The sequence below is a fragment of the Mercurialis annua genome, linkage group LG7 (genome assembly GCF_937616625.2).
Source record: "Mercurialis annua linkage group LG7, ddMerAnnu1.2, whole genome shotgun sequence".
Lineage (NCBI taxonomy): Eukaryota > Viridiplantae > Streptophyta > Magnoliopsida > Malpighiales > Euphorbiaceae > Mercurialis > Mercurialis annua.
The window spans coordinates 41083634-41224615 of NC_065576.1; the positions used below are offsets into that span (position 1 = coordinate 41083634).

The 140982-nt window shown below is 33.9% G+C and overlaps 15 protein-coding genes, 1 long non-coding RNA gene, 1 other non-coding gene and 2 pseudogenes across 35 annotated transcripts in view; 13 read left to right on the plus strand and 6 right to left on the minus strand.

Moving 5' to 3' along the window:
* Positions 1–8983: 8983 nt before the first annotated feature.
* On the plus strand, positions 8984–9090 carry LOC126658933 (small nucleolar RNA R71). The gene has a single exon (XR_007634498.1). It is a non-coding gene; the product is annotated as a small nucleolar RNA R71 (small nucleolar RNA).
* Positions 9091–12450: 3360 nt separating this feature from the next.
* Positions 12451–15504, plus strand: LOC126656628 (TOM1-like protein 2). The gene is made up of 4 exons (XM_050351236.2): positions 12451–12589; positions 12670–13173; positions 13958–14236; positions 14748–15504. The coding sequence occupies exons 2-4, from the start codon at positions 12688–12690 to the stop codon at positions 15192–15194; spliced, it is 1212 nt and encodes a 403-aa protein (XP_050207193.1). The 5' UTR covers positions 12451–12589; positions 12670–12687; the 3' UTR covers positions 15195–15504.
* A 1490-nt stretch (positions 15505–16994) lies between these two features.
* LOC126655185 (structural maintenance of chromosomes protein 1) lies at positions 16995–28339 on the plus strand. The gene is made up of 18 exons (XM_050349219.2): positions 16995–17662; positions 17939–18175; positions 18318–18551; positions 19436–19674; positions 20121–20387; positions 20574–20844; positions 21008–21132; positions 21721–21830; positions 21914–22033; positions 22113–22252; positions 22632–22721; positions 22807–23015; positions 24379–24548; positions 25049–25158; positions 25291–25664; positions 26100–26351; positions 27466–27693; positions 27822–28339. Exons 1-18 carry the CDS (start codon positions 17222–17224, stop codon positions 27868–27870), a joined length of 3666 nt encoding a protein of 1221 aa, XP_050205176.1. The 5' UTR covers positions 16995–17221; the 3' UTR covers positions 27871–28339.
* Positions 28340–28761: 422 nt separating this feature from the next.
* On the plus strand, positions 28762–32198 carry LOC126656324 (patellin-4-like). 2 transcript variants are annotated; one of them, XM_050350865.2, is made up of 5 exons: positions 28762–28864; positions 29012–29857; positions 30288–30412; positions 31337–31478; positions 31915–32198. In XM_050350865.2, the coding sequence occupies exons 2-5, from the start codon at positions 29036–29038 to the stop codon at positions 32185–32187; spliced, it is 1362 nt and encodes a 453-aa protein (XP_050206822.1). In that variant the 5' UTR covers positions 28762–28864; positions 29012–29035; the 3' UTR covers positions 32188–32198. The 2 variants fall into 2 exon arrangements, with proteins under 2 accessions (XP_050206822.1, XP_055962477.1); XM_056106502.1 differs by lacking the exon at positions 28762–28864 and having other exon boundaries at positions 28883–29857.
* A 943-nt stretch (positions 32199–33141) lies between these two features.
* Positions 33142–35453, minus strand: LOC126655131 (11S globulin-like). The gene is made up of 4 exons (XM_050349134.2): positions 35130–35453; positions 34587–34843; positions 33910–34386; positions 33142–33686 (listed from the first exon to the last, which is right to left on the minus strand). Exons 1-4 carry the CDS (start codon positions 35413–35415, stop codon positions 33294–33296), a joined length of 1413 nt encoding a protein of 470 aa, XP_050205091.1. The 5' UTR covers positions 35416–35453; the 3' UTR covers positions 33142–33293.
* Positions 35454–37031: 1578 nt separating this feature from the next.
* On the minus strand, positions 37032–38885 carry LOC126656020 (11S globulin seed storage protein Ana o 2.0101-like). The gene is made up of 4 exons (XM_050350460.2): positions 38544–38885; positions 38193–38449; positions 37622–38119; positions 37032–37539 (listed from the first exon to the last, which is right to left on the minus strand). Exons 1-4 carry the CDS (start codon positions 38830–38832, stop codon positions 37150–37152), a joined length of 1434 nt encoding a protein of 477 aa, XP_050206417.1. The 5' UTR covers positions 38833–38885; the 3' UTR covers positions 37032–37149.
* A 9246-nt stretch (positions 38886–48131) lies between these two features.
* On the plus strand, positions 48132–52273 carry LOC126656022 (uncharacterized). 3 transcript variants are annotated; one of them, XR_007633139.2, is made up of 3 exons: positions 48132–48342; positions 48421–48524; positions 49623–52273. It is a non-coding gene; the product is annotated as an uncharacterized LOC126656022 (long non-coding RNA). The 3 variants fall into 3 exon arrangements; XR_007633143.2 differs by having other exon boundaries at positions 48140–48342; positions 50072–52273; XR_008789480.1 differs by having other exon boundaries at positions 48144–48342; positions 50483–52273.
* Positions 52274–53469: 1196 nt separating this feature from the next.
* LOC126656021 (11S globulin seed storage protein Ana o 2.0101-like) lies at positions 53470–55444 on the minus strand. The gene is made up of 4 exons (XM_050350461.2): positions 54890–55444; positions 54529–54788; positions 53951–54442; positions 53470–53866 (listed from the first exon to the last, which is right to left on the minus strand). Exons 1-4 carry the CDS (start codon positions 55182–55184, stop codon positions 53477–53479), a joined length of 1437 nt encoding a protein of 478 aa, XP_050206418.1. The 5' UTR covers positions 55185–55444; the 3' UTR covers positions 53470–53476.
* Positions 55445–56083: 639 nt separating this feature from the next.
* LOC126655048 (11S globulin seed storage protein 1-like) lies at positions 56084–58018 on the plus strand (annotated as a pseudogene).
* A 1712-nt stretch (positions 58019–59730) lies between these two features.
* Positions 59731–61649, minus strand: LOC126656405 (11S globulin seed storage protein 1-like). The gene is made up of 3 exons (XM_050350975.2): positions 61002–61649; positions 60414–60914; positions 59731–60264 (listed from the first exon to the last, which is right to left on the minus strand). Exons 1-3 carry the CDS (start codon positions 61530–61532, stop codon positions 59872–59874), a joined length of 1425 nt encoding a protein of 474 aa, XP_050206932.1. The 5' UTR covers positions 61533–61649; the 3' UTR covers positions 59731–59871.
* A 9055-nt stretch (positions 61650–70704) lies between these two features.
* On the plus strand, positions 70705–72738 carry LOC126655978 (11S globulin seed storage protein Ana o 2.0101-like). Its single transcript, XM_050350405.2, has 4 exons — positions 70705–71158; positions 71266–71522; positions 71621–72118; positions 72202–72738. Exons 1-4 carry the CDS (start codon positions 70864–70866, stop codon positions 72589–72591), a joined length of 1440 nt encoding a protein of 479 aa, XP_050206362.1. The 5' UTR covers positions 70705–70863; the 3' UTR covers positions 72592–72738.
* A 4015-nt stretch (positions 72739–76753) lies between these two features.
* Positions 76754–77821, minus strand: LOC126655981 (probable esterase KAI2). The gene is made up of 2 exons (XM_050350406.2): positions 77454–77821; positions 76754–77379 (listed from the first exon to the last, which is right to left on the minus strand). The coding sequence occupies exons 1-2, from the start codon at positions 77819–77821 to the stop codon at positions 76938–76940; spliced, it is 810 nt and encodes a 269-aa protein (XP_050206363.1). The 3' UTR covers positions 76754–76937.
* An 11283-nt stretch (positions 77822–89104) lies between these two features.
* On the plus strand, positions 89105–91957 carry LOC126655983 (uncharacterized). Of its 14 annotated transcripts, XR_007633130.2 has the most exons (8): positions 89112–89512; positions 90038–90078; positions 90172–90260; positions 90712–90851; positions 91094–91163; positions 91243–91311; positions 91396–91520; positions 91708–91957. XR_007633130.2 is itself a non-coding variant. In XM_056103718.1 (7 exons), the coding sequence occupies exons 3-6, from the start codon at positions 90724–90726 to the stop codon at positions 91441–91443; spliced, it is 315 nt and encodes a 104-aa protein (XP_055959693.1). In that variant the 5' UTR covers positions 89105–89512; positions 90038–90078; positions 90172–90723; the 3' UTR covers positions 91444–91468; positions 91705–91957. The 14 variants fall into 14 exon arrangements, 3 of the variants coding, with proteins under 3 accessions (XP_055959693.1, XP_055959694.1, XP_055959692.1); XM_056103718.1 differs by having other exon boundaries at positions 89105–89512; positions 90172–90851; positions 91396–91468; positions 91705–91957; XM_056103719.1 differs by having other exon boundaries at positions 89105–89512; positions 90172–90851; positions 91396–91468.
* A 2501-nt stretch (positions 91958–94458) lies between these two features.
* Positions 94459–96479, plus strand: LOC126655985 (11S globulin seed storage protein Ana o 2.0101-like). The gene is made up of 4 exons (XM_050350415.2): positions 94459–94908; positions 95010–95266; positions 95365–95862; positions 95943–96479. The coding sequence occupies exons 1-4, from the start codon at positions 94620–94622 to the stop codon at positions 96330–96332; spliced, it is 1434 nt and encodes a 477-aa protein (XP_050206372.1). The 5' UTR covers positions 94459–94619; the 3' UTR covers positions 96333–96479.
* Positions 96480–99393: 2914 nt separating this feature from the next.
* On the plus strand, positions 99394–101118 carry LOC126655980 (11S globulin seed storage protein Ana o 2.0101-like; annotated as a pseudogene).
* A 306-nt stretch (positions 101119–101424) lies between these two features.
* Positions 101425–102200, plus strand: LOC126655982 (uncharacterized). Its single transcript, XM_050350407.2, has 2 exons — positions 101425–101696; positions 101781–102200. Exons 1-2 carry the CDS (start codon positions 101581–101583, stop codon positions 102100–102102), a joined length of 438 nt encoding a protein of 145 aa, XP_050206364.1. The 5' UTR covers positions 101425–101580; the 3' UTR covers positions 102103–102200.
* Positions 102201–127767: 25567 nt separating this feature from the next.
* Positions 127768–134501, plus strand: LOC126656305 (mitochondrial import inner membrane translocase subunit TIM44-2). 3 transcript variants are annotated; one of them, XM_050350837.2, is made up of 14 exons: positions 127768–127974; positions 128062–128192; positions 129445–129528; positions 129646–129721; positions 129930–129974; positions 130076–130492; positions 130610–130678; positions 130795–130859; positions 130931–130999; positions 131087–131159; positions 131298–131402; positions 132147–132218; positions 132332–132394; positions 134062–134501. In XM_050350837.2, the coding sequence occupies exons 1-14, from the start codon at positions 127915–127917 to the stop codon at positions 134191–134193; spliced, it is 1461 nt and encodes a 486-aa protein (XP_050206794.1). In that variant the 5' UTR covers positions 127768–127914; the 3' UTR covers positions 134194–134501. The 3 variants fall into 3 exon arrangements, with proteins under 3 accessions (XP_050206794.1, XP_050206795.1, XP_050206796.1); XM_050350838.1 differs by lacking the exons at positions 127768–127974; positions 128062–128192 and having other exon boundaries at positions 129612–129721; XM_050350839.2 differs by lacking the exons at positions 127768–127974; positions 128062–128192 and having other exon boundaries at positions 129460–129528; positions 129616–129721.
* Positions 134502–138784: 4283 nt separating this feature from the next.
* LOC126656168 (uncharacterized) lies at positions 138785–139680 on the plus strand. Its single transcript, XM_050350669.2, has one exon. It carries the CDS (start codon positions 138948–138950, stop codon positions 139530–139532), a length of 585 nt encoding a protein of 194 aa, XP_050206626.1. The 5' UTR covers positions 138785–138947; the 3' UTR covers positions 139533–139680.
* A 483-nt stretch (positions 139681–140163) lies between these two features.
* Positions 140164–140982, minus strand: part of LOC126656212 (pre-mRNA-splicing factor SLU7-A-like) — a 3227-nt gene continuing 2408 nt past the window's right edge. The window contains exons 6-7 of the mRNA XM_050350727.2: positions 140715–140818; positions 140164–140579 (exon numbers count right to left, since the gene is read on the minus strand). Coding sequence (XP_050206684.1) covers positions 140433–140579; positions 140715–140818 — 251 coding nt within the window. The 3' untranslated portion in view covers positions 140164–140432. The remainder of the gene's footprint in view (positions 140580–140714; positions 140819–140982) is intronic.

A 140982-nucleotide genomic window follows, 5' to 3' on the forward strand; every position in this document is an offset into this window, starting at 1 on the left:
GTAAACCTTGGGTCTCTTTCAATCTTGCGTCCTAGCTTCCGTCTTCTAGATTTCTTTGATACTTCGCCCTTTATTGATCAAAAACCTTCATAATCGCTCCGATTACCTGAAATTGCACGCACACGTAATAAGGCATACAATTGCTTTAAAAACGCATATAAAACGTTCGAAGCGATGCTAAAAAGACTCGAACCGATAGGAGTATTCCACTCCTATCAAACCTCCTCACACTAAACTCTTGCTTGTCCTCAAGTAAGAAGAATTTCTCACTTAACAACTACGGAACACAATCTTAGCAACAACTATACTCCCAATTTATGAACACGCAAATGCAACATCTAGTGTCAACAACTCACGAATCATGCAAACAAATGAGGAATGCAATAGCCAAGACATGAGGAATATGGCACTTTGAACAATTCAAAAAGTTTAATAAATCTTTCAATTGGCACTTACGAGAGCACTATCATTTAAGGGACATGCGATATGTTGGTCAACTTAAAACATGAGCACCAAGTCAATCACCCAAGAGCATTAAACACGAGCACAATTATTTCTCACATGATTTCTCTCTTTCGCACAAGTGTTTAAGGTAAGAAAATGCAACACACAATCACGGAATTCCCATAAGTTTGCTCATAGTCCTAGACTCCACTACTAGCTCGGTAATTTGATAATTATCATATGGACTTGTAAGGGTTGTAACGTGGCCAAGGTTCGGGGACGGTTTAAGTTGATATGTAGGCTAAAAACTTGACTTGAAACTAGGTGATACTCTATCATCGGCCTTAGGTTAGCTTGGAATTTTAGCACATTTGAACTCTTATTGTCCTCTAATGCCCTTATTTCTTTTCTCTTCTTGCTTTTCTATCTCTTTTTTTTTTTTTTTTTATAAACTTTATTTATTCTTTCTTTGTTTTGTTTTCTCTTTTCTTCTAGGCATAGACTTTCGGCTTTTAAACTCGAGTTCAATCTATCTTGTTTCGTCAAGCTTCTATATTAACCTCCTCACACTAGTTTTCCAAGTCAAGTTTTGGGTGTTTTTAAGCGGAAATGGAGAATAGGATTGCTTAGGTGACAATGGTGATATCAACAAAAACAAAGTTTTAGGCTCAAGCTTGTGTTTCTAGAGGTACAATGGTAGGCTTTTAAAGTGGGCTCTAAAACAATGGTTACTCCTAATGCCATATTCATCTAATCATCAATTACTCAACATTGCAATTTTGAATGGACACCGAGCAAATTCTAGGAATTCTCGGCAAAAAGACACTCACAATAATCTATTAGGCTCAAAAGTGCTCACATACAAAGTGGTGTTGTGCTCAAATGCTTAAATCAAATGAATTCATGCCAATGTATGTTCATGTTCAAAGCGACACAACAATATTCCAATCAAGGTCACACATCATGAATCCGCATCAAGTATCTCGGTCATGCCTAAAGATCATACAATTGTAAAACTTGCCCTAATGCCAACTCAACATGTCTAATTCCATTGCATTTCATTAAGCAAGCATGAACCGTAAATTGTTTAATTAGATAAAAACATTTAAACATTCATAAACCGGGAGATAATACTTGTTTTGACGAATTTTCTAAATTTGCACGGATTATCATTCCATAATCGAGATTTGATTTCAAACAAGAGGTCACGGAGGTGACTCACAAACTAAAACAACTATCACAAACTAAAACAAACTAGACTCACAAGACTCGACATAAAGCGATAAAAGCAATAAAATAACACACACTAAAACGAGATACAATCTTTGCCAACCCTCCTCACACTATTTCAAGCTTAGCCCCTAAGCAAGAAATAAAACAAAAACAAGCAAAATTGTATGAGTTGAGTTAGAAGGATGCAAATCTCGATTTAGTCGAACTCCGGAGGCTCGGGAGAAGGTGAAGGAGTATCAATCCAAATGTCGCCCGTGCCGTTCACATAGTCACGGAAATCGCGCCCATGGCGGTTCACTTTCGCTTTCAAACGCTCGTGATAATACTCCATCTTGCGCCACATTTTCCTTTGATCCTCCATAAACTGAGTTTGCGTCGCCATGAATTGGCGTTGTTCTTCATAGAACCCCATTGGTGGACCGTGACCCATTTGTGCATCCGCCGGAACCCCTTCGCCTTGGTTGCTTGATTCGACCGGTTCTTTCCCCGCTCTTCTCGATCTCGGAGGTGGTTGTGGTGGCTCCGGTGGTGCCTCTCCCGGATATTCCGCCTCTTCCCCAAATTGCGCTTTGTAAGCCGCCACAACTCCATGCTCCTTTATCCATTTCTTTCTTTGATAGTAAGGCAACATGTTGTCTTCCTTTGCATAACCGGCTTTCTCCAAGTGATCGGAGTCGAGCTTCCTAGCCGGAATCGGAGTGAAGTTCGCAAAGGCTTCATCGGAAACCCCCAACATTAAAGCAATCCGAGTTACCAACCAACCAAAACCAAGTTTGGTATCATCATTCGGCACATCCCTCAAATTCATGATCAACCGACACGCCATATTCAACTTGTAGGCCTCCACTTCCGGATGCATAATCGCATTCATCATAAGAACTTCGGTTTCTCCTATCTTGTTGTACTCATGCCTTCCGCCAAAAGTGTGCCCCACCCATTTCAAAATAATCACAAGGATAGAATCCTTCACATCAACCATTTTGGCCGTTTTGGCCTTGTAGCCCTCCATTCCCGACGCTTCCAACCAAACGTCTCCATAGCTAAATTCCTTTGGATTGTCTTTGAGTCCCGTAGTTGGCAACCCAAACTCCGCTTGTAGCATCTCCATTGTCAACACATACTCCACACCTAGGAGCCGAAAATGGAGTGTCAAATTGTCTTCACCTTGAGCTCGAAGCGTGGTGAAGAATTCCCATGTTAACTCTTCGTATCCGGTGGTTGTGCATTCCGCCAATTTGTACAATCCAAGAATTTCAAAATATTGTCTAACCCGAGTGCGTATCTCTAGCACAAGCATGGAATGCCAATCAATGATGAACGGAATGGCAAAGACCCGCTCCTTGATTTTCTTGAATCGCTCTCCTTCCTCCACCGAATGGATTTGGAATGGAGAATCGTATTGTCTTGTGAGGGCCGCCGGAGTGGTAGTACCGACAACTCTTGACCCGGAAGCGGTTGTCTTCTTCCTTGAACGGATTGGTTGATGGCGTGGTGGTGGTGGTGGTTCAAGTTCCTTGGTGGGGAGATTAGCGGAGCTCTTTTTCGACGTTCCGGTTTTTCCCATGTTGATTTGTTGCACAAAGGGTGTTTGAATATGTTTTTACTTTGATTTTTGGTGGTGGTTTGAGTGGTGTTCTTGTGGTGGCCGAATTTTTCAAGAAAGGAAGAATGGTGGATATGGTTTTTGTTAAAAGAGGAAGGCTTTTTAAAGAAAATGGAGAGGTGGGTGTGTATTTATGGCAAAGTCATTTGTTTGAAATGGATGTGTGGGATTTTGACAACTCATCAATCCATGTACTTTGTGCTTCTTGTGAATGGCCGAGATCATGCCACCTCAGCAATCCATGTGCTTCTCTTTTGTGTCTCTTGGAAATTGCATACTTTGACTGAAGTCAAAAGGGCTTCTCGATCGAGACCTACCTGGGAAAGGAGTCTCGATCGAGACCCTATTTTTGGCATGCTCTCGGCTTCTCAAAGGGAGTCAGGTCTCGATCGAGAAGCCTAATCCCATGAGCTTCTCGATCGAGACCAGGGCAAAATCTGGGCCATGGTTTCTCAATTCAATCCTACACACCACAACGAAAAACAAATACCCCGACATTATCTTGAATATAAAACGATAACTGACGAAGAAACTAACAAAAACAAAACTAAATTTAATTTAAACAAGGAAAATGAATAAACACAAATAAAACTAACCTCTCGGGAATGCCTCCCGAGTGCGCTTTTTAAGGTCGAAAGCTTGACCGTCAAACAATGAACTCAAGTAGGAGTAGTGAAAGATATCTCATCTTCCACTCGGTTCGTTAATGGCCCGAGATACGGCTTACACCGGTGCCCGTTAACTTTGAAGGTCTCGCCTTTAGAGTTCTCCAATTCGACCGCTCCATGACTTGCCACATGCTTGATTTTGAATGGACCACTCCATCGGGATTTGAGCTTACCCGGAAACAACCGCAAACGAGAATTATAGAGAAGGACAAATGCACCAACCTCAAGCACCTTGGGGGCAATATGGGCGTCATGCCATTGCTTCGTTTTTTCTTTGTAAAGCTTGGCATTTTCATATGCCATGAATCGGAATTCATCCAACTCATTCAATTGAAGCAATCTCTTTTCCCCCGCCTTCTTGAAGTCAAAGTTTAACTTCTTAATAGCCCAATACGCTCTATGCTCGAGCTCTAGAGGAAGATGACACGCCTTCCCATAAACAATACGGAATGGTGACATACCGAGTGGAGTCTTGTAGGCCGTCCGATATGCCCACAATGCGTCATCCAACTTCAAGGACCAATCTTTCCGGGATCCATTCACCGTCTTCTCGAGAATTCTTTTCAACTCACGGTTCGAAACCTCAACTTGGCCACTCGTTTGGGGGTGATAAGGTGTGGCGACCCGGTGATGCACATTATACTTCCTCATAAGAGCTTGAAATTGCCGATTGCAAAAATGCGAACCACCGTCACTAATAACCACTCTAGGAGTCCCAAACCGATTCACTAGCCGCTTAAGAAAACTCAACACCACTTTAGCATCATTAGTGGGCAAAGCCTCCGCTTCTACCCATTTCGAAACATAATCCACACATACCAAAATGTATTGGTTTTTGAATGAAACCGGAAAAGGCCCCATGAAATCTATACCCCATACATCAAATATTTCCACTTCTTGAACCGAAGTCAAAGGCATCTCATCTCTCTTCGAGATGTTGCCTACACGTTGGCACCGATCACAATGGTCAACAAACTCCTTGGCATCACGAAACAAAGTTGGCCAAAAGAACCCGCTCTCAAGCACTCTAGCGGCGGTTCTTGCCGAACCATAATGTCCGGTCTCATGACATGAACTCAAAATGGGCATCATTTCTCCCAAAGCCACACATCGTCTCAACATCCCATCCCCACAAATTTTAAACAAGTAGGGTTCATTCCATAAATACCTCTTAACATCGGATAAAAACTTCTTCCGTTGATGCGATGTCAAGTCCGGAGGCATGACTTCCGATGAGAGATAATTGGCGAGATCGGCATACCACGGCGTTTCTACTTCCCGAATCATCATAAGTGTTTCATCCGGAAACCGCTCATTAATCTCCATACCGATAGGAATCGGCTCCAGGTTTTCAAATCTTGACAAGTGGTCCGCTACCACATTCTCCGTGCCCTTTTTATCCCGGATTTCTATGTCAAACTCTTGCATCAAAAGTATCCAGCGAATAAGTCTTGGCTTGGCGTCTTGCTTAGTAAAAAGATATCTCAAAGCGGCATGGTCGGTGTAAATGATGGACTTTGATCCGAGCAAGTATTGCCGAAATTTATCCAAGGCAAACACTACCGCTAACATCTCTTTTTCGGTAGTAGTGTAGTTGAGTTGTGCCCCCGCCATCGTCCGGCTAGCGTAGTAAATCACATGCACCCGCTTGTCCTTTCTTTGCCCCAACACGCAACCCAATGCTTGGTCACTAGCATCACACATTAGCTCAAAAGGCAAACTCCAATCCGGAGATGAAATAATGGGAGCGGTCACAAGTGCCGATTTTAGCTTCTCAAAAGCATCTTGACAATCCTTTGTGAAGTCAAACAACGCATCTTTTACTAGCAAACTTGTCAACGGTCGCGCAATCGACGAAAAATCTTTAATGAAGCGCCGATAAAAACCCGCGTGGCCCAAAAATGCCCGAACTCCTTTGACCGTAGTTGGAGCGACTAATTTTTCAATAACCGCCGTTTTTGCCCTATCCACTTCAATTCCCGCCTCCGATATCCTATGCCCGAGCACAATGCCTTCATCCACCATGAAGTGGCATTTTTCCCAATTTAGCACTAAATTTGTCTCCACACATCGTGCTAAAACCCGCCTTAGATTCGCTAAACAACCATCGAACGAATCGCCAAACACGGAGAAGTCATCCATGAACACCTCCATAATGTCTTCAATCATATCGTTGAAGATTGAGGTCATACACCTTTGAAATGTGGCGGGTGCGTTGCATAGGCCGAAGGGCATTCGCCGGTATGCAAAGGTACCGTAGGGGCATGTGAAGGTCGTCTTCTCTTGATCTTCCGGGAGGATTAATATTTGATTGTAACCGGAGTACCCATCAAGGAAACAATAAAACTTGTGTCCCGCTACTCTCTCCAACATTTGATCGATAAATGGTAGCGGAAAATGATCTTTTCGGGTTACCTCATTGAGCTTCCGATAATCGATGCATACACGCCAACCGGTTACCGTCCTTGTGGAGATTTGCTCCCCTTTTTCACCTTCCACCATCGTCATACCGCCCTTTTTAGGAACACATTGAATGGGACTAACCCACTCACTATCCGAAATTGGGTAGATTATTCCGGCGTCGAGGAGCTTGACGATCTCTTTGTGCACTACCTCCTTCATATTCGGATTCAATCTTCGTTGCCTTTGAGCCGACTTCTTTGACTCGTCTTCGAGATTAATCTTATGCATCACAATTTGAGGACTTATTCCTCGAATGTCGGAGATTTGCCAACCCATTGCTAACATGTGTTCTTTCACCACTTGTACAACCTTCCTTTCTTGATCCTTAGAGAGCTTGTTCGAGATGATGATCGGCAAGGTCTCGTTCTCCCCAATAAAAGTATACCGGAGGTGCGGCGGTAGCGGCTTCATTTCAACTTTCGGGGGCAACTCCGAGGATGGTGGAGTCACACCATTCTTTTTGTTCAAATTTTCCGGCTTAGGTTCCTCTTCCTCGGTGTATTCATCATCCACAACCCCGGAATGAAACGTGACACTAGCAACACTTGGAAGTTCTGCTTTCATAATCTCAGAGGAGGTCTTGATCGAGACACAGGAGTCTCTATCGAGACCAGGCATAATTTTGCCTTGTCTCGATAGAGAAGCTTCAGTCTCGATCGAGACCAGTGGTCCTCTGAGATACCGAGAGCAGCTCTTTTTTGGGTCTTGATCGAGAAGCATAGATGGTGGGGCTTCTCGATCGAGACCTGCCTCTGAATACCCAAAATCATCGAATTTCCTTGTAACTCCCCGGTTTAATGAATCCATATTTTCCTTCAACTGATCCTTCACAATTTCATCGACCAAATCAATCCTCATGCAATCTTCCTCCTCGATGGCATTCCGCATCACTCTCTTCATATCAAACTCCACACTTTCCTCATCAATTCTTAAGGTGAGCTTGCCGGCATGAACATCGATGAGAGCACGCCCGGTGTTCATGAAAGGGCGACCAAGGATCATAGGACACTCTTTATCTACCGCATAGTCTAGGATCACAAAATCCACCGGAAAGATGAATTTGTCCACTTTGACGAGTACATCTTCCACTATCCCATACGGCTTCTTGAGAGAGTGATCGGCAAGTTGCAATACCATCGAGGTGTGTTTTACCGGTTGATCACCAAACAAGGACCTAAAAAGAAACAATGGCATCAAATTAATACTTGCCCCAAGATCACACAAACAATTTATAGCATTCATATTTCCTATGGTACAAGGTATAGAAAAACTCCCTGGATCCTTAAGCTTTGTTGGTAGGTTGCTTTGGATTATAGAACTACAATTTTCCGTGAGCGGTATTGTCCCACCTTGCTCCCAACTACGCTTGTTCATAATTATGTCTTTCAAGAATTTTGCATATTGGGGCATCTCCCTTAGTGCGTCCGCCAAGCTTAGATTAATTTGCAACTTCTTGAAAATCTCAAGGAACTTATGAAACTTTTCGTTCCCTTGAGATTTCCTTAACCGGCTCGGAAACGGAACCGGTGGTACAAATGGTGGCGGCGGCGGTGGCCTCACATAAGGCTCTTCCACCTCGATAACCACCTCCTCACATTCCTTTGGCAACTCTTGACTTGAACTTGCTATGTCAATCACAACTTGAGGCTCATCCTCCTCAACAACTTGTCTCTTTCCACTGGCTTTCTCAAGGTTTCTCCCGCTTCGGAGCTCTACCGCCTTAACATGCTCTCTAGGATTGTTCTCCGTAGTAGACGGCAATCCCCCTTGTTGTCTACCTTGAAGCGAAATCGCCATTTGAGAAATTTGAGTTTCCAAATGATGAATGGTAGAAGCTTGATTCTTCTCCCTTTGCTCCATTTTTTCTAGCTTCTCTAGCACCTTGGAAAGCACATTTCCCTCATCCGTATTCTTTTGTTGTTGGAATCCCGGAGGGTGTTGAGGTCTACCACCATAGTTGTTTCCTTGCCCTTGATGGTTAGGGTAAGGGCCTTGATAAGGACCTTGTTGTTGGGGCCTATTTCCTCCTTGGAAACTAGGACCCGCTTGTTGATTTGCTTGCACATTGCCTTGGCCATCTTGATTCCTCCATCCGAAGTTAGGATGGTTTCTCCACCCCGGATTATAGGTATTCGAGTAAGGATCATTCCCTTGGCGTTGACCTCCCACATAATTCACTTGTTCGCTCCAAGTTTGACCCGTGGCATAGCACTCATTACTTCCATGATTGAAATCTCCACAATGCTCACAACCTACTTGAACATATGCAACCGGAGCATTCCGTGGACCCACTTGCTTCTTCAAGGCATCAACTTGACTTTGTAAAGAGGCATTCATGGCTTTTATTGCTTCAAACTCCTTGGATTGGTCAAGTGTCATTAATGTCTTTTGAGCCGGTGGTCTTCTCCTTTCCGAGGACCAAGTGCTACTCACCATAGCCAATTTTTCAATCAACTCATTAGCCTCATCAAGCGTCTTTTGCATCAAAGATCCTCCCGCGGCCGAATCAATAGTAGACCTTGTGATCTCACCCAAACCATTATAGAATATTTGAAGCACATGTTCCCTTACAAGCCGATGATGAGGTACGTGCCTTTGGAGATCCTTGAACCTCTCCCAAGTTTCATAGAGAGATTCTCCCTCATATTGGTAATAATCAATGATGTCCTTTGTCAACTTCGCGGTTCTCCCCATTGGAAAGTACTTGTGAAGGAAAGCTTGAGCAAGATCCCGCCAATTGTGGATAGATGCATTAGGAAGTGATCGAAGCCACAAGCTAGCCTTGTCTCTTAGTGAGAACGGAAACATTCGAAGCTTGATTTGATCGGAGGTGACATTATGGAGCTTGAATGTGTCCAACACTCCCAAGAACTTGGCTATGTGTTCATTCGGATCCTCACTTGGTAACCCAAAGAATTGGCACCGATTCTCTAGGAGTTGAATCGTGCTAGGCTTGATCTCAAAAGTAGCCGCGGTGACCGGTCTTGCAAAGCACCCATAGGTAGCATTATCCACATCCGGGAGGAAGAAATCCCCCAAAGTTTGTCTTTGTGCTTGATGGCCTTGAACTTGAGGGTGATTGTCCCCTTGTTGCTCTTGCCGATTCCTCTCATCGAGTGGAGGAGGCGGATGTTGCCTCACTCCATCGACTTGAGGGTGATAATGCTCCTCCTCATAGTTATCATCCCCACGTTCCATGATAACGGGTCTACGATTCTCCCTTCTCACACTTCTTTCAAATCTCCCGAGGTTGTCTTGAAACGGTTCTAGCGGAAGATTGACCCTTCGTGTATTGTGCATACACTATAGTTGATCCCCTACACAAACAACAACAAGCAAACCACGCGTAAATCCGGAAAGAAGCAAAAACAACAAAAGTGATAAAAAAAAACAGAAAATAAAGCTAACTCGACCGAACAATAACTAATTTCAATCAATCAATAAACACTCGTCACTCCCCGGCAACGGCGCCAAAAACTTGTTGAGAAAAAACCCCAACTTGTAATAGAGTGGACCTAAGTCCGAGTTATCGATCCCACAAGGAGTGAATTCAAGAGTGATTATCGATGAGAATGAACTTAGTTGCTATTCAATTCGTTTAGCAAGAGAATAAGTATTTTTTTCTTAATTAACCAATCAACCAACTACTAAAACTAATGCTAATTTAGGAATTAACAAATTACTAATTTAAAGAACCGAGTAAATACTATAATAATAAACGAAATTCAAGTGATAAAGAGGTTTGGGAGCTAATAATCCTCTTAGGTCATGCAATCAAGGGTATCGGGTTTAGGGTTCTAAACGAGGACCGAGTGTTCTAGACCGCAACTCCCGCTCTCTCGAGCTTCAAAGAGCTACAAAACCGCGACTAAACGAGCTTAACCTACTCTCGTAGCACTAAACGCAAATAGAAGCAATTAACAAATAATTCACAACTCATAGGCCACCTAATTACTAACCCACTCTCATGGTGTTACTAACTAAGTCTCTAATTAATCAAATCCAACTAATAAACCCTCTCTCAAGGTGAGAATTAATTTAAGAACAATACTTAGGTAGCTAATCTAAGCAAGCTTTAGGTTCCTTAATTAGAACAATCAACACAACCCCAAAACCCTAACCCAATCATACACAACTAAGATTCAAATTAACCCCCAAACATGGGGTTTAGCCAACCATGGTGAAGATAACAGAAATTACTAATTTATCAACAAATATTAAACATCTATTGCTATTCATAATGAGTAAAAGACAATTACCTTAAGTAGAGCTTGTGTGTAAATAATAGTATTCACTAGATAATGAAGCTTGAAATAGTAATAAGACTTGTAGAAGAAGAAAAATCATAAAGAAAACTAAAATCTGGAAATTACTTCATAAGAATAATAAGAACAATTGTAGATCTACAAAAGGAAATAAAAAGTACTATATTAGGATTGAGGCTAAAAGTGTAGCATGTTTTACCCTAAAAACATAAAGGCCTTATATAGCCAAGCCAAAAGAGGCTAAATGACAAATCCACTAGTACAAAGGTTTGACCAAAAGGGGAAAAATGGGCCCACTAGCACACTGACCCAAAAAGATTTTCTTCTCCAGGTTTCCTTCATGTCTCGATCGAGAAGCCTTTGTAAGGATGCTTCTCGATCGAGACCCTATTTTTAGGTAGCTCTCGGCTTCTTTTGGAGACCTTGGTCTCGATCGAGAAGCTTAGAACAGAGGCCTTCTCGATCGAGACCTGCATAAAAAGAGGCTTCTCGATTTGAAAACCTTTGTCTCGATAGAGACCTTAGTAAACCTTGGGTCTCTTTCAATCTTGCGTCCTAGCTTCCGTCTTCTAGATTTCTTTGATACTTCGCCCTTTATTGATCAAAAACCTTCATAATCGCTCCGATTACCTGAAATTGCACGCACACGTAATAAGGCATACAATTGCTTTAAAAACGCATATAAAACGTTCGAAGCGATGCTAAAAAGACTCGAACCGATAGGAGTATTCCACTCCTATCAATACTCACCATTATCGGATCTGAAATGCTCAAACACAAGATAAGACACGAAACACCTCAAAATGCATATAATAACACGATAATGTGATATAAATAGACTCGTACAATAGGTGCAATTTTACTTGTATCACATACAAATCAACAGGAGCAGTATAGAAACTGTTACCAGAAGCGACATGTAATGTAAACTCCCGCTGAATGTGGAGCTATTGTCGGATCTCGATGACGGTGGTGGTGACATTGTTTGTTAAGATAAAGCTGATGTTGCTCTTCCTATTGCCGACGGTGCCACCGATCTCCGAAGATAAGTGATGGTGATAGAAGGGGTGAATTGGTCCTTGTTAATGCAGTGAATTGGTGAGGCAACAATAGTGACGAAGAGGAAGAAGTTGTGAAGAAGACGAAATATTTAAAGTGTAAAAAAGTTTTTTTATTTAATAATTGATATGAGTTTTGAACTTTTAAAATAAAAATATCAATTTAAGAAATGAAATAAATATTAAAATTTTATAAGTTTTTTCTATATTTACTATTGCATGTATTTCACACATGAGGGTGCAATTAGAGAGCGAGATTTTATACGAGAATGCAAAACATTGAGTCTTTTGAGCGGTTGGTTGAAATGATTTTTTTAATATTTTGTGTCAAATTGAGGAGGTGAAATTACTTTCTCGAAAAGACAGTATAGGGGAACAAAAGGTTCAACTCATCCCTTCAATTGGCATTGGGTATTAAAAAGGCCAATTTTATAAAAATCGACCGAACAAACACCAAAGTTTTCTATTTCATATTGAAAACACCTTCCTCTAGTTGTACATCTGAAAGTGAAACACACTCTCCAATTCAAAATGACAAAAAAAATTAAAAAGACCTTTTACGGTTTGCAAAGATCGGAATTTATTTGACCCATTTTCGTGGAATTGACTTTTTTGATAATTCGTGATAACTTGAGGGGGTCAATTAATCCTTTGTTCCAATATAGTGCTAAAGTGGGATCCACTTTGTACTACGTGGCAATAATCCAGCCACGCTCATTCCATACTTTGACTATTCCCACTCTGTCCCTCTCCTCCATTTTTCTCTCTCGCCGACCAACTGAAAATTCCCAAATCAAATTCAAATCACAGACTGCTTTATATCTGCTAATTACTTAACCTAAAATCACAGCACAGGTACAGTTCCACCCAATTTTAATTCAATTCTTAAATTGTTAACTTCAATTTCATTTAATTCATTTCAATTGAAATTTTAGTTTACGAGTTCAAGAATTATGGACAAATTGAAGCTATCTCAATGGGGCGAGAGGTTGAAGATAGGTGGAACTCAAATGAGCCGAATGGTAAGCGATAAGGTGAAGGATTTACTGCAAACTCCGACGCCGGAGTCGAAGATCGTCGACGAGGCGACGTCGGAGATGTTGGAGGAGCCGAATTGGGGTATGAATCTGAGGATTTGTGCAATGATAAATAGCGAAGAGTATAACGGGACGGAGATTGTTAGGGCTATTAAGCGAAAGATTTCGGGGAAAAACTCGGCTAGCTTAAGGTTGAGTCTGGAATTGTTGGAGACGTGTAGTATGAATTGTGAGAAAGTGTTTTCTGAAGTGGCGTCTGAGAAGGTGTTGGATGAGATGGTTAAGATGATTGAGAATCCGGAAGTTGATGATGGGATTAGAGATAGGGGTTTGCAGTTGATTAGAGGTTGGGGTCAGTCTCAGGATCTTGAGTATTTGCCCGTTTTTCGACAGACTTATATGGTGAGTCTTTCTGTACACTGGTGTTGATGTTTTTGAGGAATTTGTTTGATGTTTTTTGGAATTTAGGTGATTTAGATGCTTTTGGATTTATCAATGATTTGGTTGTGATTGGTTTTGTAGTTTAGTTGCTGAAATTAGATTTTTTTATTATTAGCCTGCATTTTCTTGACAATCTGCAAATACTTTTTATGTCGCGGTACATGAGTGTTGCGAATGAGTTGGGTAATTTAGTATAGAAATGAAATTTTTCATACAACTTTAAATCTTGAGTTTCCATAAGTCTGCGGAATCAGAAGTCTTATAAGCTCTGGAATCTAGTATCTAGGTTTAAGAATGGTAATAGTGGGAAGGTGCTCAAACTTTGGCAGATGTTATATTTTCATTCTTACAAGTTGTAGTCATTGAATGGTGAATACAAACTCGACGGCAGCACTCACTTAGCCATTATTGTTTCGGAGAAAAATGAAATAAAGCACTCTAGGTCTTCACTTCACTCTCTAAGCATAGTGAGATGTCTACTTCTAATATTCTTGCAATTTCCGTTAACTAACGTATACCCGAACTCATGAATTCGTCATTTCCGCTAACTAGCATATACCCGATTCATGAATTTGTCATTTTCGTTAACTAGCATATACTGAAAAGCATTCTAGGTCTTCACTTGATTACAAAACGCATAGGTGTTCCACCTCACTAATTGTGAGTCTGTTTTATAAATTTCTGGAAAGCTGTTTGCCTTACTTAGTTACCTCCTTGTTCATCAATCTTGAATTTGGGTATGCAGAGTTTGGAAGGCCGAAGTCTGCCTCGATCAGTAGAAGATGGGGATTCACCTCCCATGCAACATACTCTGGAGTCATTTATTCATCAGCAACCAATGCCTCCTCCAGGAAGTTATCCTATTCCTGAAACAGATTTTGATGTTGAAAACCATACTACTTTGGGATATAATCAGGGGATCGAATCAGTTGAAGAAAAGAATGAATGTCTTGTGACTACCCGTAACAGCCTTGAACTTCTTTCTAGCATTTTGAATGCTGACACTGAACCAAAACCCATTAAAGTAAGTTATTTTATCGGTATTCTTCAGTAAGAATTTGCTTTTACTTTTTAGTTCATCTTTGATCCATCACTTTTTTCTAAATAGTTTGAAGCATTTTGTGGATTATTTTACTTTAAACACACTTTTAGTTTGCCTCTAATAACCTGATTAGTGTCTTAAAATAGAGAACTGTATTAATGGTTTAAAGAATGTTAATGAGTTCTGGAAGACTAATTTGCCACTGGAAACAGAGATGTGCAGCACTTTTTGTCAATCCTTCTATTGATGCTATGTCATAAAACTTTTTATTTAAATTTTTGTATCCACATCTAAATTGGAATAAATGGTCATTTATATAACTTGACAAGAAATTTATTCTTTCTTGAGCACGCACTGGTTTATGATCCTAGTAGCAAAATTTATCAATGAGATGTAGTTTCTCACTTAAGCAAGATAAAAGATGCACATAAATTAAAATAAAAAAGATTGCAACAAGAAATTGCAACTCTATAACATTTGTTTGGGGTTGCAGGAGGATCTGACAGTGAGCTTATTCGAGAAATGCAAGAATTCCCAGCCTATGATACAGAGGATAATACAAAGCACTACAGATGACGAGGCAATGTTATTTGAGGCACTCAATATCAATGATGAGCTTCAACAGGTTATCTCTCGATATGAGGAGCTAGAAGCGGGTCCAAAATCTGGAGACCAGCTCCCTGTGAGTTATGATAACACCAAGGAGTCGGAAGCTGGTCTAAAATTTGGAGAACAGCTTCCTGAGAGTTCCGATAGCACCAGGGAGCTGGAAGCAGGTCTAAAATCTAAAGAGGAGCTCCCTGAGAGCTCTGATAACACCAGGGAGCTGGAAGCTGGTCTAAAATCCGAAAAGCAACTTCCTGAGAGTTCTGATAACACCAAGGATAATTTGCCTGTGCAGGTCGAACATAGCAGTGACGGAAAGAAGACATCAGATTGACCAGAAAACGGATAGTAGGAATGACCTAGCAGCAATAAGATAAACGGTGAATGAAATATCAGGATTTGGAGGGTTAAAGATGCAGGTTATTTTACATGCATATTATGTAGTACTTTTCTTGATTCCCGAGTCTGCTCGTACTGATCCGTCTCCCTTCTTGCGATGTATTGATAAATTAATAATTAGGCTATTGTAATTAGATTGAGTTTTTTTGTAAGATTTTACCGTACTTCCAGTTCGCTTATCAGCCAGTGAGTTTACTTGTATGAATTATATGTTCTAATGGTTGAATCATTTTGCTTTTCTGATAGTGAGAGATGTATTTTCTTCTTGTCAGTTCTTTATGTTCAGATTGTGTTTAAGATTGTAGGTGATAAATATTTTTTTTAATTAAATTTGAAAATAAAAATGTTTCTAAGATTAAAATAATCAATTAGTTAAAAGAAAAATGTGTAGTGTGTTTACAATTTTAATCAAATGTGCTATTTGTTTTAACTTTTTAAAATTATGTTTTGATTGTTTGAGAAGGATTTTAGAGTCACGTGTATTGCCAATCCGATTACAATAGAATCAATTTCGGCCTCTTCTGAGTTTAGCTTTCAAAGACAGTAAATTCCCTATGTTAAAATTCGCTGACGTGATATTTAAAAAATAAAAATAAAATAAAATATACTCACGTCATTAAATTTTTTTAAAAAATTTAAACTACCTAAAATGCCTTATATTTAGAAAAACCAATGTAAATTGAAAAAGAAAAAAAGAAAAATCCGGCGGTGGTTGGGTAGATTTTTTTATTGTTTTAATATTTTTAAGGTTTTTTTTGAATATAAAGGCATTTTGGGTATTTTAGATTCTTATGGTGTTTTGATGACGTGTCAATATATGGAGTGTGATAAAAAAACATTTCACATCAGCGAATGTTAAAGATGTTAGACCAAAACTTACGACATGGAGTTTTATGACTTTCAAATTGAAGATCAAGAGGTTTATAGACTGAGATTGGTCTTTAAGGACGGCAGTGATAAAAGACTCCAAAGTGAGGGACTATGGTGAATTTAAGCCTCATATATTAGACCATTAGATCCAAAGAAAAAAAAAATAGAAAAAAAGAAAAATAACCTAGCTGCCGCCTCCCCATTTCCGAACACCGCTGTCCTCAAACTCGCTCGCCTTCAGTTAGGCCTGGATATTTACTTTTTGTTGCAAATTCGGTCTGAATTAGAATCTAAAAAAACTCGCTATTGAAAGGGTAAATTTAAACTTTTAATAATGGAATATCTACAAAACTACCCTAAAAAATCACTTAATTTAGAAAAATACGTACTTAGTCAAAAAATTTCGACTGTACCTAAAAATAAAAAAATTTACATATTTGTTTTTACTAAAAAATACATTTTTTGATACATGTTTATACATTGTCAATATATTTTTAATACATTTTTGATACAGTACGTAAAAAGTGAAAACCTATTCCGTATCCTTGTAAACTTTTTAGACATAAAACGTAAATTTTATGAAAAATACGTATTTTGTAATTTTTTTCCGTTTTTTGGATTTTGTATTAATTTTTCTTTAATATTATACAAATTTAATGTAGGCCCGTCCAAGACAGGTCCGAGCCGGTAAAGACAGTATATTCGGGTCGGGTTTGGGTAATATAGTTGAAGCCTGATGCAGGCCCAAGCCCAAGACCATTAACATTAACATGTATACTTTTATGATATTTTGTAACAAATTGAGGGGCGAATTGATCCTTTGTTCAATTCATTTGCGTGCGCGATTTAACGCAACATTGATATGATGCTACTCTCTTCGATTATTTTCCCCAAATCAAAAATAGGAAAAGAAAATAAAAAACATCTCTCCCGCCAAATATTTTCCCCAAATCAAAACCCTAACTCCTCACCAAACCAAATCCACACTTCTACTCTCACTTGAAACCTAACCTCCGATTCTCTCCAATTTCGCACTAAATTTTACTCTAACTCAGTTTCATTCACTCCAATTTCGAAAAATAATAAAGAACGATGCCGTCAATGGTATCAACAACGGGCAAAATCCTGAAATTAGAGATAGAAAACTTCAAATCATACAAAGGCCATCAAACAATCGGTCCATTCAAAGACTTCACCGCAATAATTGGACCGAACGGAGCTGGAAAATCCAATTTAATGGACGCCATTAGCTTTGTTCTCGGTGTGCGTACTGGTCAATTGCGCGGGGCCCAGCTTAAGGACCTAATTTATGCTTACGATGACCGCGAGAAGGAGCAGAGAGGACGTAGAGCTTACGTGAGGCTGGTTTATTTGTTAACAAATGGGTCGGAGCTCCATTTTACTAGGACGATTACGAGTGCGGGTGGTAGTGAGTATCGAATTGATGGGAAGGTTGTTAACTGGGATGAGTATAATGCAAGGTTGAGGTCTCTGGGTATTCTTGTTAAGGCTAGAAATTTTTTGGTCTTTCAGGTAATTTTGTTGTTTAATTTATTTTGAAAATCAGTGTCTTTGAAATTTTGTGTAGCTTGAGTTTTGGATTTTATACTGTTTTTAGTTGTTAATTAGTAATTCCTAGAGTGTAGGTAATTTTTTAGATGTTTTTTGTTGTTGTTTAAAACTAAATTTGATCAAGTACAGTAAATTCTGGACTTGATTGATGAAAATATCTGAGGTTTTTTTTTACGATTGCTATGATAGTCGGGTATTCTGGAGTTTGATATGTGATGAGTTTTTGACCTGTTATAGGGTGATGTGGAATCAATTGCATCTAAAAACCCGAAAGAGTTGACTGCACTGCTTGAACAGATCTCTGGGTCTGAGGACCTCAAGAGAGAATATGAGGAGCTGGAAGAAAAGAAGGCGAGTGCTGAAGAAAAATCAGCTCTCGTTTATCAGAAAAAAAGAACAGTAGTTTTAGAGAGGAAGCAAAAGAAAGAGCAGAAGGAAGAAGCAGAAAAACATCTTCGCTTGCAAGAGCAATTGGTATTGACTGCTGTGTAGATTTTTATTTCATGTGTTTTCTAATCAGATGCTGGCATGTGACCAAGTATTACCTTTGTACATTATCTGTCTTTTCATGGAAGTAATTGTTTTTGTTATTGTTGTTCTCACTTTTGATCTGCAGAAAGCTTTAAAAAAAGAACACTTCTTATGGCAATTGTATACTATAGATAAAGACATTCACAAGTTCAATGATGACCTTGAAAGTGAAATAAGAAATCGTGAAGCTGTCATGCATGAACTAGGGAACTTTAACTCTGAAGAAAATAAGAAAAAGAAAGAACTAGCCAAGTACCAGAAAGAGATGGCTCATTATGAAAAGAAGATAGCAGATAGAAGTTCTAAACATGGCAAGAATGTGAGTTTTTCTGGTACTTTGTTATTTTATTGGAAGTCGCTATTGTTTTAAATGGTATTTGATGGCCAGGCCAGTAGCATTTGCAACAATTTTTTAATTTCTTGGCATTTTACGGGGCCCTCTTAGGCAGGATAGGAGACATGTATATGTACGTGAATTCACACGTCTGAAGATGTGGTCTGTTTAAGTTTGGAAACCATTGCTGATGAAGAACATGGTCTTGAATACAGTAGATTGGTGGAGAAAGAGTTCTGTAGCTTAATCAAATTGGGATGGGATTGTAGGCTTGTACCTTCTTGAGTTGAACTGCGATTTACTATGAACCAAACTGGAAATATGTGTGAAATTATTTGTTTTATGCCTTTGCCTCCTGTGGAATGACTGGTACAAAAAAGAGAGTTTTAGGAACTTCTGGAGAAATTGTATCTTGTTGCTGGAAAGGAATTGAAATGCCAATAAAATTCTAGCATCTCATATAGAATATCACTTCGACAAACTTTCTTTGGTAATTACGAGGGGTATTTTTAATTTTTTAAAGAGATTTACTCTTATTGTGCTTCAACCATTGTTTCTTTTATGCATATATTTTCTTAAAACATTTCAAAATGATTTTCATGGAAATTAATATAGATGTTTCACATTGTGCCAAATGTAATATATATATATATATATATATATATATATATATATATACATATATTGTGAACACATTTTGATCTGTATATCGGTCATTCAATATATCTGTGGAATTCCTTGGATTTCATATGGTTTATGAATAGTTCTTGAGAAGTTACAGATCATCGTTGTTTATTATTGTCCATTGGTTTTGGTTGTTTATGGGCCCAAGTATAATTTATTTTTGGTTTGTCGTTTCCTGTTTACAGCAACCTGAGCTTCTGAAAGTAAATGAGGCAATGACTCGAATAAAGTCCAAAATTAAGAATCACCGTAAGGAGCTTGATAAAAGAAGAGATGAAAAGAGGAAACACGCTGAGGAGATAGATGAACTGCAGAAAGGAATTCAGGATCTGACTGCAAAACTAGAAGATCTGCAAGAAAAAAGTCGAGATAGTGGTGAAAAACTCCCTTTGGCTGAAGGTCAATTAGAAGAATATTTTCGGATGTAAGTTTCTCTAATTGTTTATGCGTTTAAGTATCCACTTATATACTGTCATAGTTTTACAGCTTCAATTATTCCTTTTTAAACTTGAGGAGAATGATCTGCTCAAATTGCCCCTGCATTTATTGAAATAATGGTTTATATGGGTTCTACTGGAGGAATTGGATCTTTTAAAGGGCACGTCTGTTGATGTTTAATGTATTATGTTTTTTGGTTCAACTAAACCATCACAGAGATTAAGTGACAACTCTAATGAACCATGCCCTGTATTATTATGCTATGCACAGCCATTCTTGTTATTCTATATCACCCTCTAGTGTGTCTCTGTATATATCTCTCTTTCAGACTAAATTGGAAAGATGTCTGTTAATCAGAGTTTCTTTCTATCCTGTCAACCTCGGTGTTCCATCATTATAGTCTCTTTCATTAATGGGATTTGGATGCTGCAGTAAGGAGGATGCTGGGATGAGAACTATCAAGCTGAGAGAAGAAAAAGAGGTTCTGGACAGGCAACAGCATGCTGATATTGAAGCTCTTAAGAATTTGGAAGAAAACTTACAACAGCTGAAAAATAGGGAGCATGAACTAGATGCACAGGAGGCACAAATGCGAGCAAGACAAGAAAAGATTCACGATACTTCCACAGAGAATAAGAAGGAACTGACTGATTTGAAGAAGGAATTGAGAGGGATGCACGATAAACATAAAGAATCCAGGTATTTTAGAAGCTTATTTATTCTCTTGAAATCCACCCAATATGATGTTTAGCCTTAAGCTTAGAAACGAGTGTTTCATGTGGCATTTAATTTTCAAATTGGTTCAGCTAGGTGTAGCTTCTGAAACTTCTAATTGTTTAGATCCAATAAAAGTCAACACTAACATGCTCTATTGACCATTATCAGGCAAAAATATGAGAATCTGAAGTCTAGAATTGGTGAAGTAGAAATCCAGCTACGTGAAGTTAAAGCTGATAAATATGAGAATGAGAGGGATGCTAGGTTGTCTCAAGCAGTTGAGGATCTCAAGCGCCTGTTTCAGGGAGTGCATGGCCGGATGACTGATCTTTGCAGGCCAACCCAGAAGAAGTACAATCTTGCTGTTACTGTAGCTATGGGTAAATTTATGGATGCAGTAGTGGTTGAAGATGAAAATACAGGAAAAGAGTGCATTAAGGTAAGTATTTATTTTGATTTGGTCTGTTTTTAAATAACTAAGTAGTCTATGGTAGAGTCATTTCTTTGATTTTTCGAACTTGTTACCACCATCAAGTGGCTTATGTTAATTTAACAGCTCTTCTTAGGTTAATACAAGCATTAGTTCAATTTTGTTTCTGCAGTATTTGAAAGAGAAAAGGCTTCCTCCTCAAACTTTTATTCCTCTTCAGTCAGTTCGTGTTAAGCCAATCAGCGAAAGGCTGCGTACCTTAGGTGGTACTGCAAAACTGGCCTTTGACATCATCCAATATCCTTCACATTATTATGAGAAAAGTTCACATCTCTTTCCTTCTTAAGTTTGGTGTTCTGCTTAACATAACTACGGAATAATTTGGTTGGTTTGTTTTCCCTATGTGTGATTTGGATTATTTGTTGGTTTAGTTAAATGTCACATTCAAAACGAACTTCATGTCCTGGATCCGGCTCCTGTTCCTGCTTTGTGTCGCAGCTAGTATGCTGAGAGATAGTAGATTAAGAACAACAAGAGGTATTAGGCTAATACATATTCCCATGAATCACATTGATATTTCCATTTATTCACTGTGTTGTGTTTTGTGTTTTCAAATGCCGATATGTTTTTTTTTTGTTGTATGCATGTTCTAGTCATAAATGGTTATTAGTAGATTATACACTCTTAGCCTTTGCTTTATATGTGTGTTAACTTTTCCCGTTTCATCTTAATTTGTGCTGTTCTATTTGTTCTTTCTCCTTCTTTTTTGCTACTAAGGAAAATAGCGAAAATAAATCTGAAAGAATTGTCTCTATTTTAATATAAAGTGAACAAAAAAGGTCACACAAAAAATCAATTCTAAGATTGTGGACTTAACTGCTGTACATTTGAGCCTGTCCTGGAGAAGGCAGTTTTATTTTCTGTTGGAAATACTCTAGTTTGTGATGACCTAGACGAAGCCAAGGTTCTTAGCTGGAGCGGGGAAAGGTTTAAAGGTAAATCACTGCCTTTCTCAGTGAGTTATGGTTGTACCATTCTTGACAATTAAAATGACCAGTTTTGAAATTATTTGCATCAGTTGTAACTGTTGATGGGATTCTACTCACAAAGTCTGGCACAATGACCGGTGGTTCTAGTGGTGGAATGGAAGCAAGGTCAAAACAGTGGGACAATGATAAAATTAAAGACTCTATTGCAAGTAAATTTCTTCATTTCACCTTTAAACATCTCTCTCTCAATCACTGGGCTGAAATCATCAACATTTTTTTGCTCTGTAGAGCTCAAAAAAAAGAAAGAACAGCTTGAAAAAGAGTTAGAAGAGCTTGGTTCAATAAGAGAGATGACTCTAAAAGAATCTGAAGCATCTGGGAAAATTAGTGGACTAGAAAAAAAGATTCAGTATGCAGATATTGAAAAGGTTGGTCCTTCATTTATGCTGATTATTTTTCTGTCTACTTATACCAAGTTGCTTGTGAAAAGATATTCTAAATTGTGTGCATCTCTTTTATATACTCTAATTTGAGTGCTCAGTGGAAAAAAACAATGTTTCCTGAAAAAAGATTAGGATAATGTTTCACAGCTCTTTTATGTTGTTTGGAGGAAATAAAGAATGTTTTATTTTAAAATTATCAGAGTGAGTAGACGGAAAGATTTTTTAAAATTTAGATATGTTGTTTCCCAAAGAACCGAGGATTCAAATTTATTTGTATTTAGATGATGTTGATCTTGTTCTATCTTGGCACATTATTCTGTTCCAAGTTCCAACAGTTAATATTGCTTAATTTTATATGTTGCAGCGAAGTATCAAGGACAAACTTGATAACTTGAAAAAGGAAAAGCAAATTATTAAAGAGGAGATTGATCGTGTAAAACCTGAACTACTTAAGGTAAGAGTCGTGACTATTGCTACCAGCTATTTTACTGTGCAATTTCCATTGTGACATTTGCATTCATACTCTTCACTGCTTGCAGTTAAAGAATGCTGTTGACAAGAAGGCCACTGAAATCAGGAAGCTGGAGAAGAGAATCAATGAGATTGTTGATCGTATTTACAAAGATTTTAGTAAGCTTGTTGGGATAACTAATATCCGTGAGTATGAAGAAAATCATCTGAAGGCTGCCCAACATTTGGCTGAAGAAAGGCTCAACTTAAGTAATCAGCTAGCAAAATTGAAGTACCAGTATGTCCCTCTTTATTGTAGCCTTATTTTGTCTATGGTTAGGTAACTGCATTCTACAAGTGTCTGATCGTAGTTTTGTGCAAAAAAGCACCAATTATCTCTTTGTTGTCAATTATTATATTGGTGATATTTTAGTCGTGAAAATAAACCTTGAACTATCTTGGAGCCTTCAATTTATGCACCTCTATTATAGTTGATTCCTTCATTTTCCATGATTTGCTATTTGATGACTCTTTAGGTGATAGTAAAATGCTTTAAGGGCAATTTCAGATAATTTAAGCTCTAAGCTAACACTATGATCTATATCCAATTACTGTCTGGTAGCTGCTGAAGGGTAATTTTTCAGACAAGGTCATTGATGTACTAGTATTTGGGACATGAACTTTCCAGTGCTGCTAATGCTTGAATCAGGAGTTCTCATTTTAGAATTGTAGAAAGAATGTAGCTGCATATATAAAGGGTTATATTAATTGAGCTGTGCGCTGGGTAAGATAACAATATCTGAATTGTTCTTTTGATTTTCTTCTTCATTCTTCAGTGAATATGATGCCTTAGATGAATTGATTATATATACCCCAACCTAGAAATGTGCAAGTTTACCCATCTATTAAGCAGCATTAAACAACTAATTATTTGTGAGGAAATGCAGTTGATCTCTACTTTGTATACACCTGGAAATGTAGTTCTAGTGCATTCACATACAACATCTACTTGTAGTGTTGGAGGTGTTACCCTCAACTATCATGTAACCTCTCAGATTATGTGGATTTGTTTCTGCAATTCTATTTTATAGGTTGAATCTGACCCTGGGTTGACAAAATTTGGTTCTGAAATTTTCTCTTCTAATGGCTTTTCTGCTTCTCTTGCATGCTGTATTGATCAATTGAGTATGGCAACGGTTAGCATATCAGGAATTGTGTATTAAATAGGAGATGAAGTAAGGACAACAAGAGAGAAAATCTATTCTCTCTTGTGTGCCTTGATTTTCTGTTTCTTTTAAACATACTTTTCGTATGTTATATATATGTCTACTTGATGTATGTTTTGGAAAGTCTCAGTTTTCATATCAAATGAAAGATGATAAGAAAACCGGTCCAGTTGAAGTCTTACAGTGCTTAGAAAATGGACATGTTGTGCTCTTGCTTTTATTCTCATACCAATCCCTGGTTTCTAAACCGTGGCTAAAATAAGGAAACTGCACCTTTTAACATTTTATTTTTCTCTGCGATGCTGACAAGTTGGTCTATTATTCTATATCTTGTCATTTTTGATATTTCTACTTTTCATAGTAAATATCATACTGCTTGACCATTTGTTTTGAATATAATAGTTTGCCATCTTTTTCCTTCTCTTCTATTTTCAGGTTAGAGTATGAGCAAAAGCGAGACATGGAATCAAAAATCAAGAAATTGGAAACTTCTATTAGCTCCTTAGAAAACGAACTTGAACAAGTTCAGCAAAAAGATGCTGTTGTTAAGTCAGCTATGGAAACAGCCACTGCTGATATTGATAAGTGGAAAGAAGAAGTGAGAGGTATGATTTGGATATTTATTTTTCTATGTAGAAGGAATAAGACTATCAGGTAGATGAACAATGTATAAAAAGAGAATAAAGAAAAAGAATTTAAGCAGCCAACTCCAACTTGTATGAATTTTGCTATACTTGTTAGTTCAGGTTAGTATTAGAAAAAATGTGGAGAGTAAAGATCAAATGTTTATCATATTGTTAACTCAGTATTAAAGGAACCCAATGATGCAACAAAAATTCGATAGTCCATAGTCCTCACTCTTTGATGTTTCCTTTGGACCAAAGTTTTGTTGCAGTCGTTTTAGGTTTCCAGGCTCGTCCAGGAAAGTTTATTCCATCACGTGTTTTTTCCAGAGTGTTCAGCATTGGGCCTTGTTAAATGATGATCACCTAAATCAATTCCTAAGGATTCTAAATTGGCTTTTAAGGGCGCTTCAGAATTCATAGTCCTTTGTGTAGGTAGTTTTATCTATTGTGTTTATGAATTTCCTGTTCTTTTCTTACAGAGTGGAAATCCAAGTCAGAAGTGTGTGAGAAGGAGATGCTTGAATGGAGGAAGCAGGGTTCTGCAGCTACAACTAACATATCAAAGCTCAACCGACAGATAAACTCTAAGGTACTGCAAGGGTTAATCTTTTTCTCGAAATTTTCTCACTGCAAGATTCTATGGGGTGACAACCAAGGAATAGGATGTCAGTGAAATCTAGCATATGGTACTTCTGATGACATCTTTTCTGTGGTTTGACAGGAGGGACAGATTGAGCAGCTTTTGTCTCGGAAGCAGGATATAGTTGAGAAGTGTGAACTAGAACATATAAACCTTCCAATTACTACGGATCCTATGGAAATAGACTCAATTCCGGGCCCATATTTTGATTTTAGTGAGCTGGATAGCTCTCTTCAGGATCGGAGACCTTCTGATAGGGAAAAGATTGAGGCAAATTTTAAGCAAAAGATGGATGCCATTGTAGCAGAAATTGAAAAATCTGCTCCAAATTTGAAGGCTTTGGATCAGTATGAAGCTTTGCTAGAGAAGGAAAGAGAAGTGACTGAAGAATTTGAAGCTGCCAGAAAGGAGGAGAAGCAAGTAGCTGATGCTTACAATTCAATTAAGCAGAAAAGGTGATAATCAATTTTCTTTTCTGTTTATAGCTAACTATTTGAGAATCATAATCAAGTAGATATTTTAAATTGGCAGTTCATAAGTCTATGAGAGATTCTTCTCAGAGTTGAATGGAATGAGGACCATAACACCTCTTTCTATTACCAGGTGATCTAAAATTTAATTTGTGATGGAAATGGGTATAATTGATTTAAACAGAGTTCAGGAATCATTCTTGCTAAACAGCAAACACCATTTTAGACTGCTGCTGTTATCTGTGATGAGGGTTCTATTTACATGAGTGGCACAGTTTCTGTTGATATTGTTCTTGTTAGCTTTGCTAAAGCTTCCACCTATTTGTGCATAATTTAATAGTCTAAGACCAAAACATAATATTAGCAACCGTTTTTGCTGTTTTTGCATTAATGCCTTGGGCTTCAATTTTGTGTATACAGATACGAGTTGTTTATGGAAGCTTTCAACCACATATCAAATATTATTGACAAAATTTACAAACAACTAACGAAGAGTAGCACACACCCGCTGGGTGGGACAGCCTATCTGAATTTAGAAAATGATGATGACCCTTTCTTACACGGCATCAAATATACTGCCATGCCCCCAACTAAGCGTTTTCGTGATATGGAACAACTGTCGGGTGGAGAGAAGACAGTTGCAGCCCTGGCATTGCTCTTCTCTATTCACAGGTATGTCCTGATAGATAGAAAACTGTTTCTTTAAACTGCATCTACTAATCTACTTATGCATGTCTCTTATTTGTAATCATGTGACTAGTTGGGAGAATTATAGGCTAGCCTATTATGCAAATTTAGGCATTGAACCCAGGGTCAAGTGACTCCATTTTCGGCAGGATTCATGGATGCCCTAATCATTGCATTGTGCATGAGCTACACCTGGTATCTAAGACTGATACTGATAGGGGAAGAACTTGCATATGTTAGCACAGCAAAATCTCATCTGACTATTTGAGATTCAAATTTAGCAATACTTCCTTTTATATCAAAGTCTTTATCAACCCAGAAGAACGAACTTGTGTTACCAATGTCAAAGCCTTGTGCTCAAAACCATAGAACCGTGCTCCATTGCATGTCTATCTATAGGTTCACCTAGCTTGGTTGGTTAACTAGAAGATCAATGTTTTCATTTTTCCACTTCATTTGATGAGTTGCCCCCGGTGTCTGGTCCTCAATTCTCTCTTTCTTTCCTTGCTTTCACTTAGCACACTAGTAGTCTTCCACTCTGAATTAAGCGAGTTTTATTTTAATTTTTTTTCTTTCTAAAACGTCCCTGTTCAGTCCTTAGTATTGAAAAGTATTGCTTTCATTTTATTTCTTTAGACTAATGATTTGTTTCAAATTAAAGCAATGGAAAACAAATGAAGTAATATTTTCTTAATTTTATACATTTGAATAGTTTTACTGAACAAGGGGAAATAAGAAATGAGAGTAAATGGGACTTCCATTTCCTTTCAAAGGATAGGAACCAGAGGAACTGAAGGGAAGTTAAAGTTATCGGGTTTAACTTACAAAAAAGCCTTTACATTGTATTTGTGCATACTTGCGTAACGTTAAGGGCATGGCATTAATAGCATATTTAATAAGATCATTTCATTTATTTCTCTCTGCAGTTTCCATTAATAAAACCAAACAATAGGGAATGGAAATAAACTTCTTTTCTTCTATTGTAACTTTACATTCCTTTGCACAATTGTAAATAAACTGTAAGAGTAATTTAGTTTGAGATGCAAGGGATGTCAACTATTATTACCTGCACTAATTTCTCATTTTTGAGTGATTTCAGCTATAGGCCTTCGCCATTTTTCATATTGGATGAAGTTGATGCTGCACTGGATAATTTAAATGTTGCAAAGGTTGCTGGATTCATTCGCTCAAAATCATGCGAAGGAACACGGAATAATCAGGATGCTGATAATGGAAGTGGTTTTCAGAGTATTGTAATATCTTTGAAGGATAGTTTTTATGACAAGGCTGAAGCCTTGGTAGGGGTTTACAGGGATGCAGAGAAAAGGTGAGCTGTTCCATGTTGCATTTTCTTCAAGTTTGATCTTTTATTGGCTTACTGTGCATTTATACTGCATTGTGTTTCCTGTTATAAATCTAATGCTCCATATATTTTGCCGTTTTCTTTTTCTGCAGCTGTTCAATGACTCTGACTTTTGACTTGACTGGATATCGACAGTCTTGAGATTCCAATTGCAGATAATTGCATATCTGAGTTAGTTATTTGTTGTTTTGTGAATACCCCAGTTTCTGACATTCTCGCAATCAGTGCTTGTATATATGCAAAGGTCAGTGCATTAAGTTCTGTTTTCTCATCATAATAGGCAAGTGTTAGATGTCGTAGTACTGGCTTTTCTCGTCAGAGTAGTACTACGAAATTTGAATCGCTAACGGGAAAGATTCAAAAGACTGCAACAGAACATGTGGATGATAGACATCAAGGTCCTGATTTTCTCGAGAAGATTTATGTTTTTTAAGCTGTATAAAAGTGTTGATCTTTTCAGAAGTTGGAATTTCTAGTTTCAACTTAAAAAAAGATGTCTAAGATTGGAAATAGTTGATGTATATGTAAATTGCAGTAGCAAACCAGTAGGCTAGAAACTGATATGAAATGCAGGTTTTTGATTTCTTTTATGAAGCAAGTTTTAATTTTCTGATGCTGCAAATATTTGATTGAATTCTTGAATTAGTAATTTGCTCAACTCGGATGTCTCCGTAATGCAACCCACTAAATTTGTATATCAATAGTCTTTTAAAAAAATTGTTTTGTCAATTTATTTTTTATTTTTGAATATGCATAATAGTCAACTTGATACTGAATTATAATAACAAAAACAATTATAGGCTTCTATATGTAAATTCTACATTGTTTCTCTCCAAATTGTTCTTGAAAAAGAAGCTCACAATTTCTTCCAATTTTGGTAAACCAATCAATAAAAAAAGAAGTAATTGGATACTTGCTACCACGACCTTTTGTCCATCTAATGAAATTCTAAATTTAACTTATAAAACAACTCAAAACCATCTTCAACAACCACCAATTACAAACCGTCTAAGATTCTTCAAGTCATAAAATACATACATTTATAAATGTATATTACTCTAAAACAACAATTTAGAAGAAAAAAATTCCACAGAATTCACCATTACACTAAATATGGGGATAGATAATAATAGAGGTTTGAATTTGAAAACTCATCTTTGCTTTAATATAATTTCAAATCTCAAAACCTAATTTTTTTTTTTTGGAAACAAAACAGAAACTCCATTTAAGGCGTTTCTTTCTCTGCCTCTCTTTGTGTTATATGATATTTTTTTCTTTTTAGGTTCTTGAAAATTAATCAAGAACAATGATGGAGGAGAAAATAGAGAAGCCCCATGATCAAGAAAGTGAAGATGACGTTGATGAATACGAAGAAGAATTGATCTTTAAATTGCTCGAATCGAACGAAAATATCGTCGATATCGAATCAAAATCAATCCGAGAGGACGAAAAGATGGTAGTTTCGTCCAACGAAATGAAGCTACGGAAGAAAAAAGCATTATTGGATTTTAGATGCATGGTAGAAGATGCAATTCTTGGAAATTATGTTCTTGGAGAACCACATAAAAGCATTTCGAAACAAGAAATTAAAAAAATGAAAGAACAACTTAGAGATATAACCCTATGGGGGGTGCCTTTATTGCCAAGTAAAAGCCATGAAAGCACCGATAACATTTTCTTGAAATTCTTGAAAGCAAAAGAGTTTAAAGCTGAAGAAGCCTTCGACATGCTTCAGAAAACGCTAAAATGGCGAAGAGAATACAAAACGGATACCATTCTCGACGAGAATTTGAATCTTGACGTTGTTCTTGAGAAAATTTTGTATATAAATAGTGTAGACAAACAAGGGCGGCCTCTGTATTATACATTTTATGGAGCTTTTAAAGATAAGGGATTGTATAGAAGAGTTTTAGGAACCGAAGAAGATCGCGAGAAATTTTTGAGATGGAGAGTTCAATTTATGGAAAAAAGTATTAAAAAACTTAGTTTTAAACAAGGAGAGGCAGATTCTATGCTTCAAATTATAGATTTCAAGAACAGTGGGTCTGATATGAAGGAACTACGAGCTGTTACCAAGAAAGCTTTTCTGATTGCTCAAGCCAATTATCCTGAGATCATTCACAAAACTGTAAGTTTAAATTGATTTGATTTATGTTATGAATTAATTGTGAATATTAAAGTTTCGCTTAATCATCCTACATTAATACTCCATCTTTTCGACTTTTTTCATTTATGTTTTTTAAAATTGTCAATTTTAGTCTTTTTATCAATTTTCTGTTTCGATGGTAGCCATTTGTTCAAATTAGAGTTAAAAAAAAAATTAAATATGCCTTTCATATTTTTACAATTTGTCTTTTTTACCATCAAGAATTCCAAACACGAAAAACAAATTTGAATTCTTTTTCACTTCAATTTAGACAAGTGGCTACGATTGAATCTGAAAATTGAAAAATAGATTAAATTGATGATTTTAAAAGTTTACGTCATAAATGGAATAAACTGTAAATTTTTTGGCTCAAGTTTTGCATTTATGTTTTATAAATTATAAACTTTTGCAGATAATGATAAACGTCCCATTTTGGCATTACACATCACATTTAGTGTCGTCGAAGATCATGAATCATAGAACAAAGGGCAGATACATTATTGCTAGGCCATCCAAAGTTACTCAGACCCTTTTAAAGTAAGTATCCTAAATATTGTAGTTTATCCTTTTTTTTTTATTTGGCAAAATTTATATTTCTATTCCTTCACATTTTTTTTAATTGGAAGATTGAGTTCCTATACTTTAAATTTTACGGACTTTAGGTGTCTACGTCACAAATATTGTTAATTATCGCATATATAGCCGTCGAAAAATTATGTGATCGCATATGTGGCCGTCGAAAAATTATGTGGCACACAGCATTTTACCCGTCACATAAGCAATTACTGACCACGATTGTAACCTGCCGTTTTGCAAAAATGGAAGTTGAATTATTAAAATATAATAGATGAAACGATGGTAACAAAAGTATAAAAAATCAATAATTCAGTAACGTAATTTTTTAATCCAATTTAAATGAATGCATTATTTAATGGCTTAATATCTTAAAAAATCTCGACTTTGTAACTCCTTTCGATCCTATCCCGACGTTGAAAATTTATCAATTTTATCATATTTCACATTTTACCGATTCAATTGTACCCTAAAATATTATATTGACGTCCTTTTTATTTATATCATATATTAATTGTACATGTTTAAAATTTATTTAGATTTAGTTAAACTAATTAAGAATTTAAATTAGTTCTAATTTGATTATGGTTTTTAGTTAATTTTTAAAAATAAAGTACTTATTTGTACTTTTTTGAATGGAGATGAATTTAATTTTATCTTTAAACATGGATATGATTGAATGGTTTCATCATTTAAGTAAATAAATTGACAAAAATTTAAAAATTGGGGTACAATTGAAACGTTAAAATGCCAAATAGGGTAAAATTGATAAGTTTTTAACGTCAGGATCGAATTGAAAAGGGGCTAAAAGGTTGTGGTTTTTTAAGGTATTAGACCTTATTTAATTAAAGTATTAAGAATATAATTCTTGAATATCTTGGTATGAAGGTACATATCTCCTGAAAACCTTCCAGTTGAATATGGAGGCTTGAAGAGAGAAAATGATGTTGAATTTTCTTCAGAGGACGTAGCTTCAGAGCTAATTGTAAGAACAAATTCAGCTGGATGCATCAAAATTCCTGTATCCGAGGTACTAATTATTAATATCTATAAATAAATTAGATTTAAATATTTTTACGGGTACTAAACTATACACTTTGATCAAAACAATTATCAATATTTATTTGTTATATAGCAACCGGACTTCTATTTTCCAACAACGGAAGGTTGCTCAATCAATTTCGGCTAATAATTCCCTATGTGGCTGACAGATTACTGGATATCCAACTTTTCTACGTAGGGAGTCTGTCAGCCACATATGCATTTACTGGCCGAAATTAATTGGATAACCTTCTGGTGTTAAAAAAAAACGAAAGTTTGGTTATCAAAATGTACTAAAATGTTCGGTAACTATTTTGTAAAAACGTATAGTTTAATGTCTGAAAAATATTTAACCCGACTATAATAATGATGTTTTTTTCATTAATTTAATTAATTTATTTACTAATTTGATGATGATGGATTAGGCTGGGGTAACAATGGTATGGGATTTTACTGTGGTTGGATGGGAAGTGACATGTAAAGAAGAGTTCATTCCAGATGATGAAGGCTCATACAGAATTCTGCTGAGGAAATATAAGGAAAAGAAAATGGGTGAAAGTGTTAGAAATTCTTTTTACATTAGTGAACCTGGAAAAATAGTTATTACCATTGAAAATACAACCCTCAAAAAGAGAAAAATTTATTATAGATCTAAATCCAAACCCTATGTACCCACTTACATGATCAATAAAAAATAGCTTCATTTAAAATCTCCATTACTTTTTTGTTTTTAATTTTTTGTTTGTGTTTGAATCTTTAAAACAATTACTAGTATGAATATTATTTTGAAGAGAACTATTTGTATTCAAATGTTAAATTAAGAATTCAATTATTGAATTTATTGATGAATATGAGGTAATTATTATAATCATTCTTGAAGTGGTGCAAGAATGTTTAAGGAGAGTAATTTTCTGATAAAAAAAATGTAATTATTCATGCACTAGGAATGTAATAAGGGTATGTATGCATTCAATTCGAACCAAACTAAATCAATCAAATTTATTTGTAAGGATGTATAATTTTTCAAATCAAAACGGGCATAACATAATTAATTCGGTTATCCATTTAGGTCAGCTCAATTTTTATTTTTGATTTATATTAAAATTTAACTAAAATGTTTTATTTTTAAAGCTATCGAACTAAAAAAACCAAAAAATTCCTTTTAATGTTAAATCAAATCGAAGAAAATATTTAAATTCCGTTGAATTATTCAATTTTAGTTAATTTTCACGTTTTCAGCTTGGGAGTATAAAAATGAAAAAATAATTTGATATATCTATAATTATGACTCTTTTTACAAGTATGTTTCTAAATTAAAATAGAACAGTACTGCAGTCTGTCAATTTAACAATTGAGACAACTATATTCAAATCCCAATCTAATTAAAATTATAAAATTTATCTATTTTTTAAGATGACTAATCAAATAAATCCACCTAAACAATCCAGTCGGACCAAACATGTTCTGAAATGTATGTATGCCTATACAAAATGCTAGTTTAAATTTGTTTTCTACAACTCAACTCAATAATATTTTTCTGAGTGACTAATTGATAAGAACCCCATATTAACAAGAAATTTCCTAAGCAAAAACATTTGAAACAATAAATTTTAGACAATAAATTTCATATGTAAAAATATGTATAACACAGATTTTGGAGAAAGAGGTAACTGCATTATTTCCGTTGAGGTTACATATTTATTCCATTTCTACATTCATTTATTTTATTTCCAACACTTGCATAATACAGTCTCTAATCTCATCTTATTTGAACTACATTTATACATAGCATTAAACATCTTCATTAAGCAGTAGCCCGCCTTTCGGACCGAGAGCTCGACCTAGTTAGGGTTGTCTCTTGTCTTCCAAATTTGATCCTCTCCGCCTCCTCCAACGAAACCCGGAATGCATTTGCGAGCACCTCCATAGGCATGGCTCGGATGGCAGAGGTTCGGCCAGCTAGATCAGATGTCATCGCATTATCGTTGGTGTTGAAGGTGACATACTCGAATCTCTCGCTCTCTGCTCGCTTCACCACCACAAAGTTTTGTGGCACTATTAGGACTTGTCGTTCCTTCACAGTTCCGTCGAAGACGCTGTTACCATTTTCGTTGACGATCTGAATCCTGGCTTGGCCTCTTATTGCGTATAAGATGCTGTGGGCATTAACGTGCCAGTGGGGTAGTCTCACAGCATTCTACCACAATGCAGAACATGTGTTAAAATTTAGCAAGTTGTAAATTGCATAAACCCTGAATAAACAGTAATATGTGATGCATTTGGCCAACCTAAAAATTCGAGCCAAATCGAGTTAAAATACTTTATAAGTCCGAGCTTGAACTCGTACAAAGCTCGAGCTTATATTGGATTAAGCTTGTGAGTTTATCGAGCCAAGTATTGTAATAGTCAAACTAACTTACATTTTCGAGAACAACATGGGAAGCGCTGAGTTGGAGGTTCCTGAGAATCGGAAGGTTATGGCTATTAAGAGTACTAACTCGGCCAACTTCTGGGATATACACATCAGCTCGAGAGGGATGAGCAATGTTTTCTCTAATCCTCATCGTACAGAAAGTTTCCTCAAGGCCATTAATGGAACGTCCTTCTCTCCCGCGCTCTTCTTGCTCTCTTCTCTCTTGTTCAGTCCTCGGTGGCCTCACCACGCGGAGTCCGCCTTCAATTCTCACTATGCTGCCTCTGTTATCGTTTTCGCTCTGAAGCTTTCTAGCTAACTGCTCGTCAATGTTGAATGATTCAGAAATGAGCCTAGAATCAAGTCCGCAGAAGAGATTGTTGCAAGAGCCCCGTTGACTCTCGCTACGGCTTCCCCGGGAACGCTCACCACCGCTTTGGAATTTTTGGAACTCGTCTTCTGGGTTGCCGGCTAGATAGAAGTTCTATAACAAATTCAAGAAAAAATCCAATAAGTTCTCTGTATCATCATAGTAGTGGAGCTTTTTGCCACTTCTGGTGGCCTTTTATAAGAAAAACCATAGTCATTATGAAAATGAAAAATGCTGAAATAGAAAACGAAAAGAAAATGCTGAAACAGAAAACTACAAAATCCTTTGATATAGTGTAGATATGTGTTCCGTACTCTTGGATTCATGTCAAGCTGGTTGTTAGAGTTGGTAGTATCAAGAAGAGAAACAGCAATAACAGGTTCATTGCCATCATTATAGCACCAGTGAGCAACTCCGGCAGGCAGAACGATGATATCGCCTTGACGGAAATGATGAATTTTTTGGTGTTGATCTCGGGTCCTGCTGCTGCCGCTACGGCCTCCTGATAACTCTTCAGATTCTTGAAATGTTTCAGGACATCCAGGGAACAAGGTTCCAGTCATACCCGTACCTGAACAAAAACAACCAACCATTCATATAAGGCAAAATCTACCAATCAAAACAATTCGAATCACCAATTTTTTTGTTAAAAAAAGTACTAATTGAATAAAGTTCGACGCAAAAATTTGTTTCGAAAATATCGATTGTGCCCGTGCTACTTAGCCCGGAATATATATTGTTTTGGCGTCCAAATCAGTATTTCTTTAAAGATAATTTTAAATTTACAAAAAATGCTAAAGTTTATGATTTTTAAAGCAGTTAAGCCAAATAAACATTAACTAAATGTTTATAATCACCTTTAACAATGTAAATAAGCTGAGGAGCATTGCTGTAAGATGGAAGCAAGAGTCCCTTAGGCTCAATCGTACGCCTAACAACAGCCACACCAGCACACTGGAACTCGTCACGGTTCGGGTTCCACGACTCAACGGTACCAGCTTCACATTGAACACTGTTATCCGGCTCGAGAGCATTGAGCCTGTCGAGCTGGCACTGGTTTTGCTGCTGCTGATATTGGTGGTAAGCCAATGAGCCATGAAACAGAACAAGTAGACAGAGAGAAATAAGCACAGACTTAGCCATGGTTGAAGCTTATAATCTTTGAACTGAAGTGAAGTGAATGAGCTGAGAGTGAGTAATATTTATAGCAGAGATAAGGTGGGAAATGAGTTGACACATAAGAGAAATTGTTGAAGACACGGTTCAGTTTGCATGGCTAAGTAGGCTTGGTTTCTTACACATTGCCAAGGTTTTGTAGGCAGGTGTCTGAATTAAAAGCTGTTGCAGAGAAGAAGAAACACATACATGGAGGAGATGAGAAGAAGACAAAATGTAAAGCATCTCCAATATGTAAGTATATTTTATTAGATTCATTTCCTCTTAGCTAGGTTTTTATTTTGGAGTCATTTGTTTTGTTATATCTCTTTATAATTTTAGATTATTTATAGGAAAGAGCCTAGAGTGATGATGATGATCTTTTTTTTTTTTTTGATAAGAATGATGATGATCTTTGATTGATCTGGTTTATAATATTAAATTGGATGTAATTTGTATTTAAGTTGAAGATTTCATGGATGAACTTTATGGTTAATGAATTTTAATTTCGAAACAAAACTAGAGAGTGGTCTGATTGGTATTCTCACTCTGTGAGAATTGTGGATGTTTCGAGTTTGAATCTCATGTATTAGTATTATATTTATTTGATTATATGAGAGTTTATTGTCTTTATGATGATTATAAGAAAATGGGCTACTCATGCTCTTTAGCGGATTATATATTTTTACGGTCCCGGAACAATAGTAATTTTTTATAAAACGGTAACCAAATTATTAAAAAAAACAAAATGATTAACGGACTATAATTATTATAAAACAGTTATCGAACTATAAAAAGTTATAAAATGGTTGCCGAATTATTTCGTAACAAGGAAAGGAAAGATATATAGTAAAACAATAAGTTGATAACATTTTTGAGAAAATAATAATGAAAGCATGTAACTACTTGTGGATATATGTGTTCTCAGAATTTGCTTGGAGACAGTCTAGTGGCATTGTTTGAGTACATTACAAAGATACGCATCAAGTTCCTTTAAAACAAATCTATAATTGTTGAAATAGATCAAGAAAATTAAATATGAGAAGCATTATAGGGATGATTGTGAATTTTAAATGGAGAGTTGAAAATTTATATCTTGGTTTGATGAGAAATTTGAGAATATACCAGGAATCAAAATAAATTTCAGGCTTCGTAGATTGTTCCATTCCTTGATAAAATATATAATAGAATTCATTTGACATTGTTTCTTTTAAAAATTAAGCTTCTTAATTTGCAGAATCTCTTAATAAATATCTAGATTGAGTTGAAAATAAATAAATAATTACATTTAGGTGAATGACTAGTTAAGAAAATTGATTACAAATCTTTTTGGCAAGGATTAGGCTTATGTTTATATGATTTAGACAGGTAAAAATTCTTGTATTTTTCAGATTATTCAATATTCTGCAGAAAGAATTTATATGGATGAATTTGAACTTTATTTTACAATTTTACTGTAAACTTTATCAGATTATCACAAAATTAGCACTGATTACGTTTAGTTAAGCTTCATTTTTCAAGTACATTTCCCAGGCTTATTAATTACTCGTCATTAAGTTAATTAGCAATCTTAAAGTTAGACAACACATGCAATAGGACTAGAATTTGATAGAAGTGGAGTTTTATTACCAAGCAGAAGCTCTCTCTATTTACATTACATAAATTCATAGAGATCATTTAAGCCTCTTTTATTCTTATTACTGGATTTCATTTCTAATTAAATTAAGCAAGTCTCCTTCCAGACTGAGACCTCGATCGGCCAAAAGTAGTCTCCTGCCTGTTAAACTTGATCCTCCTTGCTTCGTCGATTGAAACTCCGAATGCGTTGGCTAGCACATCCTGAGGCATGGCTCGCAGGGCTGAGGTGCGGCCAGCAGCATCGGATGTCATGGCGTTATCGTTGGTCTTGAAGGCCACGTATTCGAATCTTTCACTCTCTGCTCTTTTCACCACCATGTAGTTCTGTGGCACTGTCAACACCTGTCCTTCTTTTACGCTGCCGTCGAAGACACTGTTTCCGTTTTCGTTAACTATCTGAATCCTGGCTTGGCCCCTGATGGCGTATATAACGCTGTGTGCATTCATGTGCCAGTGTGGCAGTCTGATAGCATTCTGCCAATTGTAACAGTGGAGCTTATTAATTAAGTAGTTCTGCTGCATAAATTAATTAGGAACAGAGATCAATTAAACTTACGTTGCGGAGGACAACATGGGAAGCGCTGAGTTGGAGGGAACGGAGAATACGGAGGTTATGGCTGTTGACGGTGCTCAAGCTACCAACTTCAGGGACGAAAACGTCAGCGCGGGAAGCGTCGGCGATGTTCTCCTTCAATCTCATGGTGCAGAATGTCTCCTCGATGCCATTGAAAAGCGCTGGTCGGCGATCATACTCGCGCTCTTCTTGCTCCTCTCTCTCTTGCTGACTCCTGGATGGTCTTGTCACCTCAAGATCGCCTTCGACTCTCACGATGTTGCCTCTGTTGTCATTCTCGCTTTGAAGCTTTCTTGCCAATTGCTCATCGATGTTGAAAGCTTCCGCCAGGAGACTCGAGTCCAACCCGCAGAACATGTTATTGCAAGATCCTCGTGTTTGCTCCCTGCTGGGGCGTCGAGAAAATTCACTCTGTCCACGTTCACCCTGGCTTCTGAATCCTCGGAACTCATCTTCTGGATTACCGGCAATGTAGAAGCTCTGCAACAAAATTAATTAGCATTCAATTGCTAACCTTGTCTAATTAATAGTGTTTTAGGTTGTTGATTGTTACTCTGGGGTTATTGTCGAGCTGGTTGTCGCTGTTGGCGGTGTCATAAACACTGACAGCAACAAGGCGTTCGTTGCCATCATTGTAGCACCAGTGAGAAACACCAGCAGGCAAAGCAATGATATCGCCACGACGGACATTATGAATCTTCTGGTGCTGTTCTTGTTGCCTACTTCCGCTGCCTCTGACGCCAGCTGATTGCTGAGATTCTTGGAATGTTTCAGCGCATCCAGGGAGCATCACTCCAAGCATACCCCTACCTGTAGTTTATATATCAAGCAATCAAATCATCAGAAGCTAGTAGAATTTAAGGAATTCTTGGAATGTTTCCTTAGAACTAATTAGTATATATACCTTGGACGATATAGACAAGTTGTGGAGCATTGTGGTAGGCAGGCAACAAGAGACCCTTGGGTTCAATGGTGTGCCTGTTGACAGCAACACCAGCGCATTGGAACTGGTCGCGGTTGGGATTCCATGACTCGATGGTTCCAGCTTCGCACTGAATATGGTTATCAGGCTCAAGAGCATTGATCCTATTGAGTTGGCACTGATCATTTTGCATCTGAAACGAACGGCTAGCTAGCGATCCATGGAAGAGAGCGAGAAAGCAGAGAGAGAGCAGGATCATAGGCTTAGCCATGGCGATATAGAAGAAGAGAGATGGATAGAATTGGTGGTGATAAATGGAGAAGAATAGTTTGGTATTTATAGTAGAAGAAAAAGTGTTTGATATGCATGGATGATGAAGCTTGATAGCTTACACCTCATAAAATTCAGGTGGCATGTGTCTTCGATGTTAAGAGATGAAGACAAAAAGGATTATGAAATTGTAGTATTTGGAGCTGTGGCGCGACGAGCAGGCGACGCAAAACTGTTTAGTTTTCTGGGGCGAGTTGTGGCATCCGCATCTGGCTAAGGGTTTGTAGTTTTGTTTGTAAATTCATTTTTCGTGGGTTGTCTATATTTGTAACAATAGTTTCAACTTCAAGGTTAAGTTCTTTTTTGAGGTTTGGAAACTTTAGTTTCAGTAATTTTTGTTTAGAAGAAAGTATTGACAGTCGTTTCTACTTTCTACGGTATCCCGTGTAATTTTTTTTCTCACATCATATTCTGAAGAGATTTTTATAGACTTTAAATTATCACGTTATCCATGAACTAGTTTATGACACGTCATTAAAATATTATTTTTTTTACATTTTTGAATAGTAATATTTCGATAATGCCATTATTTTAATGACGTGTTATAATGTGATATGTTTAGTTCACAGATGACGTGGTGCATAGTCAGTGACGAAGCCAGCTTCGGAATTCAGGTAGGGCACAATTTAATAAATTAAAATTAAAATATCATACAACAAAAAATATACATCAAAAGAATAATTATTAAAACATTTAATGTAAAATATAATCGAAAGTAAAAAAAACACATCACAAAATTAAAAAAGAAACTTGTTTTTTTCTGATTAAACTTGTTTGGAAAGGTAATAGATTCTCCGATTAAGGGTTTTGATATTTATATTCAAAATTTATCCATTAGTTACATAATTATAAAATTCCACGATAATTAATTAATACTAAATTATTATTTAAAAATATAACTCATATGTTATTATACAACCCAATCAGAATAATATTACTACCTATCTAGTTATTACAAATAAACTTTCAAAAACACAGCTAGACATATAGATTTATATTGCCACAAAACCATTAAAAATAAACTTGTATTTAATTTGCCATTTCTTATTAATTATAATAATCCATTTTTAAACACCAATATAAAATTTATTTGGTTCTAATACTAATAAATTTCATACTTAAAAAGAACCAATTTATGTCCCATGTCAAATTTTAATCTTAAACATAGAGAAAATTAAATTTATTATATGTAAATTTCAAATAGATGACTTTATTTAATTTTAAAATTTAATTAAATTTCAAAAAATTAAAATTTTATAAATTAGAATAGCCATTAAAAATTGATATTATTATTAAAATAGTGAAAGATGAAGATTATTTACCTTTTAACAAGAATTAAGTTGCTGAAAATTTTAGAATTAAAATCTATATTTGGATGAAGCCTGTACACTGTGCGCATGAATCCAACAAAGGTGTAAAAAAGAATTGGATTATTTACTTAAGGGTGATGATTCTTTTTGGAGGAAATTACACTCTATATCTCAATTTAATAAAACTATATGTTAGCGACTTTTTTTTTTGAATTCATCAAATTTCATTAAATCGAATATGAAACAGTTACATTTGTAAGAAATTCGGGATAATTCGAAAACGAAACCCGATGACCTGACATGGAACAGACAACATGCTGTCTGATTCGCAGATCTTACTTACGAAAACAAAAATTAATTATTAACTGTTTCGCTAATTAAGTGCAATCTTCAATCAATCTTCGATCAAACTTCATCTATCACCCATCACCCGCAAACTCACATCATCCGGTTCAACCACCACTTGATAACTCCTTCATAAAAAAGAGACAGCAAACCTTCCACAGAGGAAGGACAACAAACCTTTCACAAAGAAATGACAAAATAAAACATTCAGAAAAAAAAACAAAACAATGAAAAATAAATAAACCTAATATAGCTCATAAACGATTTCATTTTGTTGTTGATGATTTTCAATTTATCTCCGCTTCTTGATAATTGAATTGTGCTTCGTTGATAAATCTTAATCTATCAAGAAAAAATGGAAAAGAATTGACTATTTATTATATCTATGAAATTAAATTAACATATGTAAAGGGATGGCTACCGTCAACAGCAAAATCAAACCATTGACGGCTGCCGGAGAAGAAACAACAAAAAAACTCTAGACGGCTAGGGTTTGCTTTGAGAGAAAAGAGAGGTTTAGGGTTTTAAATTTTATAGTTGGAGTTCTTTATACGTTAGCGACTTAAGAAAAAAAATTATGCAGAAATCTCTCAATTGGTTTTAAAACTTTTCATTAATACCTCATTATAATTTCAATACCATTTTACCCCTAACTTTCTACTAACGCTGTATCTCTTATACTTCAATATTCACGTCGCTCTTCTTCTCCATTCTCGTCCACATATTTTACTCTTATTTGGTTAATGCAAGGGTTGCTGAATTTTCTTTGTCTTCTTGATTAATAATGTTACAATTGCAAGTTACATTGACATCTTCATTATAAACTGCCACTGCAAATGCAGAATAGATGAAATGGATATTTGAGTTTGGCTTCTTTATTATTTTGTTCTAATTATTAAACGACGGCGTATCCGGTGGAACCCATTGATGTCAGTGAGGTGCTTCTTATTCTTCCCCACAAATTCAGGCAAAAACGAGTTGGGTTGGAGCTGAAAAAAATTTCAAATTTCAACCGCCCACCTCCGACAGATCGTTATTATTTTAAAAACATTTAACTTTTAGATCTTTGAAATTGTAACAATAAAAACAAAATTTGAAATTTGAAAACTAGTTAGAGCATGAAAAAGGAAGTTTTGATTTGAATTTAATGAGTTTTGGTGAAGTATTTTATTGTTTATGGGAGGAAGATGGCGTAAAGGCTACTTTTTTCAATGAAAAAAGGATTCAAAAAAAAAAAGATGTTATAGTGAAGGCATTAAATGTGACATTTTTCTTTCAGTCATTAGGCAGCTTATATAGCTTAATAGAAAAAAGGAAAAAAGATGATATAAAAACAAAAAAATGGGAAATAATATTCAAGAAATCAACAAATAATGGCTCTTGTGGTCTTGATGAATCATGCTCTTGATCGCTCCTAGAAAATTGCATACTACTATTATTACCACAGAGAAATTCTTAGGTAGACTCAGTCCACCACGTCATCCGTAGACTAAACCTATCACATAATGACACGTCATTAAAATAATGGCAATTTTGTAATATTACTATTCAAATGTGTAAATAAGTAATACACGAATTTACAAGATTGCCATCATTTTAATGACGTGTCATTATGTTATAGGCTAGTCCACGGATGACGTGGTGGACTCAGTCTACCTAAGAATCTCTCTGTTACCACAATCTATATCCGGTAATCTCGTTATAACTTATTAGTATCAATTTTTATTCATTTTTTATCATTAATAATTTATTCACAAAATAATAATAATTAATGATTTATTTTATCTATTTTATTTTATTTTATCTATTTTATTTTATTTTTATTTTACTTTAAGTATAAATATAGTAAACTGATTGTAAAAGTGACTATAAATTATATTGAATTTTTTTACTTAATTTATCATGTGTTTAAGTAATCATAAATTAACTAATTATCAACTTTAAATTTATTAGTCTATAATGTGTTTATGTGACTATATATCAACTCGTTGTCAATTTTAGATTTCAAATATATATTTATTATGTGTTTATTTAACTATAAAACAATTTGTTGTCAACTTTAAATTTTAAATAAATATTTATTAGCTTATCATACGTTTATATAGCTAAAATTTATTTCGGTAACTTAGGCTTATTTGCTGATAAAAGTTAGATCAATCAATTATCAACTTAAAATCAACCAAAGATCAACCTAAAATCAACCCGAGATCAACCCAAAGTTAACCCGAGATCAACCATACATCAAATTTAATTGTATTATGTCTCAGTTTAGTTTTAATTTTTTTAGTTTTATTTCACGTACAATATTGTTTACTTTTATAATGCTAAAGTAAATCAAATATTATCTGAAACTCAACACAAGATCAACATACGTTCAACAAAATAACATTGTAATTGAACTTTTGATTCTCCAAATAATTGAATTTTTCACGAAACCCGTTCTTCAAATCTAGCAGATACTCAACCTCTTTAAAGTAGAAACCAAAAGCATAATCATGTAATCTCAACATGAAAACTTATATTTATTCGTTTATTATGTGTTTATTTAACTATGAAACGATTTGTTGTCAATTTTAGATTTTAAATGTATATTTATTAGTTTATCATGTGTTTATATAACTAAAATTTATATTAATAAGTTAGGCTTATTTGCAGATAAAAGTAAGATCAACCAAATATCAACCTAAAATCAACCAATGATCAACATAAAAGCAACCTAAAATCAACCTAAGATCAACCTATATATCAACCTGAAATCAACATAAAATCAACTTAAGATCAACAAAAGACCAACTATACATCAGTCTAAGATCAAACAAATATTAGTGTATCTTTATACTATTTCAATTTAATTTTAGTTTTTTTTTTATATTTCACGTACAATATTGTTTTCTTTTCCATTGCCAAAGTAAATCAAATATTAACTGCAAATCAACACAAAATCAACATGCATTCAACAATATAACATTGTAATTGAACTTCTAATTCTCCTAATGATTGAATTTGTCATGAAAGTCGTTCTTCAAATCTAGCAGCAACTTCCCTTCAGAAGTCAACCCCTCCCGCGAAGCGACATGGTTGCGAAAAATGAAAAAAGAGGGATCTGAAGTAGAAATCAAAAGCATGATCACAAGCCACAATCATATAATCTCAACATCAAAACTTCTCTTTGAATTGATATATGCTGACATTTTATCACGCCTGAGCTTAATCATAATTACACGTATAATTTAGTTGAACACATGCATATCATTCTATTCAGATTGGAATTGCAAATAACCAAATTAAAGGCAAAATATTCACTAGCATACTGAAATGAAGATTCAAATGTCTTACACATTGAGATATTATTTATCAAATCATTCTCACAATGCTTAGATTAATTAACTAGTCATCAAAGCATAGTTTCAGCAAATAAGAAGTTGATATACATCTTAATTTCAGTTAAGAGGAGCTATAATTTCAAGCAAATTCAAATTTAACAATTAAGAGATCTAACAAACTTAAACTCCAGAAATTGAATCACTTTACAATTTGTAGACAATCAAGATGTTAAGAATTACACATTTTTGGAGAACCCAAAAAAGAAATTCCATAAAATTAAAAGCATAAATAACCACTTCATCATGAACACAAATATAAAATTATTAAAAAGACAAATTTTAATTCAACAATAAAGAAAAAGATAAAACATATTATTTTAAAAAGCAAGAACATGTGCACCATTGGGTTGTAATTCCATGAGACCACAGAAAGTAAGAAACCAGTAAAAATTCATGCACCAATTAAAGCAAAACCCACTTCACCTTTTAACACAAATGGCGAGAATTTTTGACTCTTTGGATCTAAAAGGCCAAAGATTTTGGACAAAAAGTAATAAGAACAGGGGAAAGAAAGAAGACTCTTCTTTTTCTATTTGTAACTTTTTTTGATAACAAATTGTGATATTGTAACAAGAAATTGGAAGAACAGTAGATTTGGAGCAACGATGGAACAATGACATCGGCTGAAGTATTGTCAGCGGCGGTCAACCTCGGGAAGTTAACGGCAACTATGGAGACGAAAGCACCATCGGTAAGAATGGTAACGTCAATTTTTTATTTTTAGTAAACTGGAGAAGAAGGGGGTATAAAGGTCCTATTTTTTTTAGTAGATCAGCTCATTTTAAGATTTGAGGTATTTATGAAAAATGTTTTTTTTTTGAGAGATTTCTGCATAAAAATATTTTGTGAGTCACTAATGTAAACAAACTCAATTTTTTAGATATTTGTGTACTAAGCCCTTGTTTTTGTTAAATGAAGTAGGGCTAGGCAAAAGCTTGGATTACTCAGTAAAGTGTGATGAAATTTTTTAATTGAGGTAGGGTCCAGACACTACCTGGCCCTACCCTAAAGATAACGGAGGAGGTGGTTTTCCGGCCAAAAGGCCAAAAAACTACCCCTCTAAACTAAATTTATTGGTTTTAGCTAGAGAGAAGGGATATAGATTTTTTAAAAAGCGAGATGATAAGTTGAGGATAAATTCTTTGATTCCATGAAAAGTCAAATGTTTTACGGTTAGCAATTGAATTCATAAAATTATCAACTGACTCCGATTTAAAAGAAAGTTTTCATTTAAGTATATCAAATTGCAATTTAACTCCTAAACTTTCTAAAAAGAGAAAAATCAATTTGAAGTTTTTTAGTTGATTGTAATATTTTAAAAATATTCAGTTAAGTTCAGATGAACTATTTTTAGAAAATTATTCATTATAATTCGGACGATTTTTCTATGGCTATCATCGTTCGACATCATCACATCCTTAATAAAATTGCTAATAATCATCTATGACCTCTAACTTTTGGACTCCTAACAACAAACTCCCTAAATTTCATTTCCATTTGGGTCTGTGAACAATAAATTCTTTCCGTCCATTTGAAGTATGACGCCTTCTCACATTGCCGACGTGGCATTTTAAAAATAAAAATTAGAAATACACATAGCTCCACATCAGCTGACACCTCATCAAAAAATCTTAAAAAAATTAAAATACCTAAAATATCCCTAAAAACCTAAATCTTAAAACATAACTAAAAAATAAATTAAAAATAAAAATTCTAAGATAGATGGGTTCGTCCTGCCTCTGTTACCTCTGCTGTCTTCATTAGAGCTAGGAGGAACTAGATGGGTTCGTCCTCTGAGAAGATGAATCACCATTTGATTCATTTTCGGCGATCCGTCCTCATTACTAGAATACAACTATTTAGTGACAAATTTTTCCGTCTCTAAAAGGCCAAAATCCGTTACCAAACACGTTTAGCAACGGATTAGCGACGGACCGCAAACTTGTCGCAAAATTTCGTAGCGACGAAATGAGAAATTTAGCGACAAAATTTTTAAAAATTAAAAACATATTTTAGCGACGGATTGAAATCCGTAACTACTTTTTTTAAATAAAAAAATTAACTTAATATTTTTAATTAAATAGTAAAAGGAAATATTATTTAATCCGTCGCCTACCATCACCCACCTATCCGTGATAGGCCACCCTTCGTCATCTAGCCACGATTTTTACAAACTTTCTAACTTCCCAATAGGTCACCCAGCCTGCCTTCTATTGCTCCCATCCAAAGGTTTTTAACTCTGAAATTTCTCCGCGCGTAACTCTATTTTAACCAACTCAGATTTTTATTATATATCTATGTATATTATATTAAAATATCACTAAAAGGAATAAATATTTACTCTCGCAATTTACTCCCACATTATAAAATAATTATTTTTCATACTAATTATTTTTTAAATAAATAATTTTTTAATAATTGTTTTAAATAAAAGGAACGAATAAAAAGAATAATTTTTTAATTAAATTTTTTTAATTTTTTTAATAAATAATAATTTTTTTATTAAATAAATAATAATTTTTTTAATAAAAATAATACTTTTAGCGATGGATTGTTGAATCCGTCACTAAAAGTTAAATAAAATGGCGGGATTAATCCCGCCAATTTTAGCGACGAAAATTCCGTCGCTAAAATTGGCAGGATGATTCCCACAATTTTGCTAAATCCATCGGTGAAAATGATTTTAGCTACAAATTTGAAATCTGTCGCTAAAATCCACCACTAATCGACATTTTTCTAGTAGTGCCTTAACTGAAGATGAGCAAATAAATTAACTGAGGACAAATGATTCGTTCTCACCTTAGGCGGTCGGAATGGGTGGCAGTTATTAGAGAGGCGACGATCTGAGCAGGTTGCGGCTAGCGAAAAGGTTGTGTTCGAAGTGGGCGGCGACGACAGGTGGATGGGTAGTTAGGATTTTAGGATTTTTAAAATTTTAGAGTTTTTAATGACGTGTGAGGTGATGTGGAGCTAATTGTGTATGTATTATTTTTAAATCTTTTAAATGCCACATCGGCAATGTGAGGCGGCGTAAAATTCAAATGGACGAAAAAGATTTACTACCAACTGACCCAAAATTTAGGAGGTATACTGACTGAAAATGAAGTTTAGAGAATTTGCTATAAGGGGGTCCAAAGTCAGAGATATGAGTGATTATTAGCCTAAAAAAAACTGCATCAAAATTATAGGGTCTAATTACTTAAAAACCACCCACCTTATAACTTTTTTTCATTTATACTATGACTTAGGAAAATTTTCAATTGTACCCTATTTTCGATTTTTATGTTTCATCTCTACCCTAATGAGTTAAATTGACCTATTTTTTTTTTGAAAAAGAGTTTAAATTAGTCCTTCATTTTTAACCTATATTCTGATAAAACGTTAATATTAATCATTTATGTATCTTGTTTTTAATATTTTCATCCTTAAATTAATTAAATTATCAAAATTTTTAATTTTGGGGTACAAATGAAACATAAAAATTGAAAATATGGTACAATTGAAATTTTTTCTAGGTCATGGTATAAATGAAAAAAAGTGACAAGGTGGGTGGTTTTTAAGTAATTAAGCCAAATTATAGTTGTAAGTACTATATTTTTGATACGGGATGCACGGGTGGTCCGATGATGATGGCCATAAATATAGTCTCCAAATTGATTTAATTGGGTATTTAGTAAGATTTTTTTTAATTTAATTTTGTAAATTTAAATTCAAATTTAAAAATTCAATTCAATTTTTTTGAAAATTAGGTTTAATTGCAAGAATTTAAAAATGATGGGTCAAAATATAATAAAGATAGTTAAGTCTATTTTTATTGGTACTTTAACCTATAAATTAGAAAAATTTCATCTTCATCGTAAGATTTTTGTATTTTGTATTTTTTGTTTAGTTTGTCCCTAATCTATTTTACTTTTTAATTAGTCCTTATACTATTGTATTTGGCACCATACTATATGAAATTTGTTATTTACTTAAGTCATGAATTAAATGGTAATTTTTCCCTTCAACTTATAAACAATGGGCAATTAACACGCAAATTAACTTTGTGTGCAAATTAGTCACGAATTTGTTGATTATGGGCAGTTAATTCCATTTTGTCAATTTGTCCCCTCAGCTTATAAGCTAATTGTTTCCTAAAATTGGCAATTTGCCCCCTCAATTTGTAAATTAATTAGCCCAAATGGGGTTAATAGCCCATAAATATCAAGTTCGTAACTAATTTACCCACAAAATTAATTTATACGTTAATTGACCATTGTTTACAAATTGAGGGGGCAAATTGAAACTTAAATCCTTAAATCATGTAGAAAGCCTCATCTATGTCTGCCTCTGCCAAATCAACAACACTGAACCACGTTAAATTTTGATTGGAGCACTTCTAACATACCAACAGGTAATGGTACTAATCAATTGGTGAGTGATTTTATTTGTTAGGGGCTGAGATTGCTGTTGCTTTGTAATATTGGCGTTACAATTAATTAGGAAATATAGTTCGCAGGTTCTCATTGATTTTGTTCTGAGCTTTACATCTACTTTTCCTGAAGATAATGCGGTTGATTTGTATGTGCTCGAACGAGCATTGCTCTCTCCATGCGGTGAGTCCAGAATTCTAATCCTAATCGTTTTTATTTAAGCTGTGCTTTATTAGATTTTCGATTGATATGCAGAAACTGAAATTTGAGATTTAACAGTGCAAATCTTTGAAAGTTGATGGGGAAGAAGGTCGTTTTTTTGATGGAAGGGGAATTATTTGAACTTTTTTGGAATGAAAAAGAGGTTAATTTAGAATTTTAGGGTATAATTGAAAGTGAAATATAATAGTTTAGATAAAATTGACGATTTTAGAAGGTTAGGGTATAATTTGAAAAACGCATAAAGATGGTTTATTTTTGACGTTTTGGCAAAATTTAAAAAGCTAACAAAATATATCAAATTGTGTACATGCAATGCAATTTTTTTCTTTTTCAAAATCTCAAACCAAAATTTCTTATCATTAAAAATTAATTATTAGGTCATTAAAAAAGACAATTTAAAGTTGTCCCATATATTTTAAAGTTTGCAATTTAATATATAAAATTATAATTGACTCCAGTTTATTAAAAGTTTGCAATCAGGTACTGAAAATTACAAATTTACCCCTAAACTTTCTAGAAAAACAAAAATCAACTTTTAAAGTTATGAATTGATTACAAACTTTGAAAATGTTCAATTGAGTTCCAATCAAGTTATTTTTGGAAAAATTATTAATTTTAAATTGGAAGATTTTTGTGTGACAATCGTCATTGGGCATCAACACATCCTTAAAAATCAAGCATCAAACTACAGTAATTAAATACTATAGTTTAATAATAACAGTAAACTTTTTTATGATTTTATAAACTTTTTTAAAATAAAAATAAATTTATGGGGTAAATTGAATTTAAATTTTCAACAATAAAGCTTTTTTTGACCATATAAACTAAGAGACTTAACCGCCAAAAAGGAGAAATAATAGATTGAAAATAACTTTACTATTCTTTGAGAGTAAATTATCATTTATTGATTCAAATCATAAAACAATTTACTTTTAAAAAGTCATAAAAATATTAGTACTTTGGATCTAAACTTTATATGCTACCTTTTTCTTATTTTTGGTGCATTTGTCCTTTAAATTAAATCTAACACAAAACATTGTGTTTTGAATATGAAACTAGGAGGCCGACCATCATGATCATGAGTGATTATTACCGGCAATAGTTGTATGACGTCATTTATACAACAAGCTAATGAGATGTTTGTGATAATGGAATAATTAATATTTGTTTAATTTTTATCATTAAATATCTTAACGTTATATACATATTATTTGTTTGTTGCACGAATTACATGGCACAACTATTGCCTTGAATTTATTCCATGATCATGATCAAAATTGGCATCAATATAACTCATCGTTATATGAAAAACTGAGTAAAGAAAAGATGTTTATTGATTTATTGGCAAGTAGAAGAAGCTGTTTCTTTACTTACAAGACAAACTTCAGAGACCATCTAGTGTCTCTTTTATTTTTCTAAACCTCTGCACATTCATAACAAAAAGGCTATATGTGCAAGCCCCTCTTAATTACATTTCCTTGAATTAAATTAAGCAATTCTCCTTCCAGACTGAGACCTTGATCGACCAAAAGTAGTCTCCTGCCTGTTAAATTTGATCCTTCTTGCTTCGTCGATTGAGACTCCGAATGCGTTGGCTAGCACATCCTGAGGCATGGCTCGGAGGGCTGAGGTGCGGCCAGCAGCATCAGATGTCATGGCGTCATCGTTGGTCTTGAAGGCCACATATTCAAATCTTTCGCTCTCTGATCTTTTCACCACCATGAAGTTCTGCGGCACCGTCAACACCTGTCCTTCTTTTACGCTGCCGTCGAAGACGCTGTTTCCGTTTTCGTTAACTATCTGAATTCTGGCTTGGCCCCTGATGGCGTAGATAACGCTGTGTGCATTCATGTGCCAATGTGGCAGTCTAATAGCATTCTGTCAACACTACCATCGGTTAATTACTGCTTGTTAATTAGTTCTGATGCAGGATATGGAAAATTAATTAACTTACATTGCGGAGGACAACATGGGAAGCGCTGAGTTGGAGGGAATGGAGAATACGAAGGTTATGGCTGTTGACAGTGCTTAAGCGGCCAACTTCAGGGACAAACACATCGGCGCGTGAAGGATCAGCAATGTTCTCCTTCAATCTCATGGTGCAGAATGTCTCCTCGATGCCATTGAAAGGTACTGGTCGGCGATCATACTCACGCTCTTCTTGCTCCTCTCTCTCTTGCTGACTCCTGGAGGGTCTTGTCACCTCAAGGTCGCCTTCCACCCTCACGATGTTGCCTCTGTTGTCATTCTCGCTTTGGAGCTTTCTTGCCAATTGCTCATCGATGTTGAAAGCTTCAGCTAGGAGACTGGAGTCCAACCCGCAGAACATGTTATTGCAAGATCCTTGTGTTCGCTCCCTAGTGGGGCGTCTGGAAAATTCGCTCTGTGCGCGTTCACCCTGGCGTCTGAATCCTCGGAACTCATCTTCTGGATTACCGGCAAGATAGAAGCTCTGCAACACAATTTATTAGCAAATTATTTGCCAACATAATTAGTTTAATTAATCAGTACTATATAACAGAGTTGTAGGTTGCTGTTTGTTACTCGGGGGTTATTGTCGAGCTGGTTGTCTCTGTTGGCGGTGTCATAAACGCTGACAGCAACAAGGCGTTCATTGCCGTCATTATAGCACCAGTGAGAAACACCAGCAGGCAAAGCAATGACATCACCACGACGGATATTACGAATCTTCTGGTGCTGCTCTTGTTGGCTAGTGCTGCTGCCTCTGCTGCCAGCTGATTGCTGAGATTCTTGGAATGTTTCAGCACATCCAGGAAGCATCACTCCAAGCATACCCCTACCTGCATTTTATAAACTAATCAATCAAGCAGAAATTTAGAAGAATTTTGTTTCTTTGATTAATTTCTCATAAATCAATGAGTATACCTTGGACAATGTAGACAAGTTGTGGAGCATTGTGGTAAGCAGGTAACAACAGACCCTTGGGTTCAATGGTATGTCTGTTTACTGCAACACCAGCGCATTGGAACTGGTCGCGATTGGGATTCCATGACTCGATGGTTCCAGCTTCGCACTGAATATGGCTATCAGGTTCAAGAGCATTAATCCTATTGAGTTGGCACTGATCATTTCGCATCTGAAATGAACGGCTAGCTAGCGATCCATGGAAGAGAGCAAGAAAGCAGAGAGAAAGTGAGAGCACGATCGTTGGCTTAGCCATAGTGATACTAAAATTGGTTGTGATAAATGTGGAAGTAGAGTTTGGTATTTATAGCAGAGTAAGAACTGTCTGATATGCATGGATGATTAAGCTCGATGTCTTACACCTTCGTATGTCAAGGTTTGGCATGTGTCTTCCATCTTAAACATGATAAAAAACGGTTATGAAATTTTGGCTTTTGTGACAAGTTGTGGCGCGACGAGCAGGCGACGCAAAGCAATTTAGTTTTCTACAACGAGTTGTGGCATCTGCTGTACTGATGAATGCAACGTATGAGTGGTTTTGTTTGTAGTTTTTTTTTCTGTGGGCTGTTTTAATAATAGTTTCAAGGTTCAATTGTATGTATTCTTTTAAAAGGTTTGAAAACTTTAGTTTCAGCAATTTCTATTCAGAAGAAAGCACTCATCTCTACAGTTTTATGAAAGTACTGCATGTGAATTGTAATTTTACTTTTAGGATAATGTTTGTAAGAACTGAAAATCGAATTGTTGATTCAATGATTGTTAATTAATTATGTTAATTTGAAAAATGGCGACTTAACAATATTGTGGAATTCAATCAGATTAGGATGTACTAATCACATTCCACTGATCAGCCATTTTAGCAGCTAAACAAAATTGACTATGTCCCATAAGTTAATCATGTTTTTATTACTGTAATATTGTGGGACCTTTATTGTTTGAGAATTGTCAAGGGGCTATTTTTTTTTTGTACAGGGTACATGAAGTGGTGTGGATGGGTTCTAATTATGAGGCATTGTTTTTAGTTTTTCGGATTTACATTAATTCTCATTTAAGCCGGATAGGTAACTTTCGGAAAATAAAATTCTAATTTCAAATTTTAAACGGTTACCAATTCACCTGCATCATTTGAATATTTTTGATTTTATTTAATGTTTATCTTATTAGTTAACGTTTAAGTTGATAAAATCTGAAATTTTAGAAGATTATTAACGTTTATAAGTATTTATATAAATTTTTGAAAAGTTTAAATTAACATTTATAGTTATGATGGACTGTGTGCTATTCTTCAATTTTTTTAAACATATTTCTGTTGCTGCATTCTTGTTGTTGTTCTGCATTTTCTGGTTTCTGCTGCTAAGTATCTGATGTTGAGTTTCTGTTCCTGCATTTTCTGGTTTTTGTTGTTGCTGCTGCATTTTTGTTCATGCATTTTCTTGTTTCTGTTATCACCGCTGCATATTCCGATTCTCTTGTTTCGTTTTGCTTCTGCTGATTTTTGTTGTCCGGATTATGCTGTTCGAGTTGCTGCTGCGTCTTCTGGTTTTGGCTGTTTCATTTTGCTACTGCTGCTGCTTATCGTTTGATTTTTTATTTTAAAACTGCTGCTGATCTGCTACCTGGAATTGTGACGGAAATTTATGACGGATTTTTCTGCCACAAATTGTGACCGAATTGTAAGTCTTTTTAGCTGATTTCTGTGACGAAATTGTGACGAATGTGTGAGGGACATTATCCGTCGCAAAATTCATAATTTGTGACGGATTTGTTACGACTTTAAAAAAACTGATTAACTCATCATTATATGAAAAACTGATTAAAAGAAAAGATGTTTATTAATTTATTGGCAAGTAGAAGAAGCTGTTTCTTTACTTACAAGACAAACAACCGAGATCATCTAGTGTCTCTTTTATTTTTCTAACCCTGTGCACATTCATAACAAAAAGGCTATATGTGCATGCCCCTCTTAATTTACATTTCCTTGAATTAAATTAAGCAATTCTCCTTCCAGACTGAGACCTTGATCGACCAAAAGTAGTCTCCTGCCTGTTAAATTTGATCCTTCTTGCTTCGTCGATTGAAATTCCGAATGCGTTAGCTAGCACATCTTGAGGCATGGCTCGGAGGGCTGAGGTGCGGCCAGCAGCATCGGATGTCATGGCGTTGTCGTTGGTCTTGAAGGCCACGTATTCGAATCTTTCGCTCTCTGCTCTTTTCACCACCATGAAGTTCTGGGGCACTGTCAACACCTGCCCTTCTTTAACACTGCCATCGAAGACGCTGTTACCGTTCTCATTAACTATCTGAATCCTAGCTTGGCCCCTGATGGCATATATAATGCTGTGTGCATTCATGTGCCAGTGTGGCAGTCTAATAGCATTCTGCCAACGGTAACAAAATCATTAATCGACTATTAATTCTTCTGCAGAAAATTAATTTAAATGGGAGAGATTGATTAAACTTACGTTGCGGAGGACAACATGGGAAGCGCTGAGTTGGAGGGCACGGAGAATGCGGAGGTTATGGCTGTTGACGGTGCTCAAGCGACCAACTTCAGGAACGAAAACATCAGCACGTGAAGCGTCAGCGATGTTCTCCTTCAATCTCATGCTGCAGAATGTCTCTTCGATGCCATTGAATGGTCGGCGATCAAACTTGCGCTCTTCTTCCTCCTCTCTTTCTTGCTGACTCCTGGAGGGTCTTGTCACCTCAAGGTCACCTTCCACTCTCACAATGTTGCCTCTGTTGTCATTCTCGCTTTGAAGCTTTCTTGCCAATTGCTCATCGATGTTGAAAGCTTCCGCTAGGAGACTCGAGTCCAACCCGCAGAACATGTTATTGCAAGATCCTTGTGTTCGCTCCCTAGTGGGGCGTCTGGAAAATTCACTCTGTCCGTGTTCACCCTGACTTCTGAATCCTCGGAACTCGTCTTCTGGATTACCGGCAAGATAGAAGCTCTGCAACAAAATTTATTAGCAAATTATTTGCTACTTTAGTTTAATTAAACAGTACTATTTAATAATTGTTATAGGAGGTTTGTTACTCTGGGATTATTGTCGAGCTGGTTGTCGCTGTTGGCGGTGTCATAAACACTGACAGCAACAAGGCGTTCGTTTCCGTCATTATAGCACCAGTGAGAAACACCAGCAGGCAAAGCAATGATATCGCCACGACGGACATTGCGAATTTTCTGGTGTTGTTCTTGTTGCCTATCGCTGCTGCTGCCTCTCCTGCCAGCAGACTGTTGAGATTCTTGGAATGTTTCTGCGCATCCAGGAAGCATCACTCCAAGCATACCCCTACCTGCATTTTATAAAAAAAATCAATCAATGTAATCATCACAAGCTAGCAGAAATTATATAACTTTGCTTCTTTAATTAATTTCTCATATGCAATAAGTATACCTTGGACAATGTAGACAAGTTGCGGAGCATTGTGGTAGGCAGGCAACAATAGACCCTTGGGTTCAATAGTGTGCCTGTTGACAGCAACACCAGCACATTGGAACTGATCGTGGTTGGGATTCCATGACTCGATGGTTCCAGCTTCACACTGAATATGGTTATCAGGCTCAAGAGCATTGATCCTATTGAGTTGGCACTGATCATTTTGCATCTGAAACGAACGGCTAGCTAGCGATCCATGGAAGAGAGCAAGAAAACAGAGAGAAAGAGAGAGCAGGATCATAGGCTTAGCCATGGTGTTACAGAAGAAGAGAAATACTAATTGGTGGTGATAAATGGAGAAGTAGAGTTTGATATTTATAGCAGAGGAAGGAGATAATAAGAGTAAGGATTTGTTGAGCTTACTGTTTCATTTGCATGGATCCTTAGTCTTCATCTCTTACACCTCATAAATTCAGGCTTGGCAGGTGTCTTTGATCTGAAAACATGGAAACAAAAAGGGTTATTGAATTTTGTATTTTTGTGACGATTTGTGGCGCGACGAGCAGGCAACGCAAAAGTGGTTATGAAATTTGCCATTTGAGAAATATACAACCAGCTTTTGTATATATCTGCTTAAGATTTTTTATTTTTTTCTTAATTAAGAGTCTGTTTTATAACTTTGTTTAGTAAATAATAAAAACTAATTAGAACAGTAACTCTTTGTATTTGTGTACATTTCAATAATCTATAACAGTTTGAATAAGAAATTCTCTCCAGCCTCACAAATTCAAGCATATTTATTACATTGTAAATTGTAAAGGGCGAGTATGAAGTTATATTTGCCTAATTTATTATGATTATATATATCAAAATTATATATGTGGAGTTAACACTGTTAGAAATCAGTAAATTAGTGACAATGAATAGAGAAGGATTAGAGATTGTTGTAGGGAGATACATCAGTAATGAATTTAGTAAGGATTAGAGAGTGGTTTTATAGAACTTTTCTTTGGCAAACGCACTCCAAATCAGTATCCTATATTAAAATGTGATGAAGATGGTAAAATGGGACTTAATAATGAAAATCAAGATCATTGCAAAACAAGATTATAAGATATGAAAACCCTTCACTGCCTTCTCATAAGGATTTATGTACTCTTCTCCCAAATGGTAAGACACCTGCCCTAACCAATCTTCTGAGGTGTAAGTCATTAGGCCTGTGCAGCCATGCAAATCAACAAGCTCTTAAGCTGCTTCTTCTATAAATACCAGACTCTGCTACCATATTTATCACCACCAATTTTATCGATCTCTCTGCTTCTATCACCATGGCTAAGCCTATTCTGCTCTCTGTTTCTCTCTGCCTTCTTGCTATATTCAGCGGATCACTAGCTAGCCGTTCGTTTCAGATGCAAAATGAGTGCCAACTCAACAGGATCAATGCCCTCGAAGCCGATGATCACATTCAGTGCGAAGCTGGAACCATCGAGTCATGGAATCCCAACCGCGACCAGTTCCAATGCGCTGGTGTTGCTGTCAACAGGCACACCATTGAACCCAATGGTCTTTTGTTGCCTTCTTACAACAATGCTCCACAACTTGTCTATATTGTCCAAGGCAGGGGTATGCTTGGAGTGATGATGCCTGGATGCGCTGAAACATTTCAAGAATCTCAACAATCTGCTGGAAGCGGTGGTAGGCAACAAGAGCAGCACCAGAAGATTCGTCATTTCCGTCAAGGTGATATCATTGCTTTGCCTGCTGGAGTTGCTCACTGGTGTTATAATGACGGCAACGAACGCGTTGTTGCTGTGAGCGTTTACGATACAGCAAACAATGCCAACCAGCTCGATAACAACCCCAGAGTATGACACAATGATTATATGTTAAGGTTGAATTATATTGGCTGATAAAATTAAGCTAAATCTGGTTTAATTAATCCTGTAACAGAGCTTCTATCTGGCTGGTAACCCAGAAGATGAGTTCAGACAACAATCTGCACGCCAAGGTGAGCGTCGCCAGAGCGAGTCCTCCCCACGCGGCAGCCGTAGCCAGAGAGGCCAGGGATCTTGCAACAATATGTTCTGCGGAATGGACACGAGAGTTATTGCCGAAGCTTTCAACATTGACGAACAGTTAGCAAGAAAGCTTCAGAGCCAGAATGACTTCAGGGGCAACATTGTCAGAGTCGAAGGTCGGATTCAGGTTGTCAGACCACCACGAACCCAACAAGAAATGGAGGAGCAACAAGAGCGCGAATCTGAAAGAAGCCGCCATTTCAATGGCGTCGAAGAGACTTTCTGCACCATGAGGATGAAGGAAAACATTGGTGATTCTTCACGTGCAGACATTTTCGTCCCTGAAGTTGGTCGCATGAGCACTGTTAACAGCCATAACCTCCCTATTCTCCGGTCACTCCAGCTCAGCGCTTCCCACGTTGTTCTCCGTAATGTGAGTTAAATATCCTAACGTTGAAACGTTCATTTATTTATTGCACGAATGACGTGACACAACTGTTGCATTGAATAATTATTCAATAATATATCCAATCTAAATCATTTTAATTTAGTTTACAAATCTAATTAATTTTTTTTGGCAGAATGCTGTTAGATTACCCCATTGGCACATGAATGCCCACAGCTTACTCTACGCCATTAGAGGACAAGCAAGGATTCAGATAGTTGATGAAAATGGCCGCAGTGTGTTCGACGGCAGTGTGAGCCAAGGACAAGTACTGACTGTGCCTCAGAATTTCATGGTGGTTAAAAGGGCAGAGAGTGATAGATTCGAATACGTCGCCTTCAAGACCAACGCCAACGCCATGACCTCCGACGTTGCTGGCCGGACTTCATCTGTTCGAGGCATGCCTGTGGAGGTGCTAGCCAACGCATTCAGGGTGTCAATTGAGGAAGCCATGAGGATTAAGTTTAACAGGCAGGAGACCACTTTCGGTCGCTCAGAACGTCGGTCTGAAAGAAGGGCAGTTGCTTAAGTAATAAATTTGCAGTATAGAACTTGAATAAAAGAAAAGGACTCTTTTCAATGTGTAGAAGTTGAATAAAAGAAACCAAATAGATATCTTGTTTTGTGTAATGCAAGTTGACAGAGTTGCTATTTGGAAATTAAATAAACCTTTTCTCTTCTTAATATGATTTCATCACTTCAGTTTTTTAGTTTCTTATGATTGTCCTTCTGAAGTCTAATTCTGCAACAGTTTTGAGATCTCTAAACTTCGGTAACATATCAAAGACAAGTTAGGCAAAATTAAGTAATAACTGTGTCGCTTTACGTGCTTTATACATGGCTCGTAATGTGACTTGTCCATTATATTTTATATTTGATTAATTATTTATTATAAAAATAAAAAACATTTTAACAATAAATAGTATTACTATAACAATTTCTGGTTAATTAGTATTATTTTAAAATTAATAATTATTTATGTAATTATAAATTGTATTTAAGTATTAAACATAAAATTATAATTGAAATAATCGTTAATTAGGAATACTTTATATTATTTTGTATAATTAATGATTATTTTAGTTTAATTATTCTAGGGTTAATGTCAAAAAAATCACGAATTTTACACATTTTCTCATTTTAATCACGCAGTTTAAATTTTCTCATTTTCATGCACGAACTATCACTTTTTCTCAAATTCATGCACGGTGATGAGGTGGCACTCATTCATTGGTGTAAATTGACCTCCACCTCAGCGAATTACACCAATGGAGCCGTGACACCTCGGCACCGTGTATGAATTTGAGAAAAAGTGATAGTTTATGCATAAAAATGAAAAAAATTAAACTATGTGATTAAAATGAGAAAACGTGTAAAGTTGGTGAATTTTTATGACATTAACCCATTATTTTATTAGTATTTCAATTTCATAACCCTGTTTGTTAAGTTTTGCGGAGTTGATAAACATAACCAAATGTAAGATTAGTCTCCCCTCAAGAAAAAACAAATGAATTGCAGCTCAAGCCCATGAATATAAAACTTAACAATTTCCTTTTTTTTTTTGGATAATTGGGAAAGAGGAGCGTTTGTGTGAGGACTTGAACTTACGACCTAACAGTTTACTGTTGAGCGTTTATATCGTTTGAGCTATAACTCATTGGTAGCAATTTCCTCTTCTTACATGTACTAGCTGCTTAACATAGATTCAAGCTAACCCTGTGAAAACAGATAGATGTAGTCTAGTGAATGTCAATTATAAATATGCATGTTTAGCACTCTTGCTTGAAATGAATCATCTAGTCTTCTTGAAACTGCAAAGAGTACAAAAAATATTAGATGAAAGAAGCATATGAGCTTCACCACAAATAATTGATTCCTACAACAAGCTTATGTTTGATTTTGGTAAAGGATAAAATAATCTATTCCATATTAAATACTTATTACTTGTTTTGGTTTATTAAATATTAATTCCATCAAATTATTATTTCATGATTTGATGAAATAAGTATTTTTCTTAAAAAGAATCGTTATTCTATTTTTTAAGAACAAATTTTGCTATGCATGCTTCGCACGGGCTCGTAATTTTACTTGTTATATTAAATTGAAAAATACGTACTCATTTTTCATAAACACATATTTTAATTATATAACTAATTAATAAATTAGTTCATTTTCATTTTTCTTATTCAAGTCATCAACTAATTATACTTCTCTACTTTATGAGTATAGTATGTCAACTATCTACTAACTTCAAGATATAATTCATTAAATAGGCAATATATAGTAGTTATTATGAATCCATCAAATATTATAATACTACTAAATATTCCTAAATAAATAACCTTTTAATGAAGATACTAAAGATGGAGATCATATTACGAAAAGGAAACGTTTATTTTTATTAATTTACAAGTAGAAACTCTGTCAACTTGCATTATACATAAAACAAGATATCTATTTGGTTTCTTTTATTCAATTTCTACACATTGAAAAGAGTCCTTTTCTTTTATTCAACTCCTATACTACAAATTTATTACTTAAGCAACTGCCCTTCTTTCAGACCGACGTTCTGACCGACCGAAAGTGGTCTCCTGCCTGTTAAACTTAATCCTCATGGCTTCCTCAATTGAAACCCTGAATGCGTTGGCTAGCACCTCCACAGGCATGCCTCGAACAGATGAAGTTCGGCCAGCAACATCGGAGGTCATGGCGTTGGCGTTGGTCTTGAAGGCGACGTATTCGAATCTGTCACTCTCCGCCCTTTTAACCACCACGAAATTCTGCGGTACAGTCAGTACTTGTCCTTGGCTCATACTGCCATCGAACACACTGCGGCCATTTTCATCAACTATCTGAATCCTTGCTTGTCCTCTAATTGCGTATAGTAAGCTGTGGGCATTCATGTGCCAGTGGGGTAATCTAACAGCATTCTGCCAATAAAATTTAATTAGATTTGTAAATTAAATTTAAAAAGATATGAATCCATATATTATTAATAATTATTCAACATAACAGTTGTACTATGTTATTTTTGCAACAAACTAATGAAACGTTTGTAATGTTAGGATATTTAACTCACATTACGGAGAACAACGTGGGAAGCACTGAGCTGGAGCGACCGGAGAATAGGGAGGTTATGGCTGTTAACGGTGCTCATACGACCAACTTCAGGGACAAAAATGTCTGCACGTGAAGAATCACCAATGTTTTCCTTCATCCTCATGGTGCAGAAAGTCTCTTCGACACCATTGAAACGACGGCTTCCTTCAGATTCATGCTCTCGTTGCTCCTCCATTTCTTGTTGGGTTCTTGGTGGTCTGACTACCTGCATCCTACCTTCGACTCTGACAATGTTGCCCCTGAAATCATTTTGGCTCTGAAGCTTTCTTGCTAACTGTTCGTCAATATTGAATGCTTCGGCAATGAGTCTCGTGTCCATTCCGCAGAACATATTGTTGCAAGAACCCTGGCCTCTCTGGCTACGGCTGCCGCGTGGGGAGGACTCCATACGGCCACGCTCACCTTGCCGTCCGGATTGTTGCCTGAACTCATCTTCTGGGTTACCAGCTAGATAGAAGCCCTGTATGTAAGAATTATTTCAACAAGATTTAGCCTAATTTTATCATCCAATGTATTTCAACCTTCACATATAATCATTGTTTCTTACTCTGGGGTTGTTGTCGAGCTGGTTGGCATTGTTGGCGGTGTCGTAAACGCTCACAGCGATAACGCGTTCGTTGCCATCATTATAACACCAGTGAGCAACTCCGGCAGGCAAAGCAATGATATCACCTTGACGGTAACGACGAATCTTCTGGTGCTGCTCTTGTTGCCAACCGCCGCTTCCAGCAGATTGCTGAGATTCTTGGAATGTTTCAGCGCATCCAGGCATCATCACTCCAATCATACCACTGCCTTGGACAATATAGACAAGCTGTGGAGCATTATGGTAGGCAGGCAACAAAAGACCATTGGGTTCAATGGTCTCCCTGCTGACAGCAACACCGGCGCATTGGAACTGGTCGCGGTTGGGATTCCATGACTCGATGGTTCCAGCTTCGCACTGAATGTGATCATCGGCTTCGAGAGCATTGATCCTATTGAGTTGGCACTCATTTTGCATCTGAAATGAACGGCTAGCTAGTGATCCGCTAAAGATAGCAAGAAGGCAGAGAGAAAGCAGAATAGGCTTAGCCATGGTGATATAAAAGAAGAGAGATCGATAGAATTGGTGGTGATAAATGTGTAATTGGAGTTTGGTATTTATAGAAGATGAAGCTTAAGAACTTGTTGATTTGCATGGCTGCATGGGCCTAACAACTTACACCTCGCAAGATTGGTTAGTGCAGGTGTCTTACTGCTTGGGGGAAGAGTACATAAATCCTTATGAGAAGACACTCAGAGTACGTTTGGATTCATGGATTTGAATTTAAAATTTAGATTTTAAATTTTACATTTCAAATCCTACATTTCAAATTTATAAATTTCAAATCCATTGTTTGGATAAATAAAAATATTTGAATTCTCAATATATATAATATTTAACTGATAATTAATTTTTTATTTTCTATTTTATTAAATTAATTTTTAAATAATAATTCAAATAAATGTTTTTTTTTACATCGAACCAAACCAATTTTTTTATTAAAGAATCAAAATTTTAAAAGCAATATTTTTTTCTAAATAAATATCTTATAAGTATGTTTTGATGTGATCTTGATTTTCATTTTTAAGTCCCATTTTACCATCTTAAGCGCATTTTAATACATGATAATGATTTGGGGTGAATGTTTGCACAAGAATAATTATGCAAAACCACTCTCAAAGTGTTGCTAAATTCATCTGTCTCAAATCATCACTAAAAAAAAAACTCATTTCTCTCTCAACAAACTTATAAAATGTGGAAATACCTCAACATCTATAGGCAAATGTAGGGTTACATATTTTACAGCTACTGAATTATATCATTCTTATAAAATGATTATCAAACTATAAAAATTACAAAATAATAATTACCGAACTATTATTTTTTCTTCAAAAAGATTATCAAATATTGGAATATGCCTATAATTCTAATTCCTATTTGTATTAGGACTCTATTGTGGAGTATTTGGGTGAAAGGTAACTTTGTTGTCATTGGGCCATTAGGAAGTATAAATCCAATTAGGATTAATATTCATAATGCCATATAGACTATTTATTCACTATAAATACACTACCTTCACTACAACAAAAGTCACCTCTAGGGGCGGTTTTTGTTCTATGTAGGGGCGGTTATAACCGCCCCTATAAGCTGTAACTGCGTTTTACCAAACTGCCCCTAAACCGTCGTTTTCCCCGGCGCCACTACGTCATAGGGGCGGTTTTAACACCTGCCGGGGTAAGTATTTATTAGGGGTGAAGAAGTAGGAGGCGGTTAAGACCGCCCCTACATATAAGAATTTTAAAGAGTGTTGGGGCGGTTAAAACCGCCCCTACATCGAATATTTTTTTAAAAAAATTTGGGCAGTTTAAACTGCCCTACAGAAGTTACATTTACCTACTAATTATAAACTGAAGCATCCGGAAACTCCATTAAGCCAAAAAAGAACAGTAATTTATAAGCAAAAAATTAATTTCAATTACAGGTTAACATCAAAGTAAAGTTAGGTTCAATGTTGATGAATATCCTTGTAATGATCTTGATTCCCAACGAAAGCAAGCAAACTTGAATTCGAACAATTGGTTTGAAGCTGCTTCTAAATACTTGATCCTCACTTTAGTTGATTGTCTCTCTAGTCCACATCCAACATGATAACTCCGTATATCCAGTTAAATTCAATTAAAAAGCTGCACTTTCAAATTCTCAAAAAACAGAGCATAATAAACCAAAAACAGAGTCAAAAAGAACAAACCTGCCGAAGAAGATGCCGAAATTGCAGCACCAACAATGAGAATGTAAAACATATACTACGAATCAAAAAAGAAAGAAAATTTGTTGTTAGCTTCATAATTTGGTTAGGTTAAAAATAATAAAAATGGGTTTCTTGAGTTATCTTCAAAACTTCTTGCATCATCTTATCCGTATCCTTATAGCATAAGAACCAAAAGACTTAACAAGATCATCAAAAAACTGAAGCAAAAGAGTCAAAGAACATAAACTAATGCACCAACACACCCAATTGCCATTAAAACATAATCTAAGGCATCAGCAAAACCAAGTGTAGCTGCTTCTCCTTGCTTTTCTCCATTAGAACTACTAGATTGCAATTTAGATTGCAATCAATCAATGTTCTTCTTTATGTAATTCATGCAAAAAACAGGACCTAGATAACAAATTGATTATAAAACTAATTAACAGAAAAAAATCTGACCTCCATTAGGACCCAGAGAATGCTGCGCCATAAACAGAATCCAAACTGATGGCATCGACCTTCCTGCATCAAACTGAAAATATAATACGAAGAAACATTAAGAAAAAAATTAAAATGTGAAGTGTAAATTGTAAATAACACCTCTCAATGAGATTGAGAAACTGAGACATGTGGTATAACAAAGTTTAAATAATACACCTCCCGATGAGATTGAGAAAGTGAGGTTGAGAAAATTTGTTTATAATGCTCAAACATATAACCAAATTTTGAACCTACATCCTTATGGTTGAAATTCACTGAGCAATAGCCATAATATATATTAGGCAAAAATGATGATAATGAATGAAATGAAGGATGAAGCAAGTTTAACAGTAGCACCTTTAACAACACAGGTTTTAGAAACTGAATAGTCACAAGTTTCGATGTCAATAGTTTCAGTTTGCTGTTTAAGATAGAAGAAAAGCTAATTAGCACCTCTTAAGAAACAAAAGAAGCAAAGATCCTACATACAGCAGTTCAAGACAAATTTCTAAATACAACAGTTCAAGAAAAGAACATAGAAACAGGATCTCACTAAATGAACTATCATTATTTAGCAATTGCATTAGTTGTATCTTAAAGGTCTCCAACTGTAGATATGTAAAAAAAAAACGCCTTTTTTCAGCTGAGCTATAATGAAACTACAAGTACAAATACAACTTTCATAAAGCAACAAATGAGTCAGCAACTGTCTGTACAAGCAAGTCAAGAAATAAAGACAGAAATGAAGGCAGAAAAGCTCACAGGGGACTCCATATTCTTCAGATTTTTTAAAGATAAGATGACTAAAACATTTCTCCAGCTTCAATGATGACATCATTTGCTAGCTTTCAGTTCGGAAAACCGACATACATATCTATTATAAAGTTAATGGAAAAAACAAATAAATACGGGACATAAAAGTAAATGCATAAGATGGTACATCTTGGAGATGGTCCTGTTCCAAAAAAATATCATCCAGGAAAACGAAACAATGAACAAAAACAATAATGCAGTAATGAATTTTTCAAAAACAAAATCCATAGATAAATTTGGGTTATTGGCGATAGGCATGAATATCAAAAAAGGCATAAAGCAACTTACTTATATTAAATATAGATAGATAACATATTGGCGAGCTTCATTCTTCTACAATCTGTCAACAACTTAGGAAAGAATAAGAGCATCCTGCAACAAGGTGACAACAGAAACTCAAAAGACCATAGGAAACTTGCAGTTATTACTATGAAAGAAATGATCACTCATTTGCAGCCCCGCACATCTAACAAGATATGTCCGATCAAGTCAGTACAGATACTGATGTACTGACCAATGCGTTGCGAATTAAAGAAGATTCTACAAGCCTCGATATCAGACGCCTGCGATTATAATACAAGCAGAGTTGAGCAAGGTGTAAGTACCTCATGATTTAAGTTTATGTAATCTTTGCACAAGTACATGCTATGGGAGACATTTGTAAATATAAAAAGTCAAAATTTAGCATCAGTTGGAAGAAATCCTACAACTGTGGATTAGTGCCTGGTCAAAAGCTCCTAGAATAAACATTTTGTAGGATTTCTTTGAATTACATAAATTCATGAAAAAATATCATGTACTTGATTTATCATCTCAATTCAAAATAATTTGAACTGAATGCAGTTTTATTGCAAATACAGAAATACAAATATCACTCATATGCAAGATTACCCCGCAAAATATGCAGTAGAATCCCTAATATAAGTGATATATACGCAATATAAATTATTAATTATTCCTTTAAATGTTAGTCTCCAACAAATAGAAAAACAATTAGTGTTAAGAAGTGGAAAATGATCATACCAGAGAGAGCAACGAATCACGATTATGAGATCATACAAAATATGCAGTAGAATCCCTAATATAAGCTTTCCTCACCAGAAAATAATCCATTGATATCAGTTCTTCTACGCAAAATTATTGAAATCAGAAACCCTAAGAAAATGAGAAGATAATCGTGATTTGGAGAAGAAAAGAAAACTGATTAGGGAAATTATGCGCGAAGAGAAAACTGATTAGGGAATTTACGCGCGAAGAGAATCGTGATTTGGAGAAGATGAAAAAATTGGCTCTCTAAAAGATTACCACATCGTGATTTGAAAAAGAGAAGAAGGAAAAAAGGTTAAAAAATGGATTGGTTTTCATTAATTAGGGGCATTTATGAGATCCGCCTCTGTAAAAGCATTATTTTTGAAAAAGTTTAAACTGCAGGGGCGTTTTCAAACATTGTCCTTAACAAACCGCCGCCAGAAGCTGTTTTTCGTGTAATGAGCTTATTCACCTTTTAGAATACACCAACAACCGAACACACAATATAGACATTGATGTGAATAAGGGGAAAAGGGGGTGTGTGTGATGTGAGGAATATAAATTAACTAGGTCGATGTCCGCGCGTTGCGCGGGTTTAATAATAAAATATATAACTAATATATTTTTTCATCCTATTTTATTTGATAGATAAAAAAATTAAGCAATAAAAAAAATTAAATAATTATTTTTTAGTACATGAACATATATAATTGGAAATCTAAGAACACACATTGAATATACTTCATGCATATCGCCATCAAACAAATAAAGAAAATAATATCATTAGAACATGCTTTCTGGCTATAAATTAGTAATATAATTATAAATTTTTTTTACAATAAAAACACATCCATTGAGTATAAATAATAAAAAATTAATCTATGTAATTTTATTTTTTGTGAAAACTAAATATATTTTATCATTTGAGAAGATGAAAAATACATACTTTACTTGTAGTGTCCAAGTGCATACATGTATATTTGATAAGAAATTTTGTATATGGAATTTTATTGATGGTTCTCATTTATATATAGAAAAATAGTCTTTTTATATTTCATATCTTATAAATATTAATAATATAAAAAATATTTAAGATTTCATAATAAATGACTATAAAGTTTTAAAATCAATTAAATTTATAATTAATTTAAAATAAAAAGTGATTTCATAATTTATGACATTAATGGTATATAAAAAACTCTTTAAATTTATAACTTATAATAAAATATGTTCTATTTCATATTTAATAAAAATGAATAATATGTCAAAACTTTTCAAATTTAATATTTTATAAACATCAATAAAAACACTGCAAATTGCATTACTATAACATTTATGAAGCTATGAAATATGAAAGTTTTTAAAAATTATATAATTTAAAATAAAATTTATAGATTTTTTTATTTTTTATGATTAGTGAATTTGAAGAGGTTTTTTATTAATATTTATAGGCTATGGTAGTTTAAACTTTAAATAGTTTAATTTTTTAAATCTATTTATTTCACTTTTAATAAAATAAATAATATATCTTTAAATTCCATAACTATAATATTAATGAAGCTATGAAATAAAATTTTGAATATGTTCATATATCTTTATGATAAATGAATTTAATTTTTTTCATTAATATTTATAGGTTATGGAATTTAAAGAGTTTTATTATAAAATGCTTTAAGAGATAGGAAGATAATTAAAAAGAAAGCCACATGTTAAAATTTTAATATGCCACTTGGCAAGTTTTTGTTAATTCATGGCTCAAGATTATAATACTTTTGGGTTACTTCTTGTAAAGAGTTAAACACTTTGTAAGTTTTTATTTTAAGGGCATATTTATTAGAGATGTTCTCTATTTGATGATTTTCCACCAATTTTGTACTCCTTTTGATGATTAGTGGATGGCTCGATTCTTTCGCCCGTGGATATACGCTTTAAAGCAGAACCGCGTAAATTTCGTGTGTTATTTATTATTTTGCTATATTGTTATTTGTTGATCAAATTCATAATTAAATACCTACCGAATGGTTTCGATTCCGCTGCGCATATCAATCCGGTCAAGAACCGGTCAAGACAATTGGTACTAAAGATTCAACAATCAGTATCAATGTTACAACACCAAACAATAACAAATTATAAAATGGTTTCCGAACAATAACTTTTTCACAAAATGATTACCAAATTATATTTTTATTATACGTCTTTTCCTTGTCCACATCTATAATTTGATAACCGTTTGGCAAAGACGTTATAATTTGGTAACTATTTTATTAAAGGCTTAATCACCAAAAAAACCCTCACCTTTTAGCCCCTTTTCAGTTGCACCCTGACGTTGCAATTTTGTTAGTTGCACCCTAATTCGCACCTTTGGGTTTCAATTCCACCCTCAAAATCAAATTGGACTCTTTTTCACTCGGAAAAAATTCATAAAAACCCTTATAAAGTACTCGTTTGAACTCTTTTCCACATAAGAAGTTAAAAATGGATGACTTATTTTAACTTTTTTCAAATGAAAAAGAGATCAATTTAGGACTTGAGGGTGGAATTGAAAACTAAAGGTGCGAATTAGGGTGCAACTGACAAAATTACAACGTCAGGGTGCAACTGAAAAGTGGCTAAAAGGTGGGGTTTTTTTTGGTGATTAAGCCTTTATTAAAAGAAATAGTAATCGGCAATTGTTTTGTCACTATTTATTATTTGGCAACCACTTTATAAAAAAAAGTACTATAGTTCATATTTAACTAGGAAATGTAACTTCAAACTTGGCCTTTACAATTTATAAGAAACTAAACATTGAAAGCAAATCTCGCTGATACACATATTCCTGATCAAAACGATGAGAAATATTTTATGATGGCAAATGTTTTCACTTTTAATTTATTATGGTAGTACCCTTAAAGATACCATATAAACAGCATAGTACCCAGAGGCGGATTCAAGTGTATGAGGGTGGGGTCCATGGAAAAAACAAAATTATCTATGTATATATGTTAAAAATCCACTATAATAATATTACTGTACATATATAAAATAGACCTATAAACTACTTAATAAAAGTTAGCTAAATAAATTTTAAAAATTCTTTTATTATATTTATATCTTATATAATAATAAAATTTGATATCAGATGCAATATATAATTGGCCAAATATTGTAAAAAGACCAAACTTTTCACAAAAATTTTACAAAAGTCCTGACCTTTTAATTTTGTTGATTTTGGCCAAAAATGGATTATTTGGTTTCACAAAAGTCCTGATTTTTCAATATTTGGCATGCCACGTAGGCGCCACATAGGCAAATTGAAATCAAATTGAGAGTTGACCACAATTGAAACTAAATAATTTATTTTTGGCCAAAATCGACAAAATTGAAAGGTCATGACTTTTATGAAACTTTTATGAAAAGTTTGACCTTTTTATGACATTTGGCCTATATAATATAATACACCTTTTAGTTAAAATATTAAAAAAAAACTTTTAAACCTAAATTGTTCGTATTTTAAACCAAAATTATAAATTTTACGTTAAGAATCAGTGAGCATTGTACAATTATAATATATATTAATTTAACTTTAAAAATAAAAATTGCTGAGTATACTTTAATATTTTAAGTAATTAATGTTAAATATTTAGGTACATGCATGTATTTCTTATATATATTATTAAGTGTTTTAATATTTTTATTTGTATATAAAATAGAACAATAGAGTATAAAATTATACATAATTTTTTAAAATTTTATTTATTAACTGATATTAAATTTAAAAGTTTATGTTTGTTTATTTATTTACTAAAATTCGATTTAACAATTTAATCCTATATACTTTTCTAAATAAATTATGTTGAAATATAAAAAATAATATTTATTCTTAGATAATTTTTTTAGCTTATCAGTTCTTATAATTATCTGACATAACATTTGTACAATGTACTATACGTAACGAGACTGATAAAGGATAATTTACGAGATAAAATGAGTGATTAGCTGAAATATATTTAAATAATATATATTGAAAATAATCTATTTAATAATATGAATAATTATCAAATAATTTAAAAATAAAAATTCATCAAAAATATTTATAAAATAATTATTTATTAAAATTTTGTATAATTATATGACTTAAATTTTTAGTACACAAATGGACTCCACCATATGAAATTTCTGGACCGCCACTGATAGTACCGTCAGCTCGGATAGGCAATATGAATATTCTTGGAGTTGTGAACTTGGAGAGAGTTTTTTTTCGAATAAAGGGTCAACGCGCCCCCTAAACTTTTTGGAGTTGTGAACTTGGAGAGAGTTTTTTTTTGAACAAAGGGTCAACGCGCCCCCTAAACTTCTTGGAGTTGTGAACTTGGAGAGAGTTTTTTTTTTTTGAACAAAGGGTCAACGCGCCCCCTAAACTTATGACACGCGGTCATCTAACCCAATTTATACTTTTTTTAGCAATTAACCCCAAAACTCTTCATTTTTGGGTCAAATAACCTCATAATTGTATTTTTAAAACGCGTAAAATACAAATCGGAGATGAGGGATGTAAAAAAATAATTAGATACTTCCTTAATTGTTGCGATATAATTATCCTAAATTTATTTTTTGAAATAAAAAATATAAATTATGGGTTATTTGACCCAAAAATGAAGAGTTTTGGGGTTAGTTGCTCAAAAAAGTATAAATTGAACTAAATGACCTCGTGTCACAAGTTTAGGGGGGACGTTGACCCTTCATTTTTTTTTTTTTTGGATGAATTGGAGAGAGTTTCTTATTTGAACTGTCATAAATTTATTACTATCCTAATTAGTTTTTATTAAAATAATTGTAATAAACAAAGTGTACTGCATAACCCCTGGAAATTATCCCCTTGGAAATATGGGCAAAATTAACAAGTTAAAATATAAAATCAGAAGCTACAAACAGACCCTACTTAACAATTTTTTTTAGCCGATGTGTAGAAATAGCTGGTTGTTTTTTCCCTCATGTAAAATTTGATAACCCTTTTGTTTTCATCTGTTAAGTTTTGCGTGGCCTGCTCGTCGCGCCACACACACCAAACCATTATCATATAATTTCTGTTAAGATCTAAGACACAAAAGACTAAAGCTCCATAATTCTTTTTGTTTTTATGTTTGAGGATGTAAGACAGCTGCCGATCCTGAGTTTATGAGGTGTAAGATATCAAAGCCTAAGGATCCATGCAAATGAAAGAGCAAGCTCAGCAAATCCTTACTCTTATTATATCCTTGCTCTGCTATAAATAGCAGACTCTACTTCTCCATTTATCACCACCAATTTCAGTCTCTCTTCTTTTATATCACCATGGCTAAGCCTATGATCGTGCTCTCTCTTTCTCTTTGCTTTCTTGCTCTCTTCCATGGATCGCTAGCTAGCCGTTCGTTTCAGATGCAAAATGATCAGTGCCAACTCAATAGGATCAATGCTCTTGAGCCTGACAACCATATTCAGTGCGAAGCTGGAACCATCGAGTCATGGAATCCCAACCGCGACCAGTTCCAATGCGCTGGTGTTGCTGTCAACAGGCATACCATTGAACCCAAGGGTCTTTTGTTGCCAGCTTACCACAATGCTCCACAACTTGTCTACATTGTTCAAGGTTTAATATAGAATTAATTTATGAAAATTTAACTAAAGAAGCAAATTTCTTTAATTTCTGCTAGCTTCTGGTGATATGATTGAATTTTAAATTTTGATAAAATACAGGTAGGGGTATGCTTGGAGTGATGCTTCCTGGATGTGCTGAAACATTCCAAGAATCTCAGCAGTCTGCTGGTAGGAGAGGCAGCACCGATAGGCAACAAGAACAACACCAGAAAATTCGCAATGTCCGTCGCGGCGACATCATTGCTTTGCCTGCTGGTGTTTCTCACTGGTGCTATAATGACGGAAACGAACGCCTTGTTGCTGTCAGTGTTTATGACACTGCCAACAGTGACAACCAGCTCGATAATAACCCCAGAGTAACAAACAGCAACCTATAGAACACTATTATATAGTATTGATTACTTAAACGAGTTAAGTTGGCTAATAATTAATTTGCTAATACATTTTGTTGCAGAGCTTCTATCTTGCCGGTAATCCAGAAGATGAGTTCCGAGGATCTAGACGCCAGGGTGAACGTGGACAGAGTGAATTTTCCAGACGTCCTAGTAGGGAGCGAACACAAGGCTCTTGCAATAACATGTTCTGCGGGTTGGACTCCAGTCTCCTAGCGGAAGCTTTCAACATCGATGAGCAATTGGCAAGAAAGCTTCAAAGCGAGAATGACAACAGAGGCAATATCGTTAGAGTCGAAGGCGACCTTGAGGTGACAAGACCATCCAGGAGTCAGCAAGAGAGAGAGGAGCAAGAAGAACGCGAATACGATCGCCGACCAGCACCTTTCAATGGCATCGAGGAGACATTCTGTACCATGAGATTGAAGGAGAACATCGCTGATCCTTCACGTGCCGATGTGTTTGTCCCTGAAGTTGGCCGCTTGAGCACCGTCAACAGCCATAACCTCCGTGTTCTCCGTTCCCTCCAACTCAGCGCTTCCCATGTTGTCCTCCGCAACGTAAGTTAATTAATGTCTCTGTTCCTAATTAATTTCTGCAGCAGACCTACTTAATTAATAAGCTCTATTGTTACAATTGGCAGAATGCTATCAGACTGCCACACTGGCACATGAATGCACACAGCGTTATATACGCCATCAGGGGCCAAGCCAGGATTCAGATAGTTAACGAAAACGGTAACAGCGTCTTCGATGGCAGTGTCAAAGAAGGACAGGTGTTGACTGTGCCACAGAACTTCATGGTGGTAAAAAGAGCAGAGAGTGAAAAATTCGAATACATAGCCTTCAAGACCAACGATAACGCCATGACATCCGATGCTGCTGGCCGCACGTCAGCTCTTCGAGCCATGCCTCAGGATGTCTTAGCCAATGCATTCGGAATTTCAATCGACGAAGCAAGAAGGATCAAATTTAACAGGCAGGAGACTACTTTTGGTCGATCAAGGTCTCAGCCTGGAAGGAGAATTGCTTAATTAATTTCAAGGAAATGTAAATTAAGAGGGGCTTGCACATGTAGCCTTTCTGTTATGAATGTGCAGAGGTTTAGAAAAATAAAAGAGACACTAGATGGTCTCTGTTGTTTGTTTTGCAAGTAAAGAAACAGATTCTTTTACTTGCCAATAAATTAATAAACATCTTTTTCTTTAATCAGTTCTTTTTCCCAAGGAGGCAAAAGCCTAAGAACAATTAACAAAGCACACATCTATCTTAAGAAATGCCTTGTATATCAAGCCACAGAACAAGGCTTGTAGGCGAAAAAACATGCCACGGGATACCATTCGAGTTGTCATCTCTAAGTGAAGCCAAATGATCCGCCGCAAAGTTAACCTCCGTATAGACATGACGAATTTTGACCTCCCAGTTTCTCTTCAACAAACCCAGAATAGAAGCGAGCAAATTCCAATTGTGAGCCTCTTCAGAACCATTGTTGATTTTCTCCACAACCAGCTTATCATCAACTTCTAAGAAAACCCTTTTAGCACCAATATTCCATCCCATCAAAAGGCCTAGAAATACGAATCTGAATTCGGCTCCAAGAACTTAATCCACACGTATCGTCATTGCGAAACTGCCAAGCAAATTCCTTGAGTCTTCACGAGCTAGACCAGCAACCTTTGTAGTTCATCTTCAAATGAAAATAGAACAAAAGGTCAACGCGCCCTCCTAAACTTGTGACACAACATCATTTAATCCAATGTTTTTTACTTGTATGAACAAATAACCCAAAATCTTTTCATTTTTGGGTCAATTAAACCCATAATTGTATTTTAAAAACACGTAAAATATAAATCGGAGGTGAAGGATGCAAAGTAAAAATTAAAAAGTTCCCAAATTATTGCGAGAAAATTATCCTAAATTTATTTTTTGCAATAAAAATATAAATTATGAGATTATTTGACCAAAAAATGAAGAGTTTTTGGGTTAGTTGCTCAAACAAATAAAAACCGTGTTAAATAATCTTATGTCACAAGTTTAGGGATGTGTTGGCTACAAGACCTGGGCAGTTGACTGAAGCTTATCACAAAAAATGAAATGATTTCTCCACTGCCACATATACCAAAGAGCTGGATGTGTTTGGTTCAAATGAATTCCATAATTTTCATACAATTTAATTAAATTTCTATAAAATATGTGCTAATTTGCTATTGAATTTGATTTAAAATTGGTCTAATAACTTAAAAATCTCGGCCTTGTACCCTTTTCAATCCTACCCTGACGTTGAAAACTTGTCAATTTTATCCTATTTCGCATTTTATCGTTTTAATTGTATTCTGAAATATTAAATTGACGTCTTTTTTATTTGGAAAAAATTCAAAAACGTTCTCCATGTATATCACATATTAATTGTACATGTTTAAAATTTATTTAGATTTAATTAAATTAATTAAGAATTTAAATTAGTTTTACTTTGATTATGATTTTTTGTTAATTTTTTAAAATAAAAGACTTATTTGTACTTTATTGAATGGAAATAAATTTATTTGTATCTTTAAACATGGTTAATTGAATAATTCATCATTTAAGTAAAAAACTTGATAAAAATTAAAAAATTGGGGTACAATTGAAACGATAAAATACGAAGTAGGTATAATTGAAAAGTTTTCAACGTCAGGATAGGACCGAATAGGGGTTACAAGATCGGAGTTTTTTAAGGGTGAAGAAAATATTTGACTGACCGAATTGACCAACCAAATCAATAACTTTCGGTTGGTTCGGTAATAAATTTGGATTCGATTGGTTCGGTTTTAAAAAGTTAAAATTTAATTTTTTGATTTTTGGTTATTGGTTTTGTTTGAGATTGAAATTATCCAAACTACGGGTGATTAAAATTTTGAGCTAAATTGGTTATGGAATAAAATTCTTTTATTTCTGCATTTTGACTGTATTTGGTTGTATTTCTACGTTTTTTTTATTCTGCAACATGATTTGTTGATGATGATTGATTATCGAATTATTATAATATAACAGTTTTGTTGATTCTATGTTCATTTATGTTGATATTGTGTTGATAATCAGTTAATATTTGTCTGATTTTAACATTGGTATATAAGATAATATTATTAGAAAAATAAACTAAAAATATATAAATTAAACTGAGACTGGATAAATATGTGTTAGTATTGGAGAAGAAAACAAATAATAATGTTGAATTATTATAATGTTGCAGTATTAATATTGTGTTGATTTTCGGTTGATATTTCGTTGATTGTAGCATTGGTGAAAAAGACAATAGTGATATTGAATTATTATAATGTTAAAATGTTGATTTTGTGTTGATATTGTGTTGATATTGTGTTGATATTTGATTAATTTTAGTATTAGTAAAAAAAAGTCATATTGTACGTGAAATAAAATAAAAAAGTTAAAATTCGATTGAAACAATATTAAAAAAATAATTGGTATAAAAAAAGATTTAAAATTTAATATTATCCAGTTTATTAAATATTGTTGATATTGTGTTTATATTAAAACTGACGAAAAATATCAACAATCAAAAAAGTCAAAATTTAAAAAAGTCAAAAAATCAAAAAAAATCAAAATTTAATAAATATACTCTCTCCGTTTTAAAATAGTTGTCGCTTTAGCCATTTTCATATAAATTAAGAAAGCAATAAATATGTCTAAATTTATATGTAATTTTACTAAATTAGCCTTTTTAAAAAATTATTAACATTAATTACTATAACTCTTTATTTGTATTTTTGTATACTTTCAATGAATAAAAGAGGGATATATGTGGAAAAATAGCAACAAATACTTTTTTGATATTTTAAAGTGATAAGTATTATAAAATAAATCTTTTTATTTAAAACAACCACTATTTTAAAACGGAAAAATAGTTATTATGTTTATTTTTATGAAATAAAATGTCTGCTTTTTTTTTTATAGGACGGAGGGAGTAATATTTCATATAAAAAGTCAAGCTTTTTACCCATTAACTCACCGCACGGTCCACCAATCCAACCCTTGGGTTGGAAGCAGAGCTTCTGTGGTACGCATGGGGCTTGCTAGCCCAGCCGCAGGCATAAGCGCTTCTCTGCCCCTTCATGCATACTGAAGTCTACTAGCTCGACAAGACCAGCTATATTGGAATTTGGAATAGGGAAGTTCTTATTTAGACCGGGTTCATAAAAAATTTATGGACCTATCTAATAAGGTGTTAGAGAAATTAAAAAAAAAAAAATATTAAGAAAAGAGAAAAAATTATATTAGATTTTCTAACATCTCATTGGGTCATGCTTATGTTTCTCATATACAAAGAATGTTATAAGCATTTCCATGTAAATAGTAAATTATCATTTGAATATATGTTTAAACTGTTTTTATTTACTAAAACAATTTTCATTTTTCCAATTATTGACTAGTTACATATTTCCTGTTTTAAAATTAATTTTCACATAATTATTAATTAGTTGAACTTCACTTTCTAAAACTTTTAATTCTTTAATTATAATGTTTAATATTTAAAATTAAACTATATTAGATTTGACTTGCAAGTTTAAAAAATAAAATTAACCAGCAATTTCTAAAATATAAATGATCTAAAAGCTACTCCATTTTGGACTCCCTTAATGAAAAGTTACTATCAAATCAAACATGAAACTTATAGATAATCAATTGGTATGAGCATAAGAGAATGATATAATTCTTTTACCTATGTAAAATTAATATAATGGGTAATTCTTTTTTTTTTGCCAAAGATAGACCTACTCTATTTGTTAGCGGAGGTTAGCGGAGGTTAGTTGTGATTATATATATTTCTTTTTAAATCAGCCCACTAGCTGCTGGGACCTGTCGAACTCAGGACCTCAGAAGGATGTTTTAGAAGATTTGCCAACCAGACCAAAACTCCCAGACAATATAATGGGAAATTCCACTCATTAAGTTAGCGACAACTTTCACGATTCTAATAATTCTAGATATTAAAAATTATTCAAACCATACAAATTTTGAATACTTTAAAAGCACAAATCTTTTTAATGGAGCGCCAACACTATCTGACATAGTGCGACACTATTTACTATAAAACTATTATTATATTTATTAATTGCGTTCCGCTTTTAAGTATTAATTGTTTAAAAATGGTAAGCGGTTTGGTATCGCTTAAGTAAGATCTCGGTTTCGAACCTTGCGAATGCATAAAATCTCCACTAACAGATTCACCCAGCATGCAAGATGCGCGACGCGGGCGTTCTGGAAATCGGATGGGCAACTAAAAAAATGATTTTTTTGAAGCAACACGCAGATTCCATACTAGTATTTTAAATACTACAAAAAAATGATCCTAAAATGCAAAAACAAATACATAAATCATTATTTAAGCTATTTGAAGGCGAATATGCTTGAGAACCATCGAAATGACAATATCCGGAGAGCTCAACTGTGGCAAGTGACCAGTTGTAGGCAAGGCCTCAACAATGGACGGGCCACCAAGATGTTGGTGTAGATACTCAGCCGTAGGCCCCGCCGATGTCCTATCCTCGGAGCTTTGCAGTATGTGGCACGGCACTGTGACCTTGGGAAGGATTTTTCGCAAGTCGTATAAAAAGTTCGTCTTGCATACCCTTAAAGCTATATCGGGCCTCATATTGAACAAAGTTCGTGAAAATTCTTGAACAGCCGGTGAGTCTAGGTCGCCTCCTACGATCATTGGCGCGAACCCTTTGCACCATGCCTTGAAATTGGAACGTATTCCGTCCAAAATTTGGTTGAGCTCTGCTTCTTTAAATCCTCCAATATAATCTTCATCATTTAATAACCTGCTTAATAATTCATTATGTTTGACAAAATAGTTGATGACAAAATAAATTTTATGTGACAAAAACTATTTTACCTTGGTGACGAGCAAAGCATAATGATTTTAGAGAAAAGATCGGGGCGATAAACGGAGGCAAGAAGACCAACAATACCAGAATGACAATGACCAACAAAAATACAAGACTTGATTTGTAATTCTTCTAAAATGGCGAGCACATCATAAGCAAATCCGTCGAGTTCGGAGTATCTATCGAAGTCGAAATATTCGGGGTTAGTCGTGCCAGCACCCATTGTATCGTATAAAACAACACGATAATCAGCAACAAGGTGTGGCACTAGATACCTCCACACTGACTGATCACTCCCAAAACGATGACCTAAAACTATGACTTGTTCGCCTGACCCTAATACATTAACATTATGTGCTTCTAATATTCTTGTCATGTTTGCTTCAACTATAAATTATGCATAGGTAATGTGCTTTTTATAGTAGATTCATGGTCATAAATTATTTATGGATAGAGACGAAACTTCGAGTAAGCGGCAGAGTTTGCATTTCCAATAAAGTCTGCATGGCAGTATTTGGTGGCTCAGTTGATGGACACGAGTAGATGTTTTTAAACTTATGCGGCAAACCCATAGCATACGTTTTCCTAAATAAATACTCCCTCCGTCCCAATCTAATTGACAAAATACAATATAAAATTTTTGGTGTCCCATTCTAATTGACAAAACTAACATAACTATAATTTTTTCCTTTAACTTTCCATCTTTACCCTCATTTAAATTTAAACTTTTTATGGAAAAATAGTGAATATTTAATGAGAATTTGACTAATATACTAATAGCATTAATTAGCTTCATTATCAATATAGGGATATAGAAATAACTATTTTATGTCATTTATTAGTTTGTATTGGTTATTGTAATTTAGTTATTTTGTCAATTAGTGGGACGGAGGGAGTATAAAATTAAAAAATATTTGTGAATTCAAGTAATTTTTCAAATAAAAAACACTAAAATTTATGAGCTACATTGTCATTCAAGATATCAAGATAGGTAATAGTGATTTTTTTTTACTCTGCTTTGTATTTTTTTGGAAATTTTTTTTAAAGCCTAATTACTTAAAAATCACTCAACTATAACTTTTTTTTATTTATATCATGACTTAGAAAAAATATCAATTGTATACTATTTTTGATTTTTATGTTCGTTTGTACCCCAAAAGTAAATTTTTCTATAATTTAATTAATTTAAAAATGAAAATATTAAAAACAAAATACGTAAATGATTAACATTAACGTTTTATTAGAATATAGGTTAAAAATGAAGGACTAATTTAAACTCTTTTTTAAAAGAAAATAGGTCAATTCAACTCATTAGGGTAGATATGAAACATAAAAATTAAAAATAGGGTACAATTAAAAAAAATTAAAGTCATGGTATAAATGAAAAAATTACAAGGTGTGTGGTTTTTAAGTAATTAGGCCTTTTTTTTATTCTCCGATTTTTGACGGTTTCTTTAGACCTTTTCTCGTAATTCTAACCTCTAATATGTCACCTTACGTCTTGTGCGAATTTTTTTATCACATTTTGTGATTTTTAATATACATATTATTTATTAATAAAATTACAAGTTATATTTGTGATGTCTGATAATTGTTATTAAATTTTTAGTGGATAAACATTTAAAAATTAGTTTTAATTTTAAAATTTAGACTAACTATTTAAAAACCACTCATATTAAATTTTTTTCGTTTACACCTCCATGTTGAAAAAAAAACCATTTGCATACTTTTTTGGGTGTTTAGGTTTTATCTTTATCCCCAATAAGGCTATAATTGACAATTTAATTAATTTAAGGATGAAAGCATTAAAACTACTAATTAGAAGAGTCATATCATAATTTTTTTATTTAGAAAAATACAAACAAGTCCTTCAATTTTAAAAATATTCAAATAAATTTTAATAATTAATTGTTTTTAAAAAAATTATCAAAAAATTAAAAAACAGTTTCAACCCACCACCATAATTTACCAATTTACGAACCCGTCACTGCAATGTTTTGTAAAAAAACTGATTTTTTTAATATAATTTTTTTTCGATTCTCAGATAAAAAGAATGAGGAGATTCTCCTCCTTACCTAAAAAGAGGAGTTGCTACTCCTCTTTTTATGGAAGGAGGAGCAGTTCGGTCTCCTACTCAGAGGAGAAAATTAATTTCAAAAAAGTTAAATAAATTTTATTTCATGTAAATTGTATTTTTTTAATAAATTTTAATTTTAAAAAATTATTGATTATTAATATAAATTAAACAATTATTATTAGTTGAATTTTTTTTAAAAAGAAAGTATTTTTGTATAACTAATAATATTAACGTGTAATTAGTATATAAATTAAAATTGAAAGGATTATTTTAATTTTTTTTAATAAAAACAGGTCAATTTAATGATTTGGAGTAGAAATGAAACCTAAAAACCCAAAACAAGGTGTAAATGGTATTTGTTTTTTTAAATAGGGGTATAAACGAAAAAAAAAAGTTCAATGTGGGTAGTTTTTTAAGTAATTAAGTCTAAAATTTATCTAATTGAATTTTGAATTTTATTTATTTATACATTAATATATATTTTTAAATAATTAGAGCGTTTTGATCATTAAAAATATTAAGAGAAATTATTAAACTTTTATAGTTGGATTAATGTTTTAAATATATAAATATTAAGAATTATAATTTCAATTTTCAATCTCAATATTCTGTCAATAAATAAATTTTAGATATTTTATTTTTTGTAATTAATTAATTTAATGGATTATTATAAAACTACAATTAATAATAACATAATTATATAACTATATAACTATATAATTTTATGATATTTAATCTTTTAATTGTATATTTTCATTATGCTATCTTTACGACCTTTTTTATGAACTAATTTCGCATTACGTGCTATGCACGTGGCTCGTAACGTAACTCGTCAATGAACATATTAGTAAATTTATTATAATTATATCAATTTTTTATTTATAATTAATATTAAATTAGTTAAGAATTTTTATAAAAGTAAATATAATATATTCGAATATTAAATTTTTTTTCATACTGAATTTATTCTTCTTTTGGTTTTATAATAACCATAATTAAATATTTAACTTAATTTTATTAATAATATCTTTAAAGATAATAAGATATAAATTTAAATAATAATATATTAACCAAATATAATATTTTAATTTTATAGTTCAATCAAACTAAAAGATAGGTATTCCTACTAATTTGGAGACAATTTAGTTATTTTTTATATACTAAAAATTAAATTGGAGATAATTTAGCTACCTATTCTAATTAGGACTTTAATTACAATAGTGATTAATTAAATAACTAATTAGTTAATGACTATAAAACCTCTATTTAATAGTAAACTGAAAAAGATTATTCAGTAAATTTGCATGTCCCCCCCCCCCCCCGGCGTCCGTGCTTTTATATATAGTATAGAAGTATAGATAGGCTATCTTTACGCTTACATTGTCTGTTTAATTATTTTAGAGGCAACATAAAAGATTTGTATCCTTTCTTTTATTTGTTTATTTTCAGAAGGCTTATCTCCTTAAAATCCTCTCATCTTTTACCCCCAATTCGTTTGCACCCTCACGTTGTAAAACCACCAAATATACCCAAATTACGACCTTTAACTTTCAATTGCACCATCAAGCGTTAAATTGACCACTTTTCATTTAAAAATGTTCAAATTAATACTTTAAATTTTAGCATATATTTTAAAATAGGACTTAATATTTTATTTAAAACAAAAATAAATCTATTTTTTCAAGTGAAAAGAGATCAATTTAATGTTTGAGGGTGCAATTAAAAATGAAAGGTCGTAAATTGAGTATATTTGGTGGTTTTGCAACGTGAGGATGCAAACGAATTGGGGGTAAAAGGTGATGGATTTTTAAGGGGATAAGCTTTTTCAGAATAAGTTTTTGCTACTGCTAAGATACAAATATAACCGATATAACATGGTCTTCAAGAAACATTTCTTATTCGTATAAAGGACTCATTTTGGTTGATAAGTGTTCAAAATGTTGAATAACAATTTTCAAATACGTTTTTGCTATTGCTAAAATACAAATGTAACCGATATAATATGGTCGATCTTCAAGCAACGTTTAAAATATAGGCCAAACCTTAAAAAGAATACCAAACTTTTACGTTTTTGTCAGTAACCATATTTTTTAATATTTATAAATATAATCCGTTTTTTATATTATATTTTTTTATAATTATTTTTGAATCGGTTTAGTTTTTTTATTGTGATTAAACCTTTTATTATGCAAATATTTGATATTTTATTGTGATTAAATTCTATATACATGGTTGTCATGTTGGCAAGAAAATCGTTTGATTCGAATTTGGCTATAAAAAAAATATTACTTGCCAAAACATGCTATACATATTGCAAATTTTTAAAGATTTAGTAACTAATAAATTTTTAAGGGTTTAACCTAAAATAAAATATAGAATATATAAGTGAAAAGGGATATCAGATTTATTACTTTAAAATTATGTCATTTTCATCTTATATTTTACGCTCTTTCTCAGTCCCGGGCCTTAGGCATAGGCCACTAAGGCTTATGCCTAGGGCCTCCACTTTTGAAGAGCCCCATATAAATAGGGTAAATTAGAATAAATACTCCGTTTTTAAAAATAATTTGATTTGCTATCTAAATAAAGAAAAGATAAAAAAATATCTCACTCTTTTATTGTTTTTATTTTTTTTACTCTAACATATGTTTATATTATAATTATACCTACCTTTTATTAATATTTTACTCTAGTCATATTTATTTTACTTTCATGTGACAACTAATGACAACTGTCATTATTTTCTTTTTGGCTTAATACATCATTTGACCCCTAAACTATACACTTTTATTCTCTGAGACTCTTAAACTAATTTGATATTTTATTGGACCTGTTAACTTTATTTTTTGTTCTATTTAACCCGTCAACTGCAACTTTTTTGCCGATCTGACCTTTTTCCTCCAACGTGGCAAAAGCGCGTGTTTTCAAACGCTTTGAAGCGCGTGAAGGATAATTAAAAAACATAAATTGTTCTATTGAACACACGAACTACACTATTTTGTTCTATTTGACCCCTGAATTTATTTTATTTTCCTATTACACCTTCAAACTTTTAATTTTTCCCCATTTAACTTTCTCCAAAATACAATTATTTAATTTTTATCCATTTAATCTTCTAGAAAAATAAAATAATATTAAAATATAGTCAAATAAATTACATAATATAACTTCTTGTGCATGTAAATATTTGTTTACATTTTAATAATGATAAATGAAGTTTGTATGTTTTTAACGATATTATAAAATATATAAATTTACTATACTGTGATAATATTAAAAAAAGACTAAATTTTTTAAAAATTTATAATTTTTAGTGTATTTCATAAATTTTCAATTTTAAAAATTTCAATACACCAGCTTTTAATTTTTTGCAATTTCAAACTTTTAAATCAATTCTGAATTTTTAAAATTTGTGTTAAAATTGGAAAATACGCTAAATTTCATGATTTTTAAAGTCTTAGATGATTTTTTCAAATAATATGTAAAGTACATCACTTTTTATTTTAAATTAAAAAAAATATTTTATCAACGTCAAAAAAGCCTTACCCTTTTATTCCCTATAACCTCTAAACTATTTTAGTGTTACATTGGACCTCTTAACTATTTTTTTTATTCTATTTAACCCCATGTCAGAAAAGCCATGTCAGCAATTTTATCCACGTCATCGCGCGTGGTATGCACATTCCGTATGAGGGGTTAAATAGAACAAAAAAAAGAGTTAAGAGGTCCAAAAGAGTACGAAATTAGTTTAGAGGTCGCGGAGAATAAAATGGTATAGTTTAGGGGTCAAATGATGTATTAAGCCTTTTCTTTTTGCTCTCTTTCTTTTCTCTCCCCTCTCTCATCTCCTTCTTCTTCTTCTCTTATTTCCTGTTTGTCTATTCTTCGCCATTTTTTTTTTCTTCTTCTTTTTTATTTCTTCTCTTCTTCTTCGCCGCTCCTTCATTGGTCGTCGTTACTCCGCCATCACTCAACCGTCGCTACCCCGTTTTTTTTCATATTTGATTTTAGTTTTTTTTTAAATTCGTGGTGATTAATACGATCTATATTAACTTTTATATTTAGATAAATTACTCTTTGATTTTCTCAATTTTAGATCTAAAAATATGCATGAAAAACGATTTTATGATGAAAAAAACGATTTTATGATGAAAAAAACGATTTTCTGCACAAAAAACAGCATCTGATTATCCTATGAGTATCACTGCATTATCATAACATTATCATACCACTGCAGAAAAATGATTTTTTTTAAAAGACAACGTCTGATTATCATATGAGTATCATTATATTGTCATGTTGTTATCATTACACTGCAAGAAAAAAATAATTTTCTGGAGAAAATAATGTTTGATTATCATATCGTTATCATAATATTATCATGTCGTTATCATAATATTATCTTATGATACCGAAATGATAATATTTATGGTATCTAGATGATAATATTATGATAATATCTATGATTACGTTATGATAAAACAATTTCTGATTATCATGTCAGTATCACTACATTACCATGTCGTTATCATAACACTGCAGTATGATAACTAGATGATAATGAAGTATGATAAGGTTATGATAATTGTATGATAACCTAGGAAAAAAATAAATTATTATAAGTGTTTATGATAACCAGATGATAATAGAGTAAAATCATAAATATTTTAACACCCAGAGTAAAAACATAAATCTGAAAAAAATATGAGGTATTTTCTGTAACTTTTCAGTGTTGAGGTATAAAGTGCAAATATTTTCATTTTTGGAGTAAATACCTAAACTTCCCATATAAATATGGGGTCCTTCAAAAAAAAATTATAAAATATATATATTATATTTTTTAAAATGTGTTTTATTGAAGTTTTTAGTGATATGTTTCAATTTTTTTATTTAAAAAATTAATTAGATATCTTAATAATTAAAGCTCTAAATTGCAAAGTGCTCCATATTTATTTTAATTTTTTAAAAAAATAAACCTTTTAATATATGTATTTATCGGACATTTTAATAATTATTGGCATTATCAATTTAAATTCAAAAAATTAGTATTACGTATGTAGTTTCCGACTAATACCATTTAAAATAATATCTAATTTATATATTTTCATCATCTAGGGCTTACTTTATATGCATTATTTTAACTTTTTATAAAAATATTTTTTATTCATATGTACTTTTTAAAAATTTATCTGTGGTCTACTAAAAACATATTTTATAAAAGTAAAAAGAGAAAAATGAACGTAATTTATGAAAAAATAAGACAAGTTTTTTTTATAAATACTTTGGTAATAATAGATATTTTAAAAAATATTTTAAAAAAATCGCATAGGGCCTCATCGAGTCTAAGACCGGCCCTGCTCTTTCTACTCCAACAAATTGTATTAGGGTCCGGTTCGACCGGACGAAACAAGATGAATGCAAATTAATATAAAAACTTAAAAAGAAAAAAATATTTATTAATTGGACCAGCGTGCTATAATACTACAGTAGGAGTAGCAAATAATCTATACTATATATAAAAGCACGGATGGGGGGGGGGGGGGGACAGGCACATTTACGTAAATATCCTTTTTACTTAATAAAATATAATTATTAATTAAAAAATTATTAAAATAATTATTAGAGTTAATTAGAGTTAGAATACTAAGTAAACTAAACTACTTATAATACTACGTCAAGATAATTATTTAGAGTATTACCTTAAATAGACTACTTAATATTTAATAATCATTATTTTAACTACTATTTAATCAAATCATCAACTATTCTATTATACGTAGTGGTTTCGGTTCTCGTATTGTAGATTAACGTCGTACCCACCTTTTGATGTTTATTTTTGATCTTTTGTTAACTTTTATTTACTGCTAGATGGAATTCATGATGAGTTGTACTCAATTAAATTTATATGGAGAAATTTGTGTTTATGTTGGAAATTAATGTTTGCATATTGTTCTTTGTTTTCAGGGGTGAATAAGGTTGTGGAGAGTATGATCTGTGGATACCCTGATAAAGAGCATATGGATCAAAGTAATATTCTTTTCTTGATTTATTTGGTCACTCGAATCGTATCTTAAGAGGGATTGTTTAGACTTAATAGCCGTTGTTTTAACTTTGTTTACGAAATTGATTATGTTTATAATATGTAATTTTCATGGAAAAGTTGGTGGTGTGAAAGTTGATGGTAACATTGCTGATGTTGCTCAAACTGGGGAAAAAAAATTGTTGACTCTACATTCTACAAGAAGGGTGTGCATTTAATTTTAACTTTTTAACTTCATGCATCTTTTAATCTAAATTCAGAATTTGTCAAATTGAAATTCTGTGTTTAAATAATTGTACACGAGATGGTTTGGTTACAGATATACACTAATGACTTGAATTAATAAATAAAATCATTTACTTAAATTAATTAAAAAAAACAAAAAAAAATGTCGTATAAATACCGTTCTCGTGCGTAGCACAATACGAAAAATTAGTATCTATACTATATATAAAAGTACGGATGGTGGGGGACATACACATTTACCATATAAACTTTGCTAATTTATTAGAATTGATAACTTATTTTAAGGGTGTTTTTGTCACTTTTTAATAAAAAATAGTGTATTTAATTTGAATAGGGATTTAAGAATTTGGCCTTAACTAGAAAACTAATTGAAAAAGTATATCATGCTCAATAGTATTTTTTGACATTTACTCTAAATTTCGTCCAAAAAAGAGTGATCTTCTCTAAATATTATTTGTCAAGTTAAATAATTTTTTTTTGAAAAGGTTAAATAATTATAATTATATAATACATTTAGTTAAACTCTTCTTTATCATCTAATCAAAAATAATTTATTTTATTATTAATTTAATTGGGCAGTTGTTTAAAAATGTTATTTTATTGTTATTTATCTAATTATAAAAAATAATATATTATTTATATAATTTGTATTATCATCTTTTATTATATTGCAATATTTCCTTAACAAATTATTTGGTATTTGATTTGAAAAAAGATTATGAAAAATCAACCTTAAAAAGTGATACAGTAATTTTGCTTGGAATGCAAATTGGCTAAGCTAAATAATTTATTTGATATTATACCAATTTTTATAGTTTAAAAACCTATCCTAAGTCTTTGTAGGAAGAATTATTCATTGAGTTATTTCATATTTTATATTCAAATTGACGAACAAATTAGAAATTTTGTACAAATTATATTTAATTTTAATTTATATATTAACAGATAATCTTAAATATTTTGTTCACTCACAAATAATTAATTAAATCCATGTTGATCACAAATAAAATAAATTTGTATAATAATAATATATAATTAATACATAAATTGACGAGTCGTATTACGGGCCACGTGCGTAGCACGTAATGCGAAACTAGTAGTTATAAATAGTGGTAGCAAAAATGGTAGGTCTGATGTTGTAGTCATACAGATCATGGTACACATAGTGAGCACGTATAAATATGGTAATACACGAGCTATTGCTTGTGTGTAATAGAAACACAATAAATAGATAAATCATACGGATAACATAGAAATGATAAATATTAAAAAGATAGATATAGAAAAAAAATTAAGGGAATTTTGAAAAGGAATAAAATGTTAGGTCACTATTATAAAAGTTTGAGATTTTTAAGTGATTTGGTGTAATTTTCTCTTAAAAAGACATTGCTGTCAAAATAATGTTCAACCTTTGACATTTAAAATGCAATGTTTAGCCCGTTGCCATTCAGCTACAATTTATATCCTTTCGTATTCCATCTCCAACGGTTGCAATGACATATGTGATACAATTTAACTCAGTTTCTATCGATCTCCTTCTATCTCAAACGACATATGGTATTTTCCTTTTCTAATGCTCTTTCCGACCGCCCTCGCCATTGTTGCTGCCTAAGAAGCACGGAAACTTCAATGAAATTGCATGTCCCGTTTCAGAAACGTTTCGGAAACCGGAAACTCATAGAAACTCTCGGAAACTCATGAGAAAACGTTTCGGGCGTTTTTGTAAATAAAAATAAAATATATAGTTATAAAAAAATCTAAAAAATTATCAACAAATAATTTTTTTGAATCAATTACCCAATATTTTTATTGTTTACTTTATTTAAAATAAAATTTATCTTCTTATTTTTGTTGCGTTGAATTATGTTTAATTTATTTTATTATATAAATATACAAAATAAAATTTAAAATATGTAACATTTTATAATTTTTAATATTATAAATATGTCCCTAGATTTTTATTTTTTACACGCTTTTTCCACGTTCCGTGTCCTTCATTTTAAAAATTTGTCGTGTGCCCGTGTCCGTTTCGTGTCGTTTCCGTTTCCCGTTTCCGTGCTACATAGGCTGCTACTAGTGCTGTCTCCTCTTTTCCTCTGCAATCCATATTTTTGGATTCTTTCTCTTTTGTTCATATTCAGTTTTTGTTTTGTTCTTTAGTTCTTTTCTTCTTACTCTTTTGTTCATGAGCTGCAACTCTCTTTTCAAAGGCTTAAAAAAAGCTTAATCACTGAAATAGAATAAAGAGAACGATGAGTTTGTGATGATTTTCAATACAATGACTCTCTATTTCATTTTTGGATGTTCGTTGTCGGTTTTTAATAATTGGGTGTTTTATTTTTTGCAAATAGACAAAATTCATTAATTTTAGCTGTTTTGATGCGAAAAAGTGAAAAATTAAATTAACTAAAAGAATCCCTTGCATGTATATAATGGAAGTTCTATGCAAATGATGAGCTACTTTTGATCAAAAAAGACATCCAAAAGCTCTCACTTAATTCAGTTTATGCACAAATTGCTGGAGTAATTGTTTCATTGAAAATTGAAACAGATGTACAGAGTAAACCCATAGCATGAGTTAATCAAGTGAAAATGTGGGATGCCTTTGTGCATATGTGAAGCTCCAGCTCCTCACTCAAAAACAATTCATGATTCAGGTGCAAACTCTTAAAAGTTTTTGATACATATTTGTAGCTACGAACATAAACGTACGGAGCCTGCTATTTGGCAAATGAAAATGCCTTCTTCTCAATCAAATCCAAAAACAAAGAAGAATGATTCTATTTATATGAATAGAGGTTCCACTTCGAACAACCACCCTAAATATTTATCTTTTGATCCTTAATTCTTTTGTCTGCATAACATAACAGCCAAAAATAGTGTCACATGTAATCTCTACCCAAGTAGTTTCTTCATATATCATGTTTAATATATAGTTTAAGTGTTGGCATGTTGATGATACATATTAAACTATGTGTTTGGCAAAAATTACAAGTCATACATATATATGTGTGACTTGTAATTTCTGCCATACACATAGTTTAATATTTATACTATGGGACTAACCTGTCCTGCCGATCCATATCTAAATAGAGTATCGTGCGGTGCTGCTGCAATGTTACAATTTAACTTATGAAATGAGGTTAATTATTAGTGCCATTGTCTTCTTTTCTAGAATTGCATTTTTCCTTTCCAATTTGCATATCAAAGATTATGAAATAAATTTATTTCTAAAATTTAATTTGAAATGTTTTATGGATACAAAATTTGAAGAGTTTTTTATATATCTATACTATACTATAATTCTGAGCTACCAATTAACATTCAACACAAATTTGACAAGTGGCGCTCTATATTTTTGACATGTGGACTTCACCCTCATGAACTCAGGCATAACTCTTCAGCACCACCACCATTACCGTTCAAACTTCTCATCAAAGCTCTTTACAGGCTAAACTCTTTAGCACTAAACGTAAAACCCATTTCCCATGCACCTTTCAAGCTTCTCTTCAAACCGTTATACAATACCGTATTTAATCTTCTTCGTTGAAACCGATTCTTAATTCGGCAGCTGTATTTAAAATCACAAAACTAAAAACATTCATGCTGAGCATCCAACAACCATCAAAACCTCATCTTCGCTTCAGTCATCCATAAAACTCAGCTTAATCTCAGATCGGAAAACATAAAACTCGACAGCTCAGGTAAGCCTTAATTTTTCAGTCTTCAAAAGTCTTGAAAAGCTATATTAATTGTTCTGATGTACCAATTCATTCTTTACTGTACTCTGACTCGTATGCACATCAGGTGCTCGATTAAATGGGTTTAGATTTTGATTGCTGCAACTTTAATCAATTTTACAAAATAATTTTGTAGCAATTAGAGACTTACCTGTTGAACAAAGTAATTTAAAATATTCCTTCTGCATTTTTATCAATCTTTATCTACAATCTATAAAAGGTAACTGCCTTATATATGATGATTAATGGCACCATATACTGAGAAAATTTGTTGCGAATGTCTAAGCAATTTTGTTTACTTGAACATTAGCAAGTTTGGCTATAAATCTGGAAAAATCATGTCTATAACTGTAAGCCTTTGCCTTTGGAGTACCATAAGTTTAATGAGAATTACTGAGTTTACAGAACAACAAACTTCATGCTCTAATTAAATGCAATAGAAATTCTTTTCTTCTGCCAATGTTTATATCTTGATTTCTGTTTCCTCAGGAACAAGTGTACAAGATATAACATCTATTGTTTCTACTATGGTAAGAAATTCTAACTAATTACTTACGCCTCTTGAACTAGAGTTTCAATACGTATATAACAGCCACTTATGAAATTATTTTGCATTTTGTCAGCGAACAATCTTCCATAGAACTCGGATGTAACAACCAAATTTTGGGAAACCATAATCTCGGATCGAAAAACATGAAACTTGGCAACTCAGGTCAGCAATAATTTTTCAATCTTCAAAAACTATATTGTTCTTTTGTACCAATGCTCCCGAATTGATTTCTGAAAGTTTGTATCGCTACGATTTTTATCACTTTTCAAGCAATAATCACTACCACTATTTTTAGATGGCCTATTTGAAGATCTACCAAAAATGGATGTTGTGAATGAAAACCCTTTCCCAAATAAAACCTGTTTCATTCAACTTTGGTAGATGTATGTGCCTTTTCAGTAAAATTTAAGAAGAAAAATATATTGTTTCTTTAATTTTGATTTTGGGTTAGTGGGTCAATGCTTTTTCATTCTTTAAACTGATTAGAAGTTTACTTGTACTCTCTTGGAAACAAACACTTATGTGAAATAGTCGATTTTCATTCATTTAATTGTATGTTAAATCTCTTTCTCTGCCTTGCATTGACGAAATTGTGGTTTGTGTGATAAATTAGTTAGTTATCGCCATGGAAGATTCGGCAAGAAGCTTCGACAATCTGCCTTCTGATTGGAGTGGCGATCCCTGTTTGCCTGCTAAGAATTCATGGACTGGAATAAAATGTTCCCGTGATAAATTGGCTAAAGTTATCACTTTGTAAATTCCCAATTGAACTCCTGACATATTGCAATTTAATTATATAGCTCGGAAACAGAAAACAACAAAAGCTTATCCTTTACAAGAATAGTTATAAATATAGAGTTCAGAAGTTTCAAAAGTGTTTCCAAACACGGGGATAAAATGCCAGAATATAGAATTGTAATAAGTTTCTGTGCATCATAGATTGTAGGTATTTGACTATTGAGCTATTGAGTTTTTGGTGTTTGCATTGCATTTAGGGACCTTACAGGCATTGGCATGAGGATATCCGCCTTCAAGCATAGGCAATTTAAGTGCAATCACGCATCTGTAAGTAGCCTTGGAACATAAGCAACTTTTACTTTTATTTTATCATCATTCAGTAAATGTCAACTTCTGATGCTTACAGTTTGCTATGAGAGAACAAACTATCTGCTCTCATTCCAAACTTGAGCGTGATCAAAGATCTATAAACTCTGTATGTCACCCTGTAGTAAAAGTATAATTTACTTTTCGTGCACTTCTCACTAAATAATACCCTGATCATTATTAACCTTGTCAGGGTATTTGGACAAAAATGAATGTGAAGGATCAATTCCTCCATCATTAGGCTTACTGAAAGGGATCAATAAATTGTAAGTTGATAGACAGTGAATAACACCAATTTCGATCAGGTACTTAAGTAAGGTTAGTTTATCGTCAGCTATTTCTAACTCAGCTTTGATTCATTCACATATTCCTCTAAAATATTAAGCTCACAGGCAAAATCTCACCGTCTCTACTAAAGAACAATAACATAAATCTCAAGTATGAATTAATATTTTTTTTTTGAAGATTTTGAGTAGTGATAATTCTATTGGTATAATTGTAGCAGGGTGTCTCCGGGTAGTCATCTATCTTCTTGAGTGGGCCAAATGCAGGTGGTGAAAAGCAAAAGTTTTTATTTGGGAAATACAGTTATGGAAAAGGAAGACATATGAGCTTCAATTCATTTGTAAAATAGGAAACAAATGTATAGATGTTTCATACAAAATTTTATAATGTAAATAGTTTTCTGTAGTATATGTACTTATTCACATTTTGTATGTGAATGTAAAAGCCTCTAATGTCTTTCTCAACTTCAATAGTTTCATCTTTCAAATAGGTCCTGCACATGCAACTGCAGCAACTACACAAATTAATTCCCATGAACAGGGGAATGCCCGTGTCGGTAGTACTTTGACAAGCATATTTATTGGCACTATTTGTTCAATAAACATGACAAAACTCAAACTTATTCAAATTGTGAATTGCAATCTGCATGATTTGTTTTAGCCAAATATTCCAACAGCCTCCTAAATACCATTAAATATAATCTTTTCAACTTCAAAATTTCAGCAATGAGGTTGCATAAATTATGACATGAATCTAAATAGCCTTTAAGGAGATCATTTAACACTGCAGTAAGCATTTGTCTATTAACTCATAGTCACTGCTTTGTAATTTACATATTAACATGGTTATACTTATATCAATTATTTTTATTATCATGTTAGTTTAACTAAGATAAACATATTAGCAGTGTTTCATTGGCGTATCTATATGTCTTCTTTCATTTTCTTGTAACTAAAACAAGACTGCATGATTATGCGAACAATGATTAAATTTATGTCATTTCGCTATACGAAGTTTAGAGTCTAGCTTTTTGTTTTCACTATTACTATGGACTTAACTTTAGACTAGCTAAGCGTTCACGCTGCTAAATAACTCAGGGTAAAAATTATTAGCTTCAATAAAACATAAACAAAAAGATATACTACAAATTATTAAAATGAAAAAGAAATAAAATATCATAGATTACAAAAATAATACTCCCTCCATTCCAAAATCAATGACGTTTTAGAATGTTGAAAATATTCCCAAAAGAATGACGTTCTAAACATTTAAGTGCCATTTTGCCCAAATTAACCTTATAACCTAGCTAACAATCAATTCATTTAGTTAATCGATGAAAACCTTCCACATTCTCTTAATTTTCCAACAATCCTTATTACTCTTCCTCTTTCCCAAAAATTCAATCTATATAAACATGAATATTTCTGGTTTTATGAAGATTTACACTTATCATCAACAATGGAGCTTAATAAAGAAGAAAACATTCAGAGTGGCAATGAAGAGAAGAAAAAAATTGAACACGATTTTGATTTGAATTTACTGAGTGACAGGAATTTTGATTTGAATAAGTTTCCTAAAGAAACCTACCAAGTTTATGAAAATGAAGAACTTCAAAAAACATTTGAATTCATGTTGAAGAATTATCTCCCAAATTTTTTTTAATGGAGTTGAGGTAAATTTTGTAATTTTACTTTTAGAAATTATTTTGATATTATTAAGGGTTCTTTTATGTGTTTGTAAATTTTATGTTATCATGTGATTTTATGAGGTCAAGTTATCATTTGGTTATTGAAAAAAATAAATTAGGTCAGATTTCGTTTTTGGAAGAGGATAATGAATTACAGTAAAAAAATGCTAAAGGTCATATGATGCAAAGACTATTTGGGTTTTCCATAAATTAATGACGTTATTAATTAAGGGCATATTAGGAAGTTTACTACATATTAACCACTTCCTTAATATGTGTGATATACTCCAAAACGTCATTGATTTTGGAATGGAGGGAGTATATTCTTAATTACAAACTACAAAATAGAATCACCTCAAATAATAATACAATTAAATTTTTTAAAATAAAATCAAACCGCGCAACGCGCGGGGATCGACCTAGTTAATAATAATTATAAGTTATTAAATATCAAATTTTTTAAAAGTCTAATCACCTGCTTAACTCGCGCTCATCGACCTAGTAATTAACTAAACTCAAATTTATTAGTTTTAGAATTAAGGAGAGATATATATATATATAAAAGAAAAGATTTAAGTTTTAATTGGTTGGGTACGTAGATTTATCTATGGACCGTGGCAACGTGAGATTTTCCCCTTCAAAAGAATTAAATACCATCTTCACAATTGAGCAAAATATAATTTGTATCCATCGTAAAAAATTTGAATCCAAACACATTAATTAAAGGAAAAGTGAGAATGAAGATCATCAGTCCAAAAAGAGAAAACGAGTGAGAAAGATAAGCCAGAGATGGAATCTAACAGGTAATTGAAGCTAAAAAGAAAAAGTTATCTTTCACTTTGAACTGGTTGAGCAGCTGATTCAACCGGTTAGACCCGAGCTCATGTTTAACATTTATTTTTTAAATTATAATTTATTCAACCAGTTGAGCCAGAAACAAGTGGTCTTACCGGTTCGACTACCAATTCAATTTTTAAAACACTTCGACAAAATAGTGTTACATCTATGTTTGCCTGTTTACAAAGACTTTTATGTGGATAATACAATAAAAAAAATTCCTGACAAGCTGGAAAAGAAAGTGTATTCTACTAACACTATTTAGAATGATAGAAATGGTTAACCGCAGGACTGCTCGCCTAATTAAAATTTACAATAAAAAGCTACAGTCTGCCTACTTAAGGATAAACAAATCTTAAGCAGATGTCTACAAATAGTTTTGCGTTGCCTGCTCGTCGCGCCACAGCTCGAGAGACTAAATCTCATAACCGTCTTTGTTTTCATCTGTTAAGATCGAAGACACATGCCCAGCCTTTAATTATGAGGTGTAAGATATCAAGCTTCATCATCCATGCATATCAAACACTTTTTCTTCTGCTATAAATACCACACTCTTCTTCTCCATTTATCACCACCAATTCTATCCATCTCTCTTCTTCTATATCACCATGGCTAAGCCTGTGATCCTGCTCTCTCTCTGCATTCTTGCTCTCTTCCATGGATCGCTAGCCAGCCGTTCGTTTCAGATGCAAACTGATCAGTGCCAACTCAATAGGATCAATGCTCTTGAGCCTGATAACCATATTCAGTGCGAAGCTGGAACCATCGACTCATGGAATCCCAACCGCGACCAGTTTCAATGCGCTGGTGTTGCTGTCAACAGGCATACCATTGAGCCCAAGGGTCTTTTGTTGCCTGCTTACCACAACGCTCCACAACTTGTCTACATTGTCCAAGGCATACTCCTTAATTTATGAGAAATTAATTAAAGAAGCTAAATTCTATAATTTATGCTAGCTTCTGGTTATCTAATTGATTTAAACTTTGATAAAATGCAGGAAGGGGTATGCTTGGAGTGATGCTTCCTGGATGTGCTGAAACATTCCAAGAATCTCAACAGTCTGCTGGCAGGAGAGGCAGCGGCGATAGGCAACAAGAACAGCACCAGAAAATTCGCAATGTCCGTCGCGGCGATATCATTGCTTTGCCTGCTGGTGTTTCTCACTGGTGCTATAATGACGGAAACGAACGCCTTGTTGCTGTCAGTGTTTATGACACCGCCAACAGCGACAACCAGCTCGACAATAACCCCAGAGTAACAAACAGAAACCTATAGAACACTATTATATAGTACTGATTAATTAAACTAATTAAGTTGGCAAATAACTAAATTGCTAATACATTTCGGTGCAGAGCTTCTATCTAGCCGGTAATCCAGAAGATGAGTTCCGAGGATCTAGACGCCAGGGTGAACGCGGACAGAGTGAATTTTCTAGACGCCCCACTAGGGAGCGAACACAAGGATCTTGCAATAACATGTTCTGCGGGTTGGACTCCAGTCTCCTGGCTGAAGCATTCAACATCGACGAGCAATTGGCGAGAAAGCTTCAAAGCGAGAATGACAACAGAGGCAACATCGTTAGAGTCGAAGGCGACCTTGAGGTGACAAGACCCTCTAGGAGTCAACAAGAGAGAGAGGAGCTAGAAGAGCGCGAGTATGATCGCCGACCAGTACCTGTCAATGGCATCGAGGAGACATTCTGCACCATGAGATTGAAGGAAAACATCGCCGATCCTTCACGTGCCGATGTGTTTGTCCCTGAAGTTGGCCGCTTGAGCACCGTCAACAGCCATAACCTCCGCATTCTCCGTTCCCTCCAACTCAGCGCTTCCCATGTTGTCCTTCGCAACGTACGTTTAATTAATCTCTGTTCCTAATTAATTTCTGCAGCAAAACTAATTAATTAATAAGCTCAATTGTTAATTGACAGAATGCTATTAGACTGCCACACTGGCACATGAATGCACACAGCGTTATATACGCCATCAGGGGCCAGGCCAGAATTCAGATAGTTAACGAAAATGGCAACAGCGTCTTCGACGGAAGTGTAAAAGAAGGACAGGTGTTGACAGTGCCACAAAACTTCATGGTGGTGAAAAGAGCAGAGAGCGAAAGATTCGAATACGTGGCCTTCAAGACCAACGACAACGCCATGACATCCGATGCTGCTGGTCGCACCTCAGCCCTGCGAGCCATGCCTCAGGATGTGCTAGCTAACGCATTCGGAATTTCAATCGACGAAGCAAGGAGGATCAAGTTCAACAGGCAGGAGACTACTTTTGGCCAATCAAGGTCTCAGTCTGGTAGGAGAATTGCATAATTTAATTAAAGTAAATGTAAATTAAGAGGGACAAAGGCTTAGAAAAATAAAAAGAGACACACTAGATATGGTCTCTGTTGTTAGTTATGTAAGTAGAAACAGAGCTTCTTCTACTTGCCAATAAAATAATAAACTTCTTTCCTTTTCTTTTTGGTGCCAATTTGATCATAAACACAAAATTTTGGTGCTAAATTTAACTGAAAGGAAGCCTAATGTACCAAAAACAAGAAAACAACAACTTCAGAATATAATATGCGAGCAATTGCACCAGTTGGTGATTTTCTTGATAATAATCTCAGCTACAATTCAAATTTAAATTGCAGGAAGTAAAAAATGGTCGGAATATCCATGAATCTAAATTTAGCAAGCAGTACAAAGTACAGACAGTAATTTGAATTGTTTTACTGACTTAATTTAACAATAGTACTTGGTATATTTTTCAAATTTGTCAATGAGCTATAGCTCAAATGGTATAAGCTCTGGGCAAGAAATTGTTCGGTCCTGGATTCGATTCTTCCCACAAGCGCTTCCCCCTTCCCAATTATTAAAAAAAATATTTTTCAAATTTAATAATTACATATTTGAGCATGCTGCTATTTTGAAATTTAATGGAAGGGGATTTAGCATTCATATATCTTTTATAGATTTGAATATATTTTATTGAACAAAGGTTCATTTTATCCCCCACCCTGTTGGCACGAAATATCAAAAACGTCAAATTTACGAAAAGGTACAAAAAGGCCCTCGGATTTACTCTAATTAATCTTGATTAATTCTAATTCATTATAATTAAACTCTAATTAATTCAAATTAAATTAAGAACTTTTATGTATTTTTTTCAATAATTAAACCAAATTAAACTATGAACATTTTTAAATTTTTTTCAAGTAATCATAATTTAACAAATTAATCATAATTAACTCTAACTAACTTCAATTAAAACACTAGTTAAACCTACTTAAACACTAGTTAAACCTACTTAAACACTAATTAATAAAGTACCGGAAAACTCAACCACCGAGCAAAATCCACCATCAAAAAACTCAACCGCCAGCAAAATTACCCCGCCGGAAAACTCAACCACCGAAAAAATCCACCGCCGAGAAAATTTCATCGTCTGGGTGCGTACCTAGACGATTTCTTCATCGTTTGGGTATAAACCCAGGCGAAGATCCTCGTCTGGGTCCATATCCCGACGCAATAGGTGGTGGTGGCAGTCGGTGGCGACGGTGGAAGAGATAGGACGTTGCGAAAGAAAAGGAAGATGTGCCAAGGTAAAAGATGTTTAATGGAAAAATTCAATAAAATTCTTGATGTTTTTAAAACAATTGATATGATTTTTAAACTTTTTAAACTATGGGAAAAGTAGTTGAAATCTATGAGTTTTAAGTGTTAATTTGAAGAACAAAATAAATTTAAAATGGTCTTTATAAGCTTTTTTATACTATTTGGAGAGTTCGTTCACTCTCTAAGGTGATATTGGACATTTTTGTCTGAAGGAGATATTTGAAGGTTTGACATAGTACTTGTACTTGTGGGTATTTTTATACTTTTTCTATAATTTTAACGTTCTTGATCTTTGGTACCAATATCATGGGGTAAAATGATCCTTTGTTCATAATTAATTAGCAAATAAAGAATAGTTAAATAAAAACATTACATCTTAATATTTTATCTCTATCGTAAAAAATGACAATAGATGATTATTAATTTATAAAAAATAATTCAATTACAAATAATTTAAATATTTATTTAGTTAATTAATCTTTAAAAAATAAATTTAAAATTTAAAATATCTAAATAGAAATAAGTCTACCAATGTGAACAAAAGAGTAATTTACCCCCAAAATCAACTAGAGCCAAAAAGGAATCAGCAACGAAAAGATTAAAGAGCAATATCATCTTAAGAACTCAATTAAAAAACTAGAATTTTCAAAATTCGAAGTTAGATCACAACAAAACATCTCCTCCTTCATTTCAAAATAAAAGAAGGATTAATGTCAAAAAAATTCACGAACTTTACATATTTTTTCATTTTAATCACACAGTTTAAATTTTGTTATTTTCATGCACGAACTACCACTTTTTCCCAAATTCATACACGGCGCTGAAGTGGCACTCATTCATTGGTATAAAATGACCTCCACCTCAGCGAATTACACCAATGGAGCCGTGACACCTCAGCACCGTGTATGAATTTGAGAAAAAGCGATAGTTCATGTATGAAAATGATAAAATTTAAACTGCATGATTAAAATAAAAAAACATGTAAAGTTCGTGAATTTTTTTGACATTATCCCATAAAAGAAACATCTCCACCTGCAAAAAGAGAATTAAATTAGGGAGGGTATTGAATTATGCAAAAAAATTAAAATGGGTACTAAATAATTTTTCACTGCAAAGTAGATATTGAATTTAGCAAAACGTTATAAAAGGACTCCCGGCTGTTTTTTGTCCAATCAATGGGAGACACGTGGCTGAAAGTCCTACTTTTGTAACATCTCACTAAATTTAGTATCCATTTATGAAAAAAAATTACTCGAATTTTGCCTTTTCCATATAGTTCGGTACCCTCCCAAACTTAATACCTACAAAAAGAAAAAGAACACCACCACACATACTCAAAGTGAATTTATAACACAGTTATGATTCTCAAAATAACATATGTAATGAAACACTTAGATTTTCAGTTTTCATAAACATTGTCCTAAATGTATAATTAAATTCTGATCAGATGCTGCAGTAACTGACAGCACACAAAAGAAAATCTACAAACAAAAATACAAATACTGTTGCATTAATCAGCGTAGCAGCAACCCTTACCCAGATGCCACAAATCCTCACAGAAAACTAAATAGTTTTGCGTTGCCTGCTCGTCGCGCCACAACTCGTCACAAAAGACTAAAATTTCACAACCCCTTTTGTTTTCATGTTTTAAGATGGAAGACACATGCCCAACCTGAATTTATGAGGTGTGATCATCCATGCATATCGAACACTTCTTTCTCTGCTATAAATACCAGACTCTACTTCCACATTTATCACCACCAATTTTAGTAGCACCATGGCTAAGCCTGCGATCCTAGTCTCTCTTTCTCTCTGCTTTCTTGCTCTCTTCCATGGATCGCTAGCTAGCCGTTCGTTTCAGATGCAAAATGATCAGTGCCAACTCAACAGGATCAATGCTCTTGAACCTGATAACCATATTCAGTGTGAAGCTGGAACCATCGAGTCATGGAATCCCAACCGCGAACAGTTTCAATGCGCTGGTGTTGCTGTTAACAGGCATACCATTGAGCCCAAGGGTCTTTTGTTGCCAGCTTACCACAATGCTCCACAACTTGTCTACATTGTCCAAGGTATACTCATTGATTTATGAGAAATTAATTAAAAAAGCAAAATTCTTTAATTCTGCTAGCTTGTGATGATTCCATTGGTTGATTCATTTATCAAATGCAGGTAGGGGTATGCTTGGAGTGATGCTTCCTGGATGTGCTGAAACATTCCAAGAATCTCAACAGTCTGCTGGCAGCAGAGGCAGCACCGATAGGCCACAAGAACAACACCAGAAAATTCGCAATGTCCGTCGCGGCGACATCATTGCTTTGCCTGCTGGTGTTTCTCACTGGTGCTATAATGACGGAACGAACGTCTTGTTGCTGTTAGTGTATATGACACCGCCAACAGCGACAACCAGCTCGACAATAACCCCAGAGTAACAAACAGCAACATATATAACACTATTATATAGTATTGATTAATTAAACTAATTAAGTGTTTTGTTGCAGAGCTTCTATCTTGCTGGTAATCCAGAAGATGAGTTCCGAGGATCTAGACGCCAGGGTGAACGCGGACAGAGTGAATTTTCTAGACGCCCCACTAGGGAGCGAACACAAGGATCTTGCAATAACATGTTCTGCGGGTTGGACTCGAGTCTCCTAGCGGAGGCATTCAACATCGATGAGCAATTGGCAAGAAAGCTTCCGAGCGAGAATGACAACAGAGGCAACATCGTTAGAGTCGAAGGCGACATTGAGGTGACAAGACCCTCTAGGAGTCAACAAGAGAGAGAGGAGCTAGAAGAGCGCGAGTATGATCGCCGACCAGTACCTGTCAATGGCATCGAGGAGACATTCTGCACCATGAGATTGAAGGAAAACATCGCCGATCCTTCACGTGCCGATGTGTTCGTCCCTGAAGTTGGCCGCTTGAGCACCGTCAACAGCCATAACCTCCGTATTCTCCGTTCTCTCCAACTCAGCGCTTCCCATGTTGTCCTCCGCAACGTAAGTTAAATAATTTTCCATTTCTTGCATCAGAATCAATTAACAAGCAGTAATTCACCGATGTTACTGTTGACAGAATGCTATTAGACTGCCACACTGGCACATGAATGCACACAGCGTTATATACGCCATCAGGGGCCAAGCCAGGATTCAGATAGTTAACGAAAACGGTAACAGTGTCTTCGACGGCAGTGTAAAAGAAGGACAGGTGTTGACAGTGCCGCAGAACTTCATGGTGGTGAAAAGAGCAGAGAGCGAAAGATTCGAATACGTGGCCTTCAAGACCAACGACAACGCCATGACATCCGACGCTGCTGGCCGCACCTCAGCCCTGCGAGCCATGCCTCAGGATGTGCTAGCCAACGCATTCGGAGTTTCTATCGACGAAGCAAGAAGGATCAAATTTAACAGGCAGGAGACTACTTTTGGTCGATCAAGGTCTGAGTCTGGAAGGAGAATTGCTTAATTTAATTCAAGGAAATGTAAATTAAGAGGAAAAAAGACTTAGAAAAATAAAAAGAGACACAGTAAATATGGTCTCTGTTGTTAGTCTTGCAAGTAGAAACAGAGCTTCTTCTACTTGCCAATAAATTAATAAACTTGTCTATTTAATTTCGTAAACATTAGAAACACAAGAAACGAACAACTTCAGCATTACAAAGTACAAACAGCAGTTTGAATTGTTTTACTGACTTAGTTTAATATTTGATTTAAATTTTTTAAGGAATCAATAAGCAACGGAAAAATGTGAGGGTAATATCGTCTTTAGGACTCGATTAAAAAAGAATAGTTTTCAAATCTCGAAGTTAGATCACAACAAAACATCTCCACCTGGAAAAACAAAAAAGAACACCACCACACACGCTGTCTGTTCTATTATGCCCTACCCATTCATCTGAATCTAAATCTCACACTCCAACAGAAATACATTAATGGAAACTTAGATTTTTAATCAAACAAAAATGAAGAAAAAACTCATTCTTCTCACTCTCTTTATCACTCTTTTTGCTGCTAATAACGCATCAGCTTCACGGCCTGCTTTTCTCTTCTCAAGAACCACAGGAAGATGCACTGCCCAGTAAGTTCTCAACTCTTATTCTCTTTTTCTCGGGTGAGTCAAGTTGAGCGAGTTGACTCGGTTAACGGTGTTAAAATTGTTTAGGTACTGGAGTAGCAGGACCGAGGCATGGCCGAGGATGGTGCCGCAGACATCAACGGTCTCCAACATTTTCGGTTCAAGAATATTTGAACGGTACAGATCTGGTTTGACTTTGCTTGAATCGACGGCTAGGAATGACGATGAGAATGTGTTTGTTGGGCTGTTGAAGCAGGCGATTGCGGCGCTTTTGAACTCTTATTCTAGGAAAGGATTTGGTTATTCTGCTTGGGAAGTGAAGAGTATGTTTATTCAAGGTTTGGTTTCTGAAGAGGCTGCTGCCAAACTGGCTCAAAGTTTCTCTCTTGCTAATGAGGCTTGTAATTAATTGGTGGAATTTAATTTTAGAATTAAGAGTTTGTTATAAATTATATATATTTGCATTCAGGTTCAAATCAAATCTAACTGAAATTTTTATTTTTTTTATTAATTCTGACTTTGGTTTGATTGTTTTAGTTCAGTTTGTATCAAAATTGGATTAACTTTTAAGATCAAATGGAATCAAAAAGAAAAGTTTTATAATTCTAAATCAAATCGAATTAACTTCAAAATCAAACTAAATTGAATTTATCGATTCAATGATTACATATGGAAAATTTAGTATAGATATAAGATGGTGATCTTTCAGGGATTACTAAGTTGAAATTTTACATACAACACTATGTATTAAGTCAAACAGTTCGGTGTTCCTTTCTTCTTCCTTTTTTGAAATAAAAAGTTATATTAATCAAAAGCTGATTAATCAGCCAGTACATATAATTTGATAATCGAAAGAATATATGTCCCAACCAATTAGATAAACTAAAATAATCATATACTATTATATAAAAATTTTTATTATAATTTCTTTTTTTGCTAAAAGATAATAATATATAAATATATAAAAAGAAAGACCATCTTAAATAACGAAACTAAAAGTGGACTTAGCGGCTACTAATAGAGCCATCCAATTACACATTCGTTTAACAAATCATAATACCAGTGCCTGAATAATTTGTTAAACGAACGGTAGCAATATAAAACAATAAAATTTAAAAATGAATTTACTTACCGTTGATGTCGACTAGAGTATATAAATATTACCTTAATTTTGTAGAACGTAAAATTGAAATGTCGGGATGATTCAGAACAAGACACACCGGCATAGCGTACCTGATCATTTAAATTAAAAAATAATAATATAAAAACAATTTAATCTTACCTGATAATAGCGAAGTTCCACCACTTGACGACATAGGACGGGAGCTAGAGGGGCCATTTGAGAAGCCCCTCTTGCCCAAGTAAATACTGTATATAAACACCCACAAAGGGGAAATAAACACCCAATTGGGGATGAATAAAGACAACAAACTATCAAAAGCAACTTGATAAGAATTGACAATGATATGAAATAACCGGTCAAAACAAAATATTCAATAATACAAGCTTCAACCTGTAATTTAATTTGAATAATTTGAAATATATATGAAGATTTTGATTCTAAAAAACAAAAGAAGTGGCTAATTGAGGGAGTTGAAGAAAAATATTTTATCAGAACAAATCATGCAGAACCATAAAGGAATTAGGCAGAATTGTAGAAAATTATACCATAATTGCAGAAAACTAAAGAAAAAATGAAGAAAAACTGTAGTAGAATTAATGAAACCAAGAAAAAAAAAATTAAAAAGAAAAACAAGATTTGTAAATCACCGAAGTATGAGTACAGAAAATCAAGCAGAAAAAAAAATAGATATAAAAAATGATGGTTTGATAAAAGAATAATGGTTATCAAGGATTTCCGTCCTATCAGCTTGTGTTCGGTCATGTACAAGCTCGTGACTAAAATTATCACTAACAGACTCAAAAGTATTATGCCTCATGTTGTTAGTCCCACCCAAGTGAGCTTTGTTGCAGGTCGTAATATAACTGACAACATTATCATTGCGCAGGAGGTTATCCATTCCATGAGATCCAAAAAAGGTAAAGAAGGCTGGTTCGCTATTAAGGTGGACCTTGAAAAAGCTTACGATCGTCTGAACTGGAACTTCATTGCAGACACTCTCAAGGACGTTGGATTTCCTTCTCATCTTATTAATATCATGATGCACTGCATTTCGACTTCTCGTATGAAATTAATTTGGAACTCGACTGTTTCTCAGGATTTTAAACCTTCTAGGGGCATCCGTCAGGGGGATCCCTTATCCCCTTATATTTTTGTTTTATGTATGGAACGTTTGTCCCAAAGAATATGTCTTGCTATTCAAAATGGCGACTGGCGTCCCATTCGTTTGAATAGAAATGGTCCTAATATTTCCCATCTGTTTTTTGCAGATGATTTGGTCTTGTTTGGAAAAGCTAAGGATGGTCAAGCTCATGTCATTAAATCCATTCTTAATGAGTTTTCTAATGCTTCAGGTCTTCGTGTTAGCCTGAACAAGACCAAGATATTTTTTTCGCCTAATGTGGAGGTCCGTTGTGCAGATAGCATCAGTTCTTTCTTGGGCTTTCAAAAGGCTCAAAATCTTGGAAATTACCTTGGCGTTCCCCTTTTACATTCTCGAGTTTCAAAGGGAACTTATGCGTACATTCTGGAAAAGATCCAAAACAAGCTCTCAGGGTGGAATGCTAATCTTCTCTCCTTCGCTGGTCGGCTTACTCTTGCTAAGTCAGTTTTGACGCAAATTCCTGGATACACTATGCAAACTACTTCGCTACCTAAAGGGCTATGTGATCAGATCAACCGTCTTATACGTAGCTTTGTTTGGGGTACGACAGAGGGAACTAACAAGCCGCATCTTCTTAAATGGACTGATATGTGCATGCCTTGTAAAAATGGTGGTAGCGGGATTCGTGATTTGAAAAAGCAGAACAACGCTTTTCTCATGAAACTTGGATTTTCCATTCTCACTAAACCAGACCTTTTCTGGGTTCAAGTGGTGAGGAATAAGTATGGCTGGATTCGCCATGGTAACTCTTGCAAAGCCAATAGTCGCAGCTCAAGTCTTTGGCGGAACATCTGCCATCTATGGGACTATATTTCTCTTGGCACCCACTGGTCTATTGGTGATGGTCATTCCATTAATTTTTGGAAGGACAATTGGCTTGGAGATTGTGGCCCTCTCCATTTGTTGACTTTCTCTCCTTTGAATGATGAAGATCTGATCAAAAAAGTAAAAGATGTTGTTTTGGATGGCCTTTGGGATTGGAGTTATCTCTCTAATTTGCTTCCTTCTTCTATTCTTCTTAATCTTGCGGCTGTTAAGCCTCCGATGAATTCTGCTCATAAAGATCACATGTTCTGGGGTTTAACAAATTCTGGAAATTTCAGCGTGGGCTCTGCCTATCAGCTTCAAGATTCTGAAATGTGGGAAGAAGAACAACCTCTCTGGAAGTCCATTTGGAGCTGGCCTGGTGCTCAAAGAGTTCAGACATTCCTCTGGCTTACGGCAAAAAATAAACTGCTAACTAATCAAGAAAGAGCAAGGAGACATATGTGCAATGACTCTACGTGTACTGTCTGTGGTGATCCTGTTGAAAGCAGAGATCATGTGTTTCGACACTGCATTATCGCAAGGGAAGTGTGGCATAAACTGATCCATCCTAACCAGTATTATGCGTTTTTTAATATTCCATTTTCTGATTGGTTTTTGGGTAACTTGCAGGTGCATAACCAAGATCCAAAGGCTAATTGGAGAGTTGTTTTTGGAATCACTTGCTGGTGCTTATGGCAGCAAAGGAACAATTTCATATTCAACAGTGATAATCGCAGCTCTGATGAGATCTTTCACTCTGTTAATCGTATGGTGAGCTACACCAACAAAGCTCAAGATTATGTTCTTCTCAGCAACCCAGGCTTGGGCCCAAAGAAGGAGCTGCTGATCAACTGGATCCCTCCTCCGCTGAACTGGATTAAAATCAACACTGACGGCGCAGTCCGCTCTCCATCTAATAGTGCAGCTTCAGGAGGTATAGCTCGTAATAATAATGGAGACTGGCTGTTTGGTTTTAGCAGGAATATAGGCCGTTGCTCTGTCCTTCAAGCTGAGCTTTGGGGCGCCTTTGATGGATTGGAAATCGCTTGGTATCAAGGTTACAGACACATCATTTTAGAGATGGATAGTAAGCTTGCCGTTGAAGTCCTCCTCAAAGAAGATGGTAGTTATAATGCCAATACGTATCTGCTTTGTAACATCAGAAATATGCTTAAGAGAAGTTGGCAAGTGAGTGTTTGTCATACGTATAGGGAAGGAAATCGGTGTGCAGATTGGATGGCAAATCTTGGTTTTTCTCACGACCTTGGTCTTGTTTCTTACGAGTCCAACTCTGGTTATATTTCTAGGCTCGTCTCGGAAGATATTCTGGGCGTCGCTCTTCCTCGCATGAGTAGGAATTTTTAGTCCTCTGGCCTTAGCCAGCCTTTTGTTTCAAAAAAAAAAAAAAAGAATAATGGTGACAGTGGCGAAGGAAATGGCTGTAACTAAAATCTAAATTTAAAAACTACAAAAACTCCTCTTTAAACAATTTTCACTTATCTCCATGTCAGATTAGTAGTAATCTTTCAATAATTAAAGTTGCCACTATGGACTTTCATTCACTGCATAAACAATAATTTGTTCCCAAGATAAAATCAACTTGTTGAAGGTTTTTTATCAGACTCACTTTTGAGGTTTTTCATAAACATGATCAATTTTATTTAAATTCACTATGAGGCATGATACTTATAGTGCATATGTGATTCGCTCATGCAAAATAAGAGAATCAGAAACGTCTATGAAGCCGCCCAAAATCATCAAGAAAAAATTCATCACCACACTGTTTATCTCTTAATTACTAGACTATTTATGCAGTTCTGCTTGAAATGGGAAGATTAGAAGTTGATTACAAACTTTATGAATTCATTCAATTTCATTATTATGGAGGGCTTTATACATAAATCTAACTTAAGTGGATATTGATGAAAGCATGCAAAAGAAACAAAAAATAATTGAAGAAAAAAAAAACAGTTACCATCAATGGGTAGCAGTTATCACCGACAATCAAAAAAAAAACAGTTACCACCAATAGGTAGCAGTTACCAATAATTGATGTTTTATTATAATTAAAACAGCATATATGCATCTCAATTAAATTAAAGTAGTCATGTGCTATCAAACTGATAATATTACAAAGCAAAGAGTTGTTGCTTAAAGCATCCATTTTAACCTTTAAAATAAAGGGAATTAGATTAGCTTCGCTTATCATGATAATACTAACTTTAATCGCACGACTGCTACAACTAGCAGTTATAACTTCATCGTTAAAGTTCATAATCACATTTTCTATGATCTATCTCTTCTCTTAAATATTAAAGACATCATCTTTATTGACGCAAAACATACAGATATTTGGTGAAATCCGTCGTAAGATGGTGGCTATAATTGTGTTAGAAATCCAATTCGCTTGCATTGCAAAAAACAATTTTATATCCAACGATCAAAAAAAAATATTCTTAATTTCAATTAGAACAGATCTAATAAAATTAAGATACTAAGGTAGAAAATAATTTATAGATTTAGACCAAAATTGGTCAAGAAAGAAATTTTATGCAAAATTAAAGACAAAAACTATAAAAAAAAAGCTAAAAAACTGAATTTGAGAGATTGGGGAGGTGATTTTTGACCAAGAATGACCAAAAACCACCTCCCAAATGAACAAAAAGAAAAAAAACTTATTAGGGTTTGATAGGTTTCTCAAAAGAGAAAGAGAGGGCTAGAGTTTGAAAATCCATTTTTTAGTGTAAACAAATATTATGTTTGGTGTTCCTTTCTATTTCTTGAAAGGACGAGCTTATTAATTTTTGCCTCTGCATAAGTTTCACACTTCTATTTGGGATTAACTTTAAAATTGGATATATGATTAATATTAATTACTCTAAGCAATGTATTAAAATTATCATGTTCTACTCTACCATGTCATAAATTGGAAGATTCAATTAAATAAATAAAAGAATAATTAATTTTATTAATCTTTTCTTTCACAGTCATGACATTGAGCATAAAAAAAACCCCTCAGTTACATAACCTTTTCTCATATATATTCCAATTTTAGACGAAATTTGCTTGATGAAATACATCGACAAAAGACATTCCATTATATGCAAAATGTTGAATGTATAATGTTACGTTCTCATTTACTTCTATAGGTGATCGCATATATTGTGAAATTAACATGAAACATGGCCCATTCTTTTTTTTTTTTTAATAATTGGAGAGGGGGGAGCGCTTGTGGGAGGAATTGAACCCACGACCTTGACACTTTGTGTCTAGCGCTTATACCATGGCCCATTCACTTTTAAACTAAATGGACAAAATTATCATTTAATTAGATCCTTGATGAGAAAAATATCGAAAGTGTATGGTATCACACAAGTAATATATACTTTAGAAGTTTGAATATCGATCCCATAAGGACAATACAATTCAATCACCAATTTATTTTATTTTCTAATTGTATAGCAATGAAAAATATATTTTTGGTTTAATTAACTAAATTAAAAACTAAAATATCAAATAATTAAGCGATTTAACTAATTTAAGGTTTAAAATAATATTACAGACGGCGCCAAGTGATAAATCACTGCCGACTGAACCGGTTTACGAAACCTGAGACACCAAGAACAAACAATGTCAGGTGGGGGACACCGGAAAATCGTTTTAGATAGTCTAGTAACTATTTGAGGAAAGAAGAGAAAGAAAAAAGAAAGTGTAGAGTAAAAGAATAAGTATCTTAGGGTTTGCACATAAGGTGCCTTATATAGGTTCACCTCGTGCAAACCTATCACAGCTGATCATCTCTTCTTTTGCTCCCCACAATTCGGTTAGCTGATGTGGCAACTTTTTGTTGCGTCTCAAATATCGAATGAGATAGGCGATGCAGAGAACATTCTTTGTGTGTCAGATCTTGTCTGTGGATCCAAGTAGTTTTTTGGGGAGTTGATAGCTCGGAGTAAGTAAGAACTGATGTAGACTTTGGTCCAACTAGTGTGAGAACTTTGTTCGTCGCATCGATTGCATCGTGTACCGAGATACCATAGTTCGCTTAGCTCGTCTTGGCTTAAAGGTGGTAGTTCGGTATATTTCATGGTGGAGGTACCTCGATTCGAGTCCCTTAATCGCCTGATCTAGTGAGGTCTTACTCCTTGAGGCTGCTTTGCTGCCTTTAAGTTACTAACTACATTATCCATTATATTCTATGATTATTAAAATCATGGACCATGGACATTCAAGCAATTTAATTGAGATTCAAGCTAATCAAAATCACCAATCCGGCTTTATCAAGTGTAAGATTGGAAAAACTATAAATTAATCAACTAATGAACACCTAACTCTCTTTCTTGTTATTAAGCATGGAAATAACCAATTTCATAATTATAAAGCAAACTTAACGAATACCCAATTTTTCACGCGCTCTCATATTATGAACTTTTAGATTCTTAATTAATTGCGTTTTAGCTCCTCAAGTTTAAAACCCAACACAAATCAATAATTCAAATGGTCAATTTAAATTAAACATTAAGAACAATAATTAAAACAAAATAAATTGTTATAAGTCCAAATCCAATTGATTAAAAATCCATACTTAAATATTAACCCTTGAAGAGGAAATTTAGCTTCTCATAATAGATTCAACAACAATTATTGGAGAAGAAGATGAAAACATGATTAAAATAACGAATTCAAAATCTATCGATGTCGATTTTGTCGTTCTTGGTGTTGAATTCAATCTTTAATCGTAATCGTTACCGATTCTCTTGATGAATAGTGCTGAAAATTAAAGCTAAATCTGAAAATATTAGTCTAAATTTAATAAAAGTTGTTAACCCTTATTCTAATTTACAAATTAGTATTTATAGAGTTATTGCCAAATTAGAATAAAGCTCTCCTATTTGTAATATGATAAGGATTAATATAAAAGACAAACACTTGGAGTGGAAAAAGGTACAATTTAGCTCCTAGATAACGTTTTGATCGAAACCCTTATATTTCTTCAATGACTCGATCGATCTAATGTTGTTTCTAATAAAACAGTTATACACTAAATGCTCACTGGAACTTCATCAAGTCATTTTCGATCGAGACATACATGTTTCAATCAAACCCAAGAGTTGTGATACACCAAAATTCATTCATTTCTGCTCAGCTCGATACTTTAATAATATGCCCAAGTGCCAAATTTACGCTCTAATTAGTCCAATTCTATCATTATCGATCATGAAATGTTTATGCACAAACTAAGGCCTAAAATGAATAATAATAATAATATGATAACGGTACCAAAATATACACGAAAGCAAATGTAATTATACTCCTATCAATCCTCATATCCAACTGAAGGTAAAAAATTGTCTTTTGCTCAGCTATATTCACGATATAGAGAATAAATTACAAAATAAGATTTCTCATTTCACAAACAATGTAGATCATGCAAGTCTTATAAATCTAGAGATTGTTGAAGGCATACAAAAAATGCTTGACGCAAATAATGTGTTGGTTAAATCATTTACGATGCTCGAGATATATATTCAGATGATCAAGTAACAAATGTCAAACTAAAATTGATAAGAAAGCGTTCTATTGATGATAAAAAAATACAGTTTGTTTTTTATTTAATAGATCACACTTTATTTTTTCTCTCTCTAATATAAAAAATTTATTTTACAAAACTCAAAATTAGTATTTATTTATAATTATAGTTGATAAAATAACATTTAATAAATATTAACAAATTTTATATTATATGACATTTTTATTCTAAAAAACAATACATAAGTTTTTAATTAAATATTATTAATTTTAAAAATTAAAAAAATATCTATTTTTGTTTCTCATACAAAGCAAATATTTTAAATATTAAAAAATTAATTATTTATAATTATATTTCACTAAATTAAGTTTAATGATATTATTTTATTTAAATATACCATTCTATGTTTTATTTTCTAATTTTCTATTATATTTTTTAATTACATAATATATAATTATTAATTATTAAAATTAAAATTAAAAAATCCGAGTTGAACTGGTCGAACCACGAACCCTCAACGAAGCTGGTTTGATCTTCGGTCCGGTTTTCAAAACATTGCATGAATCTACTAAAGTAATCAGATTCAATATCCAATCTACAATCGCTATATACTTATGCCATAACCATGTAACTGGGACCCTCTGTTAACACGAATTTTTAATCCTGATTTTAAAAATAAGAAAATATGAACAAATGTCATTTTCATTGAATTAAATTAAAAATCAAAAAACAAACTCTATGGGGTAATTACTAGTGTAGAAATTTAATCCTCTGATGACTTTCTTCAAGATTTGTGGTTCAAGTGCTTATGAATCTTGTTCTTGAATCCGTTTTAGAATCTCTTTTGATTGGGTAAAGGAAATGGTTAAATGATTTACGAATAAGAAATACTCCAATGAAGATTCATATGTGAATACTTTATTTGATGTAGTCGTTTGGTTTAATCCTCGACATGTAATGAACACAACGTAAAAAGATTCGTATTTGACTACTTGATTTGGTGTAGTCGTTTGGAGAAATTATATAGAGCTTTTTTTGGTTTTATTTGTGGAATTCCGACGAATTGAGGCACGACATATGAAGGTTCGTGTGCGAAGACATGATTTGGTGTAGTCGTTTGTAGAGAATTAAGTAGAGATTCTTTGATCCTTTGTTGAACAATTTCAGCTACTTGAGACACGACGAATGAATCGTGTGTGAAAAATTGATTTAGTGTGGTTGTTTGTAGAGAATTATATAGAGCTTTTTTTATGCTTTGCTGTATAATTTCGGCGACTTGAAAAACGACGTATGGAAATTTCTGTGTGAAGACTTGATTTGGTGTGGTCGTTTGTAGAGAATTGGGGAGAGATTGAGATACAACGTATGAAAATTCGTATGTGAAGACTGTATTCGGTGTGTTTATTTATAGAGAATTATAGAGCTTCTTTGATACTTTGTTATAGATTTCCGGCGAGTTAGGCTACACCAAATCAAGTCTTCACATATGAATGTTCATACGTCGCGTCTCTAGCTCTCCATAATTCTCTCCAAAAGACCACACAAAATCAAGTCTTCACACACGAATCTTCATACGTCGTATCTCAGGCTCTCCATAATTCTCTGCAAACAACCACACGAAAGCATTTGTCTTCACACACGAATCGCCATACATCGTGTCTTAAGTCGCCGGTAATATGCAACAAAGCATCAAAGAAGCTCTGTATAATTTTCTACAAACGATTACACCAAATCAATTTCACATACATTCGCCGTGTCTCAAGTTGCTGAAATTGTGCAACAAAGCATCAAAGAAGCTCTACATAATTCTCTACAAACGACTAGTGTTTTAAAAATTGGATCGGACCGGACGGTTTGACCGGTCGAACTGGTAACCGATCACGTGTCCGGTTTTTTAGGCCTATAGAACCGGAAATTCGGTCCAACCGGATTGGACCGGATTAAACCGGCTGAACCGGTTAAAACCAATGAACTGGAATCGGAATGAACTATCCGGTTCAATTATAATTTTATTTTTGATATATTTTTAAAAATTATATGTACTACAATTTTTAATTTTCTTGCCTTTTTAATTTATTTTTTTCTTTCTTTAATGTTTTCATACTAAAATTAATAAAATCAACTAAGGCACCGTTTGGATTGAGGGTTTTTAAAATCCATAGATTTTAACAAAATCGATGGATTCTAAATCAATGGAATTTAAATCCATAGATTTTAAAATTCCATCGTTTGCATTGAAAATAAAATCAATGGTTTTTAACATTATTTATGGAAAAAAATAAATAGTATAACAATCCATCATTCATAAAAAATGGTGGATTTGGACTTTCCCACCTAGTAGGTGGGAAATCAAAACCCTAAAAAATGATGGATTGTAGAAAATGAGGGAATTTATAAATTCATGGATTCTATTAATTTTCTTTTGAGGCAAACGATGGATTTTGTCCAAATCCATTGATTGTTTAAAATCCATCGTTTAGAATCCATCAATCCAAACGGTGCCTAAAAGATTTTATATTTATGTATATTGTTCAATATTTAGTAAGAAATTATGATAAATGGTTTTAATTATTAATTGAGGTAAAACTAGAAAACTTACAATTAAATCAAATCATTTGTTTCTATGTCAACTATATTTATATTTCATTCATATTTAAGAATGAATAATGTGAATTTGGAAATATACTTATACTTTAATTTTATTAGCTTAATTAAAAGTTATTTTTTTATTTTATATTTAGTATTAAATTTTAATAAATAATTTGAATTATTAATTAAAATTTCTAAATATTTCATATTAAATGTTAAATTTTAATAAATAATTTAATTACTTACGAATGAAGATTTTTTAATATATAAATTAAATTAGTTGTTTATTTTCAATTTAATTAGAATCATATTCAAATCATATATGAGATTGAGCATCATTTAAAATATGTTTATATTTAGCAATTTTAATTAACTAATAGTAACAAGTGACAATTTTAATATGTATTTGTAATTAATTACAAATAAACAGGTTGTTCATTTGTTTCCATGTTGATTAGAATCAAATATTTAAAATTTTATTTAAAAAAACGTATTATAATTTTAAAATGATAAATTAATAAATTAAATAACATACCTAAATGAAACTTTACTAGTTAAATAATAAATATAATACATAATCAATGCAGTTAGATTTGATTTTTAGACAAATATAAATTACATTATTTTTATAAATTAAATTTTGCTTAATAAGGTTCGACCGGCGGTTGAACCGATCAAACCGTGGACCGATGGCCACACCGGTTCAGCCACCGGTTCAGTTTTTAAAACACTGCAAACGACCACACCAAATCAAATCTTCAGACATGAACCTTCTGTCTTAAAACTATAAAGACATAAGTTTTATATTTATAGCTATTTAATAGCTAATCAATAGTACACAAACAATAATACAACTACCAAATGATGTACTCACTATGTTTCTTATAATGTTAGCAAAAATATATTTATAAGCCTACATCATAATGATTAGCAAGTAGGAATATACGTATGATTTACATAAATAATTGGTAAAATACCGATTTTACTTATTTCTTATTATTTTGCTATCATATTACAGGTTCAAATGTTTCAACGTGTTGGGTAATAAAGATTATGTGTTGAAAGAAATTCACCTTTCTAATTTTTATGAGAAATTTTTGAAATTAACAAATATTACAACTCATTTGTTATATCGTCTTTTAGAAGCGAAGAATAATTGCACGGAATATGTGCTCAGAAAAAAAAAATTGCTCTTTTCATCATCAAATACACAAGAAGGCACGAAACTATTAAAGTAATCAGCTTTAACATTCAATATGCAATTGTTATATATTTATGACATAGCCATGTCACCAGGACCCTTTGTTAAAATAAATTTTGAATCTTGAAATTAAGAAGCTCGAACATATGAAAAAAATTCAATTTCATTGAATTAAATCAAAAAAGTGGAGCACAAACTCTATGGAGTGATTTCTACACGGGTAGAGATTAAATCTTTTGATGATTTTTTTCAAGATTTGTGGATCAAGTATTGTTCTTGAATCCGTTGTGGAAACTCCTTTTATTTGGTGAAGGAAATGGTTGAATCATTTACGAGTAATGAATACTCCCATGAAGATTCGTATGTGAAGACTTTATTTGATGTAGTCGTTTGGTTGAATTTTTGATGGGTGATGAACACAACATAAAAAGATCTGTATTTGAACACGTGATTTGGTGTACGTCGTATGGAGAAATTATGCTGAGCTTTTTTGTGGTTTTGTTTGTAGAATACCGACGACTTGAGATACGACGTATGAAGGTTCGTGTGTCAAGACCTGATTTGGTGTGGTCGTTTGTAAAGAACTATGTAGAGCTTCTTTGATGCTTTATTTCACAATTACGGCGACTTGAGACATGACGAATGAAGATTTGTGTGTGAAGACTTGATTTAGTGTGGTTGTTTGTAGAGAATATGCAGAGTTTTTTTGATGCTTTGTTACAAAATTCCTGCGACATGAGAAATGACGTAAGAAGATTCTTATGTGAAGACTTGATTTGGTGTGGTCGTTTGCAGAGAATTAGGAAGAGATTGAGACACGTCGTATAAAAATTTGTGTGTGAAGACTTGATTTGGTGTGGTTGATTACAAAGAATTATGCAGAGCTTCATTAATACTTTGTTGTAGAATTTTGGAGACTTAGGCTTACACCAAATCAAGTCTTCACACATTAATTTGCATACATCGTGTCTCCAGCTCTCTGTAATTCTCTGCAAAAGACCACACCAAATGAAGTCTTCACTTACGAATCTTCATATATCATGTCTTAAACTCTTCATAATTTTTTGTAAATGACCATACTAAATTATCTGTTTCACACACGAATCTTCACATGTCTTGCCTCAAGTCGTCGGAATGATGCAATAAAACATTAAAGAAGCTCTGCATAATTCTCTACAAACGAGCACACCAAATAAATTCTTCACGCACGAATCATCATTCATCATTGTCTCAAGTTACCGTAATTATTAAACAACGCATTGAAGAAAATCTACATAACTCTCTAGAAACGCCACACTAAATCAAATCTTCATACACGAACCTTCATAGTCTTAAAACTATAAAGTCACATATTTAATATTTATAGCTATTTTATAGCTTATTAATAGTACATAATATTTATAAACAAATTCATTGTATAAATCATGATATAAATTCACAACAATCAACTTACAACATACAAACATGAGAAACTACAGACAAATAATTCCACAACTACCAAATGATATAATCATTATGGTTCTTATAATGTTAGCAAAAATGGATTTATAAGCCTACATCATGATGATTATTAGGTAGGAATTTACTTATCATCTACATAAATAATTGGTATAATACTAATTTTATTTATTTCTTATCATTTTGGAATCATATTATAGCTCCAAGCATTTCAACGTGTTGTGTTATGAAGATTACGTGTTGAAAGAGATTCACCTTACTAACTTCTATGAGAAATTTTTGAAGTTAACAAATACTAAAACAAATTTTTATATCGTCTTTTAGAAGCGAAGAATAATTTCACAAAATATGTACTCGGAACAAAATTACTCTTTTCATCACCGAATACATAATAATACACGAAACTACTAAAGTAATCAGCTTCAACTTTCAATTTACAATCGCTATATACTTATGTCATAACCATGTCATCGTGACCCTCTTTTAAGACGAAATTCTAATCCTAAAATTATGAAACAAGAAAATAAGAACAAATGTCAATTTCATTGAATTAAATCAAAAAGCAGAGTACAAACTCTATGAAGAGATTTCTACACGTGTGGAGATTAAAACCTTTGATGATTTTCTTCAAGATTTGTGAATCAAGTGCATATAAAGCTTTTTCTTGAATCCGTTTTAGAATGTCATTAGATTATGAGAAGGAAATGGTTAAATGATTTACAATTGATGAATACTTCTATGAAGATTCATACATGAAGACTAAATTTGATGTAGTCGTTTGGTTGATCTTCGATAGGTGATGAACACAACATAAAAAGATTTGTATTTGAACAATTTATTTGGTGGTCGTTTGGAGAAATCGTGCAGAGCCTTTTTAATGTATTGTTTGCAAAATTATGAATACTTAAGACACGACATATGAAGGTTCGTGTGTAGTGAATTATGCAAAACTTCTTTAATAATTTGATGTAGAATTCTGGCGACTTCAGCTTACACCAAATCAAGTCTTCACACACGAATGTTCACATGTTGTGTCTCTAGCTCACCGCAATACTCTTCAAAAGACCACACCAAATCAAGTATTCACGCATAAATCCTCATACGTTGTGTCTCTAGCTCTCCGTAATCGTCTGCAAACGACCACACCAAAGTATTTGTCTTCACACACGAATATTCATTCGTCGTGTCTCAAGTCGCCGGTGTTATGCAACAAAGCATCAAAGAGGCTCCAGATAATTCTCTACAAATGACCATACCAAAATTGATTTTTCACAAACGAATCTTCATTCGACATGTCTTAAGTCATCGGAAATGTGCAACAAAGCATCAAAGAAGCTCTATATAATTCTCTACAAACGACCACACCAACTCAACACACACGAACCTTCGTAGTCTTAAAACTATAAAGACACTTATTTTATATTTATAGCCATTTTATAGCAAATCATTATTACATAATACCCGTAAACAAATTCATCCTATAAATCATAATAAAACTTCACAACAATCAACTTACATCATACAAACATGAGAAACTACAAACAATCGATTCCATAACTACCAAATAATATAATCACCATGGTTCTTATAATGTTAGCAAAAACGTATTTAGAAGCCTACATCATAATGATAATCAGGTAAGAATGTACTTATGATTTACATATATAATTGGTATAATATTGATTTCATTTATTTCTTATCATTTTAAATCATATTGTAGCTTTAAGCATTTCAACGTGTTGGGTAATGAAGATTACACGTTAAAAGGGATTCACTTTTTTTTTTGAAATAAGGGATTCACTTTTATAACTACTATGAATAATTTTGAAATTAACAAATACTATAACAAATTTTTATATCTTCCTTTGAAGCGACAAATAATTGCACAGAATATGTACTTGGAATAAAATTGCTCTTTCCATCATTAAATACATAAGAAGGCAAAAAACTACTAAAGTAATCAACTTCAACGTCCAATCAGCAATCACTATATACTTATGTCATAGCCATGTCATCAGGACCCTATGTTAACACAAATTTTTAATCCTGAAATTAAGATGCAAGAAAATATGAAGAAATTTCAATTTCATTGAATTAAATCAAAAGTCATAGTACAAATTCTATGGGGTGATTTTCTACACGTGTGGATCAAGTACTTATGAAGATTTTTCGTGAATTCATTTTATAATCTCCTTTGATTAGGAGAAGGAATTGGTTAAATGATTTACGAGTAATGAATACTCCTATGAAGATTCATATATGAAGACTTTATTTGATATAGTCGTTTGGTTGAATCGTTGAAAGGTGATGAATATAACGTAAAAAGATTGGTATTTGAACTCTTGATTTGGTGTAGTCGTTTCAAGAAATTATGTAGAACTTTTTTGATGTTTTGTTTGCAGAATTCAGACGGCATGAGACACGACGTATGAAGGTTCATGTGTGAAGACTTGATTTGATGTGGTCGTTTGTAAAAAATTATATAGAGATTCTTTGATACTTTATTGCATAATTCTGGCGACTTGAGACACGACGAATGGGGATTCATATGTGAAGACTTGATTCAGTGTGGTCGTTTGTGCAAAATTATAAAAAGCTTCTTTGATGCTTTGTAGCATAATTCCGGCGACTTGAGACACGGCGTATGAAGATTCATATGTGAAGACTTGATTTGGTGTGGTCGTTTGCAAAGAATTATGGAGAGATTGATACACGACGATTGAAAATTTGTGTGTGACAACCTTATTTGGTGTGCTTGTTTGTAGAGAATTATGTAGAGTTTTTTTGATATTTTATTGTATAATTCTAGCGACTTAGGCTTACACCAAATTAAGTCTTCATACACGAATGTTCATATGTCGTGTCTCCAGCTCACCATAATACTCTGCAAAAGACCACACCAAATCAAGTTTTCACACATGAATCTTCATACGTTGTGCCTCAAGCTCTCCACAATTCTCTGCAAACGACCACACCAATATATGTCTTCACACACGAATATTCATACGTCGTGTCTCAAGTCGCCGATGTTATGCAACAAAGCATCAAAGAAGCACTGTATAATTCTCTACAAACGACCACACCAAATCAATTCTTCAAACGCGAAGCTTCATTCGCCGTGTCTCAAGTTGTTGGAAATATGCAACAAAGCATCAAAGAAACTCTATGTAATTCTCTACAAACAACCACACCAAATCAAATCCTCACACGCGAACCTTCGTAGTCTTATAAAGACACATATTTTAAATTTATAGCTATTTTATAGCATATCAATATTACATAATACTCATAAGAAAATTCATTGTATAAATCATAATATAACTTCACAACAATCAACATACATCATACAAACATGAGAAACTACCAAATGATACAATCACTATGGTTCTTGTAATGTTAGCAAAAACAGATTTAAAAGCCTACATCATAATGATAATCATGTAGGAATGTACTTATGATTTACATATATAATTGGTATAATACTAATTTTATTTATTTCTTATCATTTTAAATCATATTGTAGCTCCAAAGCATTTCAACGTGTTTGGTAATGAAGATTATGTGTCAAAAGAGATTTACTTTTCTAACTTTTATGAGAAATTTTTGAAATTAACAAATACTACAACAATTTTTTATATCTTCCTTTGAAGCGACAAATAATTGCACGGAATATGTACTCGGAACTAGGGGTGAGCATCGGTCGGTTCGGTTGGAAATTTTTCGGTTTTTTCGGTTTTCGGTTTGGAAAATTTCCAAACCGAACTTTTAGTTTGGAGGTGAAAAAACCGAACCGAACCAAACCGAAAATTTCGGTTCGGTAAGGTTCGGTTCGGTTAAAACCGAATTTCACCACTTTTTATTTTTTTAAATTTTTTTATATTAAAATTAATTGAAATATTAAATAATTAGAGTATAATAAACTTCCATATATGTTTAAATAACAATTATTAACTTATATATCAACAATAATTAAGATATAAATACAAAAAACATATAAATATAAGTATATATGCATATTATTTTTAAAAAATATATATATTTTATATTAAAGTTCGGATAATTCGGTTTTCGGTCGGTTCGGTTTTCAAAACACCCAAACCAAACCGAACACCGAACACCAAACTTTACCTAGAGTAGAAACCGAACCAAACCGTTTTCACCGAAAAATCGAACCAAACATCAAAATTCGGTTCGGTTCGGTTCGGTTTTTTGGTTTGGTTCGATTCTTGCTCACCCCTACTCGGAACAGAGTTGCTCATTTCATCATTAAATACACAAGAAGGCAAGAAACTACTATAGTTATCAGCTTCAACATCCTATGAGCAATCGCTATATACTTATGCCATAACCATGTCATCGAGACCTTCTGTTAACACAAATTTCTAATCTTGAAATAAAGAAGCAAGAGAATATGAAGTAATGTCAATTTCATTGCATTAAATCAAAAACCATAGTAAAAACTCTATGGGGTGATTTTTACACGTATAGAGATTAAAATCTTTGATGAATTCCTTTAAGATTTGTGGATCAAGTGCCTATGAAGCTTTTTCTTGAATCCGTTTTATAATCTCCTTTGATTAGGAGAAGGAAATGGTTAAATGATTTACGAGTAATGAATACTTCTATGAAGATTCATATATGAAGACTTGATTTGATGTAGTCGTTTAGTTGAATCCTTGATGGGTGATGAATACAACGTAAAAAGATTCGTATTTGAACTCTTGATTTGGTGTAGTCGTTTCGAGAAATTATGATGCTGGTCATACAAGGGCCCGTCCTTTGATCTCTAGAACAAAACCTAGCACCTCAGATATATACACAGCGCGCTAACGATAGGTCGCCAAATCGCTATCAAATGGCACTGGATGGTCTCTGAAAGCAATCTCAGTAATGAGTGAGAAGTTCAAAGGAGTCACAATCAACTCCTCTATCGGCAAATGGAAGGTATGGGTGGTATCAAACGGCCAAAGCCTACAACATCTACTCGAGACAAAACAACAAGAGGCAAAGAATTGTACCAACTCTGAGCGTCAACAAAGTTCCCCAAAGAACGAAATGGCTCCCTACCCTGAAAATACAAAGGGCATCAATACCGGAGTCAGAAACGCCCGAAAGAAGGCCGAAAATGCAGAAATCAGCTAGAAAAAAGCCACCAACAGTGCACTGGTGGCCCCGCCATTATACAGTGGTGCCGCCGCCACTCTATTGTGGCGCCGACGCCGCTATTTTCCCACTTCTCTGAACATTTTTGACGGGTCTGACCCATTTCCGAGCACATTTTAAGTATATTTCGAACGTACAAGCAATTAAAACGTTTATTTCAGAGGAAAAATCTAAAAAAACGTACCTCAGACTAAAATCCGGAGCAAATGTGTTGCTCCAAACGTAACAAGATTGGGACCTCGTCGCCCACCTTTAGCATCAAAGTCTCCTAGATGGTTTGTCGATCAACATCTCTACACGGCTCCTTAAACTTCCACGGTGGTGCCATACTACAGATCAAAGTGAAATTTTCTAAATGAAAGAAAAGCAAGCTAAGAGAGAGACGTAAAGAAAGTGAGTAAGAAAACTCAATCCCCACCAGGACTTATAAGGCGCAAGAACACTAGAAGACGACGGCTGCTAGAGCTATTTTTACGCCTGAAAGAAGTCATACCAAATTTCAGATTTTCAAACCGGACCGTTCCCTAGAGGATCAAATTACAAGATGCAACCGTCCTCATAACACTTTGATGAAAGGAAAAATTCCCAGAGGATCAGTACAGAAAACTCTTTCAAAAAGAAGATCAGAAAATAAAAACTACTTAGTGAACCGACAAGAGAAACATACTCCCTAGAGGCTCGGATCAATAAAAATTCCCCAGTGAACTAATCAGAAACTTCCCTAGAGGATAGAACAAATCAAAAAATACAAGCACCCCAGAGGATCTGATCAGAATGCTGCCCTAGAGGATCAGAATAGAAAACGCAACCGCCATAGAGGATCAGAACAGAATATATCCCAGAGGATCATAATAGAAAATGCAACCGCCCCAGAAAATCAGAATAGAAAGAATCCCAGTGGACAAACCAGAAGAACCCCAAAGGACATATTAGAAAATGAAATTGCCTTAGAAGATCAGAGCAGAAAAACTTCCCTATAGGCAGACTAAGAAGAATTGCCTAGAGGACGGGATCAAAACGGCCAACGATAGAAAGACATCGCCACAGCATCCAGTTTTGCAGAATGCGACATCTAGAATAGTATGAAAATAGTTTAAACCTACATGCTAGACTCCAAACAGAGCATTAATTTATTGTAAAGAAGATAAGATACGGTAGAAAGACACTGAAATACGGTAGTAAGACACCGCAATATGCTAGTAAGACACCAAAATATGGTAGAAAGACACCAAGATATTGTCTACAACAATCAAATAAACTTCAGACATTTCCGATAGCTGTGGAGTCACTATGGAATCTAGGCACCTACGCAATAGGGTGGCCCTTGGGACGACCAAGGGGGTGCTGTCTCTTCTGAAAATCTAAGAAGTACTGAATAGGATAATTACCAAGGGTCCAAGCCATTGGATCACTCTCGGGACGACTGAAAGTTTATAGCTCCAGTCCACGGGGTACACATCAGGCGGTCTTAACCCAACAGATGACCTTCGGGACAGCTGAAAAGACCTACTCCCTGGCGGATGCAAAGTAGACCAGAACCATGGGGCATGACGCGAGAGTCATGCACCACGACCGGAAATGCTCAGGCTAGGGCATTACCAAACCACCAGCGAGCGAGTACCTATGACGGTGGGCAGTATCCTTATTGCTTGTCAATCAACGAGTTACTTCTTTAACAAGAATTGGTCTACTTTGTCAATTCCCGTTAAAGAGGGTAGACACCTATTTTTCGGACCGGTAAAAGTGATAAGGGACTGAAGCGCCCAATGATGATTTCTAGAGAAATTTGTCCGCGTGACGAGCTATCGATTCGTTTGTTTGAATTTAAGCAAGCGAGTGCATAGCTGTAAACTTGAGGGGTTAAAGCGTAATTAGCCGTGAATAGCCTATAAAAATCCAAAGAACTTGTATTTCAAGTATATAAATTGGACTAATTGCAATATTTTAGAAGTTTATGGGCCAATTTGAAAGTTTGACGAACTAAAATTGACCATACCTAAACCCATAGGGTCCTAATAGCCATTTTTATACTTCCGGGCACCAAATAACACATTTAGACATATTTATCACCACATGTAAAATAGTAAAGTAAATGTAAAAGAAGTAATCCTAATCTTAATAGGTATCACTTAATACTCTATCACACTCCAAGCTCTACCCCTCCACCTGCTTTCAGAAATCTAACATAACTAAACCTCTAGAAACCCTAGGTCACTAACAACCTCTATAAATACACCAATAACATAGTCTAGCACAGAGACAGAATGATAACAAACACCAAAAACACATATAAACCCTAGAAAAAATACCTATTTGGCCGAACCATTGCACACACACATAATTAGTTGATTCCAGTCATGAAAAATAAGCTTAGATGCTTAAATTACTCAAGAAAAAGCTACTACGCACTGATCTGAAGCTGGATTCCCCATCCGGATTGCCAGAAAATGAGCTAAGGACTCAGAACGATACTTTTGAGGGCCTAAAATCACTCTTATCACTTTAAAATGCCATCTTGATCATACTTGTTGTAATAAGATGGATGCTTGATTAGATTACTTTATCAATTTTTGGTATACTATTGTTGATGTTTTAGCTATAATTTTCATGAAAAACTGATTAGGACCATGTTTAGAGCTGCTTTATTATGTTTTATGTCATATATTCGAAATCTATTCAGTTCTGGTGCCTAAGCAACATGTTAGAGATAAATTGCCATATTTTGCTATCTTACCTTCAAAATTGCCTTAAAATACCATTTAGGATGATTAATTCATGTTTAATCGTTATATTTCAATTCGAGTATACTCTAGAACATTGTTTGTACGTTGTTGGCGATTTTACTCACCAACTTGTAATAGAGTGGAATAAAAGTCCGGGTTGTCAAACCCACAGGGATGAGAGGTTTAATGAGAATGAAATATGATTTTGAACTCCAATTCGGATAGCAAACGAGTGATTGGTTTTTCAATTAACAACTACGAAATTTAAACTTAAGCAATCAACTATTCAACTATAAAAGCAAACAACAATCAACAACTAAATGATAAAAGGATTAAAGACAATAAGATTAAAGTGTTTGAGGGTTGATACTAGCTAATTAACATTGCAACAAACGGAAATGAACATCATGGCATTCAACAAGAACCGAGTTGTTTCTAAAGTATCGTTCCCGCTCTCTCGAGCCTCAAAGAACAACAAAACCACCTATCGAGCAACCAATTAAAGCTTAACTCTCTCTCGTGATACTAAACCTAATCAATTAAACAACAAGCAATGATTAATCCAACTCAACGGCTACCTAATCCCTAACCCGCTCTCACGGTGTTACGACTTAGACTTCTAATCAAATATGTCTATCTATTTAACCATCTCTCAATGCATTAAACAAAAACTAATCATGCTTTAGGAGATCAATCTAAAACAAGCATTAAGAACAATGATTAAAATATGTTATTCAAGCCATACATACAAATCCATTCAAAGCAACAATTAAGAGTTCATATCAACCCCCAAACATGGGGATTTAGCCAAACATGCTAAACATCACTAATAACTACTAAGCAAATGGAAATCATATTGAATAAATACTTACTTGGAAGAATTGAATCAATAACAAAGACTTGTATTAATAGATAACTCTTGTTCAACACAAATCATAAAGCTCCAACACCACAACAATGGTGGAAAAGATGGAGGCACAAAACCCTAAAACTATTCTACTCCTAACTAAAAGAGACAACTACAAAGAGAACTAAATGATGTAAAATGTTGTCTATGAATTCTATCCCTAATTTGGAGATAATGTTGTTTATATAGTACTAGACAAAAGAGGAAATAAAAACATCAACTACAAGAGTGTTTGGCCCAAAGAAGCAATTAGAATCAAGCCTTGTTGCATTTTGAAATCAGAAATCCCCCTTCCAGCAAGTCCATGCTCGAATCGAGCTCCCTTGGTTAAATGAGGAGCTCGATTCGAGCTGCCTTTTTCTACTCTGGATTGCGATCTTCAAACCTTCATAACTCGGTGTAAAAATGTCCGATTGAGTCGATTCTTGAACCGTTGGAAAGCTTAGGACGTCTACTTTAACTTTCATGAAGAACACAAATTCATTTGAAGCTTCTAGCTGGTTCCAATTTCCAATTAGTGCAGCGGGGTCGACTTTTCAGACTTGTAAATGAGCTTTCGCATCTCTTTTGTCGACTTTTCCAACTTTTGCACCAAAATGCTTCCGCAATGCTCCTAAGTACCTGGAATACTAACACACGTAATAAGGGATTCAGAATACCATAAAACCGTGATAAAACATAATAAAAGCATGCAGAGATGACACTCTAAATAGGAGTAAAATACTCCTATCATACGCTTTGATGCATTTTGGAGTTCTTGTTGCATGTTACCCAAAAAGAAGCTCCATAGACATGGCAAGAACTAGCGCCACCACCGGTTCAAAGTGGCGCCGTCGCCACTCACAGTGGCGGCGAGATCTTCATCTCTCCTTCCCGCAGAATTAATTCCAGATCCTTCCGGACCCGATCCAACCTTATTTTTGTATTCCTGGGATCGTTTGAGTTTGGAATGGGCCCCGTTTGAGCCCACATGTACTGTTTTAGTTGCCGATTCATAATCTGTGCTGTAAAGGGCATAATTCGGGCCTCGAAGACAAAACTTGTAACCCGCTTAGCAAACCGAGCTCTGAAGCCCACGATCGACGAAACTTACCCCGAAGAGATTCTGGGTTCGTTTGAACTCGGAATCGACCGCGGTTCAAACCATTGGAACCATATTGACGAGACGAAGAACTTTAGTTTTCTTCCTGAAACCTAGTTCCGACCACACTGACAGTCAAATCACATCGAGTTGCAGACACTGCGGTCGACGAGGTTAAAAAGTATTCATAAACTTGCATGTTTACCACCTGCACATGGGTATGACGATATTGTTTAATCGCTTTCCAAAAGCATGTCAAATCCAAACATCAACAGGCTAAAGGACTAACCACATTAACTTAGCAATCAAATCAATCAAATCCAGCAAATCACTTAAACATCTTAATACTGCCATGTAAAATGTAATTAGTGGTTGTATATGTTATTCAAGATGACTTTAAATAAAATCAATCTCACTTAGACATATGTTTTTAGGATTTATGCATGTAAATCAATCCAGACCAGCCATTTATTCGACTATTTGATATAAACCACCAGGTTTAGATGTATGCTTAGGAGTAACTGCTAGTTGCCTCAAAATGCCAGTCTAGTCGAGTCATATGCGAGTCTACTTGTTTATCGCTTTTACAAACATGTTTAATTTCTAGCATTATATCCTGTGAATTGCCATTGTTTTTTTGAGATGAGATAACAGAATATGTCCGATAAATAAACCAGTAACTGATAAGCCAAGCACACGAGTTTTGGGGAGGTCCACGAACCCAGTCTTTTGGTCCGGCTTACGATAATTTTAACCATTAACGAGTAAGGTTATCTGGTCGGTATAAAAGGCATTTTCTAGTTGAACTAGGTGATGACTCCATTATTTCAAACCTTTCCAGATTCGAAGTCAGCCATAAGTCTGGGCGAGCGGTCCCCAAACCCCGTTCCGCAACATTTACCCGCTAACATTAGGTCATAATTACTAGTTCCTCCACGAATTTTAAAAAGTCAATTGTTTATTTCCTGGCATTTGATTAAATTAACTACTCTCTCCCTCCGTCAGTTATAAGGTCTTTTTTTATCAAAATTAAAAAATGAATTTTTCCCATAAATTTATTTCTTAAAAAAAAAATCATAAAATCATAAAGTCATAAACATAAAAAATCCAAATAATTTTTTATAGTTTGTTTATAATGATTTCATAAACCATAAAATATTTATGCAATTATTTTTAAATACATTTAATAAAAATTAAAAAATAATTTCAATTATTTTAAAAACAATAAATCAAACATAATGTGTTTTATTTCAGTTTTATTTAAAAATTATATAGTATAATATGTTTATAATATGATTTGATTTTGAATCGTACAAATTTTAAATTTTAAACTAAATTAAATAAATTTAATTTAATTTTTTTAATGAACTAATTACATTAAATCTAAATGACTTCTTTTTTTAATATTTATAAATTTATTTTGATAAAAAAAGTTTATTTTTAATCTTATTTTAATAAATGAAAACATTTATGAAAAAATTATGGTTTGATAAATAGTTTAAAATTATTCTAAAGTTGCATTTTATGTATTTTTATGGAATTATTGAAAGTAAAATACGTTTAAGTGTGAAATTAAATTTTATATTGCCAATTAGAATCTTTGACTAAGTCAAATGGAGTAATCTATACTATCTATAAAAGCACAGATGAGGGGAGGGGAGACATGCACTTTTACGTTATTTTCTTTTTCACTTATAAAATTTAATTCTTAATTAAAAACTATTAAAATAATCATTAAAATCGGAGTACTACTTAAAATAAACTATTATGTTAAGATAAGTTAGAGTACTAACTAAAATAAACTATTATGTTGAAATAATTGTCTAAAGTACTAATTGAAATATACTATTTTGACTATTTAATAATTATTATTTTAATTCTTTTTAATCGTATAGAAATCTAAATAAGATAAACTATTTCAATGAACTACTATTTGAATTTTCACTTTATATTTTCTATTCAAAATTTCTATAATTATAAAATTTGAATACCAATTAAATAATTTTAAAGAATTAAAACGATCATTTAAAATATTTAATAAGATAAATTATTCCAAATTAACTATTATTTCAATTTTATTTGATAATTTGACGAGTAACACTACGAGCCACACGTAAAGTGACACTAGTTAATTAAAAAGGATAGTAGCTAATTTAATTTAATGTAATGAACTACTAACCTGGACAAGTTAAACTTGGCCCCGGTCCGTGAACACCAAGGCGCCGTAATATGTTTACCGAATCCATCCTCATTCACGAACTTATTCGCTTGCCCAAACAGTCTTCCAATTACACACCATCCCCTAGGGCAAAAATTTTACTCGTTATTCCTTGTTTGTTTCCCAAGAAAAACTTTACTCAGTTTTCCCCTTCCCTTTCATTTCCTGGGAAGAAAAAGAAAATAAAAAAAATTCCTATGTTTTAAAGTCGCTAATTTTCTCGATTAAAAGAAGAAAAATTAAAATTGAAACTCTCTTAATGGCGAGCAGAAAGCTTGTTCGAGACTTGTTTATCTACCGTCAATTAATATCCCAACAGGTTCAATTTTATTTAACTTTAAATTATTTTCTGTTATTTAAATGTTTACTCATTGAATTCGGTGCTTTTTGTTGTTGGTGGTGTTAGGGTTCAGGCACGAGATTACGGTTGCCGTTGCCGCCGCCGCTATTATCGAAGACGCATTGGAATTACTTAGGTTACCGTGGTTTTGGAGTGTTTAATGAGTTCTCTAAGAAAATTAAAGGAGAGGTCAATAGGTATTTTTATTATTTTATTAATTTTGTTTTAGTGCTTGGGTGAACTGTTTGTGTGGCTAAAGATGATAATTTTATTTATCTGTTGAACTTAATCAAGCCTTACAGTGTCATTCACTTCTTAATTACAGTATTTATTTTCTTACTTACTAAATGCTAGATAGAAAACTTATAAATTTATCCATCTCGCTTTGTTATATAACATAGAGAGGCATTCATAATGCAAAATGTTGTTTTATTTCAGGAGCTTTCAGTGATCACAGGCTGTGATTCCTGTGAAATATTTGTGACTGATAATAAGTAGAGATAGTAGGGGTGTAAATGATCCAAGTTAAGGTCAAGCTCAAATGAGCTTAAATGTTCAAGTTCGAGCTTGAGGTCAAACGATATCCGAGCTACTTGAGCTCGAGTTTGATTCACATTCAATAAAAAAAAATAATTATTAAAAATTATCATATATGATGTATTTGTGAATTTTTTTCACTACAAAATATGAAATTTAAGCAATTAACTAATGAAGATGATATACACTTAAATTTAGAAATATAAAAAATCAATATATTAAAAAATCAAATTTTTATTTTATGTAAAAGGAACACAAGCCTCTCTAATTGATACTCGAGTCCGGCTCGAGATGAAACTCGAGTAGCTCGAGCCCGACTCGAATTTCTCGAGTCAATATCTAGTAACTCACGAGTAGCCCAACTCGTTTACACCCATAAGACGGAGGTAGTCATTGGGCTACTGTTTTTTTTTTTACAATCCCCATTATGCTTCCCAGGTTAGTTTCTTTTATAAATTAAAATAGCAGCAGAGAATTACTGGAGGAGTCTCTTTACGTTCATACTAGGAGGCTCTTTTCCCTTTGGCATTTCTACAATGCTTTTACAAGAAAAATGCATTATCATTTGTTGACTGTTACCATTGTTGGATAATGTTAGTGAGCTTTACAAATGGGGAAAAAAAGAAAGAAAATGCAACATCATTCTATTTGAGGGAATGTCAAGAGGTGGTTCATGCTTCTTTATGTTTATTCCTTTGGCTTGAATGAAAATACAGTTTTAGGTGTTACAACTCTCGTTGGTGATTTTCTTTGTTAAGCAACGTCTAAACTGAGATATACAGTTTCTCTTGGTTATCTTTCAGTATGTAATATGAACAAGAACAATCTTTCATGCATTTGCTTTTTTCTTCAAGTTCTTATTTTATCTTTCGTACTTGGTTTTTAATATGCTCCTTGTTTTGTCGGATGTAGGAATTCAGAATTCCAACAATCAGTCAAGGAACTGAAGGATAAAGCAGAAGAACTGAAAGGGGTGAAAGAAGAACTGAAAGTTAGGTAATTTTATGGCATTGTATTCATGCCTCCCATTATTTTTGTTGTATTAGTTAATAGGCTGAGACATACTTTTGTATGTCAAGGGAGGGCCTGAGATGGTGAAATGGCGAAATGCAGAACGAAGCAGACAACTGAGCAGCTGTACAAGCGTGTAGATGGTGTTTGGACGGAGGCTGAAGCTACTGCCAAAAAGGTGCCATACTGATTGATCTTTTGGGAGTACTTTTTTTCTGTCAGAATATTTCTATTTGGGTTTGTGCTTGCGTGCATGTCTATAAGTAGTTTATGAATGTGAAAGTACCTTCAATTTTATGTTTATACTTTTTCTTTAGGCATTTATCACCTGCTCTTTCATTATGAGCCTTTTCTCAATATGTTGTTGGCATTCATGTTGGTTGCAGGTTTCTGCCAATGTCAAAGAGAAGATTTCAGCTGCCAAAGAAGAGGTTCGCTTTTTTATCTTTAGATTTATAGTTCTTCTGGTGAGTTCCCATTTCGTTTTTGAACTTATGATTATATTGATTACTCGTTGCATTTTGTGATTCAGGTCAAAGAAACTCTTAATCTTGGGAAGCAGGAGTCTTCCAAGTCCAGTGACAGTTCAGAGAAAGATGGTGCCGATGTAAATGATGGTAAGAAGGCCTCATCTGGTGAAGGAACAGACAAGCAAAATGACACTAGTGATAATGCAGAAACATTTTTTGGAAAATTTAAGTCTAGCATACCCTCCTCAAAGGTGTCATCAGCCTTCCATAGATTGAAGGAAGCAAAGGTTACTGACTTTATGAAGAAGGGGTATGATGTTATGAAGGATGAATTTTATGGAAACCCTAGTAAGAGAAAGCACCTAGAGTATACTCCTCCCCCCTCCTTCAAAGGTGAAAGAAGCACAAGAACGGACATTGTTGTTCTACCAACAAAGCAATCTCGATGGAGTAAAAAGTGGGAGGCCTTTAGAAAAAAGGTTATCCATCTTTATTAATATGATATCTTTTGTCATGAAATGGGTTGTGTTTATTTAGGGAAATAAAGGTATTAGTCATATTACTTCTCATGTTGACAAGTGTCTTGCCTAAATCAGATGCAAGGTAATCCTGTATTCAAGCGTTTTGCTGGCATTAGTGAGCCTGTTGTATCCAAGGGTCAAGAGGTACGATTCATTTCTTCATCTTTTTGTGTTAGATTTGGTTCTCTCTCTTCATTAAGAGAGCTTTATTTTTTTAATAAAAATATGTGTGCTAACTTCTATTTGGACTGGAATTACAGATTGCTGAGGACATGCGGGAAAGATGGGAGACTAGTGACAGTCCTATAGTCCACAAAATTCAGGAGTACGTCTCCCTCTCATTTTAGTGAATAATCCTTTTAAGAGTTACTCAAGTATCCTTTTCTTTCATGACAGTGTTAGTGATACTATATTTCAAGAAACTGATGCTGCTTCATCTCTCAAGGAAATACGTCGACGAGATCCGTATGATTACATGAACACTTGTCTTTGTGAAATTATTGTTCCATATCTCTTAGAACCTGGTAATGACTTCTATTCTTCTTTTATTAGATCATTCTCTTTGATGGATTTTGTGGCTGAAGTCCAGGAAGCTGTTAGACCTGTCCTTAATGCTTACATAAAGGTGAGTGCTTTTGGTAAATTTCCTCTTATTTTATGCTGTGTGTTTTCCATCTTGGAGTTAGAATCTGGATTGGTGCCAGTGCTTATTTGAGACCTATTCAGATTGTTTCTGTAAGTAATGTGAACCACTTGCGTACAGGGAGATTTAAAGACTTTGAAGAAGTACTGTACCTCTGAAGTTATTACTCGTTGTGAAGCAGAGCACACGGCTTTTCAGAGCCATGGTATATTTTTTGATAACAAGGTAAGGACTTTTACTTTGGAACGTGCTACTATGGTAATCATTTTATTTATCTATTTATTGTGTAATATGGCTATTACAGTACTTTTATATGTTATTGCTGTATTTTCCCCATTCATTGTTTGAGCTTTTACTTCATCTGGATGGAAGCGATATCTTTCTCTACCATTTGCTGCTATTGAATCTGTCTATTTCATCAGCATCTACTACCTTTCAAGAGAAAGAAAAAGTTTTTTTTAATGCAGTCATGGATTGCATGTCATATGATGATAATCCATCTCTGCTGTCGTTTAAGGATGGAATTCCATCTTAGAAGGTTCTTTTAAACTTGAAATAAGTTCTTAAATGAGCTGTATGGTTTAGTAGCATTTTATCAAGTTACCTGTCACTACTCGTCCAAGCTTGTTGCTCTCAAGATGACCATGTATTCAACTCTAAAAAAAAAAAAATAAGAACAGACAGATGCTAGGATGTGGACATGTGGTGGACATAAACGTAATGGCGGACAATCTTGTGCTGGCATGTTTGGTGTTTGTGTGATTCAAAGTTTAGAAAATGCCAGTTTTTTTTAACAGGATGCACAAGCTTTATCTAGGGGAAAGATATGCCATTATGTCCTTAATTAACCATCCCTGCAATTCATCAGGGGGGCAGCCTTTAATTAGATTTTATTTAATCATGCATCACACAGTCAATGCTTTATAGATTTGGAGGGTTGATGCTAACATAAACTTCATTTCATTGCAGATTCTTCATATATCTGAGGTGGAAGTAAGAGAGACCAAAATGATGGGAACGTCACCAATAATCATTGTTGCAGTATGTGTCCTTTTTTTCATTTTCTTATCCTGTAACTTGATACTTGATAGAGGGCATTAGCCATCAAGAAGCATTCTTGTTGTTGATAGATTGTGTTCTTGGAATAATTGCAGTTCCAAACGCAGCAAGTCCATTGTGTACGCGATCGAAATGGTGCAATAACCGAAGGGGGCCAGGTAGTTGATCACTACTCATTTCAGATTTTTTTAAAATTTAAAAATATGATCTGTCATTGCACATTCCCTAAAGTAACTTTTCTTTATTGATTTTCAAGCATGAGACCGAATAGTTCAAATTCTTTAAATAAAAGCTTAGTAGCATTGCTATACGAGCTATATCGAAGTGAATGTTTTATAAATTCCATTAGGGTTGACAGTTCACCTGTTGCTATTGGTAATACTTTCAGAGTGGATTCATGCGAGTTGATATTATTAGTAGCTGACAGATTGAGTCGATCAATCTTTTGGAGTATAGTAATTATGGGCAAGTGGTTCCCTGAAATCATCTCTATCGAGAAGCTTTTGCTAATTCTTGGGCAATTTTCTAAACTGGGAACCATTTCCTAATAATCTTATCTTCTCTTTTTCTATCTTCTCACTTTGCTGACTGAATTGACCTTTTCAAATGTGGTTGAAAAATGCTTGCATGTTTAATAATTTAAGCTTTTAATTTGGCCGTTTTAGTTTTAACTTCGAAATCTGGTTTAAATTTTAGCCAAATGAAGGTAAAATTTGAGGGGGAAAAGTTTTACTGTCATGATAAACTTTAAATTATTGTGAACTTTTTCCATCTTCCTTTTGTCACCTTTTCTCCATCTTCCTCCACCCTGCTTACATTTATTATACTTAGGGGTGTAAATGGCCCGAGCCGAGCCGAGCTTTGGAGTGTTCATGTTCGGCTCGTTTAGCGAACAAGGTGTTCATGTTCGGTTCATGTTCAGTCAAGCTTTGAACAGAGTGTTCATGTTCGGTTCGTTTAAATTTTATAGTGTTCATGTTCGGTTCGTGTTCGGCTCGTGTTCGTTCGTTTAGCCGCTAAACGAACAAGTTCGCGAACAAGCTCGCGAACGAGCTCACGAACGAGCTCGATAAGTACTAAACGAGCTTGTTCGTGAGCCCGCTCGTTTAGCGGATAAACGAACGAACACAAACTTTTAAACGAACAAATACGAATATGAGCTGAATAAATTAAAAACAATCTAATCGAACTCGTTCACGAATATGAGCTGAATAAATTAGAAACATAATTATACACATTAATCTAAATATGAATTAGTTCGCGAACGCCTAATCGAGTTTCTAAACGAGCTTGTTCGTGAACTATATACGAGCTCGTTCACGAACTTGTTTACGAACTCTTAATCGAGCTCGTTCACGAGCTTGTTCATGAACTCTTATTCGAGCTGTTCGCGAACATAAACGAGCCGAACACCACTATGTTCATGTTCGGCTCGTTTATATTAACGAACATAAAATCAAGTTCGAGCTCGGTTCGTTCAGAATACGAACGAACATGAACCGAGCTCTTATCGAGCCGAACACCGAGCTGCTCGCGAACGGCTCGGTTCATTTACACCCCTATTATACTTACTGATAGTGGTGGAAACGGGCAAGGGATAGATAGAGCTTATATGTATTTTTCTAATATAGTGATAATCTATGAAGTCTTATATGCTTCATTTCCTTAAATCAAAACTTTGCTATTATTTTTTCAAATCTTAGCCAATATTGCCAAACCTACAAGTCCTCATCATTAGTCAAAAAGAACAAACATGTTTGGATTTGTTTCTGTCATTAAGATGACAGATTGCATTTGTATTATGAGAGAATTTTGCATTTTTCAGGACACAATCCACACTGTATACTATGCATGGGCAATGCAACAAGTAGATCCTGAAGAACTCGGAGAAGGTGCTATCTATCCAATATGGAAGCTAAGAGAGATGCAACAACTCGGTGTTCAATCCCTAATCTAGGCTTTTTCTGATTGGTGATGTACTATTAGATTACTCTGGTTCATCTCGTTTCATTTTGTTATTTATATTCTACTCCACACTTTTTCTGGGTTTTGTCACTCCAGCCTCCAGAGAAAGTCCTAGTTAGTATTTCATGTTAATCAGATAAAATAAAGAAACTGGGTACTTTTCTCATTCATATATAGGTTGATCAAATGCTCGAAATGAGCTACTGCCGTGTAGTGTAACGGAATACTTTATTTTATTTGATTCTTTTGAAATCGTAACAGAGGTTTATATTCAAATTAATCAAAGTAATGCTTTCACTTGAGACTCATCTATTCTTATTCTTCGTTTGATGGAGATTGCGGACGTAGTATTCTGTTAGTTTACGAACAATTAATGTTGTATGGACACTGATGTTTAAAGAGCGGAGATTCTTTACAAAGTTTGAATATATTACTGATGGATTTTGGAGTTCATGTTGACCTTATCTATTTAGTGGTGGTAGTATTTTTTTTAGCCAAGTGAATTTGAATGCATTTAATTTAACTGGGATTATTTCTTCTCACAAAGATCTTATTCTAAACATCTTTTTAAGCTGTGTAACAGTTTTTACTGTGTTGCTGAAATTGGTTACAAATTTCTTCAGTTTTTCTGCATGGAATAATGTTTCTTCCAGTCTTCATGCTGGATTATAGGCGCTGCCTAGATCGACGTCTGGCGGTCGTCTCTTATACCATAAAAGTACCTTTTTTCGAGCGTTGAGATGTCGCCAAATATTTGTAGACAAATATTTGTAGGTGTTTGAGTATAATTTTATCTCTTTATATTCTTTTACTAAAAGAAAATCTTCAATATTGTGCTATTCCGATAAAATCACAATTTTCAGTGTTTCTCTTCCTTCAAGAGTGCAAGGGTACCAGTTAACACACAGACATTGACATGTATCAAGAAACGAACTAGTAAAATGAGAACTTCTTGAAACCCTATTCTCTCTCTTCTTGAAACCCTATTCTCTCTCTTCTTGAAACCCTCACTACCCCTTCATCTTTTAACCTAGCCGTCATCTTCAGCGAGGTGATCTTTTGGCCATGAAAAGGCCAAAAGATCACCTCCCTGCCTAAATAAATTCCATTTTGCTTAATTTTTACTTACTTTGCTAGAAGTTTTATGTTAGTTTCTTTTTTTATCTCGTCTCTCTTGACCCTTTTTGGTTTAGTTCTAGAATTTATTTCTAGCCTAGTGTCTTAGTTAAAGTTAGATTGATCTAACCTAACTAAAGATCTTCTTCTTCTTCATCCGTGGAGAAGCCGAATTTTTGCGGTTTAAGAGAGCCGGATCTCTGCAACAAGTCATCATCTTCAGCATAATCTTTGAAGCAATCGTGGTTTTACCTCATTTTCAGTTGAGTTTAGGTGAATCTTAGGTATTTTTACCCCTCGTTGAATTCCTTTTTTTAGATTAAATTAGGACCACAAAAGAGGCAGATTCACTTGATATCTTTCAATTGTTTGATTAGGTTGTGAAATTACAGTAGTTGTTTATTAATTGTAATATCTCATCTATAATTTCCGTTTATTTTTCCGTTGGAGCTGTTTTGAATGTATTTGCTTTCCTCCTTTGGAGTTCTACCGATTGTAATTGTTTGTGGATTTTTATCCTCATTAATGATATTCTCATTATGTTCAAAAAAAAAAAACGAACTAGTACATTAAAAAATAAAATCATGTAAAATCATTTAATGTAATTTATAAAAGTTCTTGTGCTTTCATTTATAGTGTATGCAATGTGTCAAGAAATGAACTAGTACATTAAAATTTCAACAATAACATGTAACGTTTTTATTATGCATAAATCCAAAACAACCATAATATAATATTAAAGAACAAATTAAGATGGAGATTGGATTAGGTTTATCTCCTTATTTATATGTATGCTCTTCACTTGGAGTTCCATTTGCATGGTGGTTCAAGCATTGGAGCCATCAACACATAGCCATTGACCCACAAAGAGAGCAGTGCAATTGAGATTGGGATTGATGGAGTTGAAGAACTCAGTCGTCAAGCTGAACATTTTTTCAACACCAAGGCAGGTGTCTCCAGCTATTGCTCCATACACCGAGTCACATTCGATTGTGGCTTTCCCTATTAATGAACTTGATCCTGTATCAATTTAATTATCTTAGACAAACTAAAAAGAAAAATTTTACTTAACTTTAACTATAAATTTTGCACCCTTATTTAACTTTGTAGTGTATCATGAGAAATTTCTTGAAACTTTTATCCAACTTGTCATCCCAATAAAATCATATTACATTGTCGAATTGTTAAAATATTTGAAGTAATTGTATCGCGCTATTGATATTTTTATAACATATTGTAATCTTATTAATTTAATAGTCTAAAACTTACTGCCAAACGAAACTCGGCTTTCAGCAACCGAGACGATGAGGAGAAAAGAAAGAAGCAGAGCCATGTAGAAAAACATGGTTGAGTTGATGCTCGATTTTGCCATTTTTTCTTTAATACTTTATGAATCTCTCTCTGAAGCTTATTAGTGCTGATGAAGAGAAGTTAACGTTATTATTTGCATATTTATAGCAAAAACTGAAACCAAATCGGACAAAAAACTTGTAACTTATAGCCCAAGAAACCACCATTGTATCACTTCAACAAGAGGCCGGCTGCCTATTATTTATATATTTTGCAGACTAAAATTGTGGGGAACAAGATTTTCATCAAACATTATATTGTTGACGGATTTTACTACAACAAAGCAATTGCATTAGCTAGTTCATGCACGTGAGTTTTTAAGCTCTATTAGAAATTTTTTTTTATGTCTAGCAGCATCGGGCGGGGTATTTATAAAGAGTAGTTCATATCTTACGAGGATAGTCTATAAACACTCAAATTCCACAAAAAAGATTAATTTCTTTTAGAATTATTTATTTATGTAGATTCATATTTCATAATTAAAAAAAGGTTTGATTCGTGATGAAAATTTATAACGGATTTAATCTATTACAAGTGAAATCTATGACGAAAATAATGTTTCACTTTCACAAATGAAATTTTGTGACGGGTATAAAGACGAAAATTTGCGACGGATATAATTCGTCACAAATTTATGACAAACATAATTTGCTGCGGGATTGGGAATCGATCTCTGACCAATTAATGTTACTAATAGGGATGAACATAGTTCGGTTCTCGATTCGGTTCCAAATCGACCGAAACTGACCGTGCCAAAATTCTCTACATCTTCGACCGAACTGTAGCATTTTTAACCAAACATGGAATTTTTTTTGACCGAAAATTTTGGTCGGTTCAGTTTTGGTTTTAAAATTCGATTTGGACTTATTTCCAACATTTAATAAAAATCTTAAAATTTTAGGTAAAATAACTAAAAAGCCCCGAAACTTAGATCTAAAGTCAACAAATCCTTATTATTTTGAAAAGTTCGGTTCGGTCGGGTTTTTTAGTTATTTCGGTTTTACAACTTCAAACCGAACCGTTAACCGAACTCCAGACTTTTTTAAATTACCCACCAAACCAAATCATTTTCAGCAAAAAGCTAAACCAAACGATTAACTTCGGTTCGGATCAATTTTTCAGATTTGGTGCGGTTTCTGCCCACCCCTAGTTACTGCGATGGATAAAACCATTCGTCTGCAATATAAGGCAATAATTTATCCTTTTACCCTCTTTCAAGCTCATAACTAGTGTACTGTTTTGTGTTTTATAAACATGTTAGATCGAAACAATTAAACTGAGAAGTAGAGTGATGAATGTGGATGGATTATGGCCTATCCAATACTTTAAAGTGACATTCTCTTTTAATTATTTGGATAACATATCTTAATCAAATTTGAAAAGGGATTTTAAATTTCTGGATTATAATTCATTTGACTTATACGGATAAATTAGCAGAACTCCCCATTTATCAAGCTCACCAGCTTGTCTCTAGTGGTTCACTGAACTATGATTTAGGTATTAGATTTCTGACCGGCGAAACATTGGATGTTTAACTTTAACTTTCATTATGAACATGGGAACATAAATCATCTCTTATTGAATACTTGAATCTGTACACAATCGTGTGAATCTCTTAAATCGAAAAACACAAATTCATTACGATTAAGCTGGACGAAATTAAGAGAGTATATTTGCCTTCTCACCGTCAGTAGTCGATTATTTTCTCACCTTTTTTGTATTCTATCATCATTTTAATTTTTAATCGTCTCATCCCACTCTCTTATGATTTGCCCTTTTTTTTCATCTCCCCGTCTCTACTTCCTCGTTCCGACACTACTAGCATCATAAGACATTTTTGCATGTGTAGATAAATAACATTTTAGCATAAAGACTATTCTATTGGGAGACAAAATTCATTTTCAAATGAGGGGTTTGATCATTGGTGGTATCTATCAGCAAAACCATTCATATATTATATGATTACAACTTTATCCATCTTCTAAATCCAATACAAAAAAGCATGATTGCTTTATTGTCAAACTAATAGCTTAAAATCTAAGCCGCTCCACAACTAGCAACCCCTTAAAAAATTAGTTGTATTTTCTTGCATCAAAATTCTTGCGTAAAGACTAAGCCAGCCTACATACTGGAACAGAAAGAATACGAATCCCTTAATGTAAAACAAATACAAGTGCACTAAAGAATCCTCAGCTATACTCAAAACTCTTGTTATAAAGAACCATTTTAAGACCCTTCACCCTCATAACAACAACCTGTTCATCTCTCTTCTATTCTTTCATGTCGTGCTTAAACCTTCGGCTTCCACCCGCCAAGAAAGCATGGCGAAGCTTCACCACCAAACTGCAAACTAAACTTCATAAACTCCACAACTCCAAAGCTATCAAGAAACGCAACAAGTATCAGTTCAATCCTCCGCCTACAAAAGCTATCCGATGTGATGAAAAGAGATCGAGTCGGCTTTTCAATGCCTTTATGTTTAAACGACGGAGAAGTTGCCGGTTTATCTTGAAGAAAAAGACTGCGCCTGTGTATGTTGACAAGCTATTTCGAGACCTGCCTGTTGCTGATGAGATGGTGACAGAGCGCGCTACTCAAGGGAAGAGTTTGAAGTTTATTGATAAACAGGCTTTGACAGTGGCAGAATCGGCAGGTGCGAGCAAGGAAGAGAGGAAACAAAGAGATCGTAAAGAAGGTAATGCGGCAGCTGCCGCAGATGATATGTGGGAGTCGTTAGGGTTTGCATCCCCTCTAATGAGGGGAATAGATGAAAGGGCTGAGCAATTCATTTCGAGTTTTCGGGCAGAGATGGAAGTTCAAGAGTTGATTGAAACTGAATTATGCATAGAGAACGCAAGTTCATAGCAATAACTTTTGCTTTCTGTTCAGCTAGTTCATATGTTGGAAGAGAAAATTGTCCAAATTATTTGAAGAATTTGCTGTATTTGAAAATTATATAGCTCTTTTATTGTAAATACTTGGAATCAATTTAAATTTTTTGTTACCCTTACAACTGTTAGAAACAGAAATAATCTATGAGTGATTAAATCGGTTCAGTTCAAGTTTGAAAAAATTTAAAATTTCATTTCGATGGCCTTATGAGTAATACCTATTATGCACGGAAACTCGAGAAAGGCGCATTTCCCCATAAACTCTCAGAAATTCCTCGAAAATTACAGGGCGTTTTTCTGCAAATAATAAAAGTTTTAAACTCGTTTCCTAATAGTTCCCCACGTTTCTGTTTCCTATATTTTGGAAAAAGCCCCGTATCCGTTTACGTAATACCGAGGGGAAATTATGAAAAAGGGAAGGTGTCAAGAAAAATTGGTGACAGAAATCGGAATCCGATTTGCACATATCCAATGACCCAACGATCTATTTAAGATGGAAAATTAATGTGCAACTTGCAATAATCTAAAAAAATTGTAACCTAAAACACATTTCACTCAGACACCACACTGGAAAATTGACAATCAATTTTATGTAAAGGAATTCATGAAGCAATGCAAAACTCCCATTAAGATCAAGCGTTAATACAGCACAGAGAATCATCCCCTTCATTTTAATGGAGCTTATATCAAACACTATTATATTAACACCGGACGGATTTGTCTGCACATACATTCAAACAAAACTACAAGGTTGTATGAATACTGGATTTTGCAAACAGGAAACTTACACCGCTACTGCATAACTGATGGAACCTGGTGGAGCTTGCAGCAGATATACAAGGATTTAATACTCAACCTTATCTCTTGGCCAAACTTAGTGGAGAAAATCCTTCATTGGGTCATCGTGATGTATTGTTGTCATCCTATATGCTTCCATATCCTCAGCCGTAACCTCATCATTCCATGTAACATTATACTTCCGCTTCCTTTCATCTTTCTCCACATGCTTTCTATCTTTTTCCTATACAAAAGGAAAAGGAAAAGCAAAAGATATCCAGTCATGATCACGCCCTATACAGTACGTTCTCACTTCCCTTGATAAGAGAAGAAAAAGTATATACATTACATAAAACAGACAAACAGATACCGTACTCACCTTTTTAATTGCTTCAGCAAGTATCTTATCATCCAAAACCAAACCATCTGGAACCTCAGTTCCCCAAGTAGCAAGCTTTTTCTCCTCCACTGGTTCTGGCAACTCTGATACAGAATTAGAGTGTATAATCAGTTTAGCATTTGTACAACAATTTCACCATCTTAATTAAAAAAATAGCAAAGCCTAATGTAGAAACAAAATATGTTGTCTTTGCGCAACAATATCCTAGCAACAAATATAAATCAGCTGAATCTGTATCATTCATTGA

What these genes read in the sequence shown, in the direction of transcription:
- LOC126656628 (XM_050351236.2), top strand. Translation starts at nt 12,688, where the DNA reads ATGGACAAATTGAAGCTATCTCAATGGGGCGAGAGGTTGAAGATAGGT. An exon ending in TTTTTCGACAGACTTATATG is followed by an intron (nt 13,174 to 13,957) that starts GTGAGTCTTTCT and finishes TTGGGTATGCAG; the next exon opens with AGTTTGGAAGGCCGAAGTCT. An exon ending in CTGAACCAAAACCCATTAAA is followed by an intron (nt 14,237 to 14,747) that starts GTAAGTTATTTT and finishes TTGGGGTTGCAG; the next exon opens with GAGGATCTGACAGTGAGCTT.
- LOC126655185 (XM_050349219.2), top strand. Translation starts at nt 17,222, where the DNA reads ATGCCGTCAATGGTATCAACAACGGGCAAAATCCTGAAATTAGAGATA. An exon ending in GATAAACATAAAGAATCCAG is followed by an intron (nt 20,388 to 20,573) that starts GTATTTTAGAAG and finishes GACCATTATCAG; the next exon opens with GCAAAAATATGAGAATCTGA. An exon ending in TAAAACCTGAACTACTTAAG is followed by an intron (nt 22,722 to 22,806) that starts GTAAGAGTCGTG and finishes CACTGCTTGCAG; the next exon opens with TTAAAGAATGCTGTTGACAA.
- LOC126656324 (XM_050350865.2), top strand. Translation starts at nt 29,036, where the DNA reads ATGATGGAGGAGAAAATAGAGAAGCCCCATGATCAAGAAAGTGAAGAT. An exon ending in GTTACTCAGACCCTTTTAAA is followed by an intron (nt 30,413 to 31,336) that starts GTAAGTATCCTA and finishes CTTGGTATGAAG; the next exon opens with GTACATATCTCCTGAAAACC. An exon ending in TCAAAATTCCTGTATCCGAG is followed by an intron (nt 31,479 to 31,914) that starts GTACTAATTATT and finishes ATGATGGATTAG; the next exon opens with GCTGGGGTAACAATGGTATG.
- LOC126655131 (XM_050349134.2), bottom strand. Translation starts at nt 35,415, where the DNA reads ATGGCTAAGTCTGTGCTTATTTCTCTCTGTCTACTTGTTCTGTTTCAT. An exon ending in AGCTTGACATGAATCCAAGA is followed by an intron (nt 34,387 to 34,586) that starts GTACGGAACACA and finishes AATTTGTTATAG; the next exon opens with AACTTCTATCTAGCCGGCAA. An exon ending in CCCATGTTGTTCTCGAAAAT is followed by an intron (nt 33,687 to 33,909) that starts GTAAGTTAGTTT and finishes GCATTGTGGTAG; the next exon opens with AATGCTGTGAGACTACCCCA.
- LOC126656020 (XM_050350460.2), bottom strand. Translation starts at nt 38,832, where the DNA reads ATGGCTAAGCCTATGATCCTGCTCTCTCTCTGCTTTCTCGCTCTCTTC. An exon ending in ACTTGTCTATATCGTCCAAG is followed by an intron (nt 38,450 to 38,543) that starts GTATATATACTA and finishes TATAAACTACAG; the next exon opens with GTAGGGGTATGCTTGGAGTG. An exon ending in CCCATGTTGTCCTCCGCAAC is followed by an intron (nt 37,540 to 37,621) that starts GTAAGTTTAATT and finishes TACAATTGGCAG; the next exon opens with AATGCTATCAGACTGCCACA.
- LOC126656021 (XM_050350461.2), bottom strand. Translation starts at nt 55,184, where the DNA reads ATGGCTAAGCCTATGATCCTGCTCTCTCTTTCTCTCTGTTTTCTTGCT. An exon ending in AGCTCGACAATAATCCCAGA is followed by an intron (nt 54,443 to 54,528) that starts GTAACAAACCTC and finishes ATTTTGTTGCAG; the next exon opens with AGCTTCTATCTTGCCGGTAA. An exon ending in CCCATGTTGTCCTCCGCAAC is followed by an intron (nt 53,867 to 53,950) that starts GTAAGTTTAATC and finishes TACCGTTGGCAG; the next exon opens with AATGCTATTAGACTGCCACA.
- LOC126656405 (XM_050350975.2), bottom strand. Translation starts at nt 61,532, where the DNA reads ATGGCTAAGCCTATTCTGCTTTCTCTCTGCCTTCTTGCTATCTTTAGC. An exon ending in AGCTCGACAACAACCCCAGA is followed by an intron (nt 60,915 to 61,001) that starts GTAAGAAACAAT and finishes TCTTACATACAG; the next exon opens with GGCTTCTATCTAGCTGGTAA. An exon ending in CCCACGTTGTTCTCCGTAAT is followed by an intron (nt 60,265 to 60,413) that starts GTGAGTTAAATA and finishes TTTTATTGGCAG; the next exon opens with AATGCTGTTAGATTACCCCA.
- LOC126655978 (XM_050350405.2), top strand. Translation starts at nt 70,864, where the DNA reads ATGGCTAAGCCTATGATCGTGCTCTCTCTTTCTCTTTGCTTTCTTGCT. An exon ending in AGCTCGATAATAACCCCAGA is followed by an intron (nt 71,523 to 71,620) that starts GTAACAAACAGC and finishes ATTTTGTTGCAG; the next exon opens with AGCTTCTATCTTGCCGGTAA. An exon ending in CCCATGTTGTCCTCCGCAAC is followed by an intron (nt 72,119 to 72,201) that starts GTAAGTTAATTA and finishes TACAATTGGCAG; the next exon opens with AATGCTATCAGACTGCCACA.
- LOC126655981 (XM_050350406.2), bottom strand. Translation starts at nt 77,821, where the DNA reads ATGACAAGAATATTAGAAGCACATAATGTTAATGTATTAGGGTCAGGC. An exon ending in ATGCTTTGCTCGTCACCAAG is followed by an intron (nt 77,380 to 77,453) that starts GTAAAATAGTTT and finishes ATTATTAAGCAG; the next exon opens with GTTATTAAATGATGAAGATT.
- LOC126655983 (XM_056103718.1), top strand. Translation starts at nt 90,724, where the DNA reads ATGGAAGATTCGGCAAGAAGCTTCGACAATCTGCCTTCTGATTGGAGT. An exon ending in TTGGCTAAAGTTATCACTTT is followed by an intron (nt 90,852 to 91,093) that starts GTAAATTCCCAA and finishes CATTGCATTTAG; the next exon opens with GGACCTTACAGGCATTGGCA. An exon ending in ATCAAAGATCTATAAACTCT is followed by an intron (nt 91,312 to 91,395) that starts GTATGTCACCCT and finishes TAACCTTGTCAG; the next exon opens with GGTATTTGGACAAAAATGAA.
- LOC126655985 (XM_050350415.2), top strand. Translation starts at nt 94,620, where the DNA reads ATGGCTAAGCCTGTGATCCTGCTCTCTCTCTGCATTCTTGCTCTCTTC. An exon ending in ACTTGTCTACATTGTCCAAG is followed by an intron (nt 94,909 to 95,009) that starts GCATACTCCTTA and finishes GATAAAATGCAG; the next exon opens with GAAGGGGTATGCTTGGAGTG. An exon ending in CCCATGTTGTCCTTCGCAAC is followed by an intron (nt 95,863 to 95,942) that starts GTACGTTTAATT and finishes GTTAATTGACAG; the next exon opens with AATGCTATTAGACTGCCACA.
- LOC126655982 (XM_050350407.2), top strand. Translation starts at nt 101,581, where the DNA reads ATGAAGAAAAAACTCATTCTTCTCACTCTCTTTATCACTCTTTTTGCT. An exon ending in ACAGGAAGATGCACTGCCCA is followed by an intron (nt 101,697 to 101,780) that starts GTAAGTTCTCAA and finishes AAAATTGTTTAG; the next exon opens with GTACTGGAGTAGCAGGACCG.
- LOC126656305 (XM_050350837.2), top strand. Translation starts at nt 127,915, where the DNA reads ATGGCGAGCAGAAAGCTTGTTCGAGACTTGTTTATCTACCGTCAATTA. An exon ending in GTCAATTAATATCCCAACAG is followed by an intron (nt 127,975 to 128,061) that starts GTTCAATTTTAT and finishes TGGTGGTGTTAG; the next exon opens with GGTTCAGGCACGAGATTACG. An exon ending in AAAGAAGAACTGAAAGTTAG is followed by an intron (nt 129,529 to 129,645) that starts GTAATTTTATGG and finishes GGCGAAATGCAG; the next exon opens with AACGAAGCAGACAACTGAGC.
- LOC126656168 (XM_050350669.2), top strand. Translation starts at nt 138,948, where the DNA reads ATGTCGTGCTTAAACCTTCGGCTTCCACCCGCCAAGAAAGCATGGCGA.